A 144,179-nucleotide genomic window follows, 5' to 3' on the forward strand; every position below is an offset into this window, starting at 1 on the left:
GGAGAGAAGTATCCCCGAGCATGTGCGCGAATTTCTGGCGTATTTTATGCAGTTTTGCCGACGCGTGCCTGTTTGCTAATCGCTGTTGTGTGTTTTTTCGGGTTTCAGGTGACTCCGACGCGAGTGACGGCTCCGCCCCGCCCCCTTGGCTGTAACCGCCGACAGCTGAGACCCTCACCGCCCGATCGCCCTTCAACCCACACAAGCACCCACAGGCGCACCCCCGTTCACCGATTATCTTAAATAAATCCCCTATAACATTGAAACAGCCTCCTGTGTGTCTGTGCTCCGCCCATCGCTGGCTAAAATCCCTACTATATATATATATATATATATATATATATATATATATATATATATATATATATATATGGGAAAAACATGTAGCAAAGCACATCCTGTTACACATGCTATGGTATGTACATGGTATGTATGGGGTGTTCATATGTTGGTCCTAATATCACATTTATGCGAGTGAACTACGGAGAAGGCTGTTTGAACCCCACTGTAAACCCGGATAAGTTGATTGTACTTAAAAATTTGAGGAAAGTGGTTGCCTTAAAAAAATTAAGTAATGTTTACTCTATAACTTAGGTGAACTTAATTGAAACATTCCAGCCCTTCCAACAATTATTTTTAAGTTCAATGCACTAAATTCCAAGTTGATTTAACTCAAAATCATTTGTAATATCAATTGCTCTGTCCAATTACTCAACTTAGTTTCTTCAGTTAAATTAAGTAAACTTTAAATTCATTAAATTACATAAAAAAGCAAGCAAATACCAAAAGTAAAAAAAAAAAATTGTTTTATTTCAACTGAAATATTTTAATTTGAAAATACAATACACACACAGTCAAGAAAATTCTGTGAAATCATTTGCCAAATTTTACTTCCTAAAGATGTGGTCTTCTGAACTATCGGTGTGAGGAAACTTGTCCGTGAACATGTTATTCTAAAAGTGCAACGTTACAAAGTTTCTCTTTTTGGCATTGTAGCTGAAAAAAAAAAAAAAATATATATATATATATATATATATATATATATATATATATATATATATATATATATAATATAATATAATATAATATAATATAATATAATATAATATAATATAATATAATACACACACACACACACACACACACACACACACACACACACACACACACAGTGAGGGAAATAAGTATTGGACGCATCAACATTTGTTTCAGTAAATATATTTCCAATGAGGCTATTCACATGAAATGTTCACTAGACATCAGTATTGTACCACTGTATATATAAATAAAATAAATTTCAAATTTCTATCAAATAGGAACATTGCAAATAAGAATTGAATCAAACCACAAAATCAGTGCCAATATCATAAAACATGCACTTCAACATTACAAATGAAACACTTGGTAGTGGAACAGTAGTAGAACAATTGGGAGGCCCGTTTTACTGTTAGCTGATTTTTCAAAGATTGAATTTTGGGAGCAGCTTACCTCCCAGGTTGAGCATTACCTGCTGAATAAAGTGGAAACTCTTTTTCAAACACCTAGGATAGTTTGAGTACAGGGCATAAATCAGTCCAAAAAGAAAACTGAAGGCCTGAGGCAGGTCGGCCAGTTCATCCATCATCAAACTCCTTTTCAAGACGATGATCAGTTTGAATGGGTTTAGCTGAGGACTTTCTGATTGAAGCAGAGGATCCCCACTGGAGTTTGACTGTACAAGTCCTTGTCAGTTACATCCTAACAGAGAAAGAAACAGATTGATGAAAAAATGTCCACTGAACTCGCGGGGTAGGGGTTCAAGCGGGAGAAAACGTCCAAAATTGTTTAAAACAATGTTTCTCACTGTTAAAAATGAACAGACGAAAAAATGTTCCCTGAACTCGCCTGCTTCAAGTTCAAGCGTGAGAAAACGTCCAAAATTGTTTCAAACTCTATTTTTTATTACTCACAAACAGCTTCTCAATGGAAAATAGAAACAATGAAAACTGGCTAAAACATACTTTCTAACCACTCATCAACAGCTCCTCGAATTCACTTACAAACACAAGAAAAAATGGCTTCCCTTGACTCTGCAACAGCTAACCAGTGGGGAGGTGTGGTCAGGACAAAAATTTTATACTTTTAATCCATTTAACTTAAAATGATTCATACATTGAAATATGTCTACAAATTAGTAGAATCTACTTAAATATTTTAGTAATGCACTCAAACTTAAATAATTTAAGTATGTTGTAATTAAATTGTTTAGTAGATATGAAATCTGGGCTAACAGTGCAATATGATTTAAGGGTTAAAGAATGTGCTTTCCCAGAAAAAGAAGTCTCAGACAGTTAGAACAACAGAAATTTAATTTGGAGACAAAGGAGAGAGAGAGACCCCTAAAACAAAGAGTGAAGTGCAGTTTTTGGCAGACTGGAAGGCATTTGCTGAAGGGCAGAGCGAGGCACATAAAAGAGCAAAAAAATGTCAGGCAGGGCCCTCGTCTGTTTCTCAGTGTGCTAAATTGCAGAAAGCAGATCCCGACCTGGACGCCACCCCACCGCGTTGCCTACAGCCAGTAAGGAGGGAGGAACCTGCAGTTTCAGAGGCACCTCCTCACAATGAAGCGGCCCAGTCTATACCACTCCAACCGAACCTGTCAGAACTGAGCCACCAACCCCCACCGAACTATGCTCCAGCCATCCTAACTTCACTGGTGGCGTTACACACAAGATCCCAAGTGAAGGCACCAACAACATTGCTGCCTGAGGGCTTCAGACCAACAAAATCTGCAGAGAAGATACAGTGCACGCCGTGGTAAATGCCCCAATGCTAGATGTGGCCACAGAGAAGGAGGCCCTATGCTAGTTCACAGACCCTGGACATTGGAAGACATCAGAAGCAGCATGACGCATCTGCTGGTGCTCCGCGAAGTAGGAAGATGAAAGTTTTCGGATGAACTTCAGATATTCTGCAGAGAATTCAGACCCACCACTCATGAACTACGACGACTGCTCATGCCAAAACTTGGCACGGACTGGGTCAAGGTTTCACGTGAATTCCCAGAGAACGATGCCCTGCCTGATCAACCCACAATGGGATGATGGAGTCAACGCAAGGCACAGAGCACAAATAACGGCGCTCCAGCAGAGGCTGACGAACACCTTTCTTAATAATATCATATATAAAAAAAAAAAATCAGATTTAGGTATTAACTTTAATAATAAAGGTAAATATGTGAAGTGATAGGTGAGGAGCTGAGAGAGATTTGCCCCTCCCCCACAGGGAAAACAACTGAACATCTTTTCCTGCTGGAGTTCATTCTCTCTCACACAGCTCCATTTGAGTGGAGGAGCAGCAGTTCACAGCTGGACACCAACTCAAGGCAAGTAATGTTTGTTCTCCTTATCTTTACACATAGTTATAAATCTGTTATGTAGTTTAATTAAATTAAATCATTAAACAGTGCTTCAACTATACAGTTTAAGAGGAGACAGCTAACTAGCGCTTAGCCCTAAGATTAAATCTACCAAAAATTATTTAAGCTGTGATGTAGAGAGTAGGTACTTCTTTTGAGTAAAATCTAACATGTTAAAGTTCAAGGCTCAAGGTTTACTTCTTCCTGTGGACCTTTTTGTTTTTATTTTTACAACCATTTCCCCCACAAAAATGTTAGCTTTCTAGCTAACATGTTACTGAACAGATTAGTTTAGTTTAGCACAGCATGAATTTTAGCTAACGAGTTTAAAATGGACATTTCATCTTTAAATCACAGCATTTTGTCTGAAGTTGTAAATAGCTGATTTTTTTGTATGCTTTTTAAAGTTCTCAGTGAACATATTAACACTAGCTTGCTGCTAGCTGACGTTCAGTCGGTTAGTTAACAAGATGGCTGTCTGTCTTACCTCAGGGGCTACGAGTGCGTGCGTTACTGCTGCTGTTCAGCACCGCTTTCTGAGAGAAGTGTTTTATGTGACTTGTTAAGAAGTTGTTTGTCATCAGAATGAGCATTTTGAGCGTTTTAACCGTTTAACAGAGAAGGTTTTCTTGCCAAAGACATTATATCAGTTCTTCACTTTATTGCTGTGTGCGTCAGTGTGTTAATTCTGAGGGGTATAATTCAGAAAAACTGTTTTTCGTGTGTTTCCAATACTACACACGTACTAAATAGGTGAGTATCATAAAAAATACCAAAAATACCTTTCCACAGTCTTTATGAGCTCTTGTTTGAATATTAACCATTGAGATTGAAAGTTTACTGTTTTCTGATATGTATGACTTTTATGAATGTGTTATCTCCTGATCAAATCTTTTGATGCATTTGACTATGATGTGGTTGACCAAGCTGTACACTCACTACTTTACATTGTAGCAAAGTGTCATTTCTTCAGTGTTGTCACGGGAAAAGATCTAATCAAATATTTACAAAAATTTGAGGGGTGAACTCACTTTTGTGAGATACTGTATCTGTGAGTGGCAAAAGTATGTGAACCTCTAGTATTAGCAGTTAATTTGAAGGTGAAATTAGAGACCGGTGTTTTCAATAAATGGGATGACAATCAGGGGTGAATGAGCGCCCTGTTTAATTTAAACAACAGAGATCTATCAAAGTCTAATCCTCACAACACATGTTTGTGGAAGTCTATCATGGCACGAACAAAGGAGATTTTTGAAGACCTCAGAAAAAGAGTTGTTGATGCTCATTAGGTAGGAAAAGGTTATAAATCCATCTCTGAGTTTGGACTTCACCAATCCACAGTCAGACAGATTGTGTACAAATTGAGGAAATTCAAGACCATTGTTACAGTCCCCAGGAGTGTTCAACCAACAAAGATCACTCCAAGAACAAGATGTGTTATAAGATGTAAATAGTTAATGAGATCACCAAGGAACCCAGGGTAACATCTCAGTAACTAAAGGCATCTCTCACAGTGGATAATATTGATGTTCATGAGACCACCATCAGAATACTGAACAACAATGGTGTGCTTGGCTGGGTTGGAAGGAGAAAGCCACTACTCTCCAAAAAGAACATTTGCTAAAGATCATGTGGAAAAGCCAGAAGGCTATTAGAAAAATAGTTTGTGGATGGATGAGACCAAAATGTAACTTTTTCATTTAAATGAGAAGCGTTATGTTTGGAGAAAGGAATACACTGCATTCAAGCATAAGAACCTTATCCCATCTGTAAAATATGGTGCTGGTAGTATCATGGTTTGGGCCTGTTTTGTATCTGGGCCAAGACGGCTTGCCATCATTGATGGAACAATGAATTCTGAATTATACCAGCAAATTCTAAAGGAAAATGTCAGGACATCTGGCCATGAACTGAATCATTTTCCTCAATAAATAATCAAACAAGTTAAATATGTTTGCCTCGTCTGTTTAGTAACAGAGGCATTTATTCAAGCAATGTATTACAAACAGAAACAATTATACTATGGAGAGATTTCATGTCGGAGCAGGATTTGAGCAAACTTTGTTTTACAAGTGTGCACGAGTGGTAATGGATAGCGGGGCATTCTAACGGAGTTTATTTAGTGGTTTCTATATAGACTGGTATGATGAAACTTACTGGTTTACACACTCAAAAAAAAGGAGGCAAATTTAGTATCTCTTTAATCTCTGTTATAATAGCCTACATTGTGTCTAAACATTTACATAGCATACTGATTACATTCCAGGCCTCCTCATCCACCATCAGGGTCTAACCTCCGTGAAGATCTTGTGGACGAATGGGCAAATCCCACTAAGAATAATGGGCCACAACTGACTCGCAACGCTGCAAAAAGCTAATTACTTCTTACCGTAGATGTCTCAAAAAATCCTGAGTAAACCTTAAGCATGACGTTACAACAGTTGCTTCAACATCAATCAACCACACCCCAGTTTGTAGTATGAGCTGATAGAAGTGCACCCTCATACAAGTATACTTATTTTTACGAAAAATTCATCACCAAAGCAAGTAAACTAGTAATTTGTTCACTATTACACTTAAGCTACAATCCCAATTATTTAATGCCACTTCCACTGAGAACATCCATTTAAATTCACTCTTTAGTAAATGTTATTTCCTGGCCAGGATTGCAGTGGTTCTGGAGGGACCCTGGAGCAGTGAGGCAGCAGTCTTTAGGTCTTACCAACAATCAAACATGGTGGGAGTAGTGTGACCGTGTGGGGATGCTTTGCTGCTTTAGGGCCTAGGCCACTTCATACACAAGCGCATGAATTCTGCCCTCTACTAGAAAATGCTGAATGGGGAATATCCAGTCCTTATTCTGTTATCTGAAACTCAAGCCCTACTGGGTTATGCAACCAGACAATGACCTGAAGCACATGAGCAAGTTCACTTCTGAATGGCACAAAAGAAACAAAATTAGTTTTGTAGTGGCCTAATCAAAGTCCAAACTTGAACTCCACTGAGATGCTGTGGCAAGACTTCCAATGTTCAAAAGCCCTAGAGTGTGGTTGAATTAAAAAAAAATTCTGCAAAGAAGAGTGGGCCAAAATTCCTGCACAATAATGAGAAAGCCTGCTCTCTAGTTGTTGGAAGGGTTTGGTTGCAGTTATTGCTGCCTAGTGTGTGACAACCAGTTATAGTAAAGACGCAGTTACTTTTTCAAAAGTTGCATAACCTTTTTCCTTCAATAAATGAAATGATCAGTTAAAAGCCATTTTATGTAATGCATGCACACTATGCTAAATACATCCTAAAAAAAAATTAGAGTCTTGAAGCAATTCTATTATAATTTGCCCCTAAATGTGGAACTGCGAGCAATCTTGAGCATTACATTTGGACTAAGTTCTAAGACTAAGAAATAATAATGTGCAAAATGTCCATGTACCTTGTAATGTGCTTTAGAGATCAGTTTTTGTTCCAAGGAGCTAAGACCACCCTGAGCCTTGATACTGAGGTTTCCATAAACAGCAAAGCAACCAACTTTACTATTATTGGACCACTTGAGATGGTCTGACCCTGAATCTAAAAAGGTTGTGCAACAAAATATTAGTTTAAGGGTCCCATCATGTGTGACCATGCCCTTATTTGTTTGTTGTCTTGTGATTAGCACATTTGCCTTCTCCGCAGGGGTTGGGGATTCGAATCCTGACTCCACCGTGTGTATGCACATGTTCTGCTTTGGAGGCTTCCTCCATGTTGTATGAGGATCTGAAAACATTTAGTGTGACACATTGCAAAAATAGAGGCAATCAGGACATACCCGTCAGTCACTCGAGCAAATACTCTTTCACGGCACTGTATACAGGCAGTTACAGAAGATATCTTAAGTCACTTAGCCTATCAGAGCATATTTATTTGATTTTATCTTAACCTTCAGTTGAAGTGCCAAAAAAACAACAAACAAAAACAAAAAAAAAACAAAACAAAAAAAACAAAAAAAAAACACCTCATGATTTGATGGGAGTGTGGCGGAAAACATTTAATTTACAAATTTGAATACAAAGGTCACAAAAGCAGTAACAGACAACACAATTAGAAAAATTACAATAATTTGACCAACGTAACTTGAAAAGAATGCATATGAAATTAATTTCCAAAGGATGGTAATACAATAACAAAATGCATGGTATTGTGATGAAGCAGTATGTAAGCATAACTGGAGACTAAGAGTTGATCAAGACTGTTTACATTTCCAAGTACTTCAGTGCCATGATAACCACCACTCTACTGGCTCTACTGTTGTCCCTCCTTTTTCTCTCCCGTCTCCGTTCCGCTTGAACCATCACTGCTGCCTTCTCTCTCTGATGCCATCTAGAAAAGATTAAAATGTTGTAAATAGCAAGATAAATGTTACAAAATATTTTGTCGTATTTTACTATTTGTTGGCACAGCTAGAAGAAATAACAAAATACTTCAACACATAGCAATAAAAATAGGTGCAAACTCCTATTAAAAATAGCTTTACGCTTGTGATAACACCATGTATCAGTGAAAAGTATCTTCATAACTGAAGTGTTCCTTAACATTACCTCAACTTCTTAAGTAAAATGAACAAATTCTTAAAAGGTTTTTGTTTAAAACCTACAGGGACCATTTTCTTAGAACAGCAACAAAAATAAACAGTGGTGCTTGAAAGTTTGCTTAAAATTTGTTTTATATTTCTGCATAAATGACCTAAAACATTGTCAGATTTTCACATAAGTCCTAAAAGTAGACAAAGTGATCCCAATTAAAATAAAATGTGAGAAAAATATTATACTTCGTCATTGATGAAAATGATCCAATATTACACATCTGTGAGTAGCAAATGCACGTGGACCTCAAGGATTAGCAGTCAATTTGAAGGTGGAATTAGGAGGTCAGGTGTTTTCAATCAATGGGATGACTATCAGATGCGAGTGAGCACCCCTGAACTGAGGAATGGGCTAAAATTCCTCCAAGCCGATGTGCAGGACTGATCACCAGTTACTGGAAACGTTTAGTTGCACTCATTGCTGCACAAAGGGATACTAGATAATACACCAGATACTGGAAGCAAAGGTTCACATACTTTTTACATTTAAAGATAAGTAATATTGGAGCATTTTCCATAATAAATAAATGACCAAGTATGATAGGCCTAGTTTGTTTAATTGGGTTCTCTATCTACTTGTAGGACTTGTGAAAATTTATGCAGAAATATAGAACATTCTAAAGGGCTCACAAACTTTCAAGCACCACTGTATCAGTGGTAAACTTTACATTAATAAAAATGTACCTGAAACATTAAGTTTGATTTAAAAAAAAAGTCCCTCAACTAATTATCCTCAATGTACCCAGAAAAAAGGCCCTTTGACAGGAAATCAATACACTAATGCTGAAGACTGTCGTGTTATACTGCTGGCTTGGCATGGTACAATTCACTTAGCAGTGGGAATTAATAAATGGGTCTAACTTGATCCACACCATACTGCACCATCTGGTACAAAACTGCTCTAAGTTAGTGGTGTTGAGGTCCAAGTGTTGGAACATTTTTGGACACATGACCATCATATCCATATGTGGGCCTTCCCCAAACTGTCGCCACAAAGTAGTATACATGTTTGAAATGTATACTACAGCATAAAGACATTCTATACACACACACACACACACACACACACACACACACACACAATTGTGTGTGTCCAACTAGTGACCACAGTATAAGCTACACTACTGTTCAACATTTCATGCCACCCAGAATTCACAGCAGATCCGTGATGACCACTAATGTACAGCATGTGAACACATTTCACAGTGCTTAACCAAAACCGACGAGCGGCATTCTTTTATTCCAGTTACTATAACTGGAAAATTCTACTGCAACTGGCCATAAATATACATTTCTAACATTGAAAATGATTAAAATACCTGTTAAAAAACAACAAAAAATAAATAAAATCACACCCTTATTTATAAATCCTGATCCGTCTTTTCAGATCAATGTGACCATTGTTAAGACAAAAACCTGACATAAAAATAGTATGACATTAAATAAGAAAATAAATAAATAAATGTGTCAAGCCCAGATTAACTGTTTAGATATGGGGTTTGAGAGGTGGCCATGTCAATTATCAATCAATTATAAATGAAACTGAAATTGGAATATCTACAACATAAGAAAAATTAAGTTTTTTGTTTAACCCCCCCCCCCAAAAAAAAACAACCAACCCAGACAACAGGCAGATGTGAAAAATAATAATTACAAACTTTCAAACATTCTATTTCACTTCTCATCTGTGCAAGACACTCAGAGCCAAACCAAGAGAAGCTATTTATTTTCTGCATGTGATCTTGACTATGAGGAATATATCCAGAGGGCAGTGTTGGTCAAGATTTATGACTCTAGTTGACAGATTTGAAAGCCAAGAACAATGGATGGGCAAAGATTAATTCCCTTCAGCACTGCTTAGACAGAAACATACAAATACTACACACAGACTCAGTCACTGAGTCTCAAGACAAGGTGAGTATTGGACTGACCTCATGCTCTTTGTGGCTTTTCTTTTTAAATAAATGAAACACATCAAACCTCAGCTCATCACTGTTCATATACTTAAAGAGTCTTAAATTGGACTAGCTAAGAATGATCCTGTTCACAATTATTTCCACATCATCTCACCCCACCCCTCTGTGGTAGAAGGGGCTCAATGATGAATACCACCTTTAAGTTCTTGATGGTTCCCCTATTTGGCACACAGCATTCCTTTCACTGTAGATTCATTATATTTTAGCCTTTTTATATTGTAAAACAGAAAGATCAACAAATTACATTATACATTACCTTCTTATAAGCCATCTCAAAGAGCTTCAGAGATGCTTGCTGTAGAGCTGTGGCAGCCTGTTTGATGTTTTCACCAGTCTCAAGGTCCTTCCGTGAAAGAAGATCTCTCACTTTAGCAATCTCATCCTGAAGCTTCTTGCACTGAGGAACCCACAGTCAATTACATTAGTTATAACTATTTATTGTGCAAAAATGTGCACATGGTAAATAACTATGTGCTTCACCTCCTCAGCAGGTAGCTGGTCCTTAAACTCCTCCATCTTTGACTCAGTATCATGGACAATGCCTTCAGCCATATTAACAGCCTCAACGCGATCCTAGAGAGAGGGGGGGGGACACTTTAAATGATGCAATAATTAACTGAAAGTGTTTAAACCAATGAGGAATTCTATACGCACCATTCACTTCAATAGCAACACCTGCTCATTTACGCCAATCATGTGGCAGCAGCAAAATGCATAAAATCACACAGATACAGATCAAAAGTTTCAGTTAGTGCTCACATCAAATGTCAGAATGCCAAAAAAGTGTCATCTCCTTGAATTTAACTGTGGCATGATTGTTGGTGCCAGGTTTGCTGGTTTGTGCATTTCAGAAACTGCTGAGCTCCTGGGAATTTCACACACAGAGTCTCTAGAGTTTATACAGAATGGTGTGAAAAACAAAAAACAGTAAGTGGCAGTTCTGTGGGTCCTTGTTGATGAGAGGTCAGAGGAAAATGACCAGATTGGTTCAAGCTGCCACAAGGGATGTGTGTATACACACAATCACACTTTACAACCGTGGTGAGCAAAAAAAAAAAAAGCATCTCAGCATGCACAAAACATTGAAGTTTGAGGTATATGTGCTACAGCAGCAGAAGAGCACATTGGGCTCCAATCCTGTCAGCCAAGAACTGGAATCTGAGGCTAAAAAAAAATAAAATAAAACCTGGTCTTTTTCCAGTCTTCAACTGTCCAGTTTCAGTGAGCCTGTGCCCATGATAGCCCCAGAATCTTATTCTTGGCTGGCAGGAGTGGAACCTGGTGTGGTCTTCTGCTGTGGTAGTCCACCTACCTCAAGATTTGATGTGTGTTCCGAGATGCTTTTCTGCTCATCCCAGTTGTAAAGACTGCTTATTTGAGTTACTACAGACTTACTGCCAGTTCAGACGTTTGACCATTCTCCTCAAACCTTTTATCAACAAAGCATTTCCAACCACAGAACTGTCAGTCACTCACGCAATGTAATTTGTTTTTTGCACCATTCTGTGTAAACACTAGAGACTGTTGTGTGTGATATTCCCAGGAGCTCAGCAGTTTCTGAAATACTCAAACCGGACCACCAGGCACCAACAATCATGCCACAGTTAAAGTCACAGAGATCACACTTTTCCCCTCATGCTTATGTTTGACATGAGCATTAACTGAAGCTCTTGACCTGTATCAATGATTTTATGCATTGCGCTGCTGCCACATGACCACCTGAATGGGTAACTGCATAAATGAGCAGGTATCCAGTTGTTGCCATTAAAGTGGACAATGAGTGTATAATTACAAGAGAGGTCAGAGGTTTCAAATAATTAATTCAATTTAAAATCCTTCACCCCCCAAAGAAATAATAATTTAAAAAATCCCACCAAAAGTATTGCAATGGCAATGTAATATTTATTTATTTATTGTTTTTTGCTATACACCAGGGGTGTCCAATTTTATCCGGAAAGGGCCGGTGTAGGTTTTCATTACAACCAAGCAGAAGCCACACTAGATTCTGATCTAGTGTCATCTTATGATCTCAAACCCAGATGCCTTCAGTGCATAGCAAAAACAAAAAGTACGTGCTTTGCCATTCCAATACCTCCGCAAGGGACTGTATATCTAATACCATATTATAAAGAGGCTGATGTACCTTCCTCTTTCTGTCCTCCTCTGCATACTTCTCAGCATTCTTAATCATGTTCTCAATGTCATCTTTACTAAGACCACCAGAGGATTGGATGATAACTGAAAAATATTAAGAAACAAATGAAACAATTCCATAAGTTCTCCTGAGGATTTTTTTTAAAGCATAACCTGTATGGCAAACCTCAAATCTTACTTTGCTGTTCACGTCCAGTGCCTTTGTCTTTAGCAGAAACGTGCACAATTCCATTGGCGTCAATATCAAAGGTAACTTCAATCTGTGGAACTCCACGTGGAGCAGGAGGGATGCCAATCTGTTAACAGTAACAGATCATGTACTAAATTAGTAATAGTTCTCCAATTTGTAATGTAATTTTCCTTAAGTTAACAAACTATATTTTAAATGCTTCAAACAGACAAAGGCGAGAAATAACTAGAGCCACGCTATGCGCTCCTTTAAGAGCTCATGTAATTAAAGCCACACTGATGTAATCTTTTATTTAAGCTCTGATTTGCATATGTAATCATAAATACATCAGAATAAAATAGTATTTCATACCACTGTAATAATTTTTCAGTCTTTTTATATGCATACAACCTCAGTTTTTCTATATATGTATACTATGACTTACCAGTGTGAACTGTCCAAGGTTCTTATTATCCGCTGCCATTTCACGCTCACCTTGGCAAACTTTAATTTCTACTTGTGTTTGCCCATCAGCAGCAGTAGAAAACACCTGAGTAAATTCAAGAGAGGGGTAATGCAACTTGATAGTTATTAAAGCCTCCTCCTAAGAATTTTGACACCAATTTTGGTGACACCAATTTTGGAAACTGTAGGTTTCACCATATTCAGCAAATCAGCTAAAAACATAATTGTGCAAATTAACAGACATAGCCTCAGCTGAACAAAAGAAATAATTTTCACTCTAGGACAACAACAATAATAATATGAAGATGTATATAATTTTAGCACTCCGGTTAGGTTGTCCACCATGGGGCTTTTGAATTTTGTACTGTCAAATGTGTATGCAATTTTCAGGATTTTGTGAATTTTCCAATCGCATAAATTAATGCAAAGTCAAGATCAAAACGGTTATATTTTTACCACAGTTATTATAGAAATTATTTATAATATTACACATTATATAAATGAATTACTTATTTATCAATATTAACTTGAATTGTCATTTTATCAGGGAAATTACCTGGCTTTTTTTGGTGGGAATTGTTGTATTCCGGTTTATAAGTTTGGTGAACACACCTCCCAGAGTCTCAATTCCCAAAGAGAGTGGAGTGACATCCAGCAGGAGCACATCGGTCACATCTCCAGCCAACACACCACCTTGGATGGCTGCGCCAATAGCCACAGCTTCATCTGGGTTAACAGATTTACTGGGGGCCCTACCAAACAGATCCTGTACAGTTTGCTGAACCTAAAAGTGGAAAGAAACAACTTGCATCACATTTAAAACACTTAATTAGGGATGCAACAATACTGATTAGGCTTGAAATTAGGCTTGTATGATAATCATTTAATTCTCCCTACACAATCTTACATTGCAATGATGTGATGTTTACGTCAAATATAATTATATTACCAGACTAGACAACAATTGGAGTATGCTAGAACGAGTTATTGAGGAGTACCAAAAAACATGCACACAGGTTCCACGCACACCCCCATTTACCCTGTGGGTCTGGCTATAAACATTTCCCACAACCACTATATACACAAACAATGGGCGGCAATTATACCAGACCAGTGGGTCCTGATGACATTGATGATGTGGTACCAAAAATATATAAATAAATAATTGAAATAATAATAAAAAAAAAATTCAGTTCTGCTTTCATTCTGCAAACTCTTAGAGGCTCACAGCCTCAAAGACGTCCCCCCCCCCGCCAATAGTCTTTTCACAACCAAATTTTCAGTTTTTACTTCTTTAATTAACACTACATAGTAGAAAATGGAAATAGCAAAATAGAGATAATACAACAATGTAAATAGCTCCAGTTCCCTTTTGATAGCAAGAAGTATAACTCAGAATAGCACAAATTCTATCAGAATCAAATGTTTCAGTTTCATATTTAGATTGAAATTGTTGTCACATTTTAACAATGGATTAGGCAGTTACACAATGTACACTAAATGATGGGTAGTGTTACAGTAGCTCAGTGGTTTTAGACATTGGACTTCTGACCAGGTCATGGATAAGTGAGTCTGCCAAATGCCATAAATGTAAATAATGAGACAGCTACTTGTGCGCCATCACTGATGAGAGTCATGTGATTTATATATCATGCTTCAACATTCACAATAGATAGTTAAAAAAAATAAAATAATAAGTTGATTCCAGTAACTAAAATAAGAGCTGGCTTAAAAAAAAAGAAAAGAAAAGGATTCCTAGAATGCAGCTGATACCATTTGCCATCTGACTATTTATTTATTTTTTAAAACATGTTCACAAATTACTCCAACTATACCACTAGGACCAAACTGTACTTACAAGTAAATGCTGCCACCACCTTTCTCAAACTTATGGTTCATTGTACACCCTGTACTTTCTGAACAGTTGTGGAAGTAGTTACCTTCGGCATACGACTCATTCCTCCAACGAGCAGGACTTCTCCAATGTCACTCTTAGAAACATCAGCATCTTGCATGGCCTTCTGACATGGGGCCACAGTCCTTTTAATTAGATCTCCCACAATACCCTCAAACTGGGAACGAGTAAGCTTCATGTTCAAGTGTTTGGGTCCAGAGCTGTCCATCGTTAGATAAGGCAGGTTGATGTCAGTCTGTGTCGCAAGAGAAAGTTTAATTCTTTATTTGGAAAAAGTCAGACAATACAATGAATCTTAGTTTTCAGATCAAGGTGTATTTTTAAAAAAAATCTAATCAACATGGAAGGAATTAGGGCTAATATGGGATGCAATAAAGAAATACTCTAAAATCTTTGATACAGAAGATAATTTTTAGTAGCACTGAATATAGAGGTCAGGAGAACCGATGCACATGAAAGACGGTCCTATATCATTTGTTTGAGGCAGCTTTCAAAAACATGAAGGAAAAACTTTTCCTTTTTTAGGACATCAATGTTGTGTAAATGTACAGCAAATGAACTAAAAAATATAAACAGAAACCAACCTGCAGAGAAGAAGAAAGTTCACATTTGGCCTTCTCAGCTGCCTCTCTCAATCTCTGCAATGCCATGTTGTCTTTGGTTAGATCCACACCAGACTAAAGAAAAACAGAGCATGGGCAATTATGGGCAAAAGTAATACGTTACATAGCACTGGATAATAAAAAATAAATAAATCTGAAATTACAAGTTGAAATGTTGCACACTTTGAAATGTGTAAAATTAGGAACAAGCAGAACTTGATGCCAGTGGTGCTAGTGTGGGTGCCTCCACTGCCAATAAGTCTAATTCTTCTTGTTACTAATTTGTATGCCTCACAAACCTTTTATAGCTCATACAGGGAAGAATCTATTAAAAAAAAAAACTCAGATATTTGACCTTGCTAATATTGTCTGTTCATCTGAGATACTTTTTAGCATGATCTCAGCAGACAGATGACTATCGTAGGTGGTGAGACAATGGGCCCTAATTTCCTAAACATGAACATCTAAGTAACTTCTCTGTATGTAAAACAGGAAGGAAGCTATTGAAGAAAATTTTTTTGGACTTTTGCCATTGCTTTGACTTAATGCATGGAACCCTATTTAGAGGTCCAACTGGCCCAATGGTGGTGCTAGAACACAGGGTTTTACGTTTTGGTCCATATCTGGTAAACCATTTATGAACAAAATTCTTTTCACTATGATTTCTTGAGCTCTCCCAAACAAAAGAACCATTTAGCTCCACCCACTTAGATTTTTTTTTTGCCAATTTCACTGTTGTGAAACTACTCAGGAAAGTGTGAACTTTAATAACTATCAAAAACATTTTTAGTTATTAAATATTTAATATGGCCACCATACATGCAAGTCAATTCTAAGGAGGCCAAGATGGTTTACTTAAATGGCTGTAATTCATGATTGGTGATATGGGATTTGAACCTAGCTTGACAGACATGTATAGCACAAGGTTCTGAGGAGGTCACCAAAGTTTGGGGCATGTTATGGAAAATTTGGCTAATATATCAAAAACTGGAGATGAGAGTTATGTAGGTTTTTAGTGACTTTGGTGATTATTGGACAAAATTTGTATAAAAAGTCTAAATTTAAAAAAAAAAAAAAAAAAAAAAAAAAAAAAAAAAAAAATTTATATATATATCTAAATGGTGGAAAAACCAATATGGTGGAAATTAACATCATGGTGTCTGTTGAACTTGGTTTGATGGAAAGAATCAGAGGATGAGGGGACGATATTCATAGCACTTAGAAAGGCGCTGCTCGCATTTCTTGCAGAATAGCACGTGGTCTCAGAACAGGCTTAATCATTGACAATCCAGAGCCAAGGCCAGGGATAAGAGAAGCAGGCTAAACCAACCGTATGATAGCTGTACTGAGTTTTCACTCAGATTGAGACTGTCTATTGTAGAAATACGAATGAGAACATTGAGTAACAGAGTTAACATACAATTACATCATACTGAATGCACAGCCAACACTTAATCTAAACCTAGGACTGTTAAATATTAGATCTTACATCTAAAGCACTTATTGTTAATGAAACTATTACTGATAAGGAGTTTAATGTACTGTGTAACAGAAACTTGTATAAACCAAATGAGTACGTAGCATTAAACAAAGCTAGTCATCCCAGATACAGTTATATACACAAGCCCTGTCTAACTAGCAGAGGAGGTGTTGCAGTTACTTAAAAACTTAATCTACACATCAAATAAAAGCCTAGACATAAATGCGTTTGAAGTTTGTTATACTAACATACGTAGCCACAAAAAATAAGTTTACCAATTCAATCCCGGTAATAATTATCTACAGACCACATTCTGAATTTTTGTAAATTTGCTGACTTCAGCTAAAATCTAGTTGCTTCTTTAGACAAAGCATGAATTGTTGGAGACTTCTATTCATTAATATAAGACCAACATTCATTTTGATAATCCAGAAGAACAGCAATTGTGTCCAATCTAGATTCAGTAGGAGTTAATCAATACATAATAGGATACGCTCATAATTGCGGTCTTAATATAGAAAATTGTCACATTTCCACAGTCTGAAGTTAGATCAAAACATTCTCTCATCTCATTTAAAATGTGGCTTCGTAAGTAATACAGGCATCTCGACATGCTACCGCTTAAAAAGTACATTTATGACAGCTACTGCACAGAATTTTATCAATAATCTCTCATAGCTTAAGAAGGTGGTGGATAATTATCTTAAGATAAATTTACTCATCTACAAAGTTTGTTCAAAATCAGCCACACCATTGCTGCCCTTACTTCATTACAACTCCACTGTCAAATTTCTTTAGCGCGTTATGGACGTACCCTTCAAGTTTACCAAAAATGTTTTGCTCAGGTTCATCTCCCAGTGCAGTCCTACAAATATTGTCTAATAAGCATGAAATTTGGAAGGAAGAAATTGGAAAAAACTTTCTTAAAATTCAAAAATTGCTACCTTCCACTTGCTCCTGAGTAATTTGACACCAGACTTGTGAAGATTGGCAAAAATAATAAAATAAAAAAATAAAATTTGCAGATTACCACAGAATCTCCTGCTGTATACATCTTTCAAGTTTTGTGGTTCTAAATGGCTCTTAAGGTTTTTTGTTTGAAAGAAGCAGAGAGATTTATGGAAAATAGAAATTTGCTTGTAGGACTCAATTCATGAGATACGGACCAAACCGTTAACACGTGCCAATTGGGCACGACTCGCTTGCCTGAGCAGCGCTAGCGAGTACCACATGATTAGTTTCAAGTCTCACTCCATATTTCTTTTCATCAACCTACATGTATCACTCTCACTCCTTCTGTCTTTCTAGTAATATGCTCACTCCATCTACCTGCAGTGCTTGTCACTTTCTCACGCCATACAACATTCTACATGCATCACCCCATTTGTCATGTATGTTTCTACCAGTAACTGTGTCTGTCACAGTTTCTTTCTTTCCCTCAACTTCAAAATATCCTCAAACTTATGATACAGTTTTACACTTTCAGACTGGCTTTGACAGTTTGTCAAGACAAACTTTACCTATCTAGGTATACACTTGCGTTTTTGTGTAAACAAAGAAAAGCATACAAACCTCTCTCTTGAACTCCTTCACTATATGCCTTAGCAGATACTGATCGAAATCTTCACCACCTAAGAATGTGTCACCGTTGGTAGATTTCACTTCAAAAACTCCTTTCTGGATCTCCAAGATCGAGATATCGAATGTGCCTCCACCGAGATCATACACTGCAATCCTGCAAGGAGATGAGAAGACATTATTAAATAAGTTGCAAAATGCGAACTGTAAATCATTGTTTGACAAGTGTGTTTCGTACACTTACACCTTGTCCTGAGTCTTATCAAGTCCATATGCCAGAGCAGCTGCTGTAGGCTCGTTGATGACTCGGAGTACATTTAGACCTGCAATCTGGCCAGCATCTTTGGTCGCCTAGAATCATTGTAGCATAGTTGTTTATACAAATAAAAGTGAACAGGTCACAAGTGCTTCATAATATTGGTCTGCAAATAAAAACAGAATTATTGATACTAGTCATAGAAAATTCATGGAAGGCAAAAAAAAAGAAAATGATGTGCAAAGAAAAAAAATTATAAAGACTGGCATTGACACACTGAAGTGTGACAAATTGGTTCAGTAATATCAGGATGGGAACCCTGATGAGGAAACTTAAAAAAAATCTTTCTGGACCAGAAGTTGAATAAATTTTCTGTTTGTTCAATTAATTTTATTTATTCATTTGTATTCTGGTGGGCTAAAGCAGGGCCAAAATAGGACCAAAAAAGGCCAGAAGTCTCAAACCCACCGAGATACTAACAGCAAATTTTGAGACCGCTGACCAACTACTGTAATGTACATTCACTAACCAATTTAGCAGGAAACCCTATACTGTACATCTATAGATTCATGCAAAATCTAACTAGCCAATCATGAGGGAGCAGCATGAGTCCAGAGCTTCAGCTAATGTTAAGATCAAGGACCAGAACAAGTAAATAAAACATGATGCCTGTGACTTTGACCATGGCATGTTCATTGGTGCCAGACAGAGTAGTTTGAATATTTCCGAAAATTTTCTGAAAGGCTATGATAACCCAAATAAGCACTCTTTACAACAGCTGTGAGCAAAAAAGCTTTTTGAATGCATAGTTTAAAGTTTGTAATAATTTGGTTGTTGAGTACATCTCAAAACAGAAGCCACAACACACAAATAATGTCTTAAGCTATGATATGACGACATCAAATCATGGATTTACTTTAGTGCAAATCCACTATCTTAATATTGAAATATTACAATTGCCCCTTGTGACAATTTTTTTTTTTTTTTTTTTACTTTATTCATCCCAGAGGGAAATTCACCTATTACTGCAACAAATTAAACATTTTTAATAAAACACACACACACACATATATATATATATATATATATATATATATATATATATATATATATATATATATATATATATATATATATATATATATATAAAAAACAAGGCTTCTTAGAGACATTTTTAGAAAATATGTTAAACTGTATAGCCTAATGTTGCACATTCACTGTGCCTCAACAAGTTAATAGCATAGAGTACCAAACTTATTGGCTTAATGGACCTTTCACTCTTCACTATAAAACTTCTACATAAAAATATATTAGGCTTTTTTGCAGTCTTTACCTGTCTCTGAGAATCATTAAAATAGGCAGGTACAGTCACAACAGCATTCTTCACCATATGGCCCAAGTAATTCTCTGAAAAATAGTAATAATTAACACAATGAACAAACATCCATGCCTGTCATTATAGCATTCATTTTTAGCAATTATAGAAATTATATCATGAAAAATTGTTTTAAGGGACTCTTACCTGCAGTCTCTTTCATCTTCATAAGAATAAAGGCCCCAGCCTGGCTAGGAGAGTACAGCTTTCCATGAGCCTCTATCCAGGCATCTCCATTGGATGCACGTACTATCTTATATGGGACATTCTTTCTGTAAATGAACAACCACACAGTTAATTTGATCATTGTGCATAACACCCTGCTTATTAGTGGCTATATTAATAATCATCACTTATTATTAGGGGACCAAGCACACAAAGGTACATAGGCACACTATTGTTTTACCCTTTCTTACTGTTATTAGGGAGCCAAGCACCAAAGGTGCTGTTCTTCTTCTAGCTAGGCTGTCTATGGCAGCGCATAAAACTGCATGTTAAAAAGTTGTGACATTTGGCAGACTGATTGGGGATGGTCTAAGGAACATTCTGACCAAATCTGAGCCATTATCAAAGGAATATTAATATTCAAAACTGCTCTCCTGTAACATGCTGGTAAATGAAAAAAACAGGATGCGGGGATGTATCTCACCAATGCATCTACAAAACATGAAACATTTGAACCTCTCTGAAACAGTGCCAATTAATAAAGTTTATACACTATCAAACTACACATAAAATTGACATTTTGTAGAAATTTCCATGATTTAAATTAACCATACACATATCTCTCATATATACATACACACACCAGTCGCATGGAAAAAGTAAGTACACCCCTACATTTATTACACCTTCAAATACATAAAATCAGAAATCAGACTGGGTGCCAGTGATTAGACACTGCTTATTTCCATTGCAAGTGGAACCCGTCTTAATTATACCCCTTTCATATCTAGTGTCTGATGTTCCCTTTGCTATCAAAGTGTGTGGTGTCATCATGCTCTGATCACAGGATCTGCTAGGAAGTCTTGCAACCATTGGTGTGAAAGTGCATGCTTCTACAATCAGAAAGGGATTGCGCAAATTTGACCTGCACGTGAGGCGTGCCAGGAAAAAACCTTTGTAAGACTACAGTTTGCTAATGAGCACATAGACAAAGACCAGACCTTTTCGAATAAATGCGCTCTGGATATACGAATAAAAAATAGAGTTGTTTGGCCACAGTAACAGCAGACATGTTCAGCACAGACCAAAGACAGCTTTTCAGGAGAAACTCCCACACCACGTTAAAAGTATGATAAAAGGTGTGTACATGTCTGTAACGCACATCGATAATGCAACTAAAATAGGAATACTCCACGTCTTAATTCGATTTGTGTTTACTTTGAGTATGACTTTAGCCGGATTAAGGTAATCAATAATCGCTGTTTACATGCTAGTTTCTTACTGTCCTAACTGGGTTAATATCGGATTATTGTTGTCCATGTAAACATTCTGAACGTTGTTTTAAATGATATAATTGATATATATAATCAAAGTTACAATTTTGTTTATTTTAATCGAAAACAATTCAGCTGCACATGCATTCATTAAGTCCAATAAGTTTAAAACGCAACTATTCAATCATACATATCAACTGTTTCCCTTTACATGCAGTACCTTCAGTCCCGCCTTTCTACACTCTCTCTCTTCCATTTTTCATTAAAATATCTCCTTTAGTGTGCCACCCCCATTTCATGTTTTTTGACAAAATTTGCTTTCTTTAAATTTAAACTGGCAAACTTCCTGCTTGCAAAATGACAAATTCATTAATTCAGCAACACACACCATTTTCAATGCAATCAAGAGAAATAAGAATCTTGATTTTATGTTAAGCGGTTCAAAAGTTATGAGCAGTTTTACAAATTGGCTAATTACAGAGCTACCTAAAGGTGAATTACCCCTCCCAAAAAAAAGGGCCTGAGGGTGACGTTTTTCCCAGTTATCCATACGTTTGGTAAGAATACATCACACCATTGCCAAGATATGCCTTCACTTCCTGCAGCTTAGCCATCAAATTCGTTCGCATGTTATGGACAAACTGTCCCATGTATTTAAAACTATCAAAAGAACAATTTTTTTTCCAGGATAGTCTCACAATGTTGTGATTCAGTTTGTAGGAGAAGAAGAGAAAGAAGTATTTTTGAAAAAATTTAAAGTGGCAGAAAATCCAATATGGCTGAAGTTAGCATCATGTCTGCTGAATTTGGCTTGACCCAAAGAAACAGAGTAAAGTGCAATCTCTTTTCAACAACACTCTGCACTGGAGGTATTATTGTAAATGTATGTATAAATATGCCATATTGTTGGTGTTAGAGGGCTTGAGTGGCATACACCAAAATTGCTGTGAAGGTAGATGAGACAATCCTCGATCACTGTGCCCAATTTCATAAAAAGCCTAAAGTAATCTATGGGCTTCCATAGACTACTTAGAAAGAATAAGAATAAAACATGCATTCACTAAAGAATACCTCTACACCTTTGGTGCTTGCCCCCCCATAAGAGGATGAAGAAGGAGAAGAAGAAAAAGGAGGTTGTCAGACTCAGTGTAAACTTACAAATCTTTTTGTACTTCGGGGTCATCAAAGCGTCTCCCAATGAGGCGTTTGGTTGCGTAGAGTGTGTTGTTCGGATTAGTGACCGCTTGTCTTTTGGCTGGCATACCTACTAGTCTCTCGCCTTCAGCTGTGAAGGCTACAACTGATGGAGTTGTCCTTGCACCTTCTGCATTTTCAAGCACCTGTTGCCAGATAAAAAAAAATTAAGATAAGAAATTATTTGTTCCATAATGAGCAAGAGTGAAGTCAGCTTTATATGCATTCCGTAAATTTAAATACAGAAAACAGTCACAGTTTGAAGTCATCACAGATCATTACCTCATCTCATTCAAAATGTAGTTTAAATCATACAATTATGCATTTGTAAAGTTTGCATGTTATTTTAGCTAGTACATTAGCAGAGGTCTACAACTGAGCCACAACACAAAACTCCACATTTGAACAGTCAAAGGCAGATACTTCATAATCACACTAATAATCACATACACTTTCAGGTTCTGATTCAGAGAAGTGCAAAGTTGCCCGAGCAATTGTCCTGCTTTTCAAGAATAGCCTTTGCGTGTAGTTTGTGTTATAATTGCCCCTTTGGGTTGTACCACTCAGGAACAGTGTTCTTTCTTTGTGGCTGACTTTGGGCAGGATTATGCTAATAGCGCACGCTGTGACAGACAAATTACAGAAGTAAATCTGGATTTCAAAACAACGCGTTTCAGACAGGTCTGCAGCAGCGTTCGCCGTTAGATAAAATAAATCCCTTTGGGGGAAAATATTAGTTTTGGGACTTTGCAGAGCTTATATGTATACAAACCGATAGATTGCACTCCCAAACACAAAATCATGTTATGACCCCTTTAAAGTCAGTAACTCTGGTGTATTTTGGGCAGGAGCTGGCAGTCTGACAAACTGGAAGTATGATGCTGAATGTACTCGCCCGTGCACACAGCATGTGCATTATACAGTTCTCAGAGCAGGCTATGCAGGTGGTCAGTATGAATGACAGTGCAAAGCACAGGTACGCTGTCGTCAAAGGATGTTGAAGTTGGATTGGAAAACAGTCAGTTTAGTGCTAAGAAGCCAATCTCAGGCAAGTCAGATATATGGGTATCATTTTCTCATGTCATAGATGCAGGTGGAAATAAACTAGCCTTTGCACAATGCAACAAATGTCTAAAAAGTCATCCCTTTCAGCAGCCAAGAGACTGGAACCTCTGGTTTAAGGCACCAGAAAATTCTGTTAAAATAATGCTGTATGTTGAGAAGACAAAAACAACAAATAAAAATCTTATACACACTTTGTTTCCCCACATCATACTCTATTTCTCTAGGGGAATGTGAGATTCTGGAAATGAAATCCAAGTTTAGCAGGAATTCATTCATCCTTATCTTCCATATCATGACCCTCTGCCCTCTCACTCCTAGTGTTTTTTTTTTTTTTTTTTTTTTTTTTTTTTTTTTTTTTAAATCTGATGACCCTAAGTAATTTACTATATATTTTTCCATCCTGCCCAACTGACAGTCTCTCTCCCCTTCAAACTCTCCTCTCTCTTTCTTGCCTTTTTTTGAATATAAACAAAAGTAAGAGTGACAGGCCTGTGTTAATGCAATAATGAAAGTGGCACAGTAAAAGCCCAAAATGGCTTGAGAATCTGCATAAATGACAGCCAATACACTTCATAAACATTACATATGTCACTATTGACATAACTGCGGATATAATACTTAGCAAGCTATGATAGTGAAAATAAATTAAGATGAATAAAGGTGTTCAAAACTGATTAAACCAGGATCATTTCAGGTACATGCATGCAGCTTTATCCATATAAAAGTTTCTACTACTTTTCAACTAGTAAAGTTTTACTGTTAAAGTAACTGTTTCTGTTAAGATTTTCAGCTCCGTTAAGACTCTTAACTTTCTTGAGGTGGTCTGATCGGTCTTGTTTGGATGCATACGGATAGAAAAGTTTTCCCTTTGGGTACAGCCTGTATGTATGCATGTTTTTCTAGGCTTTTGAGTGTATAAAAAAGAAACACTATTTCCCAAAAACAATGTAGGCAGTCTGAACTGGAATGCTGTCCCCTTGAAATTCACTCTCCAAACTCTTTCCCCCAGCATCCCCTGCATAACATCTTGCTCTTGTTAATTTCACTGTGGAGCCCCATTTTCTACACTTCTTGTTGATGGACTTTACTGTTCTATGGTACATGGCATTTTGGAAATTCTTTTGTATCCCTCTCCTGAGCAATACCTTTCCCCAATGAGAGCCTGTACATGTGTTGCAATCTCTTTGTGGACCATGGCTTCAGCAGTCAAAAGGAACCAGAAGGTAACTACAGAAACAGCTGCTCTTTATTTAGGTAAATTCTGAGCAGACACATATCCCATTATCTGTACACTTGTACTAGGTAAGTTTTATCTCTTCAGGAACACCAAGCTCAATACGTTGGACAAACTGCATTTTTTACATTCAAATCAAAGTGTCTTAGTGACTGTTTGACAGAATGCCACAAACATTTGTCAGAAATTACAAGACTTTCAAGAATACCAAATTTCTTCGGTAAATGATTCTATGAAAGATTTATGAAGAAGTCTGTTCATATCCAGCATAATAAATGAGGCCCACGGATGCCAAAATAAAATCTAGGGTGTGACTGAACTTGTGAATGATATTCTGATTCTACACCTGTAACGTTTATAGAACATTTTCATCTAGGCCAAGTAGGAGACAAACCTAATAGCCGTTTCAGTCAGAAATCAGGCGTGCCTGCTGATAGGTTGGAATGAAAACATGTAGTCACACTAGCCTTTTGTAGATAAGATTTATATATATCTTCACGTGGATCTTTTTTTTTTTTTTAGGTAACTCTCTGCACCTTCTCAAAACATCGGCATCACAGACAGCATTTTCCTAACAACTGTATAACAGTAAACAGTTTAATATACTCCTCTTCCCAAACATGTAGAATTCTTGATCCATCAGCCCTTATCATGAAAATACACTGACATAACCGATGTTTAAAAGGTCAAAGCAACACGTAAAAATATAAGCCATTAAAAATATAATTTTATTAGTGAAATAGAAAAGACATCTGACCTTTGCTTGTTTTCCATCCATAACAGCAACACAAGAATTTGTGGTCCCCAAGTCAATCCCGATCACTGCGCCTTTGATTGCGTCTGAACTGTAATAACATCCATTCAACACCACAACAGGAAAAATATACAAATGCAATTAAAAAGACATTAAAGACAGTGGACACGTTTTTAAAAACTTAACAACTGCTGCCCTTTACTCACGCATATTCACGTCTGGATGCAGTCTGAACCGCATTTTCCAGCAACCGGTTCCAGCAAGCCTAGGGAAATGACTGCTTTTAGACAAAATTTTACTGCAAAATGACTTAACATGTTGATTGTAGTTGGCTAAATACTCAGAAGTAGGTCCCACATCAGTTCGAGACTTGTATATTAAAAAAAAAAAAAAAAAAAAAAACATACTGAGTGGGTCTTTCATAAATCACACAATGGAATTATGGATCATATAATAATAAAAGAATAGGAAAATACTGATCACTGGAGAGAAAACTAAAAAAAAAGACACCACTATACCCATGACATACCTTTATTCAGACTTCTATATCGACACTTGTACAGCTAGAACAAATATACAACTGTAGTAGACAGGCAATTTCTACCGCAAACCTGACTAGCGAGAGAAGTTAAATCCAAATGAATCTAGTTAGCACAATATAGACTCTGCTCATAATCAGATCATACGCAGTACTAAAAACGACCAACTTCAAAACAAGCACGTAGTTACGTAAATGTGCTTTTCTGAAATGTTGCTAACGTTAGCTTGTTCATCACGTAGTTACATGACATTGAGAAACCAAACGTCTAAACCTACAAATTAGCACAGTGAGAGATATCATTGTAACGCTAGACATTAGGTGAAAATGTTTCCTAAAGGAAAACTCAGGTTTGTTATGTATACCCAGAGATAATAACCCACCTTTTTCACTAGAAAGGGTACACCTTGAACGCAGCTTGGAGAAAGGGTCCGTGAAACTGCTTTTGCTACGTTTAACATTTTCCTTAGTTTGTAAACACCGGTATGTATATTATTAACGAACCAAGAAAGCAGTTACAAATAATTTCTGCTAAATTACTTCTATTAAAAGCCTGACGGTGGCTACGAGTAGCTAACTTCCACCTTGACGGCAATTGCTTCTAGAACTATCCTGTAAACCACATGGCTTTATGACACGCCGCTAGGCAACACCACTCGGACCCCTTTTGTGGAAACTAAAGAAATTGCCTGATTAAAAACTTTTTTTTAAACAAGTTTTAACAAAAAATGTTTTATGGTTATATGAACAATATTATTATTTTTTAAGCAAATAATATGTATTTTGCAAACGATCTAGTTATTCGAGCTTAGCAAATACAACAGGCTTGAGTAACTGAGAATCAATGACATCATGCAGATCTACGGACATCAAATACAATAAACATGTGAAGGACGGAGAAGGACCCTGAAGAAGGTCATACCAGACTTGCTTATTGTGAGGTGCATATGCGGTTATAAAATTGGCAGAGAAAAACTTTTTTTTTTTTTTTTTAGGCTTTATATATTGTATACAGTAACCGGCCAGTTATTAGAAAGAGCGCACTTCTTAATTCTTTTTACCAAGGATTCGAGATTTTGGTCCATAGTGACATGATCCCAGGTCATAAGGAGACATTGACTCAATACTAAATAATATTGCATCAGTGTTGATAATTAATTGTTTTTTATTTTTTGTAAAGAACTAATGATAACTAGAAGTAATGTAAAATTTTACCAGAACAATAAGCCTTGGGTGAGAAAATCTTTAAAAAGAAAAAAAAAAGTCTTAAACAAAAAACAGAGTTTTATTTTTATTTATTTATTTATTAAGATACAAGTTTAGACAAGAAACAAGTAAATAGGGAGGTGAAACAGGAAATTTGGAGAGCAAAGCTAAAATATAAGACTTCAGTAGAAGAGAAGGTCACTAATGGTAGTATTCAGTCAGCCTGGAGAGGAATGAGAGCTATGGCAGAGATAAAACATAAGGAATTAGCAGAAATTTGTTCTGTTAATTCTATGATTGAAAATAGTTAAATGTCAGATGGGCTGAATTATTTTTATTTGAGATTTTGATAAACAGAACTTTGGTGATGAGCGCTCCCAGATTTGTTCTATGGTTAAAACATAAGATCAGGTTATGACTGATAAGGGTTTAGTTCTTAGAGCATTACAAACTACTCCACAAAATAAAAGCATAGGACCAGACAAAGTTAGTGGATGAGTTTTAAAAGGTTGTGAAAGTCAGTTGTGTGACATTAGCCATTATATTTTCCAAATTCCCTACGCCTTCAGAAAGTTCCTGCTGTGTGGGGGGAAAAAAGCGACCATTGTTCCTATACCAAAGAAAACTAATGCTAAAGAAATGAATGATTTTAGGCCTGTCTCTCTCACATCATTGTTAATGAAGGGTTTGCAAAGAATTATAAAGGATTTTATTATGAATTATACTTATCATGGGTTAGATCAGCTACAGTTTGCATATAGGACTGTGAAGGATGCCACTCTTACTCTCTTACGTTTTTTTATATAAACATATAGACATTGGTAAGTCTTACACTCGTTCACGTCAGTGATACAGAACTCCAAACTTTAGGACTGTGAGAGTTTCAAGATCTTTTATTGCTGTGTCAGCTGTTAATGTCTATCTGTAATAGGGGTGTGGAGGTATAGGTGAATATGTGTAGTTTAATATGAAATATATATATAGTGTGTGTATGTATGTATGTATGTGTGTGTGTGTGTGTGTGTATATATATATATATATATACACACACACACACACACACACACACAAGATTAAAATTGCCATTAAGTGGTGCGCCTGGTCAGCAACAATAATACATTTAATTTTAATAGCAAATATTCCAAAAAACAAAGGCATTACAGTACTAGGTACTACAGCAAAGGTACTACAGTAGAATAGCAGCCAGCTGTGGGGGCTCACAGTAATGCAAGTCAGTAACTACTACATGAAGGAACAGCAATGCCACTAAGTTTTCTGTCCAATCATCCTGATGTTAAAATAAGAATCTGTGAAAACTACAAAACTTCAAATTATTTGACATTGACTTTTATTAAAAGACTTGGTTTATCATGGTACATTTTGTCTTGAGATGGACTGGCACCCCGTCCAGGGTGTACCCCGCCTTGTGCCCAATGCTCCCTAGGATAGGCTCCAGGTTCCCTGTGACCCTGAAAATGAGTAAGCGGTAGAAGATAGATGGATGGATGGAAACCCTCTTATGTTTATGACTAATGACCTGCAGACCAAGTCCACTGACAGGCTAAGGCAACAATGGTCAGCTCCACTCTTTCTGGCAAAGCCTCAGCCTGATTTGAAAACCTGATTTGCAATCGGGGTTGAATCATTTTGCAACTGTAGATAGTCTGGTGATCCACTACCCAGATGACATGACCAGTGAAGCAGGGAGGAATAAATACTGAACTCCAATTATCCTGACACACTCAGAGCAGACTTTAAACGGCAAGGTTAAAGAGCAGTAATGACAGACGATTACATCACCATACTTACATGGCAGTAAAACAAAAGAACTGTTACACTAACATTATACAGTTGTGTTCTGATAAATAGCAGTGCATTAATAAGTGAATAAAATGCTCATTTTTAATAGCTTTTATTTCCATATTTCAAATGTCTACGTTCTACGATCTACGTTAATCTTTCAGAGGAAGCAAAGGAATATAAATTTTTTATTTTTTTATTTTATTTTTTTTTTTTTTAAGTAGCAGTGTCGACATTTTTCTCTTCAAACTCAAACACTGAAGAAATTTTTCAAGACTTAACTTCACTTTAAATTACTGAACTAATTGTTTTTGATAACTGCCATGCATCTGAGTTGCACTGAGTCAACCAACTTATGGCACCTAGAGATGGATATTTCAGCCCCGGATGAAGAAACTAGATTCCACAGTTCCTGTCAATTTTTGGGTTTTGCTTCAGAAACTGCATTTTTAATGTCACCCCCCGTTTTCAATGGAGTTGAGGTCAGGGGATTGTGCTGGCCAGTCCATTACCTCAATCCTTTTTGTCTGGAACCAAGATGTTGCTCACTGACTTGTGTGTTTGGGGTCGTCGTGTTGAAACACCCATTTCAGGGGGATTTCCTCTTCGGCATAAGGCAACATAATCTCTTCAAGTATTTTGATGTATACAAACTGATCCTTGATCCCTACTATACAATAAATAGTCCCAACACCGTAGTATGAAAAACATCCCCATACCATGATTTTTGCGTGACCATACTTCACTGTCTTCACAGTGTACTGTGGCTTAAACAGTACCCAGAGGTCACCTGACGTACTGTCGATTACCACTAGACCTGAAAAGAACAATTCTACTCATCAGACCACAGAATGTTACACCATTTCTCTTTGGGCTAATCAATGTGTTCCTTGGCAAACTTTAACCGATTCTGCACATGCCATATTTTCAGCAGTGTCTCTTTACGGAGACTTTTTGCTGATAGTTTAGCTTTCAACAAACGTCTTCTGACTGTTGCAGTGCTTACAGGTAGTTTTAGATCATCTTTGGTCTTTCTGGAGGTGATGATTGACCAAATCTTTGCCATTTTGACTATTCTTTAATCTGTTTTAACAGTAGTTGCTCATTTTCTTCTGTGTTTTGGGATTTTGTTGTCATTTTAAAGCATTTGAGAGCATTTTAGCTGAGCGTCCAATAATTTGCTAGACCTCTTTATACATTTCCCCCTCTCCAATCAACTTTTGAATCAAATTACATTATTCTTCTGAGCAATGTTTGGAATGGCCCATTTCACTTAGCAATTCAGAAGGAAATATATTTTATAACAATGTGTGAAACATTTGCTTCCTTTCTTCCTTACTAAAAGGACAATTAATGACAAGTGTTTTCTTACAGAACAAATGAATTCTCTAGTTAACTCCACACTGCTATTATTATTTGAACACGCCTCTTTTCAATGAGTCAATTACTCATGACAATTGGGTGTGCTTTTCTATTACACTACTACATCTACACGTAAATTATTTGCAGTGCAGAAATATCACTACTACTAATAACAGTGGTCCATCAGTTTACTGATGTTGTACTACTATTTTGTTTTTTTTAAGCACAACTGTACTTGAAATGGGGTTGTTTACCAGATATGCGAGGAGAGATATCTAGTTAGAGAGGCAGGGAGAGAGATAGCTGGGGTCAGAGAGAGACAGGGACACAGAGTGAGAAAAAGAAAGAACTTGCTGATTAGCAGTGCATGTGAGTGTTTGGAGCATGGACTGGTCAGATGCTACTTCAGTGGTTCCAAAACAAAGAACAATATAATAATAATAATAATAATAATAATAATAATAACAATAACAACAACAACTTTCTCAGACCCAAGGTCACTTTACACAGTATATACACACACACACGTACGTTTATACCCATAAACACAAACATCCATGAGAGTAAACGTACATGCACAAATTCCCATAGATATACATACAGACCAGAGAGAAGACCAGTATCAGAGGAACGGAGAGAGCGAGACAGGAGGTAGGTATGGAGAAGTTCAGAAAGATAGACAGGAGCAAGACCGTGCAGTGGTTTATATGTTAAAACGAGAAGATTAAACTGAATGCGGAAGGCACTGCAAATAGTACAGAACCAAGGTTATGTTGGCAGATTTTTTTTAGTGCCATCCCAGGGAGAACAAGGCACGGAACACCCTGGACATGGTGCCAACCCATCACAGGGCACAAAAGCACGCACATTCACACACTATCGACAATTTGGAAATTCCAAATCAGCCTAAAACACATATCTTTGGACTGGAGAAGGAAACCAGAGTACTTGGAGGAAACCCCTGAAGCATGGGGAGAAAATGCAAACTCCGTGCACACAGGGAGGAGGTTGGATTCGAACCCGCAACCCTGGAGGTGAGAGGCAAACGTGCTAACCACTAAAGAAAGGCCCCTAAAAATCTGAACAAAAGCAATAGAGTTCCAACACTTTGTTCTTTGACCCTTAATAATAATAAGAAAAAAAAATCTAAACAAAAACAATAGGACAATATAACAAAGGATTTATGGAATTGTATTTGTATGCCTGCAGTTTTTATTTAAGTAGAGGTGTGGTCAGAAATTCCTATAAAGTGCCAGTATTAGATGCTTAAGAGACATGTGCAGATAGTATCAAGAGTGCAATAGTCGAGGCTTACCTTTGGGTAGAATAAATAAACTAAATTATATACAGTATGTGACAAGAGGAAGAAAAACAGTTAATATTCATTTTCAGGCATGTGAGAATGAGTCAAGCCATGTTCAGGAAGCACCACAATGTTAATTTCTGCCATTTTGAATTTTTTCACTTCTTCTCCTACAAATTTTGGCCAATCATCACCAAATTCGGAAGAGAGCATCAGAAGACCACTTCAAACAAAGAACAAAACAAAGTTTGTTTCTCAGACTTTGTATATGATGGATGATTTTCCCATAACACACAAATACATTTTTGACAGGGAAGTCTCCAAACAGGATGTGAGGGCATCTCTCAGCAACAGTGCGACAGAGTTTGACTAAACTCTGAAGAGGAGTAAATGACCTTGTCCTGAAGGACTCCAAGAAAGTTTGTCTAAATACCCTCTAGGGGCACTATAATTCTAAAATCAACCTGCATTCATGAATCTTCTTTCTGTTGATTCTCATGTAAGGAATTTTTGATTTGCCAAACAGGAAGGTAGTCATTTCGAAATGATTTTTCTCCTACTAATTTTGTCTAATCATCATGAGATCAATTAAAAAAAAAAAGTACTTTCTTGGATTTTGTTACATTTTGTCCATAACCTGCAAATGAATTTGAAAGCAATGCATTTTTTTTAAAACAGGAAGTGAGGGCATGTCTCAAACACTTATATAAGTGTTTATTGTATATTGTAAACTTTTCACATATAAAAAATATCAGCAATGGCGTTTTGTCTTTAAATTTAATATACATTGGATTCAGAAAGCATTCAGACCCCTTTTCTTGTTGCACACTTCATTCTGTTGTGGATTTTATTTTGAATGGATATAACTGCCATTTTTACCCATCAATCTACACTAAATCATCCATTATGATGAAGTAAAATACATGTTTTTAGAGATTTTTTTCAAATTAATTCAATATCAAAAACTGAAATCTCTTATTCACAAAAGTATTCAGCCCCTTTGGCAACAATTACAGCTACAAGTGTTCTTGGATACGTCTCTATAAGTTTTGCACATCTGGATTTGGGCAATTTATCCATCCCATTTTTCATAGCAGAACATCTCAAGCACCATCAGATTGGATGGCGAGCGTCTATGAGCTGCCATCTTCAGGGCTCTCCTCAGATGTTCAATTGGGTTTATGTCTGGGCCACTCCAGACATTCAGAGATTTGCTCCGAAGCCACTCTGATGTTGTTTCGGCTGTATGCTGCATTTAAAGGTGAACTGTTGCCCCAGTCTGAGTTTGTGTGCACTCTGGAGGAGGTTTTCTTCAAGGATGTTCCTGTATTTGGCTGCCTTCATCTGTCCCACAATTGTTACCAGTCTCCCCGTCCCTGCCTCTGAGAAGCTGCCCATAGCATGATATTGCCACCACCATGTTTCACCATAGGGATGGTATTAGCCAGTTGATTTGCAGCGCCTGTTTTTCAGACATTGTGCTTGCTGTTCTCTTCAAATTATGTCTCATCAGACCAGAGGATCTTTTCCCACACGTTGCTAGAGGTCTTATGCAGTCATATGCCTTTTCCACAACAAAGCTTCCATCTTGCCACTCTGCCATGAAGGCCTGATTTATGGCGTGCTGCAAATATGGTTGTCCATCCAAAAAAGTTCTCCCACATATGCACAGGACCTTTGGAACTCTCTTAGACTGACTGTTGGGTTCTTTCTTACCTCCCTGACCAAGGTCCTTCTTTCCCAGATTCCAAATGTGGCCAGATAGCCAATACTAGGAAGGTTCAAGGTTGTTCCATTTCAAAATTGAGGCCACTGTGGTCCTGCGGACACTCAAAATGTACCTTTTCATACTATGTCCAATCAATTCACATTGCAACAGGTGGACTCCAGTTGAGTTCTGGACACATCTCGAGCTTTTGAAGGGTTTGTTGAATATTTTTGTGAATAAGAGACTACAGTTTTTGATTTATGATGGGTAAAAATGCCAATTATATCCATTCAAGGTCAAATCCACAGAATCTGAATACCTCCACATATTACTACTGCACATTTTCATCTTCAGCCAAATATAAAAATACATCAAATAGTACAATAATAAAAATAAATTAATAAATAGAGACCTCAATTGTCTTTAATAACAGTTATAAGCCAGCAGGACTTTAAACTTTTTCTTGAGAGGGGGTTATGCTTTAATCTTCCATACAAATCGTTAAATGAAGAGCATTTTAGTTCTGTAAACACAAAGAGGTAAATAAAAAATGATTTTGAAAAATTTGATAAAAAATATCTAGTAACTGTGTACAGTGAAAGCGTGGGGGGGGGGCACTCTAAAAACATGACGTATTTACAATGCATGTAACAAATGAAAGCAACGCAGAAAAATGCTGCAAAGAACAAATCTAAAATATAGGTATTATATTAAAATTATCCCTTAGTAAAAAAAAGACATACAGGTCATTTTTAACAATGCACTTTTAGTTTGTAAATGCAAGCATTGTAAAACTTTCTCAATATTGTAAATCTTTCTTTTTACCAAAGCTACTACTCCACAATATCAGTACAGATCAACTTGATATACACGATGTGCCGAAATTCAGACAAGCACAATAATTATTTTACAAAATGAGCAACTAATTCACTCAACCTCTACATACAAATTATATAGAGATGTTTACCATGTGAGGACGTAGAACGAACCAGCCTTGGGGAAGCATTTACTGATTTCTCTTGAAAGAATGGCACACTGCTATAATTTTCTGATATCACAACAACTTTTCTAAAAATAAAAGCAACACTTTCCAACAGGCATCATTGGGAACACGGTTTCCAATAATAAATTTGTTCAAACAGAAAAGGAGTAAGAAAAGTGTGTTCTGATTTTCATTTATCATCAAGTCCTCGAACAATTTCCTTTAAATATAGTCATCATCCACAGGTTCTCCATGCATGTCACAGTAATGGATGAAAATAACAACCACCCGCTGGAATACACCTAGCTGCATCTGACGACGCTCTGAGATCTCCTCACCAATGGTCTCCATGCAGATATCGGCTGAAAGCTGTCCTTTGCGCCGTGGAGCATAGATAGTAGCTGATGGAGAAAAAGGTGTAAAAATTCAAAAGCTTAAGCAAAAGATATTTGCCTTTCCATGAACTTAGTACAAAGCAGATATACATTTTACAAAATCATAGTGTCTACTTCAGACATCATTGTGCATTCATACAATGTAAAGCGCTTTGAGTGCCTAGAAAAGTGCTATATAATTCTAAGGAATTACTATTATTATTACTATTAATATTATTCAACACGTACTGAGCAATGTAGGTTTATTTACAAAAGCAAGCCTTCACAGCTGAAGGAACAGAAACCTTTTGGTGAAGAGAAGGGAAGGTGTTATTAATATGTTTCTAGATAAACGGTAAAAGCCTTATTGTTCTTAGAATCACCATACAGATGGACAATCCATAATGACTAATCAGCAACACCAGATAGTAAGATGCGGGAAAAGAAATTCTTTTTTTTTTTTTTTTTTTTTTAAAAAGAGAGACCACCCTCATCAATCAACAATATAAAACAAAGACACCCATCCGTGAATTTGGCAATGGATTTCCATTCACCTGGATCTCTGATCAACTTCAGAGTCATGTTTCAACTCTAATCCTGGCTGATCCTGCATCAATCGCAGTCAGTGTCTACCAGTGCAATACAAAGATGCATGAGAGCTTTGGATCTTCACAGTCTGATCTCCATGGTAGAATTGTGCTCATTGGGTCACTAGTCTGAATCCATGATCTCTGGGCAAAATAATTCAGTTGAAGCAGCTGGAGTTTTGGCACTATTTTCTTGCTGATTTCCAGACAAGCACACACAACAGTTAGATGTTCAGCACAATCTCTGCTGAACTTTGCATCACTGAGTGATAGGACTATTAGTGGCATTTGAACATTTTTGCTACAAATGAATTCTACAAGCTATAAAAAGATTTGCTTACTTAGCAATCAGATTTCCTTCAGATATTAGCCACAGTTCAGATATTCGTTTCAGATACCATTGAGATTATTTTGCCCACTAGACTGTTGCCCCATTTCACAGAATTCATAATATTTTTAAAAAACATTTCATTTAGTAGTAATAATTTATCCAAATCTCCTATACTGCATAGTCCTTTATCATAGCCTTTGAATATGGTGTTTATAACAAAGTTGATTATGATTCAGTGCATTACACAAGCAGCCCAAAAAACTCTCGTGTTGTTGTCTGCTCATAGAGCTGATGGATATAAGGAGATCAAATTAAAAAATTTTCATGATGTCACAAAAATAAATTTACCCTAAACAGAGGTTTAAAGCTCTATTTTTGTGGATGTTACAAAAAAAAAAGAAATACACAGCGGAAATCATTCAAACCTGGAGACAAATAAACAGTTACTTTATAGCATATCAAATGACAATAGCAAGCGGTCAACTCTGTCCGTTTTTCCTCACCAGAGGTTGTGTTCCAGTCATAGGGGAATCACACATCTCCAACTCTTTACTCTTGCACAGGTTTTGTAGGACTCACTGAAGTATGCTAATACAGCCTGTGTGTGTTTTTAGAGAAGGAATATTATTGTATGCCTCAATATTTAACCCCTGTAGCCATGCATACCTGTTAAGCATACTCCTCTGTGTGGTTTAAAGGCACAGAATAGCAAGACACAGCTAGAGTTGAAGACGTATTCGGTATTAGGGCTAGAGGTAATATAGTTATTTGCAGATGACAATGTTCTCTTGGCACTATCCAAAGTGGATATGCACTTCAATGCTTCACTTCTGAGTGTGAAAAGACTAGTATAAAAACCAACAAATCCAGGTCAGAGGTCTCTCCAAAGAGTAGGATGTTCCAGCAGGTCAGTGACAGCAGTGCTACAGTCACTATACTGGTCAATGGTTGTGAAAGCAGGCGCTCGCAGTTTAACAAAGCTCTCTCTGTCAATCTCAGTCCCTATCCTCACTTATACTCGTTAGCTATGGGCAGTGACAGAAAGAATAAGGTTGGGAGTAAAGTACATTAAGTAAGTGTTTCTAATATATTAGAATTCTATATTAGTCATAAATTGTGCAATAAAAATATTAACTTCTGCTTATGTGAACTCATTAGTTTGCACCATGAAAGCTAAATTAATATAATTACTAAATTTAACTTTGGATAATGAAATGTTCAAGACAATGATCTGAGCTCTGGTTCTGCAGATGAATAAATTTGATGAGTGCATTTGTTTTAAGGAAGGCTCTGTGGAGTACTCAGGCAGCAAGAACATACATACAGCAAGAGGATAAATCTTTCTAATGAGCATAAAGAAAAGAAAAATTATGGCTTTGGATCACAACATAACCTTATGAGTACTTAACAAAAAGTCATGAGGTGACCATATGATGCAGTATTTGCTACTGTCAATGGCCATTCCTGCTGAGTCTGACTGAATGACAGGAAACCTTGATGCAGTGTTCATAGAACTACAGTTAAATATGAAACTAGCATTCTATTTCAATCCTGCTAAATGCCATGGTGGTGTCTAACAATGCCACAATGTCATAAGAATCCATGTCCCATTGGACTGACAGGAAAGGTGTTCCAATATGACTGCCACTCTCACTCTGCAGGGAGGGGTGATGTTAACCTTGTAGAGCCTTTAGAATGTGCATTTTGATACCCAGGTAGCAGTGGCACAGACTTCCTCTGAAGCAGCATGCTTCTAAATACTGCCCATTGGGAGGAGACCCTCCTTATAATGTGATACAGCAGGGGATGGGTGTCCAGCCTGTTTGTGGGCAAAGGTGATGCATCAAATGGCCCAGACATGGACAAGCTTTACATGAAGGAAGCTACCAAGGCTTTCCATCCATCAGCGAGATCTGCAGTGGCAACCAGGGCCACTTCGGTGGCAGGATTCTGTGAAGTGATTGCTGAATTCTGTGTAGTGTTGATAGAATCAGTGGTAGCGACTGAAATGCATAGACAGTAGACATTAAGGCCAGTCACGGGCCCGTGTGTCTTCAACTAACAGACTGTCCAGCATTGGCAGAGAGAACCTTCGTCAACACAATCGATTTGACTTTGCCAAACATCCCAGGGATATCACTTCTGAGTTTAGATGCCACTCTCAAAAGCATTATAGGTTGCATTGACTGAGTCCACTGCACCACTGAGCCTTCCAAGTAACTGGGGCTACACACATTTCCTGGCCCACCTCTGTCAGTTCTGACTCCTTTTAGGAGAAAAGCCTTGTGCTTCCAGACAGCTAGGGCTCATGCCACTCTTTCTGATTTGAAGTTTAGTTGTAGGTTGATGGTCTTCTTCTAAAATTTTGAGCGTGTATTCTAGGAGGCACCGCCACATCAGAATGTACTGAATTACACAGCAAAGAATTGCCAAAATCGATGCAAGTTCCATATTTCATTGAAGGAATAATAAAAACAAGATAGCACAGATATAAATTTGTTTTGAAACATGCTGAGGAAACCTTGCATGATTAATTATAAACCAAGTGTATTCTCACTGAAAGCATTTCAACTCATCTATATTCAGCAGTGTGAGAGAATTTTCTATGGAAGCACTTTATTATAAATCTACAGTTCTCTTAATCCCTGAATGACAACGGTTTAGTTTTTATTTTAATTTAATTTATTTATTTAAAACTATATTAATTTGACTAAACCCATAGAAGAAATGTCACAACATATCTAACCTTTTCCAGATACGTAAACAGTCACACCTCGCAGCCAACCAATCAGGATTTGCTGATGCATAATCCAAAAGATACGCACAACACATAGTTACCTCCATGTGCGTAGATTTGGTTAGAACATTGAGGAGATTGAAGTGTGAATAGCATACTACGAATAGCACACATACTTAATCTTCTTAGCTCTTGGCTCCAGGGTTACACAGAAGATACCCATGCTGCTTGGATGAGGTGTTGGAGGGAGAATTTGCTATATGGACTCTATGCTCTGTGTCTTACTCTTACTAGTTAATGACTAGCAGGTTCTTTAGACTTGCCTCAAAATCAAGTGCTATTCACTACTTTTTAGATGGTAGGAGATATGAAAAATAAATTAATAATAATAAAAAAATCTTGGCAGAAAGAAGGCTAGTTGGACGAACCTGGCCCCAACCCCAGTCTGCTGTTAGCAATTTGATTTAATTGAACTTTATTTGCATATGACAATTTTAATAACAGACACTGTCACAGAGCAGCTTTATAGAAATCCAGATTGCGATTTATATCTCTAATGAACAAGTTATCAATACTAAAGTTGCAATGTCTTAAAAGAACCCAGACTCAAAAACAAACACATTCTTCTGGGTGACAAGTGTGGGTTTATAAATCATTATAAGCAGTACTATTAAAGCACACCATGCTTCACATAACCCCATCTGAGCATCAGGGTTGTGGTTTTTTTTTTTCTGAATGTGAAATTGGGCTCGTTTGGAAACAACTAAATGTGTGTTAACTTCAAATTGCAAATAGTGAATCAAGATGTAGGTTTTTCGTTAGTGAGAGGTAGCTAGCAAAAGCTTTATTGCATTGCTCATAATTAATTATATGCTGAAATACTTCAGGATATTCCCACCACTAAGTTAAATAAGCAAATGGCTTATGGTTGTAATTGAACAGTGACAGGGTTGTGATCGAAGCGTGATTGCATTTCATTGTGGCACAGATCCCACACACTGATGATAATTGAATAGAGGAAAAAAAAGAAGAGTTGATTACATTCACTGCTTAGACAACTTTAAAATTTAATTCTTTAAAAGCAACCCCCTGCTGACTGTTTTTCAACAAAGTGCTCAAGTGACGAGCATTGCACTGAAGATTTTGTTTTTCAGTGTGCTGTTTTCTGCATGTCACAAATGAAAAGCGATATATTTTGTGTATTGCATTTCATGTTTTATTCACTCTTACTCACATTTACTGCTTTTAGATCTACCACAAAATCATACAGTGAAATGCAGTGCAGTGGCATGGACCTCAGAGAGCCCTGACCTCAACCCCACTTAACACCTTCAGGATGAATTAGAATGCTGACTGCCTTTGCGTACGGCATCAGTGCCCGACCTCAGTCATGCTCTTGTGGCTAAATGGGCAATTCCCCACAGCCACCCTCTGAAATCTAGTGGCAAGCCTTTCCAGAAGACTGGAGGTTATTATAACAACAAAGACAGGAATATATCTTGAATGAGATGTTCAAAAAGCACATATAGGTGTGATGCTCAGTTGTCCACAAACTTCTAGTGTTGGTTGTCTATTGCAGAAACTGGGTGGAGCCGTTTCGCCTTACTCTCATCCCATACACCTAAGATAATCAGCATTCAAACCAGAGAAATATTTACTCACAGTGGCATGGTCACAGTGTACCAGTGTATGCCAGTGTACATAGTCTCAGACAGAGCACCCCAGTTCATTTCTTGACTGCTAAACACGATGGGGAGGAATACAAACACTCACTACTGCTGGCCATCCTCAAACTAACTCGACAGGGCGAGTCAACTGAACCACAAAAAACACAACCATTGCTCGCCGGACCTGCTTGATCCATCCCGATGCCCTTCTTCTATTTATAGTTCTCATCATCTGGGAAGGACAACCTAAAGATCACCAAGTGATTACTGTGGATGGTACCACGTGGAAGCAATAAAGATGGTTGTGGACGTTCTTCCTTGATAAGCCTTAGGACTGCAATTGCTACAAACAGTTTTGCACTCAAGTCTCCGTTAATGAAGAGATAACTTTAAAAGGATAGACTTCAAGTTAAAACTATAATGAATTCAGAAAGGACTCTGATTCTCACATTCATAAGTTGCTGCTTAGACAATTGCACTTTTCGACTATACAGTTATGTAAGGAAAATAATATAAAATAATATATATATATATATATATATATATATATATATATATATATATATATATATATATATATATATATATATATATATATATATATAAAATCGCACTATCCGGCGACATTGTTGTCTCTGGCTTGCTCATTAGGGATACATTTATATGCAAAACTTACATTTTTCTGGAAAGCTGCTTTGTGACAATGTCCATAAAAATAAAATTAAACTGAATTAAATTATAGAAAACTATGTGGGAGATAATCATTGTTCCTGGGAATAGTGGATACCAGAAATTATTTTTGCCATCAGTACAGCCTGGCATTAGAGTACTATAGTCGTGCTGAATTAGAACTGCTTTGGGGTGCAAACTCAATGGTCCAAAGGACTGCCTCACTCAAAAACCAACTGATCAGTCAAACCACAACATAATCAAAATGCAAAAAAGAGAGCATGCACAGACAATACCGTGCTGTTATAAAAACTGAATTAACACCTTCTGACCAATCAGTTTCAAGTACTCAAGTACTGGTGCTATGGCATAAGATTCTATATTCTATCTAGCTGAGATACTTCTAAAACATTTCCTTCCAGGAAAGTCTGTAGTTTTCAGTATGTCGTCTAGTAAAAAATGTTACCATTGAAGAATTTTTCCTCAACAGCCTGCACATATGTTGAAGGAACGTCCTGCTCCTTTGGAAGCATCAGTGTTTAAAACAAGGCGGCCGCTGTCTTCATGCTGTCTCAAATCAGTTGTTTGATAAGACAGCACTTAAATATACCCATAAGAAAATGAATTGATACTGGTTTCAAAAGCTAGATAGATATTTTGATATTGTTAGCAGATTTCATGAGAATCATCCATCTGGTCAAACACAACACCACAGTGATCTTCACTTACTGCTTTCATCATCATCAAAGTCACAACGAGCATAACCGTTGGGTACTGCTACACGCAGAGAACGAAGCCATGGGAAATCAGAGATCATTGAGTAGGGTGCTCCATCTACTACACCTAAAGTAGAGAATGGATGAAATTGTTTAAGGGTGATGGATAACAACATAAAAATAAATAAATAAATAAAAATAATAAAAAGGTCTAAATTCATAAATCTAATAGAAGGTATGAATAAGCTCAGGTCATACAAAACTCCTTTTGGGAAAAATGAAATCTTGCAGGATTCCAAACCTGCTTCCTCTCACCATCTAAGGTATAGATGTCTCGGCCCCACGGGTAGTTAGGATATTTTTTTATGTCTGCTTCTGTTCTTTTTGCCTCTGGGAAGAATTCATTCTTGATTAGTTCCCTGTTGGATAAATAAAAAAGAGCTTGAGAGAGGAAATAATTGATACTTACTTGAAGTACTGCTTGCATTTTATTTAAATGAAATGTTCACCTATAATCCTATTCTGTAAATTACCCAACTCTGATACGTAAAATGCAAATAGAGATTGTATCCAGTTTTTGTCGAGTTGTTGGAAGTGCGCTTAAAAGCACGGACCGAATAAACACAAGCCTGGAACTCGGCTAAAATTCCACTTGCCTCCCATGTCTTCCTCCATAATCTCACACACTGGGTTCTACACAGGGCGTAAATAACAATTGTGTGGTCCTAACCAACTTCCATAAACAAACAAATTACCTCAGGCGACAACAAAAAAAACCCAACAGATTTCAATATGTAGTTAGTTTTCCCCCCAAAAGTAAACCAACATTCAGAAACCAGGTGGAAAAAAGTACTTTCCTTTCCTACTTCCACAATCATTAAGAGAGTAAATAGCAGTCAAGTGTAAATAGCCACTGATGAAATACACAAGATTAATTAATCGTCAAGAAGTGTGACAACCTCTATAAAAGCAGAACTTTTGGCAGTTTGGTCTTCTGGAGCACTTGTCTTCCTTCTTGGCATGATATCAGCCATGATCTCAGAGAAACAATTGTTGCTCCTCATCACTCTGGGAATGGTTATAAGGCCATCTCCAAACAATTAAGAATTCACCATTCTACAATGAGAAGAATTGTTTATGAATGGAGAGCCTTCAAGAGAGCTGCCAAACCTCCCAGGAGTGGGCTGCACAATCAGTCCAAGGTCAGACCGTTTAATGCTCAGAGATATAAAGAGAAACCCAAGAGCTATATCAGGTGACCTACAGGCCTCTGTAAGCACATGAATTGCACATGAAAAAGACTGGTTAAGTATGGCTTTCATGGAAGGGTGGGTAGGAAAAGCTCTTTTTCTCTTGCATAAATTTGCATCTGACCAGCCACAAACAATATCCTTTGGACTGATCAAAGTGGAGATGTGTGGTCATCAAACATAGCGCCATGTTTGGTGAAAACCAAACAGTGCATCACCACAAACACCTCATTTCAACTATCAACCATGATGATGGAGCTTGGATTTGGGCTTGTTTTGTAGCCACAGCACCTGGGAAACTTGCAGTCATTGAGAGAACTCCACTTGATACATGAATATATTTCCTCATCCAGCAGCTAATGATCCCAAGCACACCAGCAAGTTGACATTTGAATGGCTAAAGAAGAAAAAATAAAGGTGTCGGAATGGTCAAGTCAAAGGCCAGACCACAACCCCATTGAGATGTGGAAGGATCTTAAGAAAGCTGTGCATAAACAAACGCCCTCAAAGATCTATGAACTGAAGCAATGCTGTAAAGAAGACTTGTCCAAAATTTCTCCAGAATGATGTGAGACTGACAAACTTCAAGTTATTGTTGGTAAAGGTAGTTCTACCGGTTACTAAATTATAGGGTGTACTTACTTTTTCCTCACCTGGTTTCTGAATGTTGGTTTAATTTTTGGGTAAAATAATACTACAACATGCTGAAATGTAGTGTGTGGTTTTAGTTGGTGAGGACCACACAATTGTTATTTAGACCCTGATAAATAAAAACACAACTAAAGGAGGGTGTACTCTCTTTGTCCCATTACTGTAAAGGAAGCAACCAAATTTAATCACAATTGGACTTACATGGAAAAAAAGTTAGCTGAACTCAGCTCCACCCCTATGTATGACTGTGCCCCAAACTTTGCTTATGACCTCAGAATCTTATATCCTGTATATCCTTTTCATGTTGCAAATCCATGCAAGCCCTCATGAGTTATAGCTGTTCATATAAGTTAGGCTCTGCCCCATTAAGTGCTTGACCTGTGGCAGCCATATTGTTTGCAACCTTCAAAATATTTTGGATAACTTAAAAGGGTTACACTCTTGCCAACATTTATCACATTTATCACAAGACTTTTCAATTTCCAATTTTCTATCCCAGTGACCAATTTGAATCCTTGTAAAAGTGGGTCTTAAACCAAAAGTAATAAAACCTTATAGGACAAAATGCAGGAGGACTCAGGAATTCTGCTGACATAACATGTTTTACTTTATCCTATATAACCAAAAGGTAAATTCATTCTCTATAGCACCCAATTCAGGTGGGAATGCGTCATTTCATGTGTCTGAGTAGGGAGTGGAATATGTACATAGTAGAGCACCCTTTGCTGTTATGACCTGCTGCAAATGAGATACAGTGCTTCTGGCAGCGTTCCTGAGGAATCTTTGCCCATTCCTCATGAGCAATGACCTCCAGTTCAGTGATATTCTTGGGTTTGCGTGCTGCAAGCGCCTTCTTCAAATCCCACCTGAGATTTTCCATGTGGTTCAAGTCAGGTGACTGTGATGGTCCTGTAGAATTTTCCAGGAATTCTTCTGTAACCAATCCTTGGTGGAATTTGAGGTTTGCTTGGGATCATTGTCCTGCTGGAAGGTCCAATGATGCCCAAGCTTAAGCTTCCTCGCAGATAGCATGACGTTTTTTCATAGGATTTACTGATCTTGCCTTCCACATGCTGGAGGTTTCCAGTGCCAGAGGATGCAAAGCAGCTGCAGAGCATCACCGATCCACCACCATGCTCGACTGTGTACAGAGTGTTCTTCCTTCATTCTTCTTCCTCCAGACATACCACTGATCCATTGTGCTGAAAAGTTCCAGTTTGTTTCATCGCTCCACAAAACAGAATCCGAAAACTTCTGTGGCTTATTTATACGATTTTGAGCCGACGTTTCTTTTGCTTTTGGGTCAGTAGTCATGCACGTCTTGGAGTTCTGGCATGGAAACATTCTGTGTTTAGTACATGCCATACTATGCTCACTGAAACTTCAGTGGCTGTTGCCATAAAGTCTTGCTGCAGGTCTTTTGCGGTCACTCGAGGGTTTTTCACAACCTGCCTTCTCAGAAATATGGCTGCAGCCATTGATAGCTAGCTTTTTCGGCCCCATCCAGGCATTTCAAGTATTTTCTTCCCCTGGCCAGTTCAGGTATTTCATGTGTTCCAGCTCAAACACACCTGGTGCAACTAATAAAGCCCTTGATTAATTGCATCAGGTGTGCTTGAGACAACACCTGTTTTGCATATTTGTGCTGTTGTGAGGGATTCTATTCAGGGGTTGACTCATTTTGAAACTGGAGAAATCATTCTAAGTTGCATTTTCAGTTGAATTTGGGGAAACCACTTGAAGTTGTGTTGAATGATTTTAATTGCTTTTGTTTGATTACATCATTGCAAACAGCTCAAAGTCTGTAAATTTTGACAATAAACCTGATTTGCAATGGGGGTTGAATCATTTTGATTGCAACTGTAGCTGAATGAATTCTGAAGTGTATAAGAGCTATACTTTGTGCTCAGTTTCAGTCAAGTGCTGCAAAACTGATAGGATGGCACTTCACAGTACAGATGGATAGTGACACAAAAGAAGATTGATGAAGAATTGTTATCTTCAATAAAAAAAAATATCGAACACTAAAGCTGAATTTTTACCACTTTGAGAGCCAGGTAAGGCAATGCATTGGATGAACTACCTTCATAAAAATTTATGCAATGCTAGCTAACTCCCATGCAGATAACAACGCTAATGATATGAACACCAGAGCTTAAAATATCATGAGCGCTCACAGAGACTTCACTAGAGATTTTTGAAGGGGGGTGGGCTAAGCCTCTTTTAAGGGGTTCTGGGCATACTCCCCCCAAAATATTTTTAAAGAGACCAAAACATTTTTCTAGTCATGTATATTTTAGAGTAACAATGTTGTAAAATCTACAGAAATACGGTTATTTTTGGTCAAAGTATACCTGTCTCATAATTGTGTTAGAGCCTGATCTAATATAACTTACTTAAATTATATAAAAATAAAGAAATTAAATTCCACTTTGTCCCCATCCATCCAACACTAAGAAAAGGCAAAAATGGCTGTACAAAAAAAAAAAAAAAAAAAAAGGCAAAAATACAAAAGCCAAAAAAAAGTAAAAACTGTGTCGTGTTTGGACCATTCGCTTACCAAGAAAGTGGCTCAAGTCCGATTTCAGAAGTTCGATTTCAGTCGGACTAAAGCGTTTACATGACATTTTAAAGGCGAGCTATTGCTTTAGCTTGATTAAAATTGGACCTTTAACGTGCATGTAAACGTGCTTACTTTCTGGAGGTCTGCCAACGGGAGTTACCCAAGGTAAAGCCGATGTATGTGTGTCTGTCAACCGAAAAACACGCAGACAAACAGGTGTGTAGCCACTGTGTGTGTAGCGTGTACAGCAGCCTCCCCCAGGTCCTAGTGCCCGCCTAGGGACAGGTTTAAGATGCGATGAAGTCGAACCATTGATGAAAAAAAATAATAAATCAAAAAGAAAATATATTGGCTGAAATATTTGTTTGCTTAGGGGGGCTAGCCTCCACAAAATAGGTCTAGCGACATCCCTGAGCACTCATTATAAAGAAATGTCCCATCCCACTTCCCTGTGTACTTGGAGAGCTTACTACAACGTGTCATGTTTCTGACTTGCTATATGGTCTGCTCCGTCTATTTTAGTAAAAAATAATTATAGTGATAACAGACAAATAGAAGAACAAATGCCTGTTCATCTTGTGTGTATCAAAAATACTTGCCAAGACTATACTTGCACAACATGTCAACAGGTGTACATACTGACTGATGTTAGAGACAGTGTCCATCCAGCTCCGAACTCTCACTTTGTTCCTTACATTGGGGGGGTTACTGAACTCATGGATAATTGCGATGTGGTATGGGTAGGGACCACTGAACAACTTTCTTTCCAGGGCCAATGAGTCAATCTGGAGAGCAGAAGTCACATTTAAATAAGCCCATAATAAATGTAACACATTTAACATCACTAGTTTAAATGCAGTTTAAATCCTAATATGCATCAAGATAACAATCTATTTTAAAAGTCTCTGCAAACAGGGTAAAAAACACAGAAGCAATTCATATTAGGACTGTAGGTGCTTTTTGATTCATACATAAAAGAAACATGTATTATTAATAAAACAGCTGTTGGTGATACAAGTGTCATAAAAATAGCTGATCATGTCTGACAAAGCATCCTTATTTAATGCAGTAGAACCTGACCTTTTTCATAGGACGCAAGTAGACGATACGATTTCTTTCGGCAGGTATGCGTAACACCTGATCCAAGATCTGTTCTATATCCAGCTTCTTGCACTGGGCATAATCAAAGCGGTTCACTATGGGAGTATTCTGCACCTTTAGGTACTTCAGCACCCTACAGCGAGTGGCTAGACAAATCAAAGTAGCAAAATCCAGTCAGCAGAGTTGGAGGAACTGGCTATTGACTAGGTTTGTCTAAGATTCCAAGATGATTTATGTAAACTTAACTAACTCACCATGGACAAACATCATTTTCGGGCAGTCCTTCACAACCAGGTCTGTGATGCCACAGTTTGAGAGTGTGATTCCCACTAGATTTCTGGATTTCAATGTGAGCACCTAAAAGAAGACAAGTATTCTAGTACAATAAATTCTGACATTTATAATTTAAAGTTTCAGGCAGCCCACCTGTACATGGTCATCCTCAGTGACTGGGTCACTGGTGCTGGTTGACTTGTCTGCAGTGTGTTTTCTTTGCACTGCAATCCGTGGCATAGCTTTGGAAAGCCCTAAAGGGATGGTGGTAAGTAAATAGACCAGTCATATTTTAATGCCATGTGATTGTAATTTTTGCTAACTTGTTTATTTGGCAAGCATCTCTATCTAAAATCTTGGTGAAGGAGTACTTAAGTCTGGAAAAGCTAACATCTTTTGAGTTGCTGATTTTGGCTTATTGGAAAATATGGTATAAGCTCCTAGACAAGCACACAAACTCATAGTAATCAAATTAAATAAATTAAATCATATCATCTCAAAATTTAAACCAGAGCCAGATCTCTGTGCAGTTCTCGGCTGGTTTCCCACTGAAGCTAAGCAGGATTGAGTCTGGTCAGTACCTGGATGGGAGATCTCCTGGGGAAAAATAAGGTTGCTGCTGGCAGTGTTACAAGTGAGGCCAGCAGGGAGCACTCACCCTGTGGTCTGTGTGGGGCCTAATGTCCCAGTACAGTGACGGGGACACTAAACTGTAGAAACGGCACTGTTTTTCAGATGAGACATTAAACCGAGGTCCTGACTCTCTGTGGTCATTAAAAATCCCAGGACACTTATCATAAAAGAGTAGGGGTATACCTATACCTACACTGGACCTTCTCGATCAAGGCCCCTTATTAATCCCCATCTCTGAATTGGCTACTGTACATCACGCGCTCCTCTCTACTAATAGCTGGTGTGTGGTTGGTGTTCTGGTGCACTACGGCTGCCGTCGCATCATCCAGGTGGATGCTACACACTAGTGGTGGTTGAGGAGATTCCATACATACTATGTAAAGCACTTTGAGTGTCTACAAATAAAAGCACTATATAAATGTAAGGAATTATTATTATTATTATTATTATTATTATTATTATTATTATTAAATCAACTGTGGTATTCTTTCCCAGCTTAAAACACATCCATGTTTTCAGAAAAATAAAATATATCAGAACCATTTCTTGACCTTTTCAACTATATAATGTCCCCTCTGAAAGTATTAGAATGATAAGACTCATACTTTTGTTTTTGCTATACACTGAAGACATTCGGGTTTGAGATCAAAAGATGAACATGAGACTATAGATCAGAATTTCAGCTTAATTTCCTGACAATTACATCTAGATGCATTAAACAACTTAGAACATGGCATGGCCTTGTTCTAAAAACCCACCTATTTTTGAAGTGATAAAAATACTGGAACATGTGACTGAGTTGTTTCTGGTTGCCCAGGTGTGCCCTTGTAGAACAATTAATAGCTCTGAGTGTCTACTCTTGGTTTCAGCCCTGGTTTTCATGTGTTGCTAAAAAGGATCTCAACATGACCATAGAGTTGTCTATGGGAGAAAAACAAGCAATTTTGAAGCTGAAAAAAGAGGGAAAATCGACCAGAGCCATTGCACAAGTATTGGACATAGCCACTAATTGGCATAGCCAACAATTTGGAATGTCCTGAAAAAGAAAGAAACCACTGGTGTGCCAACGACCAGACATCGAACAGGCTGGCCAAGGAAAATGCCAGTCAGCCACATCAACAACCTCCATAACCCCTGCAGTGTGAAGTTATCACAATCTGTCGATTGAAGAGGAATATAGAGGCCATACCACAAAATGCAAACCACTTATCAGCAGTAAGAATCAGAAAGGTCAGATTGCAATTCACAAAAAAAATACATGGATGAACCAAAAAATTTCTAAACCTAAGATCAACCTCTACCAAAGTGACAGAAAGGCCACAGTGTGGAGAAAGAACGGATCTGGTCATGATCCAAAACATATGAGCTCATGAGTCAAACATGGTGGAGATAGTGTCATGGCTTGGGCTTGCATGGCTGCTTCTGGAATGGGCTCACTAATATTTATTAATGCGATAATGATTGTTGCAGCAGAATGAATTCAAAAGTCTACAGAAACATACAATTAAGAGAAAAATCTATCCAACCTAATTGGAAAGAACTTCATCATACAGCAAGACAATGACCCCAAACACACAAGACTGAGTCAATCACCAGACCTTAACTCAACTGAGCATGTATTTCATGTCCTAAAGAAATGACCGAAGGGAAAAATCCCCTAAAACAAACAGCCAAAAGAGGCTGCAGTACAAGCCTGGAAAAGCATTACAAACGAAGAATGCAACAGTTTGGTGATGTCAGTGGGTTGCCAGCTTGATGCAGTTTCTGCAAAGCAAGGAATAGGCAAACAAATATAAAGTGCCATACTCTAGACACAGTATCAGGAAATATAAATATCAGGAAATTAAAGCCCAGATTCTGATCTACTGTCTCAAGTTCATCCAAAACAAAATAATTGGCCTTGCTGGTCCAATAATTTCAGAAGGGACTGTATAATAATATGAGAGAAGGTCAATAACACAAGAATCTGGGTTGTTAGTGTACTGGACACTATGCTTCATGCATAAAGGGTTTCTGAAGTTCAATTAATATTGAACAATATAATTAAAACTTAAGCAGGACATAAAAGTAATTTCAACTCTAGGAGAGTTGGTATCATTATTTATATTTATATATATATATATATATATATATATATATATATATATATATATATATATATATATATATATATATATATATATATATATATATATATATATATATATATATATTTTAGCAGTTTTCTGTTGCTTGATGATCTTATTCTATTGTCCTTACCCGAGTCAGGCGCTAGGGGGACAGAACAGAGTCTACTGCAAGCACGGGTCATTGGTCGACTGGAAAACATGCCTCTGGAAGTTGTATGAGACACCACTCCACCTTGGTGCCCTATTGTGCTGGGTTCTGCTTTAGCTCTCTGCTTGGGAACATGGTGAGATGATCGGCTCTCCTCTCCTCCTGGCTGATTGAAGGTGGCATGAGAACTTCTCTCTGAGCCTAAGTGAGTCCTGCTACAATTGCAATGTGCCCTCAGTCTACTGTCATCATCCCTTCCTCCTGCATCTCTTGGCCTTCTGAGATTATCCGATTCCACACTCCAGTCAACGGAGCAGACACATGCCCCATTATTTCTGTCTTGGCTACCATCCACTGCTGTTTCATTGGCTGCTTTTATGTCTGCTTTGATCTGCTCACTGGTCACCTGGCAGCCTTTCTCATAGCTGGTATACTGCGCTCCCCATCGGCGCAATGGAGTTTTCCCTTTGTCTGTAAAACAGAGCAATATTTAGTTGAGGGTAAGTTCCATATGCACATTTAATGAGGGTAGTGAACTCAGAGTATGCACTACCTCTTGTGGCTAGCTCTTTTGCATCATCCCTCTTCTCCTGCATGTCTGCCTTAGGGTAATGTTGAGAGGAGCAAAAGGCACCTTGGGACTTGTCTGAAGCTTCATCATCATCACTGTCAGAGTCAGAGACAACTACTGGAATTTTCTTACTGGCAGGTTGCACGCCACTGGGCCCTACAGAAGTGCATCACAAGTTCATTTACACATTTATGACACAAATACAAGACATGGCCAAAAGTAGGTGAGCACCAGACCATCACACCCATATGGAAACCTTCCCCAAACAGTACCACAAAGTTGGAAGCACACAATTGGATGTCTTTGTATGCTGAAGCATTACACTTTCCCTTCAGTGAAATCAAGAGGCCTAGCCCAAACATGTTCCAGCATGACAATGCTCCCTGTGCACAAAGAAAGGTCCATGAAATCATGGTTTGCCAAGGTTGGAGTGGAAAAACGCAAATAGCCCGCACAAAGCCCTGACTTCAACACCACTGAACAGCTTTGAGATAAACTGGAATCCTGCCTGCACCCCAGGCATCCTCACCTGACATCAGTGCCTGAGATCACTAATGCTCTTGTGGCTCAATGCCCACAGCCATTTTCCAAAATCTAGTAGAAAGCTTTGCCAGAAGAGTGGAGGTAATTATAACAGCAAAAGGGGTATAAATCTTGAATGTGTTGTTCAAAAAGCACAAATGAGTGTGATGGTCAGGTCCCCACAAAATTTTGGCCATGTAGTGTAGGTCCCCCACAATGTAATGGTCATTTTCAGCTTCATACCTGCTTGTTCTTCATCTTGATCTGGTGCCTGACATGACCCTTTAGACTCCTTCTCTGGACTGGCATCTGTTACCTGTGGCTCAACCTCAATATTCTCCACCATTAAGCCCTCAACATCATGGATCTCTGCATGAAACATACACAACAGTTTAAGACTTTCCATAACAGCAGGTTAGACTTTAATTTGTATATTACCTAAAGTATAGCATACCCTCAACTCTGTGTGGTGCCATGTCAACAGCATTGTCCCGATTATGTGGTTGAATATTGGCATTATTATTGTTCTGGTGATTGTTATTGTTGTTCTGGTTAGGATTCTGGTTACTGACCAGAGCAGAGGATACACCAATACCTGTGCCTGCACTCAGACCAACCCGGGCACAACCCTGTAGAAGACAAACAACCTGTGTCAGGATAATATAACTATAAGGTAAAAGACACCCTGGGTCCTGATCAGGCTCAGTCCATGTTGTAAGTTTTGTTATTTACACTTTCTAATAAATTATCCTGTACTTATAGCTGTATTGCACTTATTTTGTGTCTTGCTTTTAAATTTAGTCTCCTGGCAAGGATGGGACTACTCTGATGATTGTAGCCTTTGATCCTTCAACGTTCAAGCACACTGTTAACTGTATTGCTCAAATTCGTCTCTCACTGCAAACCTAATCTGTCTGGTTAAGTCCTCCATCACATACTTTCTCATTGTGAACCATATTTCATATACTACACACACACATACATACATACATATATATACACATATACATATATATGTGTGTGTATATGTGTATATATATATATATATATATATATATATATATATATATATATATATATATATATATATATATATATATATATACACACACACACACACACACACACACATACACACGGTATTTCTTAATTTTATTTTTTTTAATCTTTGCCAACAATTATTCCAGTTGTTGGTTTGGCCAGACAAGACCGAACATACAGACACATTTGAGGTGGTCAGGCATTCCATTTCTGTTGTTCTATACTGCTTCTCTCACAGCAAGTGCTTTGAAGATCCGTTGGCACACCTCTGCATACTGGACACGATCAGGTGCTTGCTTCTGAGTAAGGTCCTTCAAAAGGCTGGTGATGCCTGAATAATTAGGCTCAAACCCAATGTGAGTCAGCTAGCCGCAAAAATGCCATACCTGATTTTTGGTAACAACTTAACAACTTTGGCAAAGTATTTGGAAAAAAATCAAAATCTATGCTCAAATGCATGCTCATTTGAGTTAATAGTTGGTGATTAACATGGCCAGTCAAAAACCTTCCACTTTTTTCCCCTTGATGAAGTCCTTTGTTGTGTTTGCAGTGTGGCACTTTGGTAGAGGTTAATCTTGGTTCCAGAACTTTAATGGCTCATCTGTGTATCGTCTACAAATTCCAGTCTGGTCTTCTGATTCTTACGGAATTCTCTGTTTTTAGATTTTTCTTCACTGCTCTCACAATGTTTGCCATCAACTGCTGTTGTTTTATAAGTGTTATTTATTTTAAAGCAAATACCACTTAATATTTACTTGTACTGCAGCTTATTTCAGTTGTTGTTTGTTTTGGGGGGTTTCTCCCTTCAGTCTCCTCTTCAGTAGGTGAAATGCAAGCTCAACTGGGTTAAGGTCTAGTGACTGACTTGGCCAGTCGAACACCTTCCATTTTCTCCTCCCTAGTGAAGTCCTTTCATGTGTCGGCTGTGTGCGTTTCAGGGCATTGTCTTGCTGCATGTCGAGTTCCTCCCAATTAGACTGAAAGCATTTCTCTGTAAATTGGAAGACATAATGGTTCTGTAAAATTCATTCTGCTGCTACCATCATGAGTTACATCATCAATAAAGATTATGAGCCCATTCCAGAAGCAGCCAAGTAAGCTCAGGCCATGACACTACCGCCACCAAGGTTCACAGATGAGCTTGTATGTTTTGGATCATGAGCAGATCCTATCTTTCTCCACACTTTGTCCTTTTCATTACGATGGTAGAAGTAACCCTTGGTTTCAAAACTTTTGTTTCTTATCTCTGTATTGCTTTGTGAATACCATCCGATTCTTATGAGTGGTTTGCATCTTGTGGTGAGGCTCTTGAAGTCTTCAAATAGTGGATTGTGATACCTCCACTCCTGTCCTGTTCAGGTTGTTGGTGATGTCACTGACTTTTGTTTTTGGGTTTTTCTTCATAGCCCTCACACTGGTTCTGTGATCAACTGCTGATGTTTTCCTTGACCAACCTGGGTGATGTCTGTTTGTTAGAATACTGGTGGGTTCTTTCATTTTCAGGATATTCCAAATTGCTGTATTACTGAATGGCTCAGACAGATATTCCCTCTTTTCTCAGCTTCAAAATGGCTTGCTATTCATTCATAGACTGCTCTCTGGACTTCATGTTAGTTTATTCTTTTAAACAAGAAATGCAGTCTTCACAGGTAAAACCCATGGCTCAAACCAAGAGTAGACATACAGAGCTATTAATTGTTTAAACAATCACTCTAACAGGGCACACCTGGGCAACAAGGAACACCTGTCAGTTACATATTCCAATATTTTTCATCACCTCAAAAATGGGTGGATTCAAATGTAAGATTCCATGCTCTAAGCTGTTTAACACATCTAGATGTAAACATCAGGAAATGAAAGTTGTAATTCTGATCTATCGTCTCATTTATCTTTTGATCTCAAACCCAAATGTCTTCAGTGTATAGCAAACAAAATTATTGCCCTTGCCATTGGAATACTTTCGGAGTGGACTGTATGTTTAAGATTTTTATCAGGTTACTTATATATACAGTAAATATAGGAAAATACATTTACTTTATTTTTTCACAGAGCACAGTTTGTAGTCTATTTTGCTTTAATGTGATACCTCCAGATAGCGGTCATTTCCTGTCATCTGTTCATAAGCAAGATAACATACACTAGCCTTACATCATATAGCAATAATGGAGTATCAAGACTTTTACAAGCTCAGGTATTGGACCAATATAACAAAGGCATCCCTAGAGTTTATTATTTGGATGAGCTAAACTTTTGCGCTTCACAGATATGTGAAATAACTCATGTAGATGTTATACACTAAAGGTAAAACGTTTAGACACACTCATTATTTATTTGCATTTCTCCCCCCTACATTTTGGAATAATAATTTTTAAAAAAGTCCTAAAAACTCTGGAACAAATGGAACTATGGAAATTATGTTGTGATAAAAAAAATCGAAAATAAATCAAAATAATTTAATATTTTTAGAATCTTCAAAGTAGACACCTTTTTTGTCTAGAGTTTCCAGAAATGTATTCTTGGCATTTTCTCAACCAATTTCTTGAGGAATTACCCTGAGATGCTTTTTAAACAGTATTAAAGGAGTTCCCACCTATTCTGGACATTTATTGGTTGCTTTTTGGAATATTTCGCTCCAAGTCATCCAATAAAAAAAAATAATTTAAATAAAATGTTAGTTTTCTAATGAAAGAAATTAATATATTGGCACAATTATATTTTTGTCTACAACCCCGATTTCAAACATTTAAATCATACACCAGATCAAAAGATTTTTAAAGTCATAAGAAACATTTCAGTCAAGTGTCTCCAAACTTTTGACTGGTAGTGTACATGTATACAAAGAAGGCCACACTCACCTTTGGGGGCTCACGGAACATCTGGTCTAAGGAGATGAACTCCAGATTGGGCAGCATTTCAATACACTGGCTAAAGGACTCAAGCTTAATGGCATGACAGCGCACTAGTGTAAGATCCAGCAATCTGCTCCAGCGAGAATGATCTAATGGAAAACCAAATGTATGAATCATTCAGTCAACATGCACAAACAGGGTACATAGAATACAGCCCTATGTTCAAATATTATTATGTGTCCACAAACCTTTGGCCATATAGTGTATATACAAACGTATGAGCAAAAACACAACACATCCATCAGAAACAAGAACAATTCTATGGATTTTCTTCACAATAAATTAATACATAGTAATGAATATTAATGGGGTAAAGCATTTCTTTAATGCTTTATTCTCAGACCTGTGCTCATAAAAAAATTAATTTAAATAACATTTTAAAATAAAGGTTGAAATAGTTTTTGCTGTGAAAGTGGATGTTAGCTATAATATGAGTAAAGTTTTGAGGCAGGAAGTTTTAATTCTGCTGTGAGAAATTGTGAGCTTCACTAAAAACATTTGCCGAATAATCCATTTTGCAAAGAAACTCCTCATTTAACACACTAGACAAACAGGCTTATTCTAATGTGAGCCCTCAAATAGTTTTGCTCTCACAATGTTTGTCATCAACTGCTGTTGTTTTCTAAGTGTTATTTACTTTAATTTACTTTAAGACAATCTGTTTCACTACTTTTGCTCACCTAAAAATTGTGGTCTGTCATCAAAGGGGTCATGTTCCAAGTTGTTTAACACAACTTGATGTATATAGCTGCCTTCTTGTTGCAAACATTGGACAGTTTTATTCTGATAAGATTATCAAATATTCAGGCAAGTGGACTAGCTTCCAGAATATTTAGAGTTCCTGATGATCAGCCTGAACATCCCAGAGGTAGGGTTCTAATACAGTCTGACTAGGACAGGGTAGTCAAACAAATTAGACCCAGTAATTCCTAAGGATTCTTAGGGACCCTAATATCCCAGGGCATAACAGACTATCTGTGACATGTGTCAGGAAGAGCTAGAGGAAAAAGCTAGCCAAGTAATATCTAGGTGAGCTCAATGCTATTGCTGGAGACAGCAGAGCTAGCTTCTTCAGCATAATTCAAGATGCACTTCAGCATACCTGTTTCAATCTTACACCAAATGGCACTATACACCAAAATACAGATGTTCACTATAGGGTCTGGTAAAGGAAAATAAGAGTCTGTAACAATGGCACAGCAATTCTAGAAAACTCAGACGATTCTGTAGGGGGTGTTGGTACCACATCATGATAATAAGACTATAACTTGATCACGAAAAGAATAAGCCAACCTTCATTTTCAGAGCAGCTCCTTTTAGTAAGAAAGGATAGGGATGGGAGGTCTGCTAAAATGGATAGGATGGAAAAACCATGTACGAAGTGCAAAGGCCGCTACATGTATTCAATCTGCCCACAGCTTACTAGTGGATGATGTAAGGTATCCACAAACAACAGAAAGCCAGCCAGAAAAAAAAAAAAAAAAAAACTCTGAGCAGGAGATAACAGAGCTGCGGAAGTAGGTGGCCACATTGTTCAAACAAGGAAGTGATAAAAGGAACTTCAGTGTGAACAGTGAGTTGAAAGGAGGTTTGCAGACCACATAGTGGTTCACTGTTCTAATGTTCAACCCTGACCTTGTTTGCAAGAAAAATGTAGAGCTTAGGGAAAGACATGAGCAGCTCATGAGTCATAGTCAAACTTGTAGCTGATTCTGTTTTGGGATGACCAGCAGCTGGGAGTACATTAAGAGCTTTTCCCATGGGTGTGGCTCACAAGACTCTTGAGAAGTGGTTTATAGCTCAAGCATATATCAGGTCACTGCCTCAAGGGTTAGTTGGGCCACGTTGCATGATTTTAGTATATGTAGAAGGCATACCTTGCGAATCGATCCTGGGCACAGGGTCACAAGTGATGACCATTCAGAAATCTTTTATTCATTCCACTTGTCATCCCCAACCAATTCAATCCATTCCATTAAGTTGAGGGTGCATAGGGGCAGCACATTCCCTACTTTGTATATATTCAAGTCTTGATCTTGTTCCTTCAAACAGTCACAGGAGTGGAAGAGAAAGACTCACTTTATTAGTGCTTAATAGTTCTCAACTGTCACTACAACAGCCAAATTCGTTTGCTACTTGGTACCAATGCACTGGATCAGCTCAAATCAGCATGGGTTGGCAAAGAAAGGACCAGCATTCTGAGAGGGAGCCGACACTCCTATTGACATTGCATCACTGTTCAAACATATCACAACCATCACTTGTGAGGCTGTACAATAAAGATCCTGTCATATTGTCTCTCACCAAATTGTCTCTTAGATTAAACTTTAAAGTTTAAAGATTAAACTTTCTCTGTCCTCAGTGGAGCCAAATGGTTTTCCATAACGAAACTAAAATCTGGCTACCATCACATGGAACTTGCAGAAGATGATGAGCAAAAGACTGTTTATTTACTTGACTTCTGGTGGTTATATCACCTGCCGCAGGGTGTTACAAATTCTTCCAGCACTTTTCACTTAAATGGAGAAACGTGTTGGAGACTTCCACTTGAATGAAGTGCTTGTGCTCCTGGACTAAGTGATTGTCTTTTCTTGTACACTTGAGGAGCATGGAGCCAGGTTAATGAAGGTGCTGAACCATCTTAGGTATTTTGGATTAAAGTTGACCTACATTCTGAGTTCAGCAAAGCACGATGCAGCTGGACATCACTAGCTGATGGTTGTCCTGATGCCCACATGCTCCACTCCATGAAGACTAATCATTCCTTCAGGAAATTAAACTAAAAGACTCACACTGGATGATGCAAGAGAAGAGATACCAAACGATGATGTCTGCCATGTTGCAATTGTGAGGGGTAATTGTTCCGAGGTGTTTGCTCTTCTTGAGTGTCTTGCTCTTGATGTTTCTGAAATACTTGACAGCTTAATCTGCCCTAGGCAGGAGATACCTGTACCAGGAGTGTGACATGATAATTGGTATAAAGCACAAAGAAAAGATCCTTCTTTCAGATATGTCATTAGTTGTCTGGAAAATGACCAGAAGCCTACTTCAGGAATCAAAATGCATGGAATCCTCCAAACTTTTTTGAGGAAAAGGAATAAGCTTCAGCTCAGGGATGGAGTCTTGTACTGACAGCGAGCGCACAACAGTGATGTATGCTATCAACTTGTCCTAACCCAAAATAGAGAGACCACCCTGTATGGTGTCCAAGGTGACAATGAGCAACCTGGGCTTGACTGTGACACTCATGAATGATGCTATGCTAACGATATTGAACAATGCTATACATGTGAATGCTATCAATACCCCACTGTACAACTAGGCATTGGAATTCTTCACAGACAGACCCCAGACAGTACGAGTTGAAAAGAACACCTCTGAAACCATCATACTCAGCATTGGTGTCCCCCAGGGCTGTGTCCTGAGCTCTCTGTTGTTTACCCTGATGACCCACGACTGTTGAGCCAAGTATAACTCGAAACATATCAAGTTTGCAGATGACACGACAGTGGTGGGCCTCATCATGACAATTTTGACCTCATGACGACAATTTCGCCGACAGAGAGGAGGTGAACCAACTCATTATCTGGTGTGACAACAACAACCTGTCACTGAATGTCAACAAAACCAAGATGATCACTGTTGATTTCAGGATGAAACATACAGCACACACTCCTATCACAATCCACAGTAACGCTGTGGAGTCTGTGAAAGGTATTAAGTTCCTGGGGTGCACATCAAGGACGACATGACATGGACTACTAATACCACCTCTCTTGTGAAGAGGGCACAGCAGCGTCTTCACATCCTGCATCAGATGAAAAGAGCTAACCTCCCCCCGTCTGTCCTCACAACCTTCTACAGAGGCACTATAGAAAGCATCCTGACCAGCAGCCTCTCATCTGGAAAAGCAGCTGCACCGCTTCCGACCAGAAGGCCCTCCAGAGAATTTTGAGGACGGCAGAGAAAACCATCAAAACTTCCCTCCCGACTATACAGGTCCTATACCAGTCACATTGCATAAGCAGAGTCAATAAAATAGTCAAGGACTTCACTCACCCTGTCCATGGTCTGCCATCGGGCAAACGCTACTGCAGTATGCGGTGCAAGACTGCCAGACTCAACAAGAGCTTTTTTTCCACAGGCCATCAGACTATTCAACTCTTTTTAACACTACACAAACACGTCTGTCTGTCTTAAACTTTTGAACTCCTGAACACACACACATTCCATGAAAGTAAATCTTAAACTGTTATTTTTCTGTGAAATAATTAAATTTCAAATTACTCGAAAATTTTATATTAATATTTACTAGTGTCAAATTTACAGGTACTATGTCCAATAATTTATTTATTTAAATTATTATAATAATAATGCATTGGATTTCTGCACATTTGAGCTTGGAGAAACGCAGTTTCACTCTGCTGTGCACTCCTTGTTGCATGGTCTGAATGACAAAGTTCACTTTGATTTTGAATGGTGTTGCAGTAGAAAGGCAAATCCTCAAAAAGCTGCCCCCAAAGAAAACACACCATTTGCGCCCTTGAACTTGGACTGTCTTTCCCACAAATCAGACAGCAGAGACATTTGTGGAGTACTTGTCATTACCGATCACTTTACCAAATTCACTGTGGCACTGCCACCGCCAAAAACAGTTGCTAAAGCAAAGAGAATTATGTTGTGTGCTATGGGTTTCCTAGTCATCTCCACAGTGATCAGGGGAGAGATTTTGAGTCACAGACCATTCAAGAGCAGTGTTCATTGATTGGAGCACAAAAGGTGAGAACTATTACCTATGGGAATCCTATTGAGAGGTTCAACAGAATGCTCCTCAGTGTGCTTGGAACTCTAGAAGAAAAAGACATATACCACTGGCGAGACTTTGCCAAACCTCTTGTTCACATACATGACTGCTTGAGAAATGACAGCACTGGATTTTCACTGTATGAGCTCATGTTTGGCTGACAACCTATGTTGCCAGTTATCCTCATCAATGGTACCAATCCTGCAGGGAAGGGGTACGGAAGCCTTTAAGAGTATGTTAAGCGGCTATGAGAGCACCTTCAGGAGAGTTAGTCTGTTGCAGGCAAGAATTCTCACAAAATGGGAGAAAAGAACAAAGTGAGATTTGATGCGTTACAGCTACCGAGTATTATCCTGGAGTTTTAATCAAGAATGTCAACATCACAGTGACGCATAAACCTGCTGATAGATGGCAACATAGCATTCATACTGTAATAAAGAGGATTGCAGACAGTCCTTACATGGTTGGGCCAGAAAATGGTAAAGGACCCCAATGTATTCTCAATCAAGATCATCATCTACTCTGTGGGTTTCTACCTGTGGAAGATATCCCAGTTGTAGTCCCTAAGCCTAAGAAACCGAGAAGGAATGGGGGTCACAAATACACAAAGGAGCCTATGGAGTCTGAGGAATTGTTAAATGATGAGGGTGTCTGTTTGAGAACTTTTACAGAAAGGTCTACCAGTGTACCCAGGAGAAATGCCAACCACCTTTAAGTCCCCAAGTGGATCATGAGGCAAAGTTATCAACAACTGAGCTAATCTCACATGCAATGAAGTTTGTTCCCAAGATTGACTTAAGCCTTCAAACTGCTGAGGCTGAAATTAGCATTGAGGCCCCCCCACGTCATTGCTCTGCAACTGTGGGTGTTAACTACTACAATCCTGACTTTTAAAGGGGACCTATTATGCAAAACTCACTTTTAAATGTTGTTTGAACATAACTGGTTCAGCAGAGTGTGTATACAACCACCCTACAATGGTAAAAATCCACCCACTACTTTTTTATTAATATTCCCAATAAATCATAAACAGTGTCTCAAAATGAGTTGTTTTCATTTTCTTCCTAACATGACGTCACGTTTGAACAAGCCCCACCCAGGGACTCTGCCCTATTAACATAGATCCTCCACTGAGTGAACTGCACACAGTCCGCCATGTTTTTCGCGCTGAAGCAGTTAAAATGATAAGAATGTCTCAGCTTTGTAAGCGTTAAGCGTACGTGTTCTATTGTTGGTTGTAAAAATGAACGTAAGAGTCTTCACGTACTCCCGGCATCAGAGCCATGGAAGATACAGTGGAGTCGTTTTACTTTGAAGGAAACGTGCCCCCAAAAATACCTAAACTCGTATATGTTTGTGCGACTCATTTTACACAATATTTGCAAATCGCCAATCCAAACGTGCCCGTTAGCAGATTCCACGGCTAATGCGGCTAGTTACCATCGTCGCCGACTGTATTCACGGAGACTAGAGCTATTTCATCATTTTTATTTTCAACCCGAAAACGCTTACTGTCTGTTTAATTCACAACTGCACCTTTATCATGCACAATAGAGTAAAGCCTAGTTCATACTACAGGTTTTTAAGTTTTTAAGCCCGATTTGCAAGTCGCCGAGCTCGCCGACAAAAACCCTTTGATCGGAGGCAACTCTGTGAGCAATCAGCGTTCGCCAATCGGCAGTCAATCATTATGTGTGAACTACCCAACGACTCATCACAGAGGCTCGCCAATGCATCGGCGACGCCACACATATTTGGCATGCTAAATATCTGGAGCTGTCGGGTGACTCCACATCCTGTGGTGTGTAAAGTATTGCCACTGGCAGTGATTGCGGCAACGAGCTCCAGTCAATGAGAGAGCAAGGCATAGGGTGAAGTCACCATGAGGAAGGGAAACAACTCCTGTTTCCCGTGTGGTTTTCGCGTCACATATCCGTGTCACTTCTTGCGTGTGTTTGTGACAAAATGTAGTTTGGACACCAGATAGAGTCATTGGGTGACAGAGTCGCCGCGCAATCATGTAGTGTAAGCACCACAATCACTTCATGACTCCCGATTACAATGGAGCAAGTCCTGTAGTGTGAACTAGGGATGTCACGAGAACCCATACTTCGGTACAAAGTTGGTACCAACATTCTTAAAACGTGACAGTGCTTGTTTTTCGGCAGTAGCGTAGGTACTATTAGTAATGAAGGAACTGAGGTTGCAATTATTCCGGAACTGAAGGGGGCAGCAAATATGCACAAGTGTTTTAGTCGGTCCACAAGTGGTAAAGAAGAAGAACGCCTACAAGCACACGGGAAAAACTACAGACATGCTGACAAGTTTAGCTCCGCCCCGACTTGTTGAGAGGAAAGGTGGTAAGGAATATCGAAATACTTCGCATTTGAGGCGGATGACAACAAACATATAATGCTCTGAAGCTAGTGTGCAACTGATGCCATCATTCATTTTAAACAAAACGAGGAAACACCTAGAATTTGGTGAAGCACCTGAAAGACGGCCCCTATATTATGTTTGTTTGAGGCAGCTGGCATTGTAGCTGTGAAACCAGCTAACGTTATGCTCCATGTAATGTTTGCGATAGCCAGTTATTTGTTAACGATGCTAAGGCATTGAAATGTTATAAACTACCTCCTAATGGGCCACCATGGATCACTATTCAGCCTGTGTCCTGTCAGCAAAATGTCGCCTAATGTCACAAATAATTATTCAAATGTTAATGCTTTTAATAAATCTTTTTAGCCTGCCACCATATCAGTGAATTTAAACTAATTCTTGCATTCAGAGTATAAGGTGTGCGTCTGTGTGCGCGTGTGTGTGCACCCTAGCACTTCTAGCCTCCACTGTTTTATTAGTCATTGTCAGACAGTGTTTTATAACTAAAATATCTCTCTCTCTCCGAGTTTATTTATTTAATTTTTTTAATTGAATTTTTAAACCACACTGTGGTATCGACTTTGGTATCGAGTACTGTGTACTTTTGGTGGTACCGGTACCGACTACTAGATTTTTGGTATCGTGACATCCCTAGTGTGAACAGCACAGCGATATGCCGATGTTCAAAGTCGTGTAGTGTGAACTTAGCCTAAAGTGATTGTCTTTCTGAAAACATTGTACATTTTGTGCGAATCATTTAATATCAGACTGCTTTGTGAACGACGACTTCTTGTTGCCGTAGTTGCCGGAGCATGAGCCGTAAAGGCACAGCCCTCTTCCAGAAAGGGGGTGGGGAGCAGCAGCTCATTTGCATTTAAAGAGGCACACAGGAGAACAGCATGCTTTTGCTTCCATCCAAAAAGGGGCATTTTCAGCATGGTATAATAAATGAACTGTGGGGTATTTTGAGCTGAAACTTCACAGGCGCATTCTGGGGACACCTGAGACTTATATCTTGTAAAAAGGCTCAAAACAGGTCTCCTTTAACTTGTTTTACTTTGGCTAGCAATCTATTACCTTGCATTTAAACACATCATGTTAAATGAGAACTAAGACTTGAGAGAGTAAACGGCCTGTGCTGTAGAGTTGACATCAGCTCTAGAAATTAAAGGACTCACTAATTTTGTTTGTCAAGTATTCAAGCTGTGCAAATGAATCAAATATACATCTCTAACTTCTACAGGCAACTAATTGTGATGGTGCATCTATTGTTTACCCCTCTTTTGCCATTGATTAGACCCAGATGTCCAGGGGTCATTAAGGAAAAAAGCAGATGGACATCTGCATTCCTAGGCTGGTCGATAATATTTGAAATCTTTTATTATCCTCAATATGATATTGAAATAATCTATCTGTCACTAGAGTTACTCAGAGACAAAAGCAATGTGGTTTGTCTACTGGTTAGAAGATGCGTTTTTACTACAGGATTATTTCTGCATGTAATATCTGTAATGTTCACTTAATTATTTTTTTCTTCATTGTCTTTTATTCTGTAATGCAGAGGTATTCAAATTGTGGGAAGGAATTGCAGGGTGTTCAGCGGCACTGAAAAATGCCCCCCCGAAAATTTTAAATGACCATTTCAGACCTTTACACATCTTTCATAGGAGCTTCACATTTTGACAGCAGAACACAAAATATAATTGAAGTCAGGTATTTCAATTAAGGGAATGGCAATCAGGCACGAGTTTAACAGGCCCTCCCATGTTTCAAAAACATAAACTTGGGTCTTCACTATCAAAGTATGGTCTTCACCATACAAGTTTATGTTAGTGTGCCATGCTTTGCTCAAAGGAGATTCCTGATGATCTCAGAAAGGGTTATCGATGCTCACTAGGCTTGAAAAGGCTACACAAAACAATTTTAGAAGAGTTTGACCGCCACCAATCCACTGTGAGGCAGATGATGTATACAAATAGAGGTAATTCAGCACCCTTGTTATTCTCCCAAGGAGTGGTTGTCCAGCAAAAATCACTCCAAGGGTGTTGCAAATAATATTACGTAAAGTCAAAGAACCCCAGGGTAACATCTTAGGAACAGCAGGCCACTCTTGCATTGAGTAATGTCAATGTAATTCATTAGTCCACCAACAGGCAAACACTGAACAAAACAGTATGCATGGCAGGATAACAAGGATGAAGCCACAACTCTCCAAAAAAGAACACTGCTGACGTTTACTGAAGAGATAAGCCAGAAGCCTAATGGAAGAATGCTCTGTGGACAGATGAATACAAAATAGAACTTTTTTGTTTAAATGAAAAGCATTGTGTTTTTTGAAAACCACACACTGAATTCTAACATAAGAACCTCATCCTAATTGTGAAGCATGGGGGTGGCAAGATCATGGATTAGGGCTTCTTTGCTGCCCCTGGTCCAGGACCATTATTGGATGCAGGAACACAACGACCCTAAAGCAGAAGAAATTTAATACAAGACACTTGAACTGGAGATGGAACTTGAACGTCAGACATGTAGCAAACTGATTGGTCGTTTTTTTTTTTGTTAGTTTTAAGTTGATGAGAAGACGAAAAGCACTAGCACTACATAAAAACAAACAAAATAAATAAATAAATAAAAAATACACACAAAAAGCTCAGGGCCAACGGTGCATTTTTTGCCCCTGTGATTTCATCAGGATTTATTGTAGTTGCACCCTTCTATCCAGAGCTTCTATTGTGGTAGGAGTGACCTTGGTAGGCAAAGAGCTTGTGACAACACCAGTGACAACACAACACAAGAATCAAGGACAGACATATGGACAAACCAAACCTGCTAGAGATTTATGATATTAGCCCGAAAGGGCATCACAGAATGAGAGTGTAGGCAAGCTGGGGACTTGCCATAGCAAATACTGTTGTAAATAGGTGCAGTGTGAAAGAGTGTAGGATCACAAGAGACTTCTGACAGGGGCCTGCCAGACGTTCCCTAGGACACAGTTTAGACCAAAGTTGGTAGGTCATTATCAGCCTATAAGAATCTCCTTGACATGGCTGTAACTCATTTGTGACTTACATTCTGTTCGTGTGAATGGTACCACATAGATACCCTTGCTTCAATGGATAATCCCACCTTGACACTGTAGACTTGTACCCAAGACTTACTATTGTGATCATAAAAACTATGATGCTCATACTGAACATTCTTTCAACACATTAAGTACTGTCACACAGAAGAGGATCGGTTCCATTTTGATTCTGGTTCATCTAAAGCTGTTGACCCTTTGTTATCTCTGTGTTTTTCCCTTGCCATTTTTTTGTATCCAACTTGCTCATTACAGCTGGATTCATGTAACTGTTTTGTGCTATACAGATAAAATTTAAATGAATTGAAGTAAACCAGGGGGGTACAGTGGATTAGTGGTTAGCACGTTTGCCTCACACCTCCAGAGTTGAGGTTTGGATTCCGACCCCGCCCTGTGTGTGCGGAGTCTTTCAAAGCACTGCGGTGGAATTTTGGTCCACTCTGCTTTGCAGAACTGCTTTAGTTCAGTCACATTGAAGGGTTTTTGAAAATGAACTGTCTGTCTAAGATCCTTGCACAGAATCTCAATTGGTTCAAGTCAGGACTTTGACTAGGCCACTCCACAACTTAAATTTTGCTTGGATCATTTTCTTGCTGCATAATCCAGTTGTGCTTGAGTTTCAACTTAGGGACTGAAGATCAGACATTCTCCTTTACAATTTTCTAGTAGAGAACAAACTTCATGTTTCCCTCAATTGTCACACAACCCTTGAAGCAGCAAATCATCCCCACACCACCATGATGTTCTTTTTGTGGAATTCTGTGTTTGGGGACGGGCCGGGATACCTGTCTTCCAAACATTTCCACTTTCAACTCATCAGTTCACAGAATAATCTCCGAAAAGGTTTGAGGATCATTTACATTTATTCATTTAGCAGACCCTTTTATCCAAAGCAACTTACAAATGAGGAAATACAAGCAAAGTGATATATCAAGCGGAGAACAATACAAGTAGTGCTACCATACAAGATTTTTTAATTGAGTTCTAGAAGCAAAGTGTGCAGAGTAGAGGAGAAAGAGCCAGAGTAAGTTTTTGTTTTTTAAAAGGATAATGTGGGGTTGGCGTTTTAGGAGTTAGTTAAGTGCTCACGGAAGAGGTGGGTCTTTAGCTGTTTTTTTGAAGATAGTAACAGATTCTGCTGTCTGGATTGAGGTTGGAAGTTCATTCCACCACTGAGGGACAGTTAGTGTGAATTCAGGCTCATCAAATGCAGATAAGTCTTAATGTTCTTCTGGGTTAGCAGTGGTTTTCACCTCACCACTCTTCCACTGATGCCATTTTTGCCCAGTGTTTTTCTGATAGTGGAGTCATGAACAGTGACCTTTATTGATGCAAGAGAAGACTGTAGTTCCTTTGAGGTCCTTAGCTCTTTTGTGACTTCCTGGATGAGTAGTTGCTGTGCTCTTGGAGGAATTTTGGAAGGTCGGCCACTTCTAGGAAGGTTCACTACTGTGCCATTTGGAGATAATGGCTCTTGCTGTGGATCTTTGGAGTCCCAGAGCCTCTGAAATAGCTTTGTAGCCCTTCTCAGACTGATGTATTTCAAATCATCATCATCATCATCATCATCTTCCTCATCAGGAATTTCTGGAATTTCTTTCAACTTTGGCATAGTGTGTTACTGAGCAAGACCTCTTACCCAACTTCTGTTGAAAAAGTTCTATTTAAGTGTTGATAGAATGACTGTTGATAGAATGACAAGAATGGCAGTAATCAGGACTGGTTGCGTCTAGTCCAGCTGAACCCCATAATGAATGCAGTTTAATAATGGGGGCGGGGGTGGGGGTGGGGGGGTGTAAATACATTTTCAAACAGACCCAGCCGGTACTGGATAACTTTTTTTGCGTCAATAAATAACATTAATTTAAAAACTGTATTATGTGTTTACTCGGAATGCCTTTGTTTTATCTTAGATTTTGTTTTAATTTATGAAGCAATTTAGTATGAGATGTACAAAAAATCAGAAGAACTCAGTGAAAAAATACTTTCACAGCACTGTACATTCTTCTACATAAGGACTCTAACAACCAGTTTAACCAGACTGTTTAACCAATACAGCCAAAACATAAAAACAAAATTGTGTGAAAGACCAATACAAACATTAGACTAATATTGTTCCCTAAAATATGCCAAGTACAACATAACTTGTAGTTAATACAAACTGTGCACCTAATGAATTGAAAAAATTAGTTAGTGACTAAAATAATTACGTGTAAAACACTTTTTTTTAAAAAAATGATTTAAAATGTTAAAAGAACTATGAAATCCCATTTACAAATTTGTAAAAAATACCTGTGATCCAGCTGTGTGGGTTATGAAGATGTGGGCAGTTGTAAATGACAAGATACTTGATGGAGGGAAACACTTCATTAACAGCCTTCATTCCAACATCAGTGATGATTCCTGGGTTTTCTATTACATCAGCAAGGCCATATTTGACCAACTCAGTATGACTCAATTTACCTAGGAAAGAATGAGTTCCAATGAGTTTCAAGAAAATAAGAGACCAGTTTTGGCAGAAGATTAGCTGTAATAATAATAATAATAATAATAATAATAATAATAATAATAATAATAATAATAATAATAATAATAATAATAATAACAACAACAACAACAACAACAGTAGTAATAATAATAAACAGCATTTTATAAAATCCGTTCCGATCCAATATCTCAATATCAAAACCAATCACTGTGATTTTAAATAAACAGAACAATACACAGAGCACAATCTTTGAAAAGAAAATGTAACATACAGCAATTTATTGTGTTTTCAAAGATTTGCGCACAATGTTTTGCAAAAATGTATCTACATATATCCATACACAGTGCATACAAACAGAAATTGTTCTCATTCCACTATTTGACTACAAGATACATCATTACAGATTGGTAACATGCGATGCATTCGTCAGCTGAGTGTTCTCAGCTAAGCACTATCTGAACCAATATAAAGAGAAAAATGGATGGATTTGGAAAGACAACAATTGACTTTTTATAGATATTGACTTTGGTCTACTGCACCACTGCCATCTTGGATTGCCAAAAAAGAAGACTCCAATAGATACTAAATGCCATCTTCTCCCACAGAGGATATATAGGATTTTAATTACATTCTGAATTCTACAGACTCTGAATTGGCCACGAAAGAATCATTCAAACATACGAACATTCACATATACATACAGTGCATAAATACTTGGAGAGTCACAAAGTCATCGTTATTTTAGGGTGTCTACAACAGTATACTGGAGTTGAAATTTAAACAATGACTTTCTAATCATTTATACGTGGTCACGACTATTTAAGGGACCAAAGAGTGAACGATCTTCTTTTGCAGTCTGTATTACGATTACTGTTTGAAGTCTGGAACCCATAGACATCACCAGATACAGTGAGGGAAAAAAGAAGTATTTGATCCCCTGCTGATTTTGTACGTTTGCCCACTGACAAAGAAATGATCAGTCTATAATTTTAATGGTAGATTTATTTGAACAGTGAGAGACAGAATAACAACAAAAAAATCCAGAAAAACACGTCAAAAATTTTATAAATTAATTTGCATTTTAATGAGGGAAAAAAGTATTTGACCCCCTCTCAATCAGAAAGATTTCTGGCTCCCAGGTGTCTTTTATACAGGTAACGAGCTGAGATTAGGAGCACACTCTTAAAGGGAGTGCTCCTAATATCAGTTTGTCTCCTGTATAAAAGACACCTGTCCACAGAAGCAATCAATCAATCAGATTCCAAACTCTCCACCATGGCCAAGACCAAAGAGCTCTCCAAGGATGTCAGGGACAAGACTGTAGACCTACACAAGTCTGGAATGGGCTACAAGACCATTGCCAAGCAGCTTGGTGAGAAGGGGACAACAGTTGGTGCGATTATTCGCAAATGGAAGAAGCACAAAAGAACTGTCAGTCTCCCTCGGCCTGGGGCTCCATGCAAGATCTCACCTCGTGGAGTTGCATTGATCATGAGAACAGTGAGAAATCAGCCCAGAACTACACGGGAGGATCTTGTCAATGATCTCACGGCAGCTGGGACCATAGTCACCAAGAAAACAATTGGTAACACACTACGCCATGAAGAACTGAAATCCTGCAGCGCGCGCAAAGTCCGCTGCTCAAGAAAGCACATATACATGCCCGTCTGAAGTTTGCCAGTGAACATCTGAATGATTCAGAGGACAACTGGGAGAAAATGTTGTGGTCAGATGAGACCAAAATGGAGCTCTTTGGCATCAACTCAACTCGCTGTGTTTGGAGGAGGAGGAATGCTGCCTATGACCCCTGGAACACCATCCCCACCGTCAAACATGGAGGTGGAAACATTATGCTTTGGGGGTGTTTTTCTGCTAAGGGGACAGGACAACTTCACCGCATCAAAGGGACGATGGACGGAGCCATGTACCGTCAAATCTTGGGTGAAAACCTCCTTCCCTCAGCCAGGGCATTGAAAATGGGTCGTGGATGGGTATTCCAACATGACAATTACCCAAAACACACGGACAAGGCAACAAAGGAGTGGCTCAAGAAGAAGCTCATTAAGGTCCTGGAGTGGCCTAGCCAGTCTCCAGACCTTAATCCCATAGAAAATCTGTGGAGGGAGCTGAAGGTTCGAGTTGCCAAACGTCAGCCTCGAAACCTTAATGATTTGGAGAAGATCTGCAAAGAGGAGTGGGACAAAATCCCTCCTGAGATGTGTGCAAACCTGGTGGCCAACTACAAGAAACGTCTGACCTCTGTGATTGCCAACAAGGGTTTTTAAACCAAGTACTAAGTCATATTTTGCAGAGGGGTCAAATACTTATTTCCCTCATTAAAATGCAAATCAATTTATAACATTTTTGACATGCGTTTTTCTGGATTTTCTTGTTGTTATTCTGTCTCACACTGTTCAAGTAAATCTACCATTAAAGTTATAGACTGATCATTTCTTTGTCAGTGGGCAAACGTACAAAATCAGCATGGGATCAAATACTTTTTTCCCTCACTGTACTATCCAAGATGGTGGCATGGCAATAGCATGTAGCAGCCTCACCGGATCCAAAATGGTGCCATTTTTGTTTCTTAGTCTGACTTTAAAAAAAAAAAAAAAAAAAAGTAGGGTACACTGACATCGGAGTACCCAGAGTTAATGTCTACCATCGCCAGATACTGATACAGTATAGAAATCATTCAATAATGGATGAAGATATGAAGATATGCTGGAGAAGCTGACTGGAGAAGCTGACTGACTGGGCCATTGTAGAGTATTCCATTTATTTGCCTTAAAAAGGCCTAGGGCTGTTTTCAAAGTGTGCGTCAGGTCATTGTCAATCTGCAGTGTGAAGCACTCTCCAATACGTTTTGAAGTGTTTGGCTGAATCTGAGCGCAGATAATACAACCCTACACACTTCAGAATTCATCCTGCTGTTTTGGTCAGCAGTCAAATCATTTAAAAAAATACAAAGAAACGAGTTCCATTGGCAGCCATACCTGGCTACACCATAAGATGAGGTAGTATGCTTTAGATCATAAACTGGACCTTCCCTTCTCCATACTCTTCAATTCCCATTATAGTACCAGTTGATCTTGGTCTCATCTGTCTGTTGTTGTTCCAGAACTGTATGGGCTTTTTTTGTGTTTTATTTTCTTCACCAGGGAAACAACCACAGTTCTTTTCCATGGGGTTTTGGGTCTTTTGGTGTTCCTGAGCACACCAGTGAGTTAAACCCTTTTAAGAATTTATGAAATAGTCGTTTTTTTTTATTTTTTATTTTATTTGTTATGATTTGCAATAGTTTTTGATATGTCTCTAATCGGTTTATTTTGATTCATCAGCCTAATTATGGCTTGTTGTACTGGTAGTGACAGCTCTTTGGAATTCATACTGAGAGTTAATAGCAACTGATTTTAAATGCAAATGACACTTGAAAACACTAGACCTTTCACCTCCTAAAAGTGCTGTTATTCTGGCACTGTTCACCCAATTTGGATGTAAATCTCAGTAAATTAAAGCTGAACATATGCAAAATCAGGATTATTAGCATTTACTACCCTGTATTATCTATCAAAAGTTAAAATCAGAATGTTTATAAAGACACTTTCCTCATACAGCAGCTATTCATTCCATGTTTAAGATCACAAGCGTAGCAGGACGGTGGGGGACCATGCTAAACTAAAAACAAAGCCTAGCTGGCCGGCTTTCCTGTCCACCATGCTCTCCAATGTCTGCTCCCTGGACAATAAGTTGGACCACATTTAACTGTAGCAGACTACATGGTGTGAGTTTGTTTTCATGGAGACATGGCTCAGAGTTCCGGATACCACCATTCAGCTAGACGAGTTTGCCTTGTTTCATGCAGCTCTGTGCAGTGAGGCTCACAGTGGTGGCTTGTGTGTTTAAAGCAACACAGAATGATGCAAGAACTTGGTGCTAGTTTCTAGTCGTTGCTCATCGCTGTGGAGTCTGTGACCTTAGCAGTGCCATCCTGCTATGCACAAGTGTCCACAAGCTGGCAAGGGTTACAAAGTGACTTCAAAGACTTTAGAAACAGTTAGGCAAACATTTTACAAAGGGAGACACTTTGGGACTGTTGCTATTCTACCAAGAAGTGGGCGCCCAGTCAAAATGACACCAAGAGCACAACGAAGACTCATCAATGAGGTAAAGAAACAACCCCAAATGACAGCCAAAGATTTGAAGGCATCATTGGAACTGGCTAACATCTCTGTTCATGAGTCTACAATATGTAAAACATTAAACAAGCAGGGTATCTATGGCAGGACATCACGAAGGAAGCCACTGCTTACTAAAAAGAACATTGCTGCATGCCTGAAGTTTGCAAAAGAGCACATTGACACTTCACAGCGGTATTGGCAAAATGTTTTGTGGACTGATGAAACTAAGATTGAACTATTTGGAAAAAGCACACAGCACTACATCGGGAGTAGAAAGGGCACAGCCTATCATAATGAAAACATCATCCCAACCGTAAAGTATGGTGGAGGAAACATCATGGGCCTGCTTTGCTGCATCAGGGACTGGCCAGCTTGCAATCATTGAGGGGAAGATGAATTCCCAAGTATATCAAACAATTCTTCAGGATAATGTGAGAATGTCTGTATGTCAACTGAAACTGTGTAGAAGCTAGGTGATGCAACAGGACAACGACCCAAAACACTGGAGCAAGTCCACAACAGAATGGCTTCAGAAAAACAAAATCCGCCTTTTGGAGTGGCCAAGTCAGAGCCCAGACCTCAACCCAGTAGAGATGCTATGGAATGACTTGAAGAGAGCCATACACATGAGACGTCCAAAGAATATGACAGAGCTAAAGCAGTTCTGCCAGGAAGAATGGGTTAAAATTCTTCCTGAACGATGTGCAGGTCTGATCCTCACCTACAGAAAGCGCCTGGTTGAGACTATTGCTGCCAAGGGGAGGTCAACCGGTTATTAATTCTAAGGGTTCACTTACTGCCATTTTGAATGTTGAATGAGTGTGTTCAATAAAGACACGAATGATCAGATTTTTTTTGTGTTATTATTTGACACATTATATTGGTCAATACCCTTAACTTAGATGAAGATCAGATCACATTTTATGAGAAATTTATTCAGAAAACCATGAAATTCCAAAAGGTTCACATACTTTTTCTTGTCACTGTAACTTTAGTGGGCAGTTCCTGTGACATGGTTCCTGTTTTCAAATCATTTGCTGGGAGCTTCTTGTCTGTGTTGGCATTTAAACTACCCCAATTAAAAAACCTTTTTCACAAATAATTTTGCTCCATCATTTTCTTTGTTGTATTTTTCACGTTCCTGTTCTGCCACATTTTCATTTTCTAAGAATTTTTTTTCACAATATTATATATGAAACCAATAAGTTTCAGACATGATCTCGGTCTTACAATTCCGAAGGTCTCTAGTTTGTCACAATGTACCAGAACCAAATTGTTTTGTGTTCATGGAATGTGTTTTCAGCATTCCTAATCACACTACCTTTCGTCCTCACTCACTCACTCTCTCGGTTCTTCTTCTTCTTCTCTTGTTATATGGTAGACTAGACATCTTGTAGTTCATGTGTCACTCGAACATGCGTAATAGCTGTTTTGATTTTATCTATGACTTGTTCCCATTGATGTCCATCATTCTTTATCAAAATTTCTGTGTATATATACACTAAACTTTCTGAAATCATTAAATTAAGAAGCGTTCACTGAATGATGGTGTCCGTGTGACTTCTTCCCGAGCTCGGACGAGAGGAAATCAGCAAGTGCAGGGTCCAAATTCTGGTTATGTTACTGGTATTGGACAAAGAACGTAACAGAAATGTCCCTTTTTCAGGAGACTGTATTTTAAAGATAATTTTTGTAAAATACAAATAAGCTTTACAGATCTTTATTGGAAAGAGTTTCAACAATGTTTTTCATGCTTGTTCAATGAACACAGGTGATAGGCAAATAAAATCACAGATACAATAACTTAGGACACTAAAGAGACCTTTCTATTGACTGAAAAACACCAGAAGAAAGATGCCTAGGGTTCCTGCTCACCAGCGTGAACATGCCATAGGCCTGCTGCAGGGAGGCATGAGGACTGCAGATGTGGCCAGAGCAATAAACTGCAATGTAAGACACCAGCTGATTGTCCTTGCAGTGGACAATTACATGTAATCATGTGTCCCCCAGACATGATGGAGAACTTGCAAATGCCTTGGTGGAAGAGTGGGGTAACATCTGACAGCAAGAACTGACAAATCTGGTGCAGTCCATGAGAATAAGATGCACTGTAGTACTTAAAGCAGCTGGTGGCCAGCAGATGCTGACTTACTTTTGATATTGCACCACCCTCCCGCCTCCTTTATTCAGGAAATTATTATTCCAATTCTGTTCATCAAATGTCTGTGAAGCTTGTTCAGTTTATGTCTCTGTTGTTGAATCGTGTTATGTTAATGCAAATATTTACACATTAAGAAATTTGCTGGATATAAAAGCAGTTGAATGTAAGAGGACAATTCTTTTTTTTGCTGAGTTTGCATTGGAACAACAAGAAAAGCCAAATCTGAGACGTTCCACACAGAACTCCAAAAACGGACTGGACAGAATTATTGGCACCTTTTCAAAATCTTCTAAAATAATTGTATTTCAAGCATGTAATGCTTCTGTAATAAACTCACCTTTACAGGTGCTGGCAATATAGAAATCACACTTGCAACCAGTTAAAATGGAGAAAAGTTTACTCAACCTTTGAGTTGAGTGTGTGTACCGACTGAGCCTGGACAGAAGAAATAAGAGCAAAGACTTGGCTGAAGATTTGAGAATCAAAATTTTGGAAAAGCATGGACAAGCTCAAGGCTACAAATCAACCTCCAGAGATCGTAATGTTCCTGTGCCTACTTTGCGCAACACTGTCAAGAACTTTACAGTCCATGGCACTGTAGCTAATTTCCCTGGACATGGACAAGAGAGAAAAATTGATGAAAGACTGTAATGAAGGATTGTTCGAATAATGGATAAAGAACCTCGATCAACTTCCAAACAAATTCAAGCTGACCTGCAGACAGAGTGTGCAACAGTGTCGCCATCCGAACGAAAAGGGACGCTATGGTAGGAGACCCAGGAGGAAACCACTGCTGACACAGAAACATAAAAAAGCCAGATTGGAGTTCGCCAAGCCTTACCCGAAGAAGCAAAAATCCTTCTGGGAGAATGTCCTGTGGACAGAGGAGACTAAAATAGAGCTTTTTGGTAAAGCACATCATTCTACCATTTTCAGACAACAAAATGAGGTCTTCAAAGAACGAACACTGTCCTTACAATCAAACGTGGAGGCGGTTCACTGATGTTTTGGGGTTGCTTTGCTGCTTCAGGCACTGGATGTCTTGACTGTGTGCATGGCATTATGAAATCTGAAGATTACCAAAGAATTGTGAAGCGCAACGTAGGGCCCAGTGTCAGAAAGCTAGGTCTCCGTCAAATGTCTTACAGCAGGACAATGATGCAAAGCATACTTCAAAAAGCATCCAAAAATAGGTTAAGACAAAAGTGTGGGACAGTTCTGAGGTGGCCAGCAATAAGTCCAGATCTAAATCCCATAGAGCAGTTGGGAGTTGGGAGAAGGAACCCTTCAAATCTGAAAGACCTGGAGCAGTTGGAAAAAGAAGAAGAGTGGTCCAAAATTTCAGTTGAGAGGTGAAAGAAACGTACTGATGGTTACAGGAAGCGATTGATTTCAGTTTTTATTTTTTGTCTAAAAGGGTGTGCTACTAAATATTAAAATGAAGGTGCCAATAATTTTGTCCAGCCAATTTTTGGAGTTCTGTGTGGAAAGTCTCAGATTTGGCTTTTTTTTCCCTTAACAAAAATTCTCATGGATATCAAACAATTGCAAACAACAGGTTTATTAAAAATTTTTTAAATGTGTGCGCGCCAATTATTGGCACCCCTATGAATTCATATGAGGAAAAATATATTCCCTGATAATTTTTTCAGTATACTGGGGTGATTAGGAACAGGAAATTGTTCAACCACGACTTCCTGTTTTACAGGGGTATAAATATGAGGTAACACAAATTCCCTTAGTCATTCACAACAATGGGTAAGACCAAGGAATATAGCTGTGATGTGCGGCAAAAGGTTGTTGAGCTTCACAAAATGGGAAGTGGCTATAAGAAAATAGCACAAGCATTGAAAATGCCCATTTCCACCATCAGGACAATAATTAAGAAGTTCTAGTCAACAAGAAAATGTTATGAATCAACCTGGAAGAGGATGTGTGTCTATATTGTCTCAACACACTGAAGAGAATGGTCAAAAAAAATATCCAAAGATCACAGCTGGAGAATTACAGAAGTTAGTTGTGTCTTGAGGTCAGAAATTCTCAAAAACTACAATCGGAAATCATATACATCACCACAAGCTGTTTGGAAGAGTTTCAAGAAAAAAAAGCCTCTACTCTCATCCAAAAACAAACTCAAGCATCTTTAGTTTACCAGATGGACTCCATCAAATGTCAACATTTTAAATGAAAATCTGACTGCCTCTGCCAGAAAGATTCAAATGGGCCGTGGTTGGATCTTCCAGCAGGACAATGATCCAAAACATACATCAAAATCAACACAAAAATGGTTTACTGACCACAAAATCAAGGTCCTGCCATGACCATCCCAGTCCCCTGACTTGAAACCCATAGAAAACCTGTGGCGTGAACTGAAGAGGAGTCCACCAGCGTGGACCTCGAAATTTGAAGGATCTAGAGAGATTCTGTATGGACGAATGGTCTCAGATCCCTTGCCATGTATTCTCAAACATCATCAGGTATTATAGGAGAAGACTCAGAGCTGTTATCTTGGTAAAGGGAGGTAGTAAATTATTGACCAAAAGGGTGTTAATAATTGTGGCACATATTTAAAAAGGGGTTTTTTTTTTTTAGGTTTTTTTTTGATAAGCCTGTGTTTTGTTTGCAGTTGATTGATATGCATGAGAGCGGAGACTATATGTTAGAGTAGGGGTACTCGATCCCGGACTCGAATAAATTTACACTTTACACGGACTCTGACATTTTGGACTCTGAAATTTTTCAGGGTACAGTCAAGTTCGCGTATGTTCATGTGTAACATGAAAAGAAAAGTAAAATATAAATAAGAAAATTAAGATAAGAAATTAATGAATGTCTCCCTGTCTGACCAGGGGGCTTTCGTGCAAGTACCGAATGGACTCTATGCACGATCGTTTCCGCGATGGTCTCAGCCAGCTCAGTGACATCCGGTGCCATGCCGGAAGCTAGCCAAGTCTCCGTTTATAAGTATACAATAAATTATCAGCACTTGCATCCACCTCCTGCTCCAGTCCATGACAACTTGTGTACATTGTACTCACTAACTGTAATGGTACCTTTTTGAGTATAGTTAAATCATAACATTTTTACTTCAGTTTTTTTATATATATATATATATATATATATATATATATATATATATATATATATATATATATATATATATATATATATATATATATATATATATATCCTTCATTACATTTCATTTTAATCACAGTTGCAGTGTAAAAAAAAAATATAAAGATGCATTTAAACATGGAAGACTAAGAGTTTAACTTTGAGGAGGCCTCATATAACAGAGCAATGTTTGACCGAACTACTGTCTTCCCGCTGTTGATACTTGCTTTAATCATTGTAAAATCAATCATATGAGAGTTTTTCTGCTAGTACATGCTGCTTTTGAACAGGATGATCAATGTAAATTGTTATTTTGTTTAAAGATCTTTTTTTGTCCCCCATTTAGTACTGCCCATCAGACGCTAAATTAAATATTTACATAGAAGACAAAATTCTAACAATTCACACCGATCATCCCGCTCAAAGGTTTACATCCCCCTGGCTCTTAATATTTCGTGTTACCTTCTTGAGCATCAGTGAATGTGTTGCACCTTATGTAATAGTTGTGTGTGAGTCCCTCAGTTGCCCTCAGTGTGAAAAGATGGATCTCATCATCATATAGCCACTGCTGGAAAGAGGTCAAATATGCAGAATATGCTGGAAAAGCAAAGAATGTGCAGGAACAGGAGGATTTTTCTGAAGAACAGTGGGCAGTTTGACTGCTCAGGACAAACAAGGGACTCATGAACAACTATCAAAAAACAACAACAAAAAAACAGTCGTGGATCATCTAGGTAACGACACACAGTATTAAGAATCAAGGGTATGTAAACTTTTGAACGACAACTTTTTATATATTCAGCTATAATATTGTCTTGTGGACTATATATAACCATCTGACAGAACTAAATAAACAACATGGGATTTTTATGATCCCTCTTATTTTGTTAACAGTATTACCAGATTCTGCAAGGGGTATGCAAACTTTTGGGCACAACTGTGTGTACACACACACACAGCAGTAATCAGTTATCAGTAAACTTAGCAGCAACCTATTAACCATCAGCCTTGATAAATGTGTTGTTGGTAGGTTTTGAGTGAGTTGGTGCATAAAGCCTTGACTCACTCACTCCATTCATTAATTTCATATATTGAGATGCTGTTTCTTTGAGAACTTAATGCTCAGTATGCAATATTAGACATTTGTTTAGGACAGAATTGTACCTTTTTCAGGTGCATGAATGAGGATATATTATACCAGAAATGAAAAGAAGATTATGGTGATGTTTTTATGCAATGACTGGCTGAGTTAAAATAGTGCAGAATCTATGCTATTCTCTAAAGCCATTTGACTACCTTTTTTTTTGGGGGGGGGGGGGGGGGGGGGGGGGGGGTCCTACACAATTTCCGATCTCAACTAGAGTATACAGGAGGACTACCGGTCTTTAATTAAAATACAAAACTGGGAAATATTTACCATATTTTAACCAACTATTTATCAGGAGTATATGTGAAGAGATCAATACACATTGTTCTATGTGGAAAACGTTTTTACACAAATGTAGAAAATGAAGGTCAAATAATGTCACCATGCATAATCCAGTAAAATCAAAAGTGAATTTCATTTAACATAGTACACTAAACAAGCCACCCCAGAACATTCCACAACTTTTATATCAATCTTACGTGTTACCTTTTTTTTTGTTGTTTCCCCCAGTTAGTACAAAAAGCCACAACTTTTAGGAAGTCAGTTCAACTGCTGGTCATCCCTAGTGAATGACAGCTACATTAAATATTCTTGCCGTGTTCAGCTTCACTTGTGGTAGCTGCTCTGGATAACTATTTCTGCCTAAAAATACATGTAAAAATGTACCATTGGGCACATGAAACCAAGATTAACTTGTACCAGAATGATGGGAAGAGAAGAATATGGAGAAAGAAAGGTAAGAGCATATCACTTCATCTGTCAAACATGGGGGAGGAAGTGTTATGACATAGGCATAAGTATATGGCTGCCAATAGAACTGGGTCACTGATGTTTATGGATTATGTGACTGCTGATAGAAGTAGCAGGATGAAACCTCAAGTGTATAGAGCTATACTTTCTGCTCAGATTCAGTCAAATGCTGCAAAACTGACAGTGCTTCACATTACAGATGGACAATGACCCAAAACATACAGTTAAAGCAGCCAAAAAGCTTCTTAAGGCAAAGAAATGGAATGCTTTTAAATGGCAGAGTCAGTCACCTGACCTCAACCCAACTGAGCATGCTTTTCACTTACTGAAGACATACTGATGTCAGGAAGATCCACAAACAAGCAGCAATTGAAGGTGGCTACAGTAAAGATCTGGCAAAGCATCTCAAGGAAGGAAAATTAGCATTTGGTGATGTCCATGGGTTCCAGAGTTCAGGCGGTCATTGACTGCAAATAATTTTCTTCCAAGTATCAAACATAATCCTAATATTTATTAATATGCTACTTTGTCCAATTACTTTTGAGCCTGTGAAGAGAGTGTGACCATATAAAAAAATGGTTGTAATTCCTATTAAACCCCCTGAAAGTCTACACTTCGATCACGTCTGATTGCTTCATTTCAAATCCATTGTGGTGATGTACAGAGGCAAAATTACAAAAAATGTGTCACTGTCAATCAAATCAATCAAATACTTATAGGCCTGACTGTAAATGCACAAATTTTTTTATTTGTTTATTTATTTTCATATAATTACTGTTAATATTATTGGAAACAAGAATAGGCAGTGTAACAGTGTACCAATAATATTGGAGAAGTCATTCTGCATGGTCATTAAAGAGAGTAATAGCATCCATTAATTATGGAATTGTGACAAGCACACAGAAGCTTTCTTATATGAGGTACCTCCATTTGATAAGCACTGACAGACATGATGTGCAAACTTAGATTTGTGCCTTCTCATTAGGGTCAACACTGTTCACAAATCAACTTAAAATGTTTGATACTTTGGTTGTGGGTAAGTGTGTTATATTACCCATCTTGTATGCATCCTTGTTCTTGGTACCTTGTAATGCCTACAAACTAAGTGCTCAACACCTGAGTCAGAGTCCTCATCTGCAAAAGTATACTTGGCCAGTAAAACAGGAATCTGCTTCTATTAGAATAGCCAATGCCTTCACCTTTATGGTGATGCCTTCAATTTTCTCAATGAAAAACATGCACTGTGTAGGTACTATGCATCCAGAGATAGACAGTTACATTCCTTTATAGTACTGCTAATGTGCTTAAAAATGCATATAATATTTTATCAGAATTATTTTCTTTTTTTGTGTTTGTTACATGGAAAAACATGCTTTTTTGATTGACTCTCCATGAGAATCTACTACAAAGCTAGGATGCAGTGCCCTGTGGGATCCCAGTCCTTATGTGCACCTCTAGTCTCAACTAAATGCCCTAGGAACCTTTCTGGCGGGGGGGGGATCTTGAGATCTTAAACAGATATCCAATCTGCTCCAGAAATAACAACATCCACACAAGTCTGTAAATTTAAAAAATTGTGTTACCAGTTGAGACCAGTGTGTGCCAGGCCGGATCTGGTCTAACCCCTTTTGGCCTTTCAATCATCAATAGTGGTCACTTTCATTTCGGACATTTTCTGAGACTTCAGCATCCCTGAAAAGGTGAATGTCATTTTGCAGTGTTGGCCCGGGATAAGAACAACAAAGTTCACAGCCTTTACCCCTCACCAAATGGTAGTACTTTTGTGTGTGGAATTATCTGTGTGCTCGCTTCAGGGCCCCATGCTTGCAAATACTGTTCTGTGTGATCAATTCATAGCTAATCTCACTTGTCTCAATCACAGTATGGATTCTCAATTGTCCAATTATCAGACTGCTTGTGAATCAAGGCAATCAAAGTACAAAAGGCAAGAATAATTGTGAATTCTGACACACTAACACATTATAGCAACTGATTTAATATCCTCTCTCATACTCAATGTCCCAGTCTCATACTTACACTGTAATAGGAACTCATCAACATATCCAAGATGCAAAGTTTCAAATTGTGGAAACTCAAGTTCTGCCATTTTTAGCGCTGAGAAGACCCCATCTTTGGTTAAGGAAGGCTGGATTCGAACTTCGTGCAATCTGAAGTCCAACAAAATTTGTTAATTTTGAAACTATATTAAAACACTAATAAAAATCAAGAGCATATTTTCATGACTGAGCCACTCTTACCCATGTGCAGCAGTAATGATGAGGTAGCCTAAATCCACTTCAAGAGCATTCTTACAGGCTCCAAAGACAATAGTGTGCAAATTGCGAAATCCTCCTAGAACATAAACAGTGTTACACTGACATGCAATCAACACAGCTACAAAGGTTGCTCTGTTATTATGCAAGCTATATCTATAAAACAATAGACACAATACATGCATGCCCTCATAGAAGGAAACGAAGCTAAATAATAGAGCTAGGGCTAATGTGAAACACTCTACATAACATGTGAATGAATGAAGCACTAATAGAGGAAGTCAGTGGTTAAGACATTAAGGATTACTGATCGGAATGTTGTGATTTCAAATCCCAACACCACCAAGCTGCCACTGCTGGGCCCTTGAGCTGAATTGACAGCATAGTTTCAGCAATACTGTTGTGGACCACAGGACAGCACATGGCCAGGGGGCAGAGTGGGGGGACTGAAGGATGCCTGGCAAAAGACAGAATTTTTCAATGTGCTGATGCTGACACTCTGTTCATTACTTTGCAGACAGCGATGACTGCGACACTCTCCCTCTGCTTTGTGCCACAGCTGAGACCCTTCACCCCCAGAAGAGTACTGGTCCTCCCATAGCTGTACCTTCACACTGCCCAGCCAGCAGTGACCGCCACCACGCTCCATTTCTACACATCCCTCACTGGCCTCTGCACTTCGGGATGGCATTCCATAACCTTCTGCACAGCATCCCATACTCTGCACCCCCCCCATACACTTAAGAAAATAAAATGCTCCCTAAACACCAACCCTGCTTCTGTCTGTGTTCTGCTTGCCACTGCTGTGAGTCACTACACTGGTGGAAAATGAAGGCATGAGCACAGTCCCAGACCTCAACCTCACTGTGGACCCACCTGCTTGAGACCAACTTGGACAAGCAGAGGGTCACCCAGGAACTGGCTATAAGCAGCCACAGAGGAACTGCTCCTCCACTACAACCTGAACATGGCCGCAGCCACCTCTCTCCCCAACAGTTGTTGGGACACCCAATGCCTTCTGACCAAGCTCTGCTTCCACCTCCATTATCAATCTGTAACAAATAACTGTGCAAAAAATTAAACGTTACTAATATTACTGTATGTTTAAGCTTGTTGTCAAAAATTTTTTTCCGGCTAGAAAATAAGTCTCAGAGTGTGAATGAACTGTTGTTTTGTTTTTTTGGTATTTTTATGTTTATCTTGTCTAAGCCATGTGTATAAGGTCTGTTAGAATTTAAATGGCATTTTAAGTATCTGGAAGATTAAAAAAAAAAAACTAAAAAACTAAAATATGTTTAAAAAGTAGCATGCATTAAGCCACATCTGCCTTGGATAAGCAGGGGTTTAAGATGCAGAGTTGGACTAGTGTTGGACTAGTCTAACTCTAACAGAGTCTGTGCCATATTTGGACCAGACATGAAAATGTGTCATGGATATGTGTCTGATCTAAAATGAATATAATAAAATCAAAGGCTGGACTGGGCCAGATCTGACCTAAATTCAGATCAGATGTACAGAACATATCTGCAGGGGTTTTTTTGGCCAAAAAAAATCTGTTTGCCAAATTTATTACAGATCTTGGGAAATTTTTAAGCCAGATCAGGGCCAGAGTAGTTTTGCTATCAGGGTAGCTAAAAGCTGTCCATACTAGCTCTAAGCCCCAAGCCCCCACTATCACCCTTACACTAGATGGCGCACACAATCCAGTCATGCTAAATTCAGGGACCAGTGTCACCTTGGTCCACCTGTCATTCCTACCCCAGGCTGGTAGGGTGTGTGGGAACATTTTGGTCTCCAGCATGCACGGGTGCCCAACTCATATTTCCTGATAAGGGATGGCCTGCTGTACCATCACACTGAGCATCGTGGGCAAGCATGCAACCTCCAGGTGGTTCCTAGTCCAATATAAATCTGCTGATGCCCTAGCCCAATCTTACCCACAAGCCGGCCATCTGGGGGCCTACAACACCCATGGAAACAGAACCTTTTCCACTGGTCAGGCATGAACACAGAAGTACAGAACATCTGCCAGCAGTGCCCTCAATGCCAGTACACCTCCCCCAAGAAGTCTGCAACTGCCCTGCCCATTCCACTACCCATTATTGGCATGCCCTTCAAAAGGGTGGCCAGGGACCCTGTAGGGCCACTCCCAAAATCTGCCTGGGGACATGAGTATATACTAGTGACTGAACTATGCCACCCAGTACCATAAGGCAGCCCCACTGCGGAAGGCCACCCACCATAACATCACCAGGGAACTGGTCTTCAGCCGAGTAGGGAACCCCAAGGACCTCTTAACTGGCAAAAGTACGCCCCTTGTTTCCAAGTAATTGTCTGGTCTCTGTCAGTTGTTGAAGGTTAAGCCAATCAGGACGTCTATCTAGCATCCACAAACAGATGGTCTGGTCAACAGGTTCAACCAAACACTGAAGAGAATGCAGGTAGTAGACAAGGAAGAGAGAAACTTGTGTCCCGTTTGCACTCTGCAAAACCCCACAGGCAATCACAGGCCTCACCCTGTTCAAGCTCCGCTTTTCGAGGAGACCCCAAGAACTACTAGATGTGGTCAAGGAAGCCTGGGAGGAGCAGCCATCCACATTCCACCCATAACTGTGTCCAAAGTATGCAAACTAAGTCTCCAAAGAATGATCAGATAGAATGGGTAGCTACCATCTTGAAGCAACATGGAGGAAGCAAAAGCAGAACAGAAACAGAGTTCCAGCCAAGTGACTGTGTGCTTTTCCTGCTGTCAAGTGCGAATTGTAAGTTCTTGGCCCACTGGCAGGGCCCGTACATGATCCTCAAACTGGTGGGCCCAGTGATCTATTGCCTACAGCAGCCAGGTGAGAGAAAAGATGCTTAACTGCATCATATCAATCTAATAAAGAAATTGACTAAACCTGCTCCTGTCTCGTCAGCTTAGTCCAAAACTGTGAATACCTCACCCCCTCGCAGCAGCAACAGCTGGGGGAATTGGTCAATCAGTTCTTGGTTGTTTTTCATCAGAGTCAGGGCTGACACATTTGGTGCAACATGACATTGAGACCCCACCCCACCCATCGAGTGGTGGTGTGACAGTGATGCTACCAAGTCCCAGGAGCCCACCGGCAGGCTTTTGAAGAGGAAGGTGCCAAGATGCTACATGACCGCACTATTGAAGACTCTACCAACCCCTACTCCAGCCACATTGTGGTTGAACTGAAACCTGATGGAAGCCTCAGGGTTTGTAATGACTTCTGGAGACTAAATCAGGTGTGAGAGTTTGACAGCTATTCAAAGACTTCATGGGGTTGGCAGGGTATTACAAAAACCATTTCCCCTTCTCACAAGCTTGCTGGTGCAAAGGAACCCAGACTTCCCTTTACCTTGCACATGGATGCTTCAGAGACTGGTCTGGGCATCATACTTGAAAATGACACCATATTGAAATCTGTTGAATTTTTTTTTTTTGCTCTTATCTGAGGTTATTTGTTTATACAAGTTGTTAAGGACCACAATTATTTAGGCCCTGATAATTAAAAACATAGACTTGAAGGAGGGTGTACTTTCGTCCCCCCCCATGACTCTAAAGGTGTAAGAAAGCTGCTGAATACAAAACTGTATACAGGGCATCAGGTATCAGCACTTCAAATGTAATATGTAATACTTTTTAATACCATATTCAAGACATTTCCAAAAAAAAATGTAAGACCTGCACGTCACTTCAATTACACGATACATCAGCTATAATGGATTCTGTTCATGCATATACATCCATTTATGGGTTTAACTATAGCAGAGTAAACTCTTCTCATATTTTTTTTAAATTAAAAAAAAAAAAAATTTACAATCTGTAAATCTTTCAGCGGGGTACTGGCCCTTTAATTCAGCGCAAGAAGTGTGGCAATAAATAAATAAATAAATAGATAGATAAATAAATAAATAAATGCTCAACGCCGAAACTCCCGCTTCACTGCTGCTCACTTCAGGTGTAAAATTTTAGCAGTGCAGAGTTTACAAACTGCAGTTTTGTCATCATCTTTACACACAGCACGAAATCAATGTGTTTTCCCAACTTCTTTTGATTGACAGGATATAATCGGCCCTGATCATCGGATGTTTTTAAACTATCGGCCGATGGCGTGAAAAATAGCCTTTAATGAGCCGATAATCTGTATCTCATACATCGGTGCATCTCGAGGAAAAATAAAATATAATATATATATATATATATATATATATATATATATATATATATATATATATATATATATATATATATATATGTATGTGTGTGTGTGTGTGTGTGTGTGTGTGTGTGTGTGTGTGTGTGTATATATATATATATATATATATATATATATATATATATATATATATATATATATATATATACACACACACACAAAAAAAAAAAAAAAACAACAACCGTACAATTTATTAGAACATTTTGAAAAATCTCATTAAAAAGCTCATTCAAATTAACTGAATTCGAAAATCGGCAAGCAATAATTCCAAATTGATTTATGAGTGAGATTTGTTAGTCCAGCTTGCCAATAGTAGCCAAGATTAGGTGATTCCTCATCTTACACTTCCTATTCAGTTTGTTTTTAATGGGTAGCACAGTTGACAACACTGAGGAGTTGGTGCCTAAAATTTCCACATCAGTTATATGGAACTACTTGATTTTACACACCGGACACGGTGCAAATAACAGTTGTTTGCAAAATATCCAAAGGCAGGATTGGCAGACCAAGGAAACATAAACCACTAAGACAGCAGCCAAAAGAGTAGGCTAAAATCCAGATGACATAAGGAGTGTACATGAACAGCAGCACAGCCAGAAACAGAGCTGAAATAAACAAGTGTTTGAAAAAGCACTACTTATTAGAAAACAAGTAAGCACTTAAAAGACATCTGATACTGTCATAATTTACCGGTCAAGTATATAATATCCATCAAAAGTCAAAAACAAGGGTTTTAAAGTGACTTCTAAAAATAAATGATCCTTATGATTTACTGACACGAAAAATTTTTTCTAACACCGCCATTCATTAGGTGTACACAGAATGTTAAGAGAAGTGCAAAAAAACAAAAAAAAAAACAAAGAACAGCCAATTAGACATGAATAGCTTATTTTAAAAATGTTAAACAAAATGTAAACCAACTCAGCTAATGTATTCAGTATTTAAAAATATCTATACAACAGTTAGTTCCGATCCACTGATTTTGATTGGTCAAGCACTTTTCCAAGAGTGCTATTTACTATAACAGCACTGGGACATTTCACTGTTTGTATCACTCTGCCTGTCTGTGTTTACTACATAAATTCCAATTCTAGCAATAATTCTTACACTGAAGCCATTACTACAATTACTACAGGGTGTGCATTGCATAACAAAACACTATGCCTCTTTGACAACTATTTCATTTGATGGAGCAAAAATAAACAAAATATTTGGTCATATGTCCGAAATGTCAGTTACTTCATATTAGTGTCTTTGTAGTTATAAAAGCAATATCACATTCTCACAATCATGTTCTTGTGCACTGCATATCAGCATGGCTGTGATTACCTGAAGCCTTGTGCGTACAGGTGAAGTCAGGTGAGGTTCAGTATAACAGCATTCTTGCTCATCCAATATTGCTTAATAAAATAACTCACTTACCTGTCAATCACATTTCCGTGTATTGTACTTTTAAAGGGTCATGAAAGTCTACCTCTCTATGTTTTTGAAAAATGCAGCTTAAATGGGCGTGGATGGCTGTGCAAGAAGGGAGGGGGTGTGGGCGTGGCAGGGAAAGGCAGGAGAGGAAGAGGGGGGCGAGATGGATGGATAGTGAGAAAAAGTTTGCAGATGAGACACAGGACTTCTCTCCTCCTGAATCGCCAGGGCTAAATGGAGACAATAGATAGCAGTGTATGTCCTCTGCCCTATGTATTTGAACCATTAGCCCCTAGCGTGACTATGGAGGAAATTATCAAATAAAACCGGAGGCAGCGTCCAAATGGTAGCTAGCTAAAAGGCTCAAGCTTTTCGTGAATAAAAAGGCAAAATGACCTTCCCTTCAATTCAGACTCTCGTTATATAGTTTTGCACGCGACGGCCTGCCGAGCTTTAAGCGGTTTAATTAGCTCAAAAGGCAAGTAAAAGGTCATGGTTAAAATTAGACACATACCTTATTTGAAGGGATAGAAAAGTCCTCTGGACTGAGTACCACATCATTGTGCAGATGCAAACTGCTTTCATGAACAAGTCCAAAGTCCACCTTTCTCCAATTCTCATAGCTCTCCCAAGAAAACACACTCGAACTCTTACAGCACTGAAAAACACCTCTGACCCATTTGAACACCTCTCTTATCTTCTACATCTTTAGGAAAGCACCATGTGCTGTCATGAATAATTAAGAGACAGCATCTTCTCTTAGGATAAGAACACACAGGCTCATGAATTATTATGAGACCCCGACAAGTCATCAAAGCACTATAGTACATTGCCACATCACTGCCTATGACCGAGATCTTAAAGCAGGAAGACAAAAATAGCACACAAAAGCTCAAAATTATCCAGCTTTCTCCTACAATTAAAATTAACAGATGCTAAAGTTGTCTTATGATGCACGATAAAAATACCTCTGTTAAAATCTCAGAAAATGTAGTTTAGTGTTTCATGACGCTTTAAGTACTGAATACATTGGCAGAAGAGTATTTTGTTATTTAACCTTTTTTAAATATAGTATCCATGTTTACATTACAGACATAATTGTTTACATTTTCCTGAGAAGTGCACTTCATTCAAATTTGTCTGAAAAGGGATTGTGGCCTAAGGTGTCTGTTATTCTTTTTCTTTAAGGGTATATTTCCTTTTAGAGCAATATTGTCATGAGTAGGGAAATTAATTTGCTTTGTCTGTTCAGTAACACAGTAGTCACAATAACACAAAAAACAACATTAAAAAATAAACCCTGTGGATCATGATCCAGCCTGAAAAACTGTACAAAGATTTCTGCCAAATTGCCCACCCCACTACACTGTATATGCACTGAACTACTGTGATCAAAACAGAAGAGGTGACGGGCAGTTGTCCTCACCTGACCTCCAGCTGTCCTCCACCACATGTTGTATTAGTCCTCCTAAGAAAGGAACCCTTACAAGTTCTAGCTGCTCCAAGTTGCGTGCAGAGGCCAACCCTGTCACCAGTGGGACATACTTCAAGGAGTTGGTGGGACCAGCACAGTTCCTCATGACAAATGTACGCAGATTCACACACAAAAAATCCTTGAATGGCTGAGGTTTTGTAAGACGAACCCACTTCAGATACAAGTGTCTGAGCATGGACACACAAGGAATTTCTGGGACATTGACACCTGAGGAATTAAATTATTTTAGGCATTTATAGAACCACATATTTAAGTTTACTCAATGCTTCTAAACCATTCAAATTTTACATTGTAAACAGTTTGTAACAGTTTTAACCCTACCAACAAGATGAAGGGTCTGAATTTTAGCTGCAGCTGGAATTGTAAGTTTGTTTTCTGGGGGAATAGGAAATGCTCCATTGCGGTTCCTGAACTTTCCAAGGATGTGAACCTGAGGCATGTAGTTCCATATTGCTTCCACCAGCTCCAAATGAGATGTCTCCACGCCCTTTAAAATAAAAACTTAACTTGAGCAAACAAAAGAAAGGCATGGGGGAAGAAAAACAAAAAACAAAACAACTGATCATTTTCATTTACTTGCATATCCTACACTCACCAAAAGACTGGGACATGCCTGGAGAGCCTCCAAAACACCAGGAATACTGAAAGCTTCATATCCCCTGACCCTCCTACGCTCTAAATAACGTGGGTGCAAACCATACAACTGCTCCAAATCAGGCATCTTCTTCAGCAGTGTGAGGAAATTTGTGTCTGTAAATCCTATGTGAAATGCACATACCAGAAAATATTTTAAAACTGTATTTTTGGGGCTTCTCAATATGCCATTATGAAGAAACCATCTGAAAAAATATAATGTCAAACTTGCACAAAAATGGGCACAAAAATATGCTTATAAAGGCAACCCGACTGGACCAAAGACTAGGCCTGTCATGATAACCACTTTAGTTGGAAAATATATTGTCCGAGATATAACTGGGATAAAAACAGACATTCTTTGAGTTATGGAAAATACTAGTGAAGACCCGATTTTTCAAATCAACAGTCCACATGATGCAAAGAATAAATACAAACCCAACAGCACCGTGTTATAACGTCTACTGCAAAGAACAAATCTGGCTATTAACACAGTGCATATATTTTTTAATGGGTCATATGATGCTTTTTAATGTTTTCCTTTAGTGTGTAATGTATCTATAATGTAATAATAATGTAATGTGTAATGTATTCGTGCATGTATAAGATCTGCAAAGTTACAAAGCTCATAGTCTCCCACAAAGGGATTTATTATATCTAAGAGAACACTGCTCCAGACCTGCCTAAAACACCTCGAAATTACTTCCGTAAACGTCTATATCGCTATTTGAAATATTAGCATAATCCCACCCAAAGGCAGGCGCAAAGAAAGAAGGCGAGGCTTCAGTGAATTGTGCCGGCGCCATGTTGTGGAGAAGCTGTGTTTCAATGCGAAAGCAAAACCCCTTTGTTTGGCCTTCCGAAAACAGACGAACTTAGGAATCAGTTGTTAACATTTATTCATAACTCTTTTCCTGAGCAGTACAACCCAAAAGTTTGCTTGTACACAGTGCATTTTACGGAGGACAACTTCCTGAACCTGGGAGAGGACACCACAGGTTATACATGAAGGCTACTCCTGAAAAATTGGCAATTCCCACTTTGCTCAGACAATCCTGCACTCCAGAATCAGAACCTGTAATTATATTCAATTATTTTATGAAGTATCTGTTATTGACTGTTCAAATGCGGAGTTTTGTGATGTGGCTCAGGGCTCAGTTGTAGATCTCTGTGAACATGCCAGCTAAAGTTATTCTGTTGTAGTTTTGATATTCAGCTTCAGGATTTTTTACCTATAAATGTGTTACCTATAACACACATTCCCACGGCACAGTTACCCATCTGTATTTTGTGTCTTTTTGTTTGTCGATTTCATAATCCAAATTAAACCGTTATAACATTGTATCTGAAACGTAACGGAGTTACAAAATAAAAACTTACCACTGTGAAATGTTCTGCTCAACTCGTGCTTGCAAAGTTGGTTCCGATTTATCTGTTTGATCATCTACATTTTCTGAATCTGACTCAGGCTCAAACTGATACAGTAAAGCCGACGACTTGAGGTTTTTGGCCAATCAAAACGTAGTGGGTCAGCTGGCCAATCAGAACACTCTGGGCTTTTCGGAAGGAGGGGTTTGGAGAAACCGGAACGCAATCAGAGCGTTTCAGGCAGCAGAATGCGTTTAAATCTACAGTATTTGAAAAACAATGTGTTTTTTGACCATTAAAACATGTTAATCTATTCTATTACACCCAATAAACAAAATAATGAACTTTAAAAAAAAATTATTTATTTATTTATTTATTTTTTTAAATCATCATATGACCCCCTTTAAACTAAAGTGCGTAAAATTATCAAATCTGGCCTGTTCCAGTGTTAATTTTCAGTTTTTAGTCATAATTTTTGTCTTCTGATGAAAATATGCTTTAAATTTGGTAAATATTTCATCGTGTCATTTATTAATTTTAGTCAATTGTACTCTGACTAAAATGGCATTGAATATTAAAATCAACAGCATTTTATATTTCTATATTAACTTAAACATACATCAACAAATACATGTGAAAACCGCCCTAGTTGTGAAAACCTGATCACCTGAATTAATATTACAATAAGTACACTACTGCAATACAACGCTGAATTCTTTATGCTTTAGTTATTCATTGTCCGCGTTTTAGTGCATTGTTACAGAAAGAGCATATTCACGACGTGACTTACCATTCTACCTAGCGTGTTAAGTTCAAGTTCACTTGTGCTTTTGCAGTTTTGGGATTCAAATGTGCATTTTTATCTTAAATTTGAGGAATATTTGAAGTTCAAATTTTAATTCGACAACCCTAGAGCAGATGAAAGGACAAAATCAGCGAATAGCTAAAATGTTGCTGGCATACATTCTTATGTAAATAAAACATGCACATAAACATAACGGGCAATATCGAGGTCAGAAAAATGATCAAGGTCATGTCCATATATCGTAAAATAAGTCAATAATGTAATTATCATGACAGGCCTAACACAAAACATCTATAAACCTGAACACGTGCTCTCAATTTAGTCATTGTTAATTCCTGTCTACTCAGTTACCAGCCTGGAAGGGCAAATTGCACATTCCCCCACCAAGATGAACCAAGCCAGCTACTTTACCATAACTGCTGCCCTTGCAATGTCTCAAGGCAGCTGAACATGCTGCGAAATTCCCACATACACATAGAATAGTTAATAGACCCCTACAATTGGCAGGGTTCCGAACACCACAGAAGAGCAGGGCCAATTACAGTATACGCTCTTGGATTTTTGACCATGGATTGCAACGGCATCATTGGATGACAATGAGATTCAAATTTGTGACCCAACAATAGCATCCACTGGGAGCCATGCATGAAACACACATGAAACCATGTTCATTAGATGATCAACAATGACCATAAGAAAACAAATACGCTTATAAGCAAACCCACCTTGCATAAGAAGTTCTACTAACCTGAAGGCATGTACTCCCACCACCGGCTGGCACACAGGTCCACCATTTTCACCACCCGCAAATACAGACTTACTGCCTCTTGTAGCTTTCGTGATAGACATTCCATGCACATAATGTCTGGCATAGGCAGATAGCTTAAGAGAGCAGAAAATTTAGATAGCAGGCTGGAATCCATAAATATGATCAGTTAGTATATGTATAATTTTTTCACAATCCGTTTCAAACAAGCTATAAGCTTGCACTGAGTTTTTGATGGGGAAATAATAAGAATTTAAAAAAAACAGTTCCACAAAACCATATACAATTGAAATTAGCAAGTCCTTTTTCAAGTTAGTTTGAATGAAACAATATGGACCCAACTTATATTTTCATTTGCTCCAAGCTCTGTGATGGATGGTGTAAACATTCTTTTCTCAAGCTCACTACTGTAATTCTTTACAATCAGAAAGATACTGTACTGTAGATGATTAGAGTGAATAATTGGTGTAATATGTATACATTACTAACCGGAATATATGGCAGAGCACCTCATGTGAAAGCTCATTTATGTAATCTTTTGATTCCACTTTTTGCAAAGAAGTACAATTTGTTCCTCCAACCACACTTGTCTTAGTGGATTTTCGCCTAGGGCCCATCATGTCCTGGAGAGTGGTGCAGTCAGTCAAGAACGGCAAGCTACTCAATTCATCAAAGGCAGGCCTCTTTAGGTATCCACATCTGCTATGGTTTCTCTGAAAAAATGAGAGAGAAAAGAAAATATATATAAACCAACAAAATATATAAAAATCATTTTAAAGGAACAATTAACAGACACAGCTCATGTTTGATAAAAACACAACATTTGAAAGAATAAATTGTAAAAGGAATAAAACAGCAGAGAGTAGTGCTGTGGAACGTAAGTTCTCTGTGATCTCATCACTACGTCAGATAACAGTTTGTGTATTTGTTTGCATTCGTAAGCTATACTATTTTACAAAAATCAAGCACAGTGACCTGTAACTAGTAAATAAAACTAGTAACAGAAGAGGAAGTTTAGAGTAAATAATTCCAGTTAATGTTCACATAACATCAGAATGGGGAAAAAGTCTGACTCATTGATCGGTCTCTTTGACTGAGGTAGGGCTGTTGGTGCCATATGGACTAGTCTGAGCATTGCATAATACTGCTGATCTTCTGGAACTGTCTCACACACTCTATACAGTTTGCATGGTGTAAAAACATCCAGTGAGCAGCAGTTAACTGTGGTGAGTAGAAAATCATCTGCAAATGCACAATAGGTTGAAGCTTTACGTGGATCTGGAACCACACCTGGTTCCACTCCTGTCTAGGGATGTGCATCGTTAAGGTTTTAACTGCATTACTACTCTTACCGATACTGCTTATCGATCCTGTACTTAACAGTATTCTTATCTGTATTTTGTGTTGTGATTTTTTTATTATTTTTTTTTTAGAAAGAAACAAATTGAGAACAGAATTAACATTGCTTTATTTTATTATTTTTTTAAAGAAGAATTTATTATTATACATCTATTTGTAAATGCACCAGTGTGAAGGCATTTTTTAGTGTTTAAGACTTACAGTATCTCACAAAAGTGAGTACACCCCTCACATTTTTGTAAATATTTGATTAGATCTTTTCATGTGACAACACTGAAGAAATGACACTTTGCTACAATGTAAAGTAGTGAGTGTACAGCTTGTGCAACAGTGTAAATTGTAAAAAAATAACTCAACACACAGCCATTAATGTCTAAACCGCTGGCAACGAAAGTGAGTGCACCCCTAAATGAAAATGTCCAAATTGGGCCCAGTTACCCATTTTCCCTCCCCGGTGTCACTACTTTACATTGTAGCAAAGTGTCATTTCTTCTGTGTTGTCACATGAAAAGATATAATCAAATATTTACAAAAATGTGAGGGGTGTACTCACACTTGTGAGATATGTATATACTGCAGAAAAAAATATTGCAGATTTATATGTAGGCTATTTGTAAAGTAACTGAAAGTAATGTGCATTTAATAGCCTAAATGTTTACATACCAATTTATTTCTTTATTTGGGATTTTAAATTTGATGAATGCATGATGTCCTTTCACTCAAATGAAATAAACATCATAAGGTATGCAAACCAGTTGTGGTTTTTTTAATGGCGTGATCAATGTTGATTCAACAGGCCTTTAATGAGCAAAAAGCCGTTGGATCAATGTCGGAGATGAACATAGTTTCCGTGCCACGAGAGACCTCGATTATGCGATGATTATGTGTCATTGTTATTTGGGGAAGGCTGCCCCATCAACTCTAGTGAAGTGTAACAACACTTTTGAACGTTTGTTTCTCTCCACCATCGTCACCATGTATTAAGCAGGAGCTTTCATGTTGTGTGCGCACTCACTGTTGCCCGTGACAGACAGCCTCCATGCACGAGATCTCACTTCTGGATTGCGAAAAACGAAAATGCAGATCAATGTCTTAAAATTATCGCAAATTAGAAACGGTTGGCGAGATAAAATGTGCAACCAAACGTTAATTTAGCAATAATAAATAGGAAATATATATTTTCTTCATTCCTCCAGTACCGAAAGGAGAACCGATAATCTCTGATGCTATCGATACTACGGTCTTTCATAATTTATCACCGGGGCCAGTTTAATACTGGGTTTCGGTACCCATCCCTAATTCATGTCGGCCAAGAACAGGAATCTGAGGCCACAGTGGCCAACAGCTCAGGAAAATGGGCATTTAAAGATCGGAAATACAGTATATATCCCCTCCCCTTCAATTGTCCCATTTCTGTGAATCTGTACCCACTCAGGGTATCTGCACATCAAATTTAATACTTTTTAATACCATATTCAAGACATTAACAAAACATTTTAAGACCTGCATGTCACTTCAAACATGCTACACGACACATCAGCTATAAAGGATTGTGTTCATGCATATACATCCATTTCTGGGTTTAGGTAAGTGATAAATTTACAGGATAAACATCTATATAGGTATATGAAAGAGGTGCATAAAAATATATAGAGTGATTGATTACAGCAGTCAGAAGAGAAAAAGATGTCAAATTTACCATCACTCCCTCAGCAGCTCTATTAGAAACCCCCTCGCAGGAATGTTTACTAGTTTTGTTGTAATGTAATGCCAGGGTAATGTAATGAGTAGTGTTATAAATGTACATACATTTTTGTAAAGAAGAATATGTATAAATATCTTAAAAAACCTTTGTTATTTTGTAATATTACTGTTGCACTGTATAATACTTAATAATAAAATTTTATTTGGGGTACAAATAGTAATATAACAATAGTAATATATTTCTGACTTGGTTCACTTTTATGTGTTAAACCTTGTGGCTTTTATTTTGGCGGAAAACCGCAGGACATCCTTTTTGTCGAATTTAAGATAAAAATGCACATTTGAATGCAAAAACTGTGCATTTGAATTTAAGATGTGTAGCAAGCACAAGCACCAATTAAAACATAAAAACATACTGTTTAATAAATAAAAAAACACAAGATATTAACAATACACTAAATGTTTTTTGAAGAAAAATCTAAAAAGAATAATTCTCATGTTTCAAATAAACCATTAATGTCAAAGATTGAGCCTCCTAAACCGTGTGAGCTGAAGCTGAACAGTGAATGAACACTGCTAAACTGAAGCACAGGTTAATTAACCTCACCCAAAATGCATCCTATACATAAGGTTAATCAGAAATATAAACAACATAAATGTAATATTAGAACTTGCTTCTGAACAAAATGATGTGAATGCACAAGTGAACTTCAACTTAATTAAGGCAATAGGTAGAATGGAGTCCCGTTATGAATACGCTCTTTCCGTAACAATGCACTAAAAACACAGAAAATGAATAACTAAAGCATAAAGAACTCACAATATTGTATTACAATAGCGTACTCATTGTAATATTTCAGGAGAGCAGGTTTTCACAAGGGCAGTTTTCACATGTTTTAAGATGCTTAGGTTAATCTATAAAATATGTGAATATTTGGTTTATTTTCTGCATTTTCTCATCAACTAAAATGCCACTGACTAATATACGATGCCATACTAGTCAGAATAAAGTTGACTAAAATGAATAAATCTGACATGACGACAAAATAGACTAAATTTAAAGGATATTTTCGTTAAAAGACAAAAAGTATGCTATTATATTACAATTATATCAGTGGCATAAAATGTTCTTAAAATGACAATAATATCATTTATCACAATTTCTAGGACAATATATGGTCCAAATAAAATTAGTTATCGTTATGGGCCTAGACGTCCCTCCAAAATTTACAAAAGGACAAGACAAAAAGCTTACCAAAAGTCTGCCAAGAGACCAACTGCAACATCAAAGGAGCTGCGGGAATATCTGACAAGTACTGATTACTCTCTGCATGTGATCTCTTGTATTCTTCACATGTCTGGGCTATGGGGTAGGGTGGCTAGATGGAAGCCCTTTCTCACAAAAAATATCCAAGCCCAACTAAAATCACCCCAAACTATGTGGCAAAACCTGTAATGGTCTGATGAGACCAATTCATAACATGTATGAAAACTGCATAATACCAAAAAGGTATTTTTGGCACAAAAAAAGCACATCAACAAACAAACGCTATATCTGGTGAAGCATGATGGTGACAGCATCATGCTTTAGGGCTGCTTTTCTTCAGCCAGAACTGGGACTTTTATCAATGTGGAGGAAATCACGAAAAGCTAAAAATACCAGCCGATTTTAGTACAAAACATTCAGATGTCTGCTCGTAAGCTAAAGACGAAAAGGACAGTCTCCTGTCCTTTCAGTACAACAGTGATGCAAGGCGCACATCCACTCAAGGAAAGGCTTAAACAAAAGTTAAATAATGTTTTTGAATGACCTAGCCAGAGCTCAGACCTGAATCAAACTAAAAATCTGAGGGTTGGCCTGAAGCGGGCTGTACACAGGAGATGCCCTCACAATTTGACATATCCAGAATGTTGTTGCAAGAAAGCCTGGGAAAATATTGACAAGTCAAGATGTGCCATGCTGACAGAGTCTTACCAAAAAAAAACTGACTGGTGTAATAAAATCAAAAGGTGCTTCAAAAACGTATTTGTTTAGGGGTGTTCACACTTCTGCAACGGGGTTATTGTAAATTTTTAATTTGTATTCCCTAAAAAGCTTCTGATTGTTTTTCACTTTTTGTATCCGATGGCAACTGGATGGAGTCTATCATGGTCACAGGTTGGTTTCGGCTTAAGAGTTTCTTAGGTTAAAGTTACCAGTAATACTGAACAAAAGAAAAAAGCAAAAGGTTTGAAAAACAGAAGATGAAACAGACAGGACTAACTCATGAATATTCCTCATTGCAAGCCAGCGGGTTCACTGTGCTGTGAGGCAGGATGAGGGAGAAGCATGTTGATACAGACCAAGTTAAGTTTAGTTTTCTCTTTAGGAGACAGTCAGTGTGAGTTAGGATGATCCTGAAGCAAGTCAGTGTAGCACTGTCATGGACATGGGGAGTAAGCCATACCAGCCCGATCCAAAATTCATTGAAGTACAGCAACTCCAGTATCAGGCAAACTGGTACAGTCAATATTCATAGCTTCACTTCAGTCCAACACTGAAAAAGGTTATTTGTTAGCAAAGCTGCAGATACCCTAAGAGGAATGCCAAATGAGGTAAGAGGCTTATTCGAAGAGGTTGAGAAGCTTGTTAGGTTGTTGTTAGTCGTCCCTGTGGCCTCAGCTGAAGCAGAACGAAGCTTTAGTGCACTCAAGACTGAAAATCTTGGCTGAGATCTACCATGTCTCAGCAGCGCATTAATAATGTAGCCGTATGTCATGTACATCAAGAGGCCCTTGACCAAGTAGATCTTAAAGATATTTGCCAACAGTTTGTATCCGTCAATGATTGACGTAGGCATCTCTTTGGATTGTTTAAATAGACACCAAGGACCATCATGAAGAATGTTGATGTTGGATGCAAAACATTTTTTGTTTTTTTCCCCTCTTTTCCATTAACAAGTAATTCCATAGTTTACTTTCTTTTAGTCTTTGATCTGTTGCTTTGTATAATTTGTATTTAAATGTAAATACAGATCTTAATGTAAATATAGATGTTATATTTTAATAAACCAGTTGGTTGTCAACATTAAACAGTCCTTTTTTGGGTGTCCCTACCAATATTGAGACCAAACCTACGCCCATGCTTTTGTCCTTGCTCATCTGAGTGGAGCCAGCATTAAGAAGGCCAGGTGGTTGATCTGAAGAGATAGCACATATTCCCAGCAGATGATCAGAGAAAGTCCAGAATGGTGTCTGCAGAGTCTGTAACCCTTTTCTGTGAGTGAATCTGCAATTTATTGTTTGAATGTCTGAAGGGATGTGTTTGGATTTCCCTCTGTATAATGTGGCTCAAGCTGTTTATGACTTTATTGGCTGCCTGGCTGTCCTTAAGGTCCTACATGTGTCATACAGGGTTAAGTGTTTGACTAGCCCAGGTGAGAATTGGGAGGTAGCAGGTTGTTGAGTAATCTGCCTCAGGGAAGAAACTGTTGGAGTCTGCTGGTGGTGGCACAGATAGTCCTGTACCTTCTGCCAGCCGGCAGGAAGGTGAAGAGTCCATGAGAGGGGTTGTCTGCAATACTGATGGCTTTGCGGGTGCCATAGTTATTGAATGAAGTAACAGACAAATGCTATGAGGTAGGGATGTTTGGAAGATCAGGCCTGATAATCAGCTGAGCTGCCCTCACCACATGGTATAGATCTTTTCGCTCAGCAACTGTGTAGCTGGCATATTGCACGGTCATGAAGTGGAAGAGAATGCTCTAGATGGTTGTAATCAAATTTGAACTTATAATACTGATAAGAAGCACAGTGTCTACCTCCTTTATGTTTCTCAAAGTGTGTTGAATGTGCTGTTAGTAAAAAATGTACAACAATAAGGATAAACAATTAAAAAGATCTTTTGATCGACTTAACCATAGTGATAAAGATCACCTCACCTTACTGAAAGACCTGTAAGCCTTAACACATAGTAATTGCCCTCTCCAACTTTAGTAACACGCTGTTAGAAAAACATGAAATACCTTCATTACTTTAAACATCCTTAATTTTTAAATACATATTATAACCCACGGAGGCTGCCATTACGTGACATGTGAAATGCACTTTGAGTCGAGGACGTAAAATGGCTGCACTTGAGCACTCAAAAGAATTAGCTACTAGCCCCTGCAGCAGGAAAAGAATGCCACACTGTCAGGATGTTATGGATCAGTGGATTACTATGAGGCTTCATATGAGGTGAGTTGCCTTGTATGTTGGTGGTCTGACAGAGACATGGATTGTAGCTGCTGCCGTGATTCTCTCTCAAAACGGTTTATATCAACCGGTTATATTTATATCAAACGGTTTATATCACAAGAATTTTAGCTTTCCAAAGACACGAGTACCTTTGTACAAACAGAAGCTGTGTAGATAGCATAGATTTGCTCATAACATTGCGCTGGCGGGCCGTCGGAATATTAACAGCATGAAGTATACGATGGTGAGATGGCTGATAATCTCAAATTATTGATATCAGAATGCGTTTAGTCATAAAACGATAGTTTAATCCATATGCTTACCTTGAACAACAAATGCTCTCGGGCGGCATAGATTTGCATTTTTCTGCACAGACACCATTAATTTTGCCCCACTCTCGCCTCCTCACCTCTCTGATAGTCTTCATTTTGCTGTACATTTTGAGTAATGTCTTCTATATTAGCCTCCTCGCTTATGTTACGCTCGGGTTCAAATTGAAAAGGCTGAAGACATGTTTATATCGCTGTAGGGTTGCTGGAGAATCAAGATTGTCGCAACCATTTGACAACACTACCCAGAATGCATTGCAGCATAAACAGCAAGGGCAGCCTACAAGTGAAAGGTTGTGGGTTTTTTTTGCTTGCAAGCAATGCGAGTCCTCCCATGTCTGTGCCCTTTTTGCTGTGCCATTTTTCAAATCAGTTTCACCGTGTCACATCACAGGCTGTGCACTGCCATGGACTCCACATAATCTTTTTAACCACCTTTTGGCAGTGTTCACAGGACCTGACCCTGACCCTAACCCTTCATGCTTGTGCATGTTTGGTTGGAAATGGCCACAGGCAAGTGCTGCACTGTCTGCCTGACATTTCTGCTTGGACACCCAGTAATCTCTGTCCCATAAACACTTTGTGTGTCACGGGTTCTGATCTCTTGCTTGAGTGATCTCCCAGTGCAGAAAGTAAGCATTTGTGGTGGCAATGTCCAGAAAGTTAAAAAAAGGAATGCCCAGTACCAATGAAATGTCTTATGTGGTACAATACTGCAGACAAGCCAGCTCCACTAATATCTGTTATATGCAATAACTGCAGAACTGCATGGAACATTTTCCATAGTCCAGTTCTTGTCTCTGGTTTTCACCAGCCTTCAGACAGTATTCCCTGAGAAGGTCCAGTGAATTGTGGAGCATTGTGGACACCTCTCAAGTGCATCCACTTCACAAACAGAAGAGGGATCTCTCTGCTCCATCTGATTGATCCCCAAGGGATTTTTGGTGCAGATCATTCTGACTGGTTTGGGGACAGCCATTCTGGTTGACCCATATGGCTAACAAGCGCTAAAGTGTGCCTGTGAAAGTCTGTGAAAAGCCTGGGATTAGTATAAAAGTTGCCCACATACATGTTGTATCCAGTTCCCAGTAGGGATGTCACGATACCAAAAATCTAGTAGTCGGTGCCGATACCACCAAAAGTACCAATTTTATTGGATACCGGTACTCGATACCAGTCATATAAAATTAAATTAAAAACTCTCCTGGAGAACATCCTCCACTGGCTGATACTGCCAAAAAAAAGAGAGGGGGGGGGGGGTATTTTAGTTATCAAACACTGACAATGAGTGGTGGTTACAGTGGAGGTGCACTCCTAAACACACTCAAACGCACACACACACCTTATACTCTGAATGCAAGAATTAGTTTAAATTCACCGATATGGTGGCAGGCCAAAAAGATTTATTAAAACCATTAACATTTGAATAATTATTAGTGTCATTAGGCTCCATTTAGCTGAATGGAGATGCATGGTGGACCATTAGGAGGTAGTTTATAACACTGCAATGCGTTAGCATCGTTAACAAATAACTGGCTATCACAAACATTACATGGAGAATAACGTTAGCTGGTTTTACGGCTACAATGCCAGCTGCCTCAAACAAACGTAATAAAGGACCATCTTTCAGGTGCTGCACCAAATTCCAGGAGTTTTCTCGCTTTGTTTGAAATGAACAATAGCATCGGTTGCACACCGGCTTCAGAGCATCAACTTTATGTTTGTTGTCATCCGCCTCGAATGCAAAGTATTTCCATATTCCATACCATGTTTCCTACCAACGAGTCAGGACGGATCTAAACTTCTGTAGTGTTTCCCGTGTGCTTGTAGTGGTTCTTCTTCACCACTTGTGGACCGACAAACACTTGCGCGTATTTGTTGCCCCCTTGAGTTCCGGAAGAATTGCATTCTTTGTACTTCATTACCATAGGTACCTACACTATTCCAGAAAAACAAGTACCCTCACATTTTAAGAATGTTGGTACCGACTTGGTACCGAAGTATCGGTTCTCGTGACATCCCTAATTCCCAGGTATGCTTGATTTACAAGAGCCATAACACTGTCATACGATTTCCATTTGCTTCCATTGTTTATTTTATTGGATATTTAGACATTTTAAAAGGTAATAAACCGGTATTAACCGGCTAATGGAAACTTTCATTATATAAACTTACACATAGTCATGTGAAAAAATAAGGACACCAGAGGGAAATTGTTGCCTTTGTTTTTGACATATCTGAACAAGCAAACATTTGATCATCTTTGAAACAGTGTCTATTAGTGAAGTTGATATACTTGAACAAAACTACAAAGAAAAGTAGCTTTTCAAATCATTTATACAACAGAAATATCAATAGATGTAATATCAATCTGTGGAAAAAGTAAGTACACCCTTGGTCAGAAGCAAGTATTGCCCTCTTTAGCAGAAATAACTTCTTGTAAGCATTTCACATAATTGTCCTCCAGTCTCGAGGGAATTTTTGACCACTCTTCCATGCAATATTCTTTCAGCTGCAAGATGTTTGAGGGTTTTCTAGCATGTACTGCCTGTTTCAAATCCCCCACAATATTTCAATGGGATTCAAATCTTGGCTTTGACTAGGCCATTACATAGCACCCAATTTCTTCTTTTTGAGCCATTCCTTGGTGGATTTGCTTGCGTGTTTAGGATCATTATCCTGTTGAACGGTCCATTTCAATTCAGCTTCAACTTTCAGACAGATGGCCCATACATTATCTTTAAGCATTCTTTGATATCATGCAGAATTCATAGTTCAAATCAATGAATGCAAGTTGTCCAGTCTCCAAGGCAGTGAAGCAACCCCAAATCATAACATTTCCACCACCGTGCTTCACAGTTGGTATGAGGTGTTTCTCCTCAAAAGCTGTCTTTGGTCTGCACCAAACATATCTGCTATTACTGTAGCCAAACAATAGATATGCATACAAACATCTTTGATTCATATGTCCACAGCACATTATTCCTAAAGTTCTGGTCTTTGTCTATATGCTCACTCGCAAACTGTTGTCTTGCAAACCTTTTTCCTGGCACGCCTCCCATACAGGTCAAATTTGTGCAGTCTCTCTGATTGTAGAAGCATGCCCCTTGACACCAACAGCTGCAAGACTTGCTAGCAGATCCTGTGATGAAATTTTGGGGTTGTTGAAGACTGTATTTGCTGGGACGGCCAGTCCTGGACAAATTGGCAGTCATTTGGATCTGTGCCATTTGTAGATTATTTTAGTTACAGTAGAATGATGTATTTCAAATAATTTGGAGCTCTTTTTAAATCCCTTGCCAGACTCAGGCATCCACAACCTTTTTATGGCCTTATAGAACTCTTTATATCCTGGCATGACACCACACACCTCAATAACAAAGGGAACACCAGACACAAGATATGAGAGGGTTATAAATAAGACAAGTTCCACCTGCACTCCCTAAGCAGGTTCTTATCACTGGCACCCAATCTTCAACACCTTATGGATGTGAAGGTGTGAAAAATGTAGGGGTGTACTTACTTTTTCCATGTGACTTATCTGGTTTCTGTTCAATTTAATTGTGAAAATGACTACAAAATATAAATTGTGTGTAATTTGATATACTCCATCACCATCGTTTCTACGAGGATGAAATGTTTACTTATCCAAACATGTAAAAAAAAAAAAAAATTCCATGGGGTGTACTTATTCTTATCAGATGACTGTGCATATAAATATGTACACACACTTGAAAGTTTGTGAATCATTTAGAATTTAATATTTCTTCATAAATATGACCCAACATCAGATTTTCACCCAAGTCCTCAAAGTCGATAAAGAGAACCCAGTTAAACAAACGTGACAAAAATATTATACTTTGTAATTCATTTACTGAGAAAAATGAACCAATATTACATATCTATGAGTGGCAGAAGCATATGAACCTTTGCTTTAAGTATCTCATGTGACCCCTAGTGTGGTAATAACTGCAACAAAGCATTTCCTGTAAGTGTTGATCAATCCCTCACATCAGTGTGGAGGAATTCTAGCTCGCTCCTCAGTGCAGAACAGCTTCAACTCGGATATTGGTGGGTTTCCTCAGATAAACTGCTTGCTTCAGGCCCTTCCACAACATTTCTACTGGCCTAAGGCAGGGTGTCCAAACTTATCCGGAAAGGGCCGGTGTGGGTGCAGGTTTTCATTCCATTTTTGTTTCCTTTCTTATGCTGGAATTAGTGCTGGTCAATTTCCATGATTAATGTGGTTAATTCAAAATACTGTTTTAATGCGATTTTCCAAATGTTATGATCCACATTGTACATTTGTTATATATAAAAACACACTGTTTTCTTCTGTTTGTGTGTCTTATAGTAAATAGTTTTAGATCTTCAAACAAAATACAACGTAAAACAAAGGCAACCTGAGTAAACATACAATAAAGGTATGTTGCATTATTTTTTATGGATGCACAAAAAACCCAGAATTAAACTCCAGTCGCAAACTAAATTATAAAAACTCACTTTCACTGAATCTTGTGGTTTCTGTTACTCACTGCCTTTAGACATATTTTATTTGTGTTTGATCATAGTGTTTTAATTAGCATTACAGATCTTACTTGCGCTCCCACTCTGCAACACCGCGGCTACACTGCACGGCCTCATTACTAACACATCACTTCAGTTATAATAAAATACAGAATTTACATTGCAAGCGTGCAAATACAGGATATAATGACAGCAAACTTAAATCAAACTAAACCTTTTAAGCAACTTGCACCAGTTTTCCCTTCCTCTTGCACAGTGGATTTGCACAGCATTTTGGATATAAACATAACTTTGTGCTCGTGCAGCACTGTTTGATCTCCGCGGTGTTTAATATAAAATGCCCCCTGCCTTAGAGGACTTTCTTCCTCAGTCATTTGAGGATTTCGCCTCCGTCTGATGGTGACTGAATTCATGTTGGGAATAAAAGGTAAGGCTGACAAACAGTAAACTGAACAAAGTCATTGTCAGTGACTCTGGGTATTAGGCTAAAGCTAGCGGCGTCAAATTACGTGCGTGTGCCGTTTAGTAAAAATACCACTAGTGTTCTATTTGAGATGATATTACCTTTCTAAAATCCACACACTAAATGGTAGAGTACACAGTGCAAGTGTATAATACTTCATTTGGGACACAACTTTAGTATTTACTCTCCGAAGCGTGTTTTCGGAACAGAAGTAACGTAATGAGTAAACGCACCCCGTACTGCACAGACGAACTCATCGATAAAGAGATTCGTTGACAATTTTCAAAAACAATTTTATCGATTAGTTGTTGCAGCTCTAAACATAACATAAAACAACGTCAATGTTTCGGACTACTGACTCAGTGGGATGGTTGGGCTTGTATAGAGGATGCAAGGCAGTCCAGTCGTTGCTCAGTAGGGCTGAGGAAAAGACACAAACTATCTTCCCCAAGGAGCCTGGCCCGATAATTGTTCTTCAGGTACACAACAGCTGAAAAACCAGCCTCATAGAGACGGTCAATGTGAATGGCACAAGTTTTTTTTCACTGCCTTGCCACTCAATTCTCTGTATTTGGCATACACGGATATTCAAAAATCTGTCAGCGGCTTCTACGTGAACACTCATTCAAAGTAAAATTTTTCCCACAAACCTCCTGCTACTGCTTTGCAACCCCCCAGGTTTACGAACTGCTGGTCTATAAAGTCTTTGTATGCTGTAGCATTAATATTTTCCTTCAGTAGAACTAAGCGGCCTAAGCCAAATCTGTTTCAGGATGACAATGCCCCTGTACACAAAGCAAGGTCCACAAAGACATGGTTTGTCAAAGCTGGAGTGGAAGAAATTGAGTGAAGAAATCTGCATGGGGTCTTGCCCTCAACCCCACTAAACACCTTTGGGGTAAATTGAACACCAACTGTATGCCAGGTCTTCCTGTCCAACATAAATCCCCAAACTCACTAATGCTCATGGATGAATGGGCACAAATCTCCAAAGACACGTTCCACAATCTAGTGAAAAGATTTCTCTGACAAGTGGAGGCTGTTATAACAGCGGGGGGAGAGGGACTAGCTCCCTATTAACACCTATGGTTTTACAAAGGGATGTTCAGGTGTCCACATACCTTGAGCCATATAGTTTATATTACCGCAAAGGACTACAGCTAGAGCCAACATCCTTATTATTTGCAAATTGTTATTTCTTTGGCACCGTCGGAATAGGACTTCAGACTAGTACATCACAATATACTAAAAAACACCTCTTGAATGCCAATTTAGACCAGACAGCAATGTCACAGAGGACAAAAAACGGTCATGTTAATCAAAGCGGACTTAACACGGGAAACTTTCAGCATTCAGAGCATCTATTTAAAATAAAAACAAACATTTTTGTTGTGTACAGCTGTGTATTCACACAATATTTTGTAGTGCATGCCTATAATCTAAACAGCACGTGGGTGATATTTCAGCCTTGTGTAACAGTTCGCTCTCTGGCATCAGTTAAAATCCAAACTTTGTGAACGAGTGAAAATCTCATGAGATGAATGAATATAATGTGATCATTTACAATGATAATACATGTTTGTCATAATCTGGCTGTCATTATGGATGTTTCTACTTCTGTAAGGTATTTTTACTAAACTAGTGGAAGAAAGAACAGAAACGAATGCTCCAATTCACCACATGCACTGAAGCTTTCGGTGTAAAATGGGCTTTGCACTCGTGAAACCTTTACATGACCGGCACCTACAATTCAGTAAACCTGCTGTGTCATTACTCTGCTTTTGCTTACTTGAGGTTTTGTTAAATCGCCTACACCATCACTGTAAAGAGAAACAGTACTGCAATGTTAGTCACTGTACCAGTCTGCAGATGAGACTCTCTGTGTACAGGTCAAACCAGATCCCTATCCTCACCTACAGCCACTAGCTGTGGATACTGAGAGAAAAAATAAAAGAGTATATTTGGTGGAAATGGGGTCTCTCCATAGGGCTGCTGGGCCTACTCTCTGTGAGGTGTATTTTACCTACTTACTGTAAATTAGAGAACTGAGATCTTTATTGTTTTCTATCATTTACTTAACATTTTAGATTACGGACAGGAATGAATAATAAAGTGTGCACGTGAACTTCTCTAGTGTTTGTGTTTGAACTTTTTATGCATTTTAGCTGCATTTTTCTAACTCTTACCGTAAAACACAGTATATACGCGCACTTAATATACGATTGCAGCGAGCAACAGAATTATTACATCCGCTGGGTGGACAGCTACCAACCGACCGAACAAGATTCTTCAAACAGTTAACTTGGCTAATTTCCAAATAATTGCATAACGCAAATCACAAAAAAAATAAATAAACAACCCCAAAACAAAACAGTTACCAAAGAAAGATTCGAACTGCTAACGTTAGTTAGCGAAGACAATAGCGACGAAGACATCAAAGTCAAATTACATGTTGACATGTTAGATACATGCAGCAGTTACAGTTTGCTTTCATGGAGATATCGAAATTCAAAGATGAAAGCTGTGACAACAATGCTACAGAGAGAATTTGGAATATCTCACCTGTTTTCGGGCAGACTCCAAACGCTCCTGGTTGTAAGTTGTTATGGAAACGCGCACCGGCTTGATCAATAATAAAGCATTAATACAGCTCAAATTAGTCAGCAGATTTTTCTTCTTTAGGCAACATTTTGTCTAAAACAAACTGCAGGCTCACTGACAAGCAAAAAGACGAGCAAGCAGCCCCCTTTCGTGATTTTATTGGCGGATTGCAAAGGAACAGAAGTTGATACTGCCATCTACTGTACTGGAGTGTGTACGGTAACGCGGCAACAACAATGCGGAAGAGGTACGGTGGCGTTTTAGGGTCATTGTTGTAAAAATTCAAAATACAATATTTCAAGAATAAAGGCGTAACATATCGAGAATAAAAAGGCATCTATGATATTATGAGGGGAAAAATGCAGTATTTCGAGAATAAAGTCCCTGAAGTCGTAATATTGAGAATAATGTTTAATTTTTTTTAACACAATACTGTGACAAAATGGTAGATAAAGCAATGTATGGCTGTGCATAAAAAAATAAAACTGTGCTTAAGGAAGGACAGCATGGATTTGAAATTGTCTCATATGTTGAAGGAGAAATCACAGAAGAAGGAGAAAATTCTGATGTGCTCATTACAGCAGTTGAGCCACCAATGCATGGCCTCACATAATAAAGTTTTTTTATACCACAGTGCAGGTGAATGCTTGAATCTGATTGGTCAGAAAGTGTCATATAATAGCACAGGTAGTTCTGGCTGTAACATGAACTTTAAAATTTAAAATGAAGTGTTCATTCTGTTATTGTTTCTTTAGTAACAGCAGATGCACAGGGACTTGTATGGCGGACGCCATACAAGTCATAAGACTAATAATATTAGGTGGATTAGATCCTTTTTAGGAAAGCTCAAGCACCCCTAAATTTCTTCTCAGCACCCCTAAAACATTAGTGTCATAGCCTGTGCTCTTTTTTTATATAAGTTATTGTTTACACTTGACATGAATTGGAATAAAATGACTGTGAATGAAACAATTTTATTATAAATTTGATTAAACCAGCAGAAGAAATTAAACATTTTCAGGTATGCGCCTCTCTGCCAGACTCTCTTCTTATTGGTGAATGAAGAGAACCAGAGATACGTAAAACTTGGGGTTAGCTAATGGCAGGGCTGTGCATTAGTACGTCAGTCCCCCTTTCTACCTCACAAAGACTCAAATATGTGTTAATGCAGAAGTATCCAAATTATTAACTGCATCCAGATGGACTCGGTGTGTCCAAAGGTTTTTGTGTAAGACTTCTGTTTGGCAATTTCCAGTTATTTTAGCTGGCTAACTTACATTCATCACAGCATCCATTGACACTGCCATATTGCCATATCCCGGAACAAGCCACCAGAAAACTGTTAGGATTTGTGAATAGAGGATCTCCATATATGGTTTTCAGATTTTAAGTCATTGGAATACGGGCAAATGCTATTCAGGAAGATATATAAATGCACATAAATGGTATTCAGTGAGACAAAGGAATGCACAAATGGTGAGGGGCTTTATCTGTCTGTACCTGAGCACATAGAGAAGAAAGGTGCCAACACAGGAACCAGGAAAGAGAGAGGGTGGGGGGAATGTGCTCACAGAGAAGGGGGAGTGTTCACAGTAAACTTATCACATATAATTAGAGATGCATCGATAGTGACAGAACTATCAGTATCGACCGATCTCAGCTGATACCGATTATTCTGTGATATCGGTCGATACTGATAGTTCTGTCTTTTATACCTTCATTTAAATTAATAATAGCCTAATTAATTCCACAGTTCTTAAAAAAATGCATATAAAAACTTTATTCTCAGCAAACACATTACTCAAATTAACATTAACACATTAACTAAATTCTGAAGATTAAAGTAAGATTTCTTAACTTATTGAATTATATTAATTCATAATAACAGTATTAATTGACTGAATTCTAAAAAAAACCTCCTGTTAGGCTTCACACTCACTCACCACAAACAAAAGCATTTCTACTTCATCACTGAACATCAAATTGGTAAAATATAATATCAACTTTTTTATATATTAACATTAACTGGATATGAAATATACTACACTACAAATATATATTTTCTGTGCAATATATACTTTTTTATGAACTCATCTTCATTTAAATTTTTCAACAGTGTACTAGCACATTAATTCAGGGCAAGCAGCGCGGAAAAAAAAACATTTTTTGACTCGATGCCGAAACTCCCGCTTCACTGCTGCAGCGTTAGGTGTAAAATTTTATCAGTGCAAAGATTACAGAGATTATAAACTGCAGTTTTGTCATCATTCCACACAAGAGACATCATCTTTACACACAGGACGAAATCGATGTGTTTTATCGCCCTCTTTTGTTTGATAGGATATAGTCGGCCCTGATCATCAGATGTTTTTAATTGCCTTTATCGTCCGATACTGATTATTGGCCGATACATCAGTGCATTTCTACATATAATGTCTCATTAATGTTAATAGTTATGGATTCAATGAAAACTGCTATTGTAGTGCAGTAAGGGGATGCCATAACAACTGGTACAAAAGAAAAAAAAAGTTTTCTTAGACCCGTTGTGTTTTGACCATCAGAGTTGAATGTGGATGTGAGATGACAAAGGATCCCCAGCCATCCCCTAAACATGAAGATGCTCTTTGGCTTTGGTTAAAAGTTTGAATCTACAAGAACCACTCAAGCAACTGTACGGTTGCTCTTTTTTCAATTTGTGGAGAGAAGGCCTATGGAGGAGTACCATGGGCTCCAGTGCTCTGGGTAAAAGCTCAGAGAGGGCTATTGTCAGGAGGATATTAGCATATAAATGTAATTTAAACGGCATGTAAATTAGGTTTAATATTATTGAGATTAAGCTAATTGTTTGCCCAGTTGTGGAGGAGCGGATGCAGACAAGGATTTAGTTATTTCAGGAGTTGTACTATCTTATTTCCTATGTGCACATTTCATGTGCGTTTTCAGCCCATTGAAAATGAATAGGGAATAAAACACAGGTGTCACAGCTCGGACATTGTTTGACTGATGTCCTCGTATCACATATCCTCTCATACATCTTATTGAGTAAACCTGGCATATACACATCGTGTTTCGGAATTTTTGCTGGAAAAGTCCAGAAAATGGCATTATTCCAGCCCTTTAGAGAATATTGGGAAGTATTGAATCACCCTCCCTCCCCCCCTAAAACCTACACCGTCAGTGACACAGACATGAATGACGTGTCCAATTGTTCGGCTTCGTCCAGAGAATCATGAAATCGCATGGGAATTGATCCCATGTCGGGTGCATGGTAGCTCTGCTGCCACTGGTGTGTGTAAACAGTGTAAAGCGGTTTGTAGAACCTCTAAGGTTAAAAGGCACTATATAAGTGCAGACCATTTACCATATACTAATGTAAAACGAGTCTAGATTAGCAAACAGAGACACTCTTTAAGATTGACTATTTCCATAGGAAATATTTGGCTATTCCTGCACTGTTCACAGACACTAATCATACCTCAAATCCCTTGGTTAGGAGATGTGTGGATAGGTTGTTCTGGGTGGTTGCTAGGGTGTTGCTAGGTCGTTGCTACGGTGTTATGGGTGGTTGGTAGGTGGTTGCTAGGGTGTTATGGGTTGTTGCTAGGGTGTTCTGGGTTTTTGCTAGGTGGTTGCAAGGGTTTTCTGGGTGTTTGTTAGAAAGCGATAGATAGATAGATACATAGATAGATAGATAGATAGATAGAGAGAGAGAGATGAAGTGAGAGTCTCTGTTACAGGTATTAATATAAATACATTAATAAAATCTATATAAATTTGTGAAAATATATTAGGACAGGAATAATGCCACTGATTGAAATGTACCACTCGCAAAGAACCGCAAAGAATTACATACAGTTTGCGGTACAGTAAGAGTGTAGTTTTGGCCTTTAATGTGCAGCTCAAATAACCATCATAGATAAACTATACCATCTGCCTAAAATCGATATCTTTTGTACAGATGGTCATTGAGTCTGTCCCTAAAAATTATTTTCCTTTGAAGTGTCATTATTTGTGCTCCGAGCTCCACAGGATTCCCCACAAACAGTGAAGCTTTCACTACAAACACTAAAGGGTTAACTTTGATGTGTCAGATTTATTTCACTTTGCTAGCAGCTGATCGGTCCAATTTGGGTTAGAGTTTTCTTACCCAAATAAAACCTGGTCTGGAGCAGGGTAGCCATCTAGCATAAGTTACTATGGCGCTGAAACCTGCTAAACACGAATCCACCTTCTTGAGACCTGAAAACCAGAGTTTGCTCAAACTTACCCGGGTAACCACTGAAACTGGCTTCATGAAACAGGCCTCAGAACAGTATGTTAGCTTTGTCAAGCCTGATGTTCTGCGTCTCCAGACTTAAGCTAGTCCTTTGTAGTCCCTTAGGGGCTCCCACCGTGCCTGCCCTGCCCCTTCGCTGTATTATAGATGGTACCCAGTACCCGGTCAATTTGGAGGGGTACAGCACAGAGGAGCGCTCATGGGTCCCATCACGGCACATCCTGGACACAGAGTTCATCAGGGACTACTGTATGGACCGGGCTGTGGGCTACTTAAACCCTCAGGTTTTGTCACTTGGCGTGTGGACATGAAGTCTGTGCCATGTATTGGAGTGGTAATTTCACAGAGAGGTATATTTTCTACAAGCTAGATCAGAGTTAAATATTTATTGAGGTTCAGGACTAGAGGACTTAGTACTGAGGCATTTATTTAAAATGGGCTTATTTACCCGAAATTCAGCGAGAGCTTCTCCTTGCGAAATCAAATCAAGTTTGAGTTCCATCTCTTGTCTCAGTGGCTTGTGTTAGTTTGCCCATTTATTCAGCCGGTGCATCCAGAGCATGAACCAGGGCTTGGTGGTGTCTTTAGCATGCTCTGCTCATAGCTTGCTAACCCAGCAAATAGCCCAGTGGTTAGTGTGCCTGTGTGGGGTGCACAAGCACCTTGGTTCATGTCCTGCTACTAGCAACATCAGTTGTGCTTGCGCTTAAACCACATGTACTCCTCTTTTTGCACCCCTGAAGTGGGCTCAAGTCTCTTGCAGTCTGGAACTGATTTCTTCAAGAATTGCCCTAGCAGTAAACAGTTTAAAAAAAAAAAAAAAAAAGTACTTTTTTTGTATTATTCTTTTACTGTTCCTTCATAGAAATTGTGAAATGTGGCACAGGAGACCAGAAAGATTTTTGTTCTTTTTCTTTTTAAAATAAATTAGCTGATTATAGAGTTTTATGTGAGGGGGACTGAGAGGGGGCATGGAAATTGGCAGGGGAGTCTGGTAGTTCTCAAACTAGACTTGTTCCATTAATTATTAAACATGCACTATGTTTTGGGGATAAATCCAGTCAGCCCACCATGGTCTTGATTTAGCCAAAAAATAGTCATTGAAAATTGGGCTTTGTTTAGTCCATCTGATTTGGTCCAAATTTATCCCAATTCCCAATTTATCCAAAGATGGACGTCTGTTTTGGACAACATACAGTATAGCTCTAATAAAACTATGAAAATAAGATCATATTGCACTAAGTAGGGAATTATATCTTGATGAAAATGTGGTGTGTTGTGTACACTAAACCTAAATGAGTCTTTCTGAACATTTTTTAACATAATCACTGCTGTTCCAGAACTTACCCATAAATATATTTATATAAATATGTTCAAAAAATGTCATACAATTAACTTGACGTTACTGCTCTTTAATATAAAATCCATCTATAAGAATGTATTTTCCTGCTGCTTCATGACACACATGCACACACACAAGCAAAGGATATGAACTTCAGGTGATAGCAGTACAGAACACCAGTGTGGCTTGTTTTGACCGATTGGTCATTCAAAATTCAAACGTCAAAATAGTTGCAGGTGGGCATGGAGGAGGAGAAGGGTGGGGTAGTCTCTTTTCAACATTCACTTTGCAACCAAATTTAGACTTATAGGGACGTATTTTGTTGTTAGCCTCTGACCAGAAATGCAAATAGCAATAAATGACAATTTAAATAAAGTATTTACAATAAGGTGCAAAATTATGGACAGCAGTAGCAGTTGTAAAATGTAACAGTCATGCAGAAAGTGCAATAGTGATAAATAATCCTTGTGCAAATAGTGTAAGTACTCTATGTGCAAAATAATATAAACAGCCATTGTGTAAATAGTCTTTGATAAAATAGGATGTAGTCCTCGTGCAAATAGTGCAAGTCTTTTGGGGTTTAGGGGTGGGTTAGTACATTAGTGCAGAGTTCAGAAGTATGACAGCAGAGGGAAGGAAGCTGTTCCAAAACCTGCTGGTGTGACAGTACAGGTTCTTGTAGTGCCTTCCTAAGGTTAACAGTCTATGATTGTGATGAGAGGGGTCCTTGATGATGCCTCTCACCCTCCACAGGCAGCGTTTATTATGGAGTTCTGTAATTGTTGGGAGCTGGACACTGATGATATGTTGAACAGATTTCACCACTCGCTGGAGATCCTTGCCGGCGACTGAGCAGTTGCCGTACCACACTGTGATTCATTTTGTCAGAATGCTCTCAGTGGTATGGCGATACAAGTTCACCATTATCTGTTGGGATAGATGAGCTTTCCTCAGTCTCCTCAGGAAAAAGGCACTGTTGTTCCTTCTTGACCATGGCAGTGGAGTTAATGCTCCAGGTCAGATCATCGGAGATGTGTACTCCCAAGACCTTGAAGTAAGTCACACGTTCTACCTCTTCTCTATTTATGTGAATAGAGGTGTGCATGACTCTTCTTGGTCCATCATAAATCCACAATAAATTCCTCAGTTTTTTGGGTATTGAGAGCCAGGTTGTTATTGGCACCCCACTCTGACAGGTGCTGGATTTCGTCCTTGTAGGCCATTTCATTGTCATTGCTGATAAGTCCAACCACTGTGGTGTCATCTGCAAATTTGATTATGGTGTTAGACCATAAGTAGGAACACAGTTGTGGGTGTGAGTAGAGTGGAGGAGAGGAGAGGGCTGAGCCCACAGCCCTGTGGAACACCAGTGCTCAGAGAGAGGGTAGAGGAAGTCATGTTACATAGCGTAGCTGAGTTTCACAAACTGTGGTCTGTCTGTGAGAAAATCCATTATTATCCAATTGCAGAGGGAGGTACTGATGCCAAGGTGCTTAGATGCCAAGCTTATTTATCAACTTGGCTGGTGTGATGGTGTTAAATGCTGAGCTGAAATCGATAAATAGCATCCTCACATCAGGACAGAGTGGAGCGAAGTGATTATGGCATCCTCTGTTGACCTGTTAGGTGTCACTATAGTGCCATCAGAGGGCGCTGAGGCGACAACGTGCACGAGCGGCTTTAGGACGCGCACGTGCACATGCTTGAGATGCGCATGGACACTACCACTGTGTCAAGTGTTGCCGGCTGTCAGCAATTAAGAGAGTGGTGACTAGTTATTTAAACCCCTCGTGTTGCTGCGCGCGGCATTAACCTGAACGCAACTGAATCTACCCACACGAATCGGGACTGGACTAAGAGAGACAAAGCTAAAGAGTTGCAGCAAAACAACACCAAGCCAAGCAAGTTGTGTGTTTATGCCATGCCATAGTTGAGTGTTCATGTCATGCCATAGTTGAGGGTTCATGTCAAGCCATAGTTAAGTTTTCATGCCATGCCTTAGTCAGGAGTGTTCATGCCATGCCTAAGTTAGGTGAATGTTTCCTACCATAGTTTAAGGAGTGTTTATGACTTAGTTTAAGGAATGTTCATGTCTTAGTTTAAAGAATGTTCATGTCTTAGTTTAAGGAGGGTTCATGTCTTGGATTAAAGAATGTTCATGTCTTAGTTAAAGGAGGGTTCAGGCCTTAGTTCAATTAGTGTTTCCGTTCCATGTCCTCTGCTTAAGTATCAAATAAAGACTTCCCTCCTGCGCTTACTTCCTGTCCAAGTCTCGTCCTGTAACATAAGGAAGATGGGTGATCTGGTAGGGGACCAGCTTTGAAGGCAGATAGGATTCTAGATTTGTGAGGACCAACCACTCAATGTTACAATGTGTTTCCAATTACCTGAAAAAGACACCTTTTCACCTTTTTTCAACCAGAAATTTTCAACCAGATATCAACGTTGTTGAGACATCTGGCAAAGTTGTATTTTCAAAGGCTTTTCGACAAGTTTTTGCTGGGTGGTTGGAGTTGTTAAAAAACAGATTAAATCAAAGTATACCATTGCTCCTTTTGCTGCCAGGAGTGCAAGCAGAAACACAGCTCCTTATTGATGTGAATGGACTGAAGGCGATATGCGATGCATCTTGAGGGCTGGTTTATACTTCTGCGAGCATGTATATTAAAGCGTGTCAAAACGTTGTGCACAGACGTCATGCACACAATGAAATAGTTGTGGCTTTTGGGAGGCTCAACAGAAAAGCATTTTGCCCCATCAATGGGAGATGGTGAGTTTAAATACAGACGACGCCACAGCCATCCTTGGCCATGAGCTAAGGGAGCAAAATGGTTGAGCTCTCTGGGTAGGAGGGGCATGCTCTATCTCCTCTGTCAGTCATGGGGATGCCAGCCAATTCCAGGCATCTGAGACATAAACCTTGGATGTTCGATTGTAATCGTAAAAGTAAATTCTTACCAAAAGCATTTATGTTTTCTACCTAATTAGTGGCTTGTAGTCATGCACTTCAAACACAACTGAGATAACAGTTACCATGAGTTATTGAACAACTGAATAATTACATGTATGGCATTTGGCAGATCCTCTTACCCAGAGCAATTTACAATTATCTCATTTTTTTATATAACTGAACAATAAGTGCCTTGCTCAAGGACCCAGCAGTGGCAGATCACTGGTGTGAGGACTGGAACTCACAACCGCCCGATCAGAAGTCCGATGTCTTAACCACTGAGCTACCTCCCACTGATCAACTGACTAATTTAAATCAAAGCAACAGACAAAACAGCACTAGTAGGGTGTGGGGACCGTTATAGCTATAACTGAAGGTCTATGGTTTGATCCTGTGAAAAATTGCCTTTATTGTTTAACCTTTTGATCTTTTCTTCAAAAAATTCACAAAAATACCCAACTCTCATGGATATCAAACAATTGCAAACACAACACAGGTTTATCAAAAAATATCTTTGTTAAATATAGGTGTGCAACAATTATTGGCACCCTTTCAGTCAATACTTTATGCTACTTCCTTTTGCCAAGATAACAGCTTTGAGTCTTCTCCTAGAATACCTGATGACGTTGGAAAATAGATGACAAGGGATTTGAGACCATTCTTCTATACAGAATCTCTCCAGATTCTTCCAATTTCAAGGTCCACACTAGTGGACTCTACTCTTCAGTTCACCCCACAGGTTTTCTGTGGGTTTCAGGTCAGGGGACTGGGATGGCCATGGCAAGACCTTGATTTAGTGGTCAGTAAACCATTTTTGTGTTGATTTTGATGTATGTTTTGGATCATTGTCCTGCTGGAAGATCCAACCATGGCCCATTTGAAGCTTTCTGGCAGAGACAGTCAGGTTTTCATTTAATATCTGTTGATTATATGATAGAGTCCATGATGCCATGTATCCTAACAAAATGTCCAGGTCCTCTGGCATAAAAACAGCCCCAAAACATTAAAGATCCACCTCCATATTTAACCGTGGGCATGAGGTACTTTTCCATATGGCTACCTCTCTGTGTACCAAAACCACCTCTGTGTTTATTACCAAAAAGCTCGATTTTGGTTTCATCTGACCATAGAACCCGATCCCATTTGAAGTTCCAGGTGTGTCTGGAAAACTGAAGATGCTTGAGTTTGTTTTTGGATGAGATTAGAGGCATTTTCTTGAAACTCTTCCAAACAAATTGTGATGTAGGTGACTTCGGATTGTTGTTTTAGAGACTTTCTGACCCCAAGACGCAACTAACTTCTGTAATTCTCCAGCTGTGATCTTTGGAAATTTTTTGAGATTTGAGACAATATACACATACACCCAATTCACGGTTGATTCATAACATTTCCAGTTGACTGGAACTTTTTAATTATTGCCCTGATTGTGGAAATGGGCATTTTCAATGTGTTCAATGTGCTATTTTGTGAAGCTCAACAACCTTTTGCTGCACATCACAGCTATATTCCTTGGTCTTACCCATTGTTATGAATGACTAAGGGAATTTGACCTATGTGTTACCTCATATTTATACCCCTGTAAAACAGGAAGTCATGGTTGAACAATTTCTTGTTCTTAGTCACCCAGGTGTACTAAAAAAACATAAAATATTAATGGGAATATACTTCAAATATAGATTTTTTTATAAACCTGTTGTTTTTGCAATTGTTTGATATCCATGATAGCAGGGTATTTTTGTGATTTTTTTTTAAAAGAAAAGATCAAAATGTTAAACAATAAAAACAATTTTTCACAGCCGCCTTTGCTTATATTTACCAAGGGTGCAAATATTAGTGGAGGGCACTGCATCTAAGATGTTATTATGAACTAAATTTTCCATTTTGAAATGCAAGTCTGTGGTAATGAAATGATGTTTTGGGTTCTGGGCAGTTTAAGACTTCCACTCTATTCACTGGGAAAATTTGCAAAGGGTCCATGGAAAGTCAACAAGCCTTGGCCTGCATATCAAACTGCAAACCCCTGGCAAAAATTTGAGAATCCCCACACTTAGCGGATGTTCACCTAGGTTTTTTATTTTGAAGCAAATAAACAAATCACATACGTGAAACAAAAAGTATATTTTTTAACAGCTCAACATTTTGGCTTCATGAAACATAGCTCAACAAATTAAATTAAATAATTTGAATTAATGGCATATTTTTTGTCAGATCAAATAGAGGAAAACTTTTTGAATCACTCAATGTTGATGAAAAAATTATTGAATCATCAACAACAGCATAAATAAATAAATAAATAAAGCAATAAATCACAATTCGTTCCACCTCAGGCTTTTATGAAGGCCTGAATTGTTTGAGGCATGGACTTCACTAATGAAAAACAATATTCTGAGTCAATTTAGCCTCTTACCTGTCATCCCAATTTTTGAGCCTAGACTGTAAAATGACATACCTAAACTTAAATGATTGCAATTCTTGAATACTTTAGACTACAAATCTAATCATGGTATCTTTTAAAAGAAGACTCCTAGGAGTATTTTGGTAATGTGAAAACAAGCAGAAATATAACTGAAATTACAGCATTATAGAAGCTTAAGTTTATTTTAAAGAAAATAACTGCATGTACTGTAACTTGCACTAAACCTAAATAAAATGGCCCACATTGTCCATGCCATTTAAGAGATTCTAAACAAACTATTTCCAAACAGTAAATAAACCTAATGGCTAAAACGAACAGTCGTTAACTTGTGATTCTTACCTCTATATAGCTCTTTTTTTCCTGCTCCTTTTTGTGTCATTTGTGCCTTGTGCACCTAATAATTTTCAATTCAATTCAATTTTATTTGTATAGCGCATTTTACAATAGACATTGTCTCAAAGCAGCTTTACAGAAATATCAACATGGTATACAGATATTAAAGGTGCGAATTTATCCCAACTGACCAAGCCACTGAGTGGCGACGGTGGCAAGGAAAAACTCCCTAAGATGTTTTAAGAGGAAGAAACCTTGAGAGGAACCCGACTCAGAAGGGAACCCATCCTCATCTGGGTAACAACAGATATTGTGAAAAAGTTCATTATGGATTTATATGAAGTCTGTATGGCGTTAAGAGCAGCCGTAGTCCCAGCAGTCTGGAATTAAAGAAGATTTGAGCTCCATCCAGAGGCAGAGAGGATCTGGATCTCTAGTATCTCCATAAATTCGTGTGGGGCTCAGCGAAAGGAGAGAGGGAGAAAAAAGATAATTATGACTGCGAAGTAGTAGAACAGAATCTAGTCAGGGTAGGCTTGAGTAAACAAATATGTTTTAAGCTTAGACTTAAACACTGAGACTGTGTCTGAGTCCCGAACACTAATAGTAAGACTGTTCCATAACTGTGGGGCTCTATAAGAGAAAGCTCTTCCCCCTGCTGTAGCCTTCACTATTCGAGGTACCGTCAGATAGCCTGCATCTTTTGATCTAAGTAGGCGTGGCGGATCATATAAAATCCAAAAGGTCGCTTAGATATTGTGGCGCGAGACCATTTAGTGCTTTATAGGTTAATAAAAGTATTTTATAATTAATGCGAGATTTTACTGGGAGCCAATGCAGTATTGATAATATCGGTGTGATATGGTCGTATCTTCTAGTTCTAGTTAGGACTCTAGCAGCTGCATTCTGGACTAATTGGAGCTTATTTATATTCCTACTGGAACATCCAGACAGTATGGCATTACAGTAATCTAATCTAGAGGTGACGAATGCATGAACTAGTATTTCCGCATCATGTAGTGACAATATGTTTCTTATTTTAGAAATATTTCTGAGATGAAAGAAGGCTATCCTAGTAATATTATCTACATGAGCATCAAATGATAGGCTGGAGTCAATAATCACTCCAAGGTCTTTAACTGCTGTACATGATGAAACAGAAAGACCATCCAGAGTAACCATGTGATCAGAAAGAATACTTCTAGCTACACGTGGGCCTAATAAAAGTATTTCTGTTTTATCAGAATTAAGTAGAAGGAAGTTAATTAACATCCAATGTCTAATGTCCTTTACACAATCCTCAACTTTACTAAGCTTCTGTCTGTCCTCTGGCTTCGCTGAAACATACAACTGTGTATCATCAGCATAACAGTGGAAGCTAATTCCATGTTTACGAATAATTTGACCTAGGGGTAGCATATATAAAGTAAAGAGCAGTGGGCCTAAAACAGAACCCTGTGGAACTCCAAAAGTAACCTCAGTACGCATGGAGAATTCTCCATTTACATCTACGAACTGATAACGATCGGTCAGATAAGACCTGAGCCAGGAGAGGACTGTTCCCTTAATACCAACAACATTTTCTAATCTATCAAGTAGAATAGTGTGATCTATAGTATCAAAAGCTGCACTAAGGTCGAGTAACACAAGCAGTGAGACACAACCCTGATCGTAAGTCAGTAGAAGGTCATTTAGTACTTTAACTAACGCTGTCTCTGTGCTATGATGAGGTCTAAATCCTGACTGATACATTTCATGAATGTTATTCCTATCTAAGTACGAGCATAACTGCTTTGCTACAACCTTTTCTAAAATCTTAGAGATGAAGGGGAGATTTGATATTGGTCTATAGTTGGACAATTGAGACGGGTCAAGATCAGGTTTTTTAATCAAGGGTTTAATAACTGCTAATTTAAATGATTTAGGTACATAGCCAGTGCTTAGGGAAGAATTGATTATATTTAGAAGTGGTTCAATTACTCCTGGACCAATCTGTTTAAACAAACATGTAGGTACGGGATCTAGTATGCAAGTTGATGAATTGGCTGAAGAGATTAATGTAGCTAGTTCGGTCTCTCTAAGCGGAGCAAAACACTCTAAACATTGATCTGATATTGCTACATTGTCATGTAATGGGTTTGTTACAGTACTGTCCAGTTTTAATTTAATGGCCTGTATTTCACGTCTAATATTTTCAACCTTATCATTGAAAAATTTCATGAAATCTTCACTGCTATGTAATGATTGAGTGTTTCTCTCTGTAGAGGTTTTATTCCTAGTTAATTTTGCTACTGTGTTGAAAAGGAATCTAGAATTATTTTTGTTGTCTCCTATTAAGGTGGAGAAATAGATTTTTCTAGCATCGCCAAGAGATTTCCTATATTTCAGTAGGCTCTCCTTCCATGCTGTTTGAAATATCACCAGTTTGGTTTGACGCCATTTACGTTCTAATTATCGAGTTGTCTGTTTTAAGGTTCGCGTTTGATCGTTATACCAGGGTGCTAATTTTTTTTCTCTAATTATTTTCCTTTTGAGTGGAGCCACTCTATCTAGCGTGTAGCGGAATGTTGACTCCAAGCTTTCAGTCGCCTGATCGAGTTCTGTGTGATCTGACGGTGATCCAAATCTAATTGATGTTTCTGCGAGGTTATTTATGAAGCTCGGTGCAGTAGCTGATGTGTAGGTACGTTTTACGCGGTAGCGAGACGAGGTGGAAATATTATGATCAATACGTATTATGAACGAGATAAGATAATGGTCTGAGACAACTTCAGACTGCGGAAAAATGATAATATTTTCTATACTTAGTCCGTATGTTAGTATGAGGTCAAGAGTGTGACCACCATTATGAGTAGGCCCGATTACGTTCTGATTAATCCCTACTGAATCTAAGATGGACACAACCGCTAATCTTAGAGGGTCTTCCAGGTTATCAAAATGAATATTAAAGTCTCCGACGATTAATGCTTTGTCTACAGACACAACCAGGTTTGAGACAAAGTCTGCAAATTCACTAAGAAATTCAGTACATGGCCCTGGGGGTCTGTAAATAATAATTAGAGGAATTGACTTATTTTTTGTGGCTACATAACTTATACTGGTATAAAGAATTTCAAAAGAATTAAATTTATGCTTAGGTTTTTGTGTGACGACTAGATTTTTACTATGGATGAGTCCAACACCTCCTCCTCTACCAGTTGAACGAGGCTGATGTACATAACTGTATCCAGGAGGACTGGCTTCATTTAATGCTATGTACTCGTTTGGTTTAATCCAAGTTTCTGTTAAACACATTAAATTACATTCCTGATCAGTAATGATGTCGTTAACAATAAGAGCCTTAGACGCAAGAGATCTAATGTTTAATAGTCCTAGCCTCAGATCAAAAGTGCTGGCTGTGCATTCAATATGATTTAATTTTATGTTAATTAGGTTACGAAGATAGACTTTCCGAGATTTTCTATATATTTGTATAGTTTGGGGAACAGACACAGTCTCTATAGTATGTATTACCTTTGCCGGATTTTTAATTGAACATTGATTATACTGAATGTTGTTATTATTGGAAGATGTACTTAGGGTAGGCAGTCACTTGGAGTGTAGCGCCTTGGAAATGTTGTCTGAAAGCAGTTCCGCTCCAAGGCTGCTGGGGTGCAGGCCATCAGGACGAAACAACCTAGGACGCTCCCAGAACAGATTCCAGTTATTGACAAACACCAGATTCTGCTCATTACACCAAGAGACTAACCAATCATTTAATGATTGGTAATTTAATGATAATTAATTTTGTTGTTTTTTTTCACAAATTTTTTCAACATATGATGATGATGATGATACGATTATGCATAGGATATAATCACATAGCGCTAACAGAATGCTAACAGTGCCAGCATACATAACTAACGTGTTATGTATCATCATCATTATCACATTATTATCACATCATGATGCAGGCAGTTTAACATGACATGTTGTCAACTCATACATTTTTTTTGTTGATGTCAACTCGATGTTATTGTAACCATTTAAATTTAATGAGTACTGAAAGGATGTTAAGTGGCACAATTAATTTTATGGGTTAATATATGGGTAGAGGGGCGCACATGGAGGCTGCACTTCCCTAGGCAACTGCCTATGTCACCTATACCACAGCCCAGCCCTGTTTAGCTGACATGCAAGCATATCATAAATGAATGGAGAAATCATATTTTTTTCTACAGGCAGTGATCTTTGTTTCATTAGAACAGCACCAGACAAAAGTTCTAGCATCATCTCCTTTGCCAATGCAGATTTGTGATTTATGTACACTGATCAGCCATAATATAAAATCCACTGTCAGGTGAACATTAACATTGATTATCTTTGTTACAATGGCACCTCTCAAGCAGTGGGATATATTAGACAACTGACTGTTCACTTGCTGCCTAAGTTGATGTGTTGGAAGCAGATAAAATGGGCAAGTATACAGATCTGAGCAACTTTGACAAGGACCAGTTTGGGATGGCTAGACAACTGGGCCAGAGCATCTTCAAAATGGAAGGTCTTGTGGGGTGTTCCCTGTATGCAGTAGTTGGTACCAGGGTTTTCTGAGTTAGTTATCCTGAACCTGGGAGAGAACACCACAGGTTATACATGAAGACTACTCCTGAAAAATTGGCAATTCCCACTTTGCTCGGACAATTTTGCGCTTCTGAATCAGAACCTGTAATTATGTTTGATTATTTTATGAAGTATCTGTTATTGACTGTTCAAATACAGAGTTTTGTGATGTGGCTCAGGGCTCAGTTGTAGATCTCTGCGAACATGCCAGCTAAAGTTATTGTGTTGAAGTAGTTTTGATATTCAGCTGTAGGAACATGCACAGTAATGCACATTCCTGTGACACAGTTACCTGTCTGTATTTTGTGTGTTTTTGTCTGTCGATTTCATAAGCCAATTTAAACTGTTGTAACATCGTATTTGAAAGGTAAGAGTTACAAAATAAAAACTTCCCACTGTGAAACGTTCTGATCAAGTCACGCTTGGAATGTTGGTTCCGATTGAGCTGCTTGATTATCTGCATTTTCTTAGAATTGCTTTAGAAGCCTTGGAAGCTGAAGCTTGGCATTATGGTAAGGGGCCTTGCATTTCTGACACACACTCAAGGTTTTTGGACAATCACAACACAATAGGTCAGCTGGCCAATCAGAGCACTCTGGACTTTTCGGAAGGAAGGGCTTTGGAGAAACTGGAACTCAATTGGGGCATTTCAGGCAACCTGGGAATAGAGGTACTGCAATAATGTTTTTTTTTTTTAACCATCAAAGCATGTTAACCTATTCTAGTATACCCAATAAACAAACTTTTTTTTAAAGCATCATATGACCCCCTTTAAAATTTCCTTCATGCATCACTTACCTGGGGAAGAGATGGCACCAGGATGACACCAGAATGCACCATGGGAAGGAGGAAAGCCGGTGGAGGAAATGTGATGCTCTGGGCAATGTTCTGCTGGAAAACCTTGGGTCCTGGCATTCATGTGGATGTTACATTGACAAATACCACCTACTTAAACATTGTTACAAACCAAGTACACCCCTTCATGGCAATGGTAGTTCCAAATGCCAGTGGCCTCTTTCAGCAGGATAATGCACCCTGCCACACTGCAAAAATTGTTCACAAATGGTTTGAGGAACATGACAGAGAGTTCAAAGTGGTGACTTGGCCTCCAAATTCCCTGTGGGATGTGCTGGACAAGCAAGTCTGATCCATGGGGGCCCCACCTTCTAACTTACAGAACTTAAAGAATCTGCTGATAATGTCTTGGTGCCAGATACCATAGCACGCTTTCAGAGGTCTTGTGAAGTCCATGCCTCGATGGATCAGAGATGTTTCGGTGGCACAAGGGGGACCTACACAATATTAGGCAATATTAAGTTTTAATGTTAAGGCTGATCAGTGTAAATCCCATTTTATTCAGCCCATTAGTTTTTCATTTATTTTGTCGTGCATTTTCTATTTTCAAGGCATATTGCTTTGAGATCTTCCTTGGTCTACCTGTGTTTTCCTTTTATAACCTTCCCATATTTATACTTGCACCAAATTTCAGACACAGCTGACTGAGAAAACCAACATCTTTTGCCATCTTGATACAATGCACTAGCATAGGAATTCAGTCCTTGTCCATTTACCGTCACTAAACAAACTAGCACTAGGTCTCAAATCACATACTTGTGTACTATTTTATACCATTATTGAGTGCGAACACTTTTTTCCCCCGATTGAATTGAATTTTAAGATCCTCTCACGTCATCTTCAAACTTGCCTAAAGATTAGAGTACCAATCTTCTGGATTTTCTACATGAGTACTTTTAAATTTAAGGGCAAGGTTTTCTATTCAAGACTCAGCCCATGACAATCATATCAGCAGTGTAATTTTTTTTTTATATATAAAGACAGAGCTCATCAGTAGTGTCCCTGTGCATATAATCACTAAACATTTAGATTTACAGTTCGATGGGGATGTTGTGGCTCTACTGTGCCAGGTATAGTGGATGTGGGCCATTTCTCCAGATACACAAGATTCCCAGACGAGTTCATGTACAATACCGCTCGCATTGCCACCGATTCTGCACACACACAAAATCATGCCTCAAGTATAAACCAGATCCCTTTGCTTCTTGTAGAGCTGCATCACACCAACCCAGCGTGGATTATTTTCTTTTAATACCACATTTCCCACAGGTAAACCAGTGCAAGGTATATTCCTTTCGTTTTTACGGCACTTGTTACACATGCTACAAACGTAATAATTGTTACCATGGTAATAAATTATAACAATAGAGATTATATATAGATTTATTGTGTTTATTTATCTTTAAAATGTAGGGTGGTCAAGGCTTGAGGTAACAATTAATAAAGACCATTTGGGGTTGTTTGCCTAAAAGGTCTGTGCATCTCTGAATCAACCTTTTACTGACACCCTTGTGTGGTTTAATTTAATGGCTACTGTACATGCATTCGATCACAAACAGTGTCCTTAAAGTTAATCAATTAATTTAATTACTTTCTCTGTCTACTGACTACACAAACATACCACAACAAACAAGGTTTAGCGGTCTGTTTTTTTTTTATTAAAAAACAAAAAAACAAAAATACTCCCATACATTTGCTTCAGTGTTTAACAAGATTTTACAGGACAAAGGGATAAAATACGTTAGACTATATCCATACAGAGCATTTAACTAAACTACACGTCCACATTGTAAATAAAAAGACGTTATTCTACAAAGTGAAGCTGTATTAAAGAAATCCAAGTTCATTTGAATGAAGTTATGGTGGTCTTACAGGTTGACCGCAAAAAGAGACACACTGAATATAAAGGCGCGCTACATGGTCGACGTTGGCGTTTCAGGCAGGGGAGGAAAAAACTTGAACAAATTTCCTATTGGATAACACGTAGGATGGAAAACAACGAAATATGATTATCAAAGGGGGGGGGGGAGCAGATCAGAAAGCTAAACTACTAAAACGGTATGATGTAGCTCATGTATGTGCGCCTAGTTGCGCTGATTCCAATAGAACAGAAACGAGTCCTCCAACAAAATCTGTGCGGACAAGTCAGGCTCGCATGGAAGCCATGTGCCTACCCGATAAGTGGGGTAATGTCCGCCATTGTTGTAGTATTTAGTAGCGACCAAATAGCGCGTTGTGTCCCGTAAGGCTCTGACGAAATGTGTGGACAGCCTGACGACTTTCACCGTGCGGTTGGTTCTAACAAGGGCCTCCGTATCCACCTCTACCGTAGCCAGAGGCACCACCGCGAGCATAAGGGGCAACGCTCCGGTAAGTGTTTCCGCCTTTAATAGGCCCGTAACCAGACGACTGTTGACTGTATCCACTACCGAAGTCACCGTAGCCATTACCACCACCACCATATTCTCCCATCTGGTCGCTGTATGCACTTTCATAACCTCCTCCGTAGTTACCGCCATACACGCCGCCATAACCGCCATCGTAGCCTCCAGCGTAGCTGTTGTAACCACCTCGTCCTCCACCGAAGCCATTTTGATTTCTTCCCATTCCGCCGCCGCCTCTTCTTCCCCTGCTGCCCCGGGCTCCACCAGCAGCCTGTATTTCTTGTTTAGTGAGCGCCTTTTTCACTTCTACTTTGTGCCCGTTTATCGTATGAAACTTGAGCACAACTGCTTTATCCGCAGAATCGTTGTCTTCAAAGTGTACAAAACCAAAGCCACGCTTCTTGCCGGTATCTTTATCCGTGATGACTTCCGCTTTCTCGATTACACCAAACTGACCAAAGTATTCATTTAGGTCCTTTTCTTCGATGTCTTCCTTCAGGCCCCCGACAAATATTTTCTTTACTTTGGCAAGAGCTTCAGGTCTGCCCGCATCTTCACGAGCTACCGCTCTTTTCAAGTCCACGTTTTTACCGTCGACAATGTGTGGCCTAGCTGCCATGGCAGCATCAGCCTCTTCAACGCTGGAGTAGGTTACAAAGCCAAAACAGCGTGAGCGCTGAAGCTGGTCGTTTTGAACGACAACGCAGTCGTTTAGCTGCCCGTATTGCTCAAAATGTGAGCGGAGTCCTTCGCTGGTAGTTTGAACATTTAATCCGCCAACAAAAAGTTTGCAAAGCTGATCCATTCTTGCGAGCGTACAACGTCGTCTTCGAGAACACTGGCGCACTTTACGTTGTCGCAGGAATGACGTCACAACCAACCGAAGTTCCGATCACGTGTTGAACATTCGAATTCGCAGGAAGTCCAGGGGGAAGGGAATAAATACTGTTCGCGTAGTGCACTAAATATTATGTACGAGGTATCATTATACGCTGATGAATTAATTAATCATAAAAACGGTATTAAAGTAAAAACCCGGTGAAGGAAAAAAAATGCTTTGAAAAAAGAGACAATGGAAAATCATAGGAATTAAAAACATAAATAAAGCATACATAATGTAACTGATAGTCCACTCTCCTAAACAGAGGAAATACACCCTGACCGCCTTTCTTATCAATAATCCGTGTATCATTCGTTCTTTTCATATTCAATAAAGAACCAAATATCAGAAAATGAAAAAAAAACGCTTGTTATTTTATTATTCATTTAGAAATCCAGAACATGAATAAAGAAACGAATAACAAGTTGTTTCCCGTTCTTTCAATCTCATAAAAAAATAGAAAATGAGTCAAATGTCCGGTTTCATTGTAACATGTTATTTTTTTTCGGATGGCGCTGACCCGGAAGTTATTTGTTTCTTCACGTGTTGTGCTGGATAAAGGTCTTTTTTTTGCTGAAGAGTATGGAGAGTTTCGTGCTATTTAAAGGAGCCAAAGGTGCAACCTTCCGAGAGGACTGCAGAAACATTAACTACGGTTAAACCAGTCACTCTTCCTGAATCCACAGTTATTAGCAGCGTGTAAAGTTCAGGGGTGCGGCTTTTAGATACTTTTAGACACTTTTCAGAAAGCGGAACAGGAGCGTCCACGAGCTCCTACACAAACAAAGCAATTTAACGTTCTACATAATGTTCATTTTAAATAAACAAACAAACAAACAAACATACAAATAAATAAATAAATAAAACCAACACACAGCAATTCACAGTATCGACTGGAATACACGCTAAAAGTGTTTATATTTATAATTTGAAATGAACAGTCTGCAGGAGGTTAAACTTCTCCTGGCTCATTGCAATTCTTTTACATCTTTTAAACATGAAGTTGAAATATGCTAACTATTCTAGAATAAAATTAATAAACTTTTATTTGGTGCATAGATTACCTTACTGTGAACTGATATGAGTGGCATAAAGGATTTGAAATGTCAAGTTTATACCAGCCTAACATTCCCTCATTATATAGTTTTCTTAATTTTTTTCCGTTATAAAAACGTTCCATTCCCTCGTTATATAAACGTTCTCAATTTCTTTCTAAGGTAATAATAACGTTCTTCAAAATGTTATTGGAGTGTTCCATTTCCTCGTTATATAAACATTCTTTTAATGTTTTTCTAAGGTTATAAGAACTTTCTTCAAAACATTATTAGAACGTTCCATACCCTCGTTATATAAACGTTCTCTTAATGTATTTCTAAGGTTATAAGAACGTTCTTCAAAACGTTATTAGAATGTTCCATTCCCTCAATATATAAAAGTTCTCAATGTTTTTCTAAGGTTAAAAAAGCGTTCTTCAAAATGTTATTAGAACGTTCCATTCACTTGTTATATAAATGTTTGCTCAATGTTTTTGTATGGTTAAAAAAACGTTATATAAAACATTAATGTAACATTTAATTTTCACTGTATGCAAACGTTTTCTCAGCATTCTTCCTACGTCAGTGGTTTTCAAAGTGGGGACCGCCAGGGTCGGAGCCACCAAGCCCATCCCTCCCACTAGTGTGTTTTCTCTTTCTCACTCTCAGACAACCACACACACACACACACACACACACACACACACACACAATCAATTCCTAATGTAATGTAAAGATGTAAGATGTAACTATTAATAAAAAAAGGGGGGATGTATTCAGAAGTCTGTATTTTTAATGTGTTTTAAAGACATCTTGCAAAAGGGGGGCCTCGGTCAAATGATAATGCCATTTGGGGGGCCTTGCCCTGGAAAAGTTTGGGAACCCCTGTCCTAGGTTATAGGAATGTTCTTTTCAACCTTATCTTCCATGCTCTTGTTATATAAATGTTCTCTCAATGTTTTTCAATGCTTATAAATGCAAAACATTACTGGAAGTTCACTAAGTGTTCAGTAACAGTGTTGTTTTCAAACTTTAGGACTGTACAAAATGCAATCTAGAAATAATAAAATGGAAAATAATGAAATATAAGAGGTCAGTAATATACATGGAATTAAGGAAACACTAGACTATTATTAAATTAAAGTTTAATGAGAGAATGTTAGTGCACGTTTAGTGAGAGAATTAAATTTATCAGTTTAAGTGTTGTGGAATATGATCTACAAAGATTTTTTTGGAATGTATCAAATACATAGTCATGTGAAAAAATAAGTACAACCCTTGGAAATTGTTGGCTTTTTTGACATACAGTGCCCTCCACTAATATTGGCACCCTCAGTAAATATGAGCAAAGAATGCTGTGAAAAAATTGTCTTTATTGTTTAACCTTTTGATTTTTGTTCAAAAAAATAAAAATTCACAATAATACCAACAATACTCTGCTCTTATGGATATCAAACAACTGCAAACACAACACAGGTTTATAAAAAAAATTGTTAAATATAGGTGTTCAACAATTATTGGCATCCCTATGAATTCATTTGAGAAAATATATTTGAAGTATATTCACATTGATATTTGAAATTTTTTTTAGTACACCTGGGTGACTAGGAACACGAAATTGTTCAACCATGACTTCCTGTTTCACAGGGGTATAAATATGAGGTAAAACATAGGCCAAATTCCCTTAGTCATTCATAACACTGGGTAAGACCAAGGAATATAGCTGTGATGTGCAGCAAAAGGTTGTTGAGCTTCACAAAATGAGAAGTGATTATATGAAAATAGCACAAGCATTGAAAATGCCCATTTCCACCATCAGGCTAATAGTTAAGAAGTTCCAGTAAACTGGAAATGTTATGAATCAACCTGGAAGACGACATGTGTCTTATATTGTCACAATGTACTGTGAAGAGGATGGTTCGAGTGGCCAAAAAATCTCCAAGCATGCACCAGGCTATTCTACAAAGACAAAGAAAGTAACTGTCTCTCCTTCAGTAAAACTCGGTCATGCGCAAGCACTCCTTACTGTCCCCGCCTAGTACCCTATCGAAAGATTCTGTATGAAGACCTTCAGTCTAGCTGCAGGGAGCCACATTTGTTCAAAAGAGAATCTTTTCCTCAGACTGTTACCTGAAACCATTATCTGGTGGATGGTAGACAACGCTGTTCAGTGGAACATATAATAATAACCCTTTTCATTTGAAACATTACGATATAGAGTTTATTGCATTCTATGTAGATGGAACTAACTATCCTGCAAAAACGTTTCAGCCTGTTTTTCAGTCTGGTAATGTTGTCCGTGAATTCCATTCTTTAATTTTAGCATCAGGTAAACAGCTAAAAGATGAGGCATTGGCAATAAACAGAATAAAGAGAGTACCTGAACGGATATACTTTATTTTCATCAACCTGAATCCCGACGATGATTGTGGGCAACATTTGTTATTAATAATGTCATGAAATATGCAATTGGAACTCATCAGGGAACAGTGAATCTAATTGTGTACACCTTTTTCGACAGTATTCTAGAAATAAACAATTGAAGAAACGTGCTCATCGATTACCAGTAACACATGGATTCCAGAGAATTAAGGGACGTTATGAGAATTTGTCCTGAAATAGATAAAATATTTTGCAGTGTGATGGCCTGTGCCGGGCTACCTATGAATACATTCACTGACTCAGTGTCCTACTTTGTTCATTGTAAATACGCATTCATTTTTGACTCGTACGGAAACCTGCCAGACTGCGAACTCTATCCTCATTCGATTAAATATTTTTTGACAAAGAACTGTTGCAAAATAAAATGTAACTCTGTACAAGTTGAAGATTTTACTTCAGTTGGCTGTCGGCAACATCGTGTGTTGATTCTGTGTCACAGAGCTAAAGGTTTAACAGTATTATGTCTATGTATAGCAAAGATTTAAATAGAAATGATAATGTGGTTGTGTCTTTTGTTTAAAAAATGTACCCTAGAGTAAATAAAAATCATTAATTTACTTGTGTACAATGTGTTAACTCTCTAGAAATGTTTCAATTGCATGTGTAGTGGAATATTAAATTACAACGCTTCACAAGAAATTTGTTGATGCAATGTTATTTATTGAAATAAACAGTAACAAAATATAACATTTGCTGTCAAAAATCAAACCAGATAGAACAGCTAAGAGCAGGAGATTTAAAAATGGGCTCAGTGTTAAAAGAATCATAGTCTTTGGTTTTAGGGGGTGAAGAAGCGGAAACAAATTGAGAGGAGGTTGTCAGAGGGTACAGATCATTAGATCTTTTTATGTCAGATGTTTTGTGCCGAAGACCAACATTAGGTATTGCTGCAAAGGGTATATTTAGGCTAGCTACACGCTGTAATAATTATTTCCACCCTAAATGTCTCCGATCGTCGGATAGCCTACGTTATGAGGGGCCGTGAGATTCTTAAGCAAATCCACCATGTGAGATCCTTTGATAGTGTTTCCATTAAAATTAATTCCCTGTTATCATTCCATGAAGCAACTTCGCCCGATTTGAAGCATTTTCCCATAATGTACGAAGCAGTTCTTTTGTTCCTCACAGAAATGTTAACAAGCACCTCTTGTACGAGTTTGTCTTTGGGAGGATCTGGACATTCAGTCACTGTTGCTTCTGTTTTGCTTTCTGGTGTTTTAGGTAGGGACAGGGTCAGTTGAGCGGTTTCCTGCTCTCCTAGTTTAACCAAGTTTTAAAATTTTTGCAGGGCCGATGTGGTCTCCATGTTAATTGTTACGGGATGCGATTAAGCTGCTTATAAAAGGAACGGCTACACCGAGCAAAGGCAGAAGAAATCCTCCTGATTGATTAATAACTTTCCTTTTTGTTTCGACAGATTCTCTTTTATCCACAAATAGTTTGATCTATTTTTTCTGGGTTTTTAAAAAAAAAACCTGGTACTGTTTGGTTGTCAGTGGTATATTCAAGACGTTTAAGGCTAGTTTACATATGCTCAGAATGAGATCTGCGGGTGCATCATGTAATATATTCTTTCTCCATAGGGATAATGTATTTAGCAACAGGAGGGGATTTTTTCAATTGAATAGACATTGTTTTCAATACACAATACATACATAACTGGCTTTTCTCGTGGAAACAGCCCTGACCATAGCCAGAGTTCTTTTGGTGTTTGTGCTTTCAACAAATAAACATCTGTATGGCCTAGCGGTGGCATCTTGAAAACATTCTAAAAAAAATACTTGCTGTTACCCGGATACATTTGACGAGGTAGTATGCTGATCTGTAATTTGTCTCTAGGTTTTTTTTTTTTTTTTTAAAAGAACCAGGTAGTTGGTGTTCAGGTTGATTGTTCTACTAGTCTTGCCTTGAAAAAACAAATTTTGAACAATATAAATGACGCTCAGATTTCTGTGGTGGGTGTATTTTGTAAAAGCCTTTTCTACTTCATCGTTCTTACTGGCAGATTCCATCAAGTCATTGGTTACCAATAAGTTTGTTTTGCTGGATGGAAATAGTTCGTCATCACACAAAGAATCAGGGATTCCTTGAAGAAATAGTATCTTTATTCTTGTCATCAATTCATCCTACAGAGGTTGCCAACATGTATAACACCATACAATGTTTTCGGGGACTATTGACATTGCCTCTTAACAGATTTCCAGCAACATTTTGATAAAATATGATTTACTGCTATTACTAGGTCCACAAAAGATACAAGAAAAGGGCAGTTGCATCCTAGCATCAAAAGCAGTTACATTCATATTTTCTATTACAAAACACATCAACAGAAACAAACAAAATAAACTATATACATACATATATACACATAAATATGAGAAGTCTTAATAACCGTAAGGGAGAGTTGTGAAATCAGGTAATAAAACACGCTTATCGTACACAACCCTGAACCTTTTTAACTGTGAACGGTTTCTCAAATGAAACTCATTTTTTCTCACGTGATTTGGTTATGCGAGGTTATAAGTTGACTGGTTTGATCTGGATTTTTCACTCGTTCATCCACCAGCTCTGTCAGCGATTTCAAATTAACTTCAGAACTTGTATAATTTAAAGTAATGCTTTTAGCTTTCATTGTTATTTTTCCTTTTCTAGTTTTGTAACCATTGGTTTTAGGGCCTGCACTTATAAACTCTAAAATTTGATCACCATCATCTAGTTCACTGCAAAGTCCACCCAAGTAATCGTTCAAAGGCAGCAACCAGTCGCATTCCTTACTTTGAAAAATGACACTGTCAGTGTTGGTGTATGTGCAATAAAAGTATAGCCTTTGTATTTGTTACGACAGAACTTATTTAAAAAGTAAGCAACGCACCCATCCCATTCAAACACCCACATCTTTCTGTGAAAATCAACACAGGATAAGAAATTAGCTATATGAGTTCCTGTTTCCTGTCTAGTCTCGAAATGATGAAATATGCATTTCACATCCATTGCTTCTTTCTTAACCATTGTATAAAACAACTATGTTTAGTGTCTATATCAACTTTTTCACCATAGAGTTAACACGTTCCCTTAGAGCACACGTGTTTCTGATGGTTCAAAGGGTTCTGTACTATCACACAATTGCATTTAGCGCAGTAGAAACCCGATTCACACATAGAATATTCACCTTCACTCGACTGAAGCTTTGCTTTATGCTTCTCAAAACAATATTGTGATCTACATAATCTCTGGCAATCTGGACACTTAGATACATTTTTAGGGTGTTTGTAACAGTCAGGATCACGACAAACATTAAAGCTAAATTCGCATGTGTTTCTGTGAATCATCAAACCCCAAGTGATAGAAACGACAGACATAACTAGACCCCAAAAGACCAGTGATGCTTTTAACCCCATAATAGTGGTCGTCATGCAAAAACAAGTAAATTTTTTTTTTTTATTGGGAGTCTTGCAGGTTTGAAAGAATGAGTATCCGGCTTTGTTGTTAGAACAGTATATGATTACGATTTTACAGTTCAAATGTTTCTCAAATTTCGATACATCAGCAAAGGTGACTGCTGCGTTTTCAGCTAATCCCACATCATGTTTGATTTGTTCAGCGATCTTTTCAATTTGAAAATGTTTTTTTTCAGGGTTCAAAAGTTAGGTAACGCATAATGCAAAGCACATGTTGTCTCGGGTGTGGAAGTTGTATAGATGCCTCATTTTTTACTGAACAGCTTCTGAACTGAACATTTTACCTACTTTCCTTATAGATGCACCACAGCAAGGTGTTTGTTCTATTCGGATTAATATTTCAAGGTTATTGTCCGTAAACATTTCACGTTTATTCTGAATGGTATTTTAAGGCATGTTTAGAAAAGACTGCAATTCAATGGCCCCATTGAACAATTGAATGCGCGATGACAAGTCTAATTTCAACTGTGACAGTGTCTTTTGACGAAATAATTTCTTTTGCCATATTTATCAAACTGTTTAAAATCTCTAAACCATAAAATTCTGCAAAGTTATTGACATTACTGACTGAGGAATAATTTATCTAATCTCAGCATTATTGAATCTGTCATTACTCAAAATATTACAATAAAGAATTTATAATACAGGAATGTCGACCTTCAGAAAAGTATGTTAATTTACTTGGTCAGGGCTCCTTTTGCATGAATTACCGCATCAATGCAGTGTGGCATGGAGGCAATCAACCCGTGGCACTGCTGAGGTGTTATGGAAGTGTTATGATAGTAGCCTTCAGCTCATCTTTATTGTTTGGTTTGGTGTCTCTCATTTTCCCCTTGACAATAAATGTCAATGCAACAACCAGGCGAGTTGGCTGGCCAATCAAGCATGTAATACCATGGTCAGTAAACCAGTTACTAGTAGTTTTGGCATTGGGGGCAGGTACCAAGTCCTGCTGGAAAAGGAAATCAGCATCTCCGTAAAGCTCGTCAGCAGATGGAAGCATGAAGTTCTCTAAAATCTCCTGGTAGACGCTGCATCGACTCTTGACTTGAGAAAACACAGTGGACCAACACCAGCAGATGACATGGCACCTCAAATCATCTCTGACTGTGGAAACGTCACATTGGACTTCAAGCAACTTGGATTCTGTTCCTCTCTACTCTTCCTCCAGACTCTGGGACCTTGATTTCCAAATGCAATGAAAAATTACACATGATGCAGAAGACTGTACTCGGAAAAATTTCAGAGTCCAAAATGTCCCGGTCCGTGTCAAGTTCGAGTACAAATTTACCAGAGTACATGCCAAGTCTGAGTTCACTCATAATTGGACTCGAGTCTGGGATCAAGTACCCCAATTCTAGTATTTTGCCATCAGTTCATTCTCTCATTGGTTTGGATTGTATATCAATACAAGAAACTAGCTTAGACATCAAAAACCTCAAAGGGTTTTAAAGATGATTAAGTTCTGCTGTGCTGTAAACTCAGTAAGAGCTTCAGATCCATGTTGGGAGGTATTTGAGCATTCATGAGGCTTGACTGTTGTGATGTATATTATACTGAAGCTTCAATGTAAGTATTGCGCATGCAACACAATCTCCAGTGAAGCCCTGAATCAGGGTGTGTATTGGTTTCACAAATTCACGTGATCATCGACAACCGAAGCCTCATTTTCTGTCCAATCATGTGCGCGGTTTGCTTTGTGTGTCAGAATGTTCATGTTGTACTTTGAAAGTTGTACAATACGTTACATTTAAATCATCACTAATTATTTGTTGTTGTTTTTTTGTTTTGTTTTCTTGGGGAAATTGTGCACTTTTGGTTTTGTTTTGGTCATTTGGGGTTGGTATTTGGGATAGGGTGGGGGTTAAGGGTTAGAGATTGGTGCTGGTGTTGGGTGAAGGGGTGAATGTTAAGTTTTCACAAAAGGTTAACATTCACTATTTACTTACAGTATATAACAATGGCATCAGCCAAGAAAATAAAATAAATAAAGATTTTCCCTGTTTGGGAACATTTTCATCTTACAATGTCCCAATGTATGTATGGTATTTTCAATGAAAAAATAATTTACATATCACAATTTTTGTCATGTCTTTGCTTTCAATAATTAATTTCATTATTATATTTAATATCTTAAAACTTTATTCAGAAGGTGATATGCTTGGTGTGTGACAAGGAACTTGTGTATGGAAACAACACTTCATCCATGCAAAGGCATTTCCGAGCTTTTCATGAGAATGCACAGCCCAAGAATAATCCTACATGCATGCAAGGATTGCTTCTTCCCTAACAAGTTTATTCATGATTTTGGTTGCATCATTATGATTTCAAACTTCTTTGTCACCTTTCCATCATTCCCACAGTTACACAAGCACTGGCAAGTCTCATAGGCACATTTATTTTATCTTATAAATTTGTTATTTATATTCACATTTTAGTCCCACATTTTGTTCATGCCGAAACGAATGATTTTCATCCAGCCAGTTTTTGTCTTTGGACTCAGGGAGGAAACCGGAATAAATCCAAACTCCACACACAGGGCCACGGTGGGAATTGAACCCCCGACCCTGGAGGTGTGAGGCGAACGTGCTAACCACTAAATCACTGTGTGCCCTTCATTCAGAAGTAATATATAGAAGTAATATGAAGAAAACAAATAATTTCAGGCAAAATACTTGCTGTAAGCAATTCTGTTAGTTCTATACGGGTACATTATATTAGTTCATACTGGCATTCATCGGTAAATGAAGAGGGAGAAATTACATACACACAAACACACACACGTGTTAGGCTTTTATTTGTGCACATAACATTGAAACTATCTATGGAGTGTGTGGTGGCTGCTTCATCAGATGGAGCTTCTTCCAACGGCTTAGGCTGCTTTATATATATATATATATATATATATATATATATATATATATATATATATATATATATATATATATTTAACCATTAGATGGCGCTGTTTTCGACACTCTGTAAGCTTTTAATCTTTTCCCGGGGCAGTCAGGGTAAAGCCTCCATGCTTTATGAGGGTACTTGACTGTCATTTCTAGCAAAACCCCGAACTGTCAATCACCTGATCAACCACGGCCATTTATTTATTTATTTTTCAACAAATAACTCCTTTATCGTAAGGAAAGATATTGGGGGAAATATCAATTTCAACCGAAAGTGTAAAAACAATTTTAAGTAAGAACAATACTCCCAGTCAATCATTTGTGGTGATGTAACTTTAAATGTAAGTTTAGGGTCTGGCGTTTTTCTACGTACTTCCGTTCTTTTCTTGGGAAAGAGCCTATTGAAAACACCTACTTCCGGTCTGTGGGGCGACTCTGAATCATGGGGCGAATCAGAAACGCCAGCAGGCGGAACAATTATGGGCCTTGTTCGACTATTATGGTAAGCTTTGGATGATATTTTATGAGTTGTTAACATTTTGATTTGTTTTGTTTTATTACTTTTATTAATTATTTTCCTTTGGTTACGCATTAACCCATGAATACTGGCTAAACCTTCCTGGTCGTACTTGGAGGTGTATGGAATATATATATGTATATATATATATATAACAGTTTCCTGTGTTCAAAATAACCCTTCGGAAACACACTTGGAATTCTCTCAACTAAATTCGGTTACGAGAAGAAATAAACAAACAAATGCAAATTATTAAATAACTAACCGATAAAAATGACGAACTAGCTAATTACAAATGAACTAAGCCATCTCGTGTAGAACCGGATTCGTAACTCGTTTAACTGTTCATATGATAACTGGTTCTTCTATTGAAGAGCTGCTTGATCACCTGACCAGACTTGTGTGTACTGTAATCCTTATGTGTGTGTGCTGTATTTGTACACACTCCACAGGTTGACCAACATACTGTATCTTCTGTGACCAAAATGAATCTTAGCCTACAGCTTTGTTGTGACAGTGATTTAGGAAAACATGCAGATCTACCCACTAATGAAATCTAAATTGTTCTCGGACAGATTTCCCAACACTGAAGCTGGAGCGCTGAACTGAACTGGTCAAGGCTGACGTTGGAGCCAAATCTTACAACGTGCATGATCAACATTTGGATCGGTTAATAACGTGGGAAATTCTGTGGAATAGTTGTCTGATTCCACCTGTCCTATGGCATGACTTTTGAAGAACTTGATTTTCTTCTAAACTCCAAGAAACTGTGAACTTTGTAAGTTGTACAAGACACCTTAACGTTCGAAGGGGTGCTTTTCCTAAAAAAAAAAAAATGGATCAGCAAGCAGCTGGTGCGGAGGACCCCAATAAGCAACCGAAAAAGAAATCAAATGATGATGATAGTAAGAACAAAAAGCTGGTATGTACATATCTTGCATTTTTTTGGGGTCTTAGAATGTATTTTACTGTAAATTGTACGGTTTAGGCAGCTGGATAGCTTGCTTCAGCTTTAGCTTTCTGTACTGGCCATTTAGATGTAAATTACAGTAATGATATATAATAATAACTATATTATTATTATTATTATTATTATTATTTTGATTGTGTTATTGTAAGAAATCTGTCTTCTACTTCTTCTCCTTCTTTGGCACTTGTCTATACAGCACAGAACTTTCCCTACTGCTTTTCAACTTAGTCCTCATTGTGACATTGCATATAGTTGATGTGAGGAGGGACTTTTTTGGAAATTTTTTATTATTGGATGATTCAGTGTTTGCGATACAACAAAACTGGCAACTTATTCATGAGCTCCTTTACATAACAGACTGAGGTCACAATGACATTAGCATAATTCAAAACAAAAGTATATATATATATATATATATATATATATATATATATATATATATATATCTATATCTATATATATATATATATATATATATATATATATATATATATATAAAATAAGATAACATTTGTAGGGGTTTGTTATATGAATCCAAACTTTTCACACAATGAAAACAGAATAGTCATTATTTTCAGCAAGTCCACATATTTAGATAGTTCTTTTTTTTTCTTCTTTTTTTTTGAGAAAATGTGTAGTTGGAGTGAGGTTTTTTTTTATTTAGGTATCTACATTTATGGGTTAAAACGGTTTTTGAGAAAATTATTATTTATCAAAAAAGAGATTTTTGTCATCGAATATTATTCCACATTTAACAACATCTCAAGTAGAAATAGGGTATAACAGGAATCTTTTGTTTCAACCAGTTGTACACATCACTCCAAAAACATTGAACAGAGTTGCAATAAAAAAAAAACAAACGTTCCATTGTTTCTTTATCAGAATTACAGAATAAGCATACATTTGAGATTTCCATGTTAAATTAAACTCTTAGAAATTCTTTAGTGGGTTAGACTTTAAATTATAATTTTAAAGTGCACTCCTTTGCATTTGGGGGCTATGGGATAAGAAATATATTTCCTCCTTATTTCACATCTGGCTTTTGTATTGTGATGACTAAGAATGTAAGTTTGTCTTCTAGGACTCGGATATCATTCTTGTACCAGACATTTCCTCAGAAATTTATTAGTGCAATGTTTGTCTATAAAATAAACTTGGTTTATCCTAGGTCATGAATCTTAGGACTTGCCACTGTGTATTTTACATGTTCTCTTATTGATGTGATCTTTGGTAAAGGGATGCTTTTAATAATTTTGGTCTAGTTTAGTTAAAATTTTCTACAGAGGTCCTTATAATCCAAGATATTCCCTCTATGTCCATAATATGTAGTATTGACCAGATTCTTTTATCCCACCATTCTTCTATAAATAAGGATTTTCTATTTGTTAATACACATCTATTGTTCCAAATTGACATATCATGTGGGCTAAAATTGTGTTTGAAAATGAATTTCCAATATAGGAGGACCTGTTGGTGAAAAACTGAGAATTTCAAAAGTAGCTTAGAAATGTCAAAATCACCATTGTAAAAGAAATTTTTATACCCCTACATTTTTAAAATAATGAACAAGGAATTTTATACCAATATGACGATTCATTTTTAATAAAGTTTTGCAACTATTTTAGTTTAAGCACTCCATTCATAAAATCAAAGTCAATTGTGTTTAGTCCACCATCTTCATAATCTTTTAACGTGTCACTTTTCCATTTATAGTATTTGTTTTTCCAAATAAATTCATCTTATTGATTAACTTTTTTTTTGTGTCCCGAAATTGCTAGTGGAAAAACTTGGATAAATAACTCTTGAAAGGCTCTCCAACTTTAGAGAGTAAAATTCTTCCAAATACTGTAATGTCTCTTTGGAGCCAATTATTCCTAATTAATTTACATTTATTTAATTTACTATCAATATTTAGATTTTCTACATTTTCTAAATTCTTAGAGATCAAGATGCCCAGATATTTCACCTCATCCTTAATTGGAATGTTGTATAATGCGCTCAAAGGATGATTATGGGTAGACATTAGTTTGGATGCATGTAGTTTTAACCCAGAAGCTTTTGTGAAATTTTTTAAAATGAATTACTATGGGGATTTGTCTCTTAAAACATGAGTTGCATCATCAGCATGCTGACTAATAATGAAGTAATTTCCTGCCATGTTAAACCCTGCTACTCTACCCATTTTTAATAAGATGTCTGATAATTCTGCTACCATATTAAACAGCAGGGGTGAGCTGCCACAGCCTTGCCTGATTCCTCTTTTGAATTGAAAATCTTGGACTTGTCCCTTGCATAAGTGCCACTGAACTATTTATATCCTTATAAAGCATTTTAATGATATTTATAAATTTGATTCCAAAACCAAAATGGTGAAGCGATTGAAACATAAAATGGCGTTCCACCATATCCAAGGCCTTATAAAAATCTAAAAATAATATGAAACCATCCTCTTCAGTTAAATGACTATACTCTAATATATCAAGAACTAATCAGATATTACTATGAATTGATCTTCCCTTTAAGAAACTTATTTGTTGTAAACCTTCTTTTAATCTTGATGCTAGAGGTCCTGTAAATAATTTATAATCTCTGTTAAGTAGTATTATGGGACGCAGATTGTCTTTACACCCTCTTATATTTATTTGATTTTGGAATCAAAATAATAAGGTCTTTTTCATGATGGGTAATAGTTTGTTTTGCTTTATGCATATTTGTTTAGGTTCTAATAGGACAAATTTCAGCTCCTCCCAAATTTTTCTTTTTCTTTTTCTTTTAAATTTGTGGTTAGCCCGTCAGGTCCCGGTGACCTTATCAGCTTTCGTTTTTTTTTTTAAAGCAAGCTGTAGCTCTTATACTGTAATATCCGTTTCACATAGATCTATAAAAGTACGGTCAACTGTTGGGATAGCCTTCTTCACGTCCTTAAAAAAAAGCATAAGAATCTTCAGCCGCTTGCGAAGAAGAGTATAAATTAGAATAGAACTGAAACAAACCTTTAGTAATTGTTCTCTGATTAGAGTTTTCTACCAGATTTACTATTAAGGTACCCATCATATTTCTTTCTTGTCTCCTTTTTTCCCAGCTTGATGAAATATGAACTGTTCTTTTTTCCCTTGTTCATCCGTTTAGCTCTGCAACTCATGCAACTTTTGCTTTCCTAATATATATTTAATCTAGCTCAGGTTGTAAACAAATGAGTTTTTCTCTTGTCTCTATCGGTTAAAAACAGTTTGCAACAACAATAATTCATATCCTGAATTAATTTAAATTCTTTTTCCCTTTTCTTTTTATTCAGATTTTCGCTAAATGTAATTGACTGTTCTCTAATTTTGCATTATTATATTCCCATTTACTGCCACCTGACATATCTTTATTTCTAATCTCAGTAATCATTAATATAGGAACAATAGTCTTATTGATTTAGCAGCTCAGTGTTAAACTTCCAGTAGCCTTTTGTTCTTGAAGGTTTTTCCCTTGGTTTTAAATCAAGATTAATCACACAATGGTGTGTTAAAGGAGTGTTAGAAATAATACAATTGGTAGCCAAATTGGAGATCTCACTTGTACCTAACCAATAATCGATTCTTGATCTAGCGTTTCCATTTGGTTTAATCCATGAGAACTGTCTGGAAGTGGGATTTAATTCTCTCCAAATATCTACCAGTAAATTTGAGAGACAGAAATCTTGTAAAATATCTCACTTGCGAATTACTATATTTGCACAGAAGTCTATTTAAATATTCATCAGGCATTATATTGAAATCTCCTTCTACCAAAACATGATTGGTGGGAAAGTTAGTTTTAAAGTGTTTGATAACCTCATTTATTGTCAACAATAAATCCTTATTCCGCAAACGGTTATTAAAGCCGTAAACATCTACCTAAATTATGAAAATTCCATCTAAGTGAGGAACCATAGCAGTCTAATGCCCATCTTTATCCACTCTGTGTTATCTTTTTCCCTGGACATTTGTTTAAACAGAGAGCAATCTCACCATTGTCTTTGCCAAAAAATGGTATCAGAAACCTCTGTATGAGTTTCTTGTAAAACAAAAAGGATCTGTGACTTTAGATTTTCTGCCAAACAGAAAAATTGCCGTCCTTACTTTTAGACCCCTTCAATTTAACAAAGAAAAAGAAACATTTTCAATCCAATGAGAACATTAAACCTGTTGAACAATTAAAACACAAGATATAACTAGTGCAACAAAATTGTGTTACCTACAACTCAGCAGGTAGTGCAAAAGAGAATGAAAAGAAAAGTGCAGTTTCAGTGTCCCGTAACATCAGTTCTCCATCTCACGTGATCACACATGGAACTTGTTAATACTGTTAATCATGTAATACATTCACCGTCTATGTAACCAAACGGCCCTTGGAAGCCTGCTGTTTTCCCCTCCTTTCTCGCCTGCTTAATTTTTGGCCATAGTTCACATCTCGTCAGCATGTCCGTATCTGATGCCGGCCTCTTTACACACCCCTGACCTCTGGGGTCTTTTCCACACCTCATCCCGTACAGGTCTGCGAGCAAAGAGTACGATCACTTCTTGTGACAACTAGAAATCCATCTTCCCACTTGGTGCAAGATATCCACGGCCTCACCCACGATGGCAGCATAATCCGGGGTTATTATTGTGAGAAGTTGAATGACTTCTTTCCTTACCCGTTTGTCCGGCTTTCTTTCCACCCTTTTATATGAAGACACCATCTTCTTTTGTATCTTTCCTGGTCCAATATGCGACTTTTCAACTCAATGTTTTCTTTAATGAGAGTTTCCATTTCTTTATCAAACACTTTGATCTTTTCTTTGCATTCTTTTATTTCTTCCAGATTTATTTTGACAGTTTTGTCTATGCCTTTGATCATGGCACTCTGCTGTTTCATTTGTGTGCTTAACTCCTCCTGTCACTCGTCAGCTTTGGCACCAAGTGCTTGGATTGCCTCGAGGATTGTTGAGATGGATAACTCAGATTTACACTCCGGCTCAGAAGGTTTTTTTTTTTTTTTGCTTTTTTCCCCACACGGCGTAGGCCTCAGAGGTTTCCATCACGTAGCAGTGCTCCTCCATATTTCTTCTTTTTTTTTT

At 38.1% G+C, this 144,179-nt stretch overlaps 4 protein-coding genes across 10 annotated transcripts in view; 1 reads left to right on the forward strand and 3 right to left on the reverse strand.

Annotated features, from left to right (window-relative positions):
* Positions 1 to 7,392: 7,392 nt before the first annotated feature.
* hspa9 (heat shock protein 9) lies at positions 7,393 to 26,834 on the reverse strand. Its single transcript, XM_017474721.3, has 17 exons — positions 26,590 to 26,834; positions 25,875 to 25,933; positions 25,672 to 25,759; positions 22,580 to 22,761; positions 20,130 to 20,254; positions 19,941 to 20,014; positions 18,596 to 18,702; positions 18,346 to 18,508; positions 15,276 to 15,368; positions 14,717 to 14,926; positions 13,333 to 13,560; positions 12,757 to 12,861; positions 12,321 to 12,438; positions 12,132 to 12,226; positions 10,469 to 10,561; positions 10,245 to 10,385; positions 7,393 to 7,750 (listed from the first exon to the last, which is right to left on the reverse strand). The coding sequence occupies exons 1-17, from the start codon at positions 26,665 to 26,667 to the stop codon at positions 7,673 to 7,675; spliced, it is 2,037 nt and encodes a 678-aa protein (XP_017330210.1). The 5' UTR covers positions 26,668 to 26,834; the 3' UTR covers positions 7,393 to 7,672.
* Positions 26,835 to 32,635: 5,801 nt separating this feature from the next.
* On the reverse strand, positions 32,636 to 107,912 carry fbxo38 (F-box protein 38). The gene is made up of 21 exons (XM_017474703.3): positions 107,696 to 107,912; positions 93,023 to 93,246; positions 92,516 to 92,649; positions 89,557 to 89,720; positions 89,283 to 89,448; positions 88,893 to 89,168; positions 81,807 to 81,900; positions 81,586 to 81,716; positions 67,997 to 68,167; positions 55,386 to 55,528; positions 51,944 to 52,118; positions 51,733 to 51,858; positions 50,950 to 51,123; positions 50,379 to 50,867; positions 47,640 to 47,740; positions 47,468 to 47,570; positions 47,193 to 47,359; positions 46,752 to 46,897; positions 41,964 to 42,067; positions 41,662 to 41,775; positions 32,636 to 34,968 (listed from the first exon to the last, which is right to left on the reverse strand). The coding sequence occupies exons 2-21, from the start codon at positions 93,151 to 93,153 to the stop codon at positions 34,790 to 34,792; spliced, it is 3,288 nt and encodes a 1,095-aa protein (XP_017330192.1). The 5' UTR covers positions 93,154 to 93,246; positions 107,696 to 107,912; the 3' UTR covers positions 32,636 to 34,789.
* An 18,228-nt stretch (positions 107,913 to 126,140) lies between these two features.
* LOC108269291 (heterogeneous nuclear ribonucleoprotein A0) lies at positions 126,141 to 127,798 on the reverse strand. The gene has a single exon (XM_017475074.3). The coding sequence runs from the start codon at positions 127,692 to 127,694 to the stop codon at positions 126,804 to 126,806; it is 891 nt and encodes a 296-aa protein (XP_017330563.1). The 5' UTR covers positions 127,695 to 127,798; the 3' UTR covers positions 126,141 to 126,803.
* Positions 127,799 to 138,001: 10,203 nt separating this feature from the next.
* diaph2 (diaphanous-related formin 2) overlaps positions 138,002 to 144,179 on the forward strand; it is a 388,403-nt gene continuing 382,225 nt past the window's right edge. For 5 of the 7 annotated variants that reach the window (XM_053682091.1, XM_047157080.2, XM_047157081.2 and 2 more), the window contains exons 1-2: positions 138,002 to 138,108; positions 138,699 to 139,045. In XM_053682091.1, the coding sequence (XP_053538066.1) occupies positions 138,959 to 139,045 (87 nt within the window). In that variant the 5' untranslated portion in view covers positions 138,002 to 138,108; positions 138,699 to 138,958. The remainder of the gene's footprint in view (positions 138,109 to 138,698; positions 139,046 to 144,179) is intronic. The other 2 variants (XM_053682090.1, XM_053682092.1) reach the window with 1 other exon arrangement.

The sequence above is a fragment of the Ictalurus punctatus genome, chromosome 8 (genome assembly GCF_001660625.3).
Source record: "Ictalurus punctatus breed USDA103 chromosome 8, Coco_2.0, whole genome shotgun sequence".
Lineage (NCBI taxonomy): Eukaryota > Metazoa > Chordata > Actinopteri > Siluriformes > Ictaluridae > Ictalurus > Ictalurus punctatus.

Excerpts from the sequence above, each read along its gene's own strand:
- fbxo38 (XM_017474703.3), bottom strand. The coding sequence starts at position 93,153 with ATGATGGGCCCTAGGCGAAAATCCACTAAGACAAGTGTGGTTGGAGGA. Across the intron at positions 89,449-89,556 it reads AGGCATGTCCCAGTCTTTTG|GGCGTGGAGACATCTCATTT; the intron begins GTGAGTGTAGGA and ends TTTATTTTAAAG. Across the intron at positions 55,529-67,996 it reads CCCACACAGCTGGATCACAG|ATCATTCTCGCTGGAGCAGA; the intron begins GTATTTTTTACA and ends GTTTTCCATTAG.
- hspa9 (XM_017474721.3), bottom strand. The coding sequence starts at position 26,667 with ATGTTAAACGTAGCAAAAGCAGTTTCACGGACCCTTTCTCCAAGCTGC. Across the intron at positions 22,762-25,671 it reads TGGATGGAAAACAAGCAAAG|GTGCTTGAAAATGCAGAAGG; the intron begins GTCAGATGTCTT and ends ATCTGGCAACAG. Across the intron at positions 20,255-22,579 it reads CCCGAAGTACAAAAAGATTT|AAAGAATGTCCCATATAAGA; the intron begins GTAAGTTTACAC and ends GTTCATTTACAG.
- LOC108269291 (XM_017475074.3), bottom strand. The coding sequence starts at position 127,694 with ATGGATCAGCTTTGCAAACTTTTTGTTGGCGGATTAAATGTTCAAACT.